General features: G+C 42.2%; 1 protein-coding gene and 1 long non-coding RNA gene across 10 annotated transcripts; one reads left to right on the top strand and one right to left on the bottom strand.

The window, feature by feature from the left end:
• Positions 1-63359: 63359 nt before the first annotated feature.
• Positions 63360-139757, bottom strand: SNX10 (sorting nexin 10). Of its 9 annotated transcripts, none has more exons than XM_070616062.1 (7): positions 139483-139757; positions 90815-90861; positions 76821-76907; positions 73060-73160; positions 72532-72630; positions 65604-65816; positions 63360-65149 (listed from the first exon to the last, which is right to left on the bottom strand). In XM_070616062.1, the coding sequence occupies exons 2-7, from the start codon at positions 90836-90838 to the stop codon at positions 65068-65070; spliced, it is 606 nt and encodes a 201-aa protein (XP_070472163.1). In that variant the 5' UTR covers positions 90839-90861; positions 139483-139757; the 3' UTR covers positions 63360-65067. The 9 variants fall into 9 exon arrangements, with proteins under 9 accessions (XP_070472163.1, XP_070472164.1, XP_070472165.1 ...); XM_070616063.1 differs by having other exon boundaries at positions 139435-139724; XM_070616064.1 differs by having other exon boundaries at positions 139282-139703.
• LOC139082840 (uncharacterized) lies at positions 65072-66265 on the top strand. The gene is made up of 2 exons (XR_011539157.1): positions 65072-65419; positions 65659-66265. It is a non-coding gene; the product is annotated as an uncharacterized lncRNA (long non-coding RNA).
• Positions 139758-144179: the final 4422 nt, after the last annotated feature.

Raw genomic sequence — 144179 nt, 5'->3', positions numbered from 1 at the left:
CAGACTGTTTCCTCCACCTGGAATGTTCCCTGAGTGCCTAGAAAGCTCCTGTTTCCCTTTCCAGATTCAACCCTAATATAGTTGGTCTCTGAAACCTTGGCGGAGGTCCTCAGCTAGAGTTAATGCCCTCCTCCTCTCTACCCCCTTTCAGAGTGTATTCTAGTCTGTTCTACACTGAGCACACTGCTGCAATTACCTGTCTTCACATCCGCCTCTCTCACTAGCCAATGAGCCCTCAAAAGTCTTGAAGGGTGGAGAATGTGTTACTCTCATTGATGTCTCGCCAGCTGTCAAACACGCCCACACATACGAGATGTTTAGCCGATGGGGACTTTTCCTGGTGACTTTCAAGGCAACCCTTCACATCTTATAGCATTTTACGAAGTTCACAATAGCAAAGCCCTCTTAACAGCTTTCATTTTCTACACGCAACAGTCTTGCATTTATTAGTCCCATTTAGAGATGAGAAAACAGAGCTTTAACTACTTGTGCTGATTTGCCCAAAGTCACTTAGCTAGAAAGTGGCAGAGCGAAGTCTCGTTCCTGGGTGGTCCAGGCTGCCCAAAGCTCTCTGCATTGCACAATAGGGGGCTGGAGCTGAGCTCCGTGTCTCAGGTTCAGAGATTTATGTTGGGCATAGTCTCTACCCAATGACCAGGGCCCCATCTCCTCTGCTCACCCAGCCCCATCAGTTTCCGTCTGAGCCCCCCAAGGGTGGGACCCTAGGAGCTGGAGGGAGGGGGTGCTGTGGGAGGTTGCTTGGGTTGGCCTCTGGCAGGCTGACTCAGGTTCAAACTGCGGTCAAGTCGGCAAGCTGAGGCTGCAGCCAGGACTGCCATGGGAGGGAAAGGATGGGAGCTTGAGCTGTTTCTCCTTCAACCCCGTCCCTGGCATTGGTTTGCATAGGAAATCTTACACTAGAATCCAGGCCCCATCAAAATGACCACTAAATCAGAAGCATCAAAGCACAAATTAGGGAGATCTCTAGGTGTTTATGCATTGTCTTAATTTAATTAATTAATTTTTTGAAAAGGAAATATATTCACAGAGTTTGAAATTCCAAAGGCACAAGAAGGTAGGCAGTAAAAATTGTCCTTCCCACTCTTGTCCCAGGACACCAATTTCCTCTCCCCAGACATATTTCATGAATATTCAAAAATACGTACACATATATCTACACACATATTCTTTTCTCCCACTTTTATATGACGGGTAGCCTATTTATACACTGTTCTACATCTTGATTGTTTTTCTCTTGACAATATGTCTTGGAATTCCTTCTGTCTCAATACACAAAAAGGTGCCTCCATCTTTTTACAGCTGTCCGACATCCCATTGTATGGCTGTGCCAAAATTTGTTTAACTAATTCCCTAGTGAGGGGCATTTAGCTTGTTTCCCATCTGTTGCTATTTTAAATAACGTTGCAGTGAATAATCTTATACATACATCATTTGTTCCCATGGGAGTACATCCATAAGACAGAGCCCTAGACTTGGAACTGCTGGTCAAAGGATGTGTACATCTGTAATTTCAGTGGGGAGTGTTGCCAAATGGCCTTCCACTGAGTTTGTACGAATTTCAATCCAACTGGAGGTGTACGAGTGGACGTCTTTCCCCATGGAAACCTCTTTAACAAGCCAGCCATCAGGGATGGCCTGAGGACTCAAAGAAGCCAGGAAGACCAAATAACTCCCCTGCGCTTAGAAAATAAAGGTGGGGGAGTACAAATCAAAACCCCAGTCAGACACCACTTCACACCCGCTAGGATGGCTCTAATGCGAAAACAAGTTTGGCGAGGCTGTGGAGAACCTAGAACTCCTGTGCACTGCTGGAAGGAATGTAAAATTGTGCAGCCACTTTGCAAAACAGTTTTGTAGTTTCTCAAAAAGCTAAACAAAATTATCATATGTCCCATTAATTCTATGCCTAGGTATATACCCAAGAGAATTGAAAACAGGCACTCAAACAAATATTTGTTCATAGCAGTATTATTCACAATAGCCAAAAGGTGGAAACAACCCAAATATCCATCCATGGATGATGACTAAACAAAATGTGATGTATACATACAACGAATATTACTCAGCTATAAAAAAAAAAGAGCGAAATTCTGATGCATGCTCCAACATGGATGAACTCTAAAACCATTATGCTGAGTGAAAGAAGCCAGACACAAAAGATCCCATAGCTTATGGTTGTATTTACATGAAATCTCCAGAATAGGTAAACCCAGAGAGACAGAATGCAAACTGATGGTTTTCAGGGGCTGAGGGGTGGGAGGAATGGGGGAATGACCACTTAGCAGGTACAGGGTTTCTTTGGGGGTGATGAAAATACTTACGAACTTGATATAAGTGGTAGTTGCACAATATTGTGAATATACTAAATCCCACTGAACTGTACACTTTAAAATGGTTAATTTATGTAAATTTCACCTCAACAATTAAAAAAAGGAAAAAAATAAAAGTGAGGTGTCTTCCTGTTACTGTTCCCAATATTCTCGACCACTCACTTTCCGGATCCCCCATGGTGGAATGCTTCTGGGTGACGCCTCCCGGGCTAGTCTATCTGTAGGAGCAGACAGGTTGCTTGCCCAGTGGCTCACTGGTAAAGGAAGGTCACAAATATTAGTTAATACCATGTGCCAGATAATGAGCCTGGTGCTTTATATGCACACATTTTCTCACAAAATCTTCATCACAACCCTGCAAAGTACACGTCAGCATCTTCATTTTACAGATGAGGAGGCTGGGGTTTGGAGAGTACAGGTCGCTTGCCCAACGTTGCTCAGCTAGAAAGTGGCAGATGGTGACCCCAAAGCCAAGCGCTTTCCATGAAGCAGCCAGCCTGGATGTTCCCCCATCACAACAGGGTCGAGGACAGCAGGCCCTTGCCACCCCCAAAGGCCATTCCTAGTGACTCAATGACCTGGGTCTTTGGCCAGCCTGCTCCTCTGGGAAGCACCCAGCTTCTTCTCTTCCTGAGGCCCCCTACGTCCAGCTTACTACCGGCATTTCCCTGAAGTCCAGCTTGTCCCTCCTTGCCTTCCTATTTAACGTAGTGAATTGAGTTCATGGCACCCCATAAATACTAAGTGAGTTAAATTGATCTCAGTAGGCTGGAGCAAGTGAAACAAAATGAATTCATAGTGTTCTGGCTTTGGCCTAATCTGAATTAGGCTGTTTGAGTGGTTAAGGCTTGTGAGGGCTTTGGTGTTAAACAGACTTAGCTTCAAATCCCGAGTCTGCCACTTTCTTGCTTTGTGTTCTCTGAGCCTCAATTTATTCATCCATAAAATGGGGTTGCAAGACTATAAGGAACAACACAATGTGAGAAAATGCCAGCATAGTTCAATCAAAAAATATCTCTTGAAGCCACACTATGTAACAGGCAGCATATTGGTGCAGGGCTTTTTTTTTTTTAAATGTGGTTAAAACAAACACAATCCTTGAACTCAAGAGACTCATTCCAGTGGAAGAAACAGACATTAAATGACTAATTGAGAACTAGGGGTCTCATTTATTTTGTGTGTGAAGGGGCATCTGAGAAGGCTTTCTGAGGAAGTGACATTGGAGCTAAGGCTCAAGGATAAGTAGATTTAGCCAGAAGGAGAGGGGAATGTTCCAGCAAAAGGCACAGTGAGTGCAAAGACCCTGAGGAGGACATGGGCTGGGCAAGCGTGAGGAACTAAACATGGACCAGTGTGACTAGGTCCAGATATCCACGGGGAGGGGGACAGGAGATGGCTACCATTCACTGTGAAACACACAGAGCAATCCACCCTGTCCTTCTTGTCTCTACAGTCACCCTACTATCTCTCACCAACCCTCCTAACTGGTTTTGTTTGCATCACCATGCCCCTCCAGCTCATTCTCCAGGACACAGCCACAGGGACCTTTTAAAGAGGAAAATGAGTCAGATCACCCTCCACTTAACGCCCTTCAATGGCTGCCTGTTGTTTCTAGGAGACTCTTGGACCAGCATTCCTAAGACAGCTCTGCACAGTTGAGTCCTTTCACCTCTTAGCCTCAGTAAGCCTGCACTGCCACAGCCTCTTCTCAAGATCCTGCCCCACTCACAGCTCTTGTCACCCAGGTGGCCAAGTATTGTACAACACGATAGGCCCCCACCCCCAAACCATCATGGCTGACTTGACCATGAGTGTTCACCAAACTCAACAGGTGCCAACCTAAAAGATTCCCAATGACCCACAGAATGGAACCAAAGACTAAAGTGGAGAGAAAAAGATGGATCAATCAGAATGTCTCATTCAGGAATTTGATTCAAGGAATTCCATGAACCTGGCCAGAAGTTGAAAGGGTACCACAAGGTCCAGCCAGGGCTCCGTCAAGCCAAAGCCACATGCAATCTGACACCAGGAGAGAACAAATGCCACAAGGTCTCAGATGCCAGTCAGCAGAGACAGAAAGAATGGAGCAAACGCACAGAGAGAAGCAGAGACGCAATGAAAGACAGATCCTGTGGCCCAAGAGAGAGATGGGCTTTCCTTGACCTGGGACATTTTGGATCCTGACGGCTTCTGACTCCTGCCCCAGGTGGGCAGCTCTGCCTCATTCTGGCCCAAGTTGACCCTGAGATCCCTTTTTTCATTGTCACCCCAGGCGAGTCCCTGCCACTGGATTCCTCTTTGCTTGAACCAGCCTGAGGGACCTCTGCTCCTCGCATCCATAGCATCCAAGCAGACAGCTACTGAACTGGGTGACAAGCTCTTGCTCTTTGGCTTCGCCCTCTGCACACAGGGCTTACACATGCTCGATACGGATCTGTCGGGGAAGAAATGAGTGAATGAAATTTACACCCAAAACAATGGCTGAAGAGGCATTTGGAGTTTGTCTTCTCATTCATATAAGTTTTAACAGGCATATTCTGCACCCTGGATAAGAAATGTCATTTTTACAGTGTGGCCCCCATAAGGAGCCTAGAGCAAAAAGTTGTAGAGGAAAGCGGGGGGAAGAGGCAGAACAGGGCAGTTAGGGAGGTCCGTAACACCTATTCATATAGGCCACTTACCCACAAGCAAATATCTATAAGCACCTGCTCAGTCACTAAATTTGAGTGAGGACAGCAGCATAGCATGCACAAAGGAATGTGTACCTCGCTGAAGAGTACATTTTGTGTTTAGTTAATGATGATTTCTCCTCAGATAAAACATTTTAGGGGCCGGCCCTGTGGCCAAGTGGTTAAGTTCACACTCTTCACTTCGGCAGCCCCAGGTTCGCCAGTTTGGATATTGGGTGCGGACCTACACACCACTCATCAAGCCATGCTGTGGTGGCATCCCATGTAGAAGAACTGGAATGACTTACAATTAGGATATACAAGTATGTACTGGGACTTTTGGGAGGGGAAAAAAAAGGCGGGAGGAGATTGGCAACAGATGTTAGCTCAGGGTCAGTCTTCCTCACCAAAAGGAAAAAAATTTTTAAAGCTTGCATGAGGCAGAAACTTCCCACCAAAATGTAGAGTTGTGTCCCCTTATTCCCTTGCAGTGGCCTGATGTACCATCATTATCTTTCTTGTTATTACTGTGTGAACTGTGTGTCTCACTCAGTATCCCACGCCATTTGGTGAGCACCCCCAGCTTGCAGCATCCAGAGCTGGTCCCTGGACAGGGTAGAGCCATAACATCTTCACACACAGACAGAAAATGATTCCCTGTGCCTTCAGTTCCAACTGCCATTGCCACAAGCCAACCTCCTCGAACAATGGTCCATCGGCCCACTGGAGTCTTACTGTTAACTGGAGAGAAGGTTCCAGCTGTGTAGGAAATAATCCAGTGGCATAGCAAAAAAAAGGAAAGGAAATAGTCTGGTTGTCATTTTCTTATTCTGTACACATGACAAAAGACATCCTGCCCTAGGCATGCTCGTATGTTGAAATTCACAAGGCAATATGCATAGAAGGTAAGAAGCAGCTTCAACAAACATCATTTATCTCCTTGCATCAGGGACAATTCGTGCTCACCAAATATACACATGCTCCCTTCCATTTCCCAGCCTCCCTTGCTGCTAGGAGACCATGAGACTAGTTCCAGCCTATGGGCTATGGGGGGTGTTCTGTGGGTCCTTTCCAGGATGAGACGGTCAAAAGCCAGTCGACCGCCTCCATCTATTCTTCTCTTCCCCTGTTCAGGTCTCATTGAAGGCCACCTGCTCCTGACAGCACAGCTGCAAGATGAAAAAGGGAGGCGAGAGGAACAAGCATCTTACTTTACGTGGACAAGAAATTGAACTTTCCTTGCATTAAATTGGTGAGATTTTGAGGTTTATGCGTTACCACAGCACAATCCAGCCTGCCATGGGCGTCACACTGCGAGATTCTAGGGAGGAAACACGGAAAGGGAAGAAACAGTCCTGCTTTCGAGGAGCTTACAGTCTAGACTGGGAGAGCAGGCGGGCAAATATTCCCAAATGTTAACGTTCAGACCACAAAGTTGTCAAACGGATACCGACATCATTCAAACAGCCCATCCTAGAAAGGTGATTTCACATGTGAGGTAAAAGGATAGGCTGACAGGCAAACAGGGAAGACCCCAAGAGACAAAATTTCATCGAACAGGAGGGGAAATATGGTGACTATGCCATCCTGCGGTGGCACATTAACTCCTTCTAACTTCATAATACAGAATATTTTAAAACACACAGAAGAATAGAAAGAACAGTGTGATAAACCCTTGTTCTACTCATCACCCAGTTTGAACAATTGCCATCATTTACCAGTGTGGTTATATCTTCTCCTTACATTTCTTTCCCTGTAGTATTTTTTTAAATGATCTAATAACCAGTCCATAGTCAAATGTTCCTGATTGTCTAAAAAAAATATATATTTTTTACAGTTAGTTTGTTCAAATAAGGGCCCAAATAAGTTCTAAATACTGAATCTCATTGGTATGTCGTGAAAATCTGATTTCTGTTATGATAGTTTAGCCTTGCACACATTTTTAAATGTCACTTATACATATCAACTTTATAAACATTAAGTAATGGATTTTAAAGCCCTGCCTACTCTGTGCTCACATAAGGGCAAAAGAAATCCCATAAACGTCAGCTGAAATACCAAGAGCCAGCTGGTCATGTTGGGTTTGCAGAGGCCAGACAGCAAAATGTCTGTCCAGACTGCATGTGGCAAACATACATGACACGTGGCCTGTGAGCAGAGTCAGATATGAGACCCAGACGGGCCCTTCAGAAGGTGCCTACCGGAAGGAGAGAGGCCATACAGTGTGCCTCCATCTCCTTAGCCACCGGGAGACACTGAGGTCCCATCCTGAGAGTCAAGGGACTATGGGGAAGGGTGAATTCTACCAGAGAAAGTGGAAAGTGGCCCATGACTCTGGTGCCTATCTTTGGCTTCTCACCAAGAATGAATGGCTCCTGTGAGGCAGCGGCGAGGAAAGGCATTCAGTCGGTGATTCTGGAAAGGAAGGACTGCCACCCCAGGTTTGAGCCTGTGCCTTGGCGCTACCAACCCAGTGAGCGAGTGTGACCCAAAGGTCTTATGGCCAAATCCAAACTCAGGTGATTACCATTTACTGTTACTGCAGAATCGGAGAGCGTTTTGGAATCTGAGAGAGAGAAAGAGAGTCAGAAAGACAAAGAATGAGGGACAAGCAGAGAAAGAGACACAGAGGACAAGAGTGAGGAAGCATCTATCACCCATCCACCCATCCATCTGTCCATCCATCCATCCATCCATCCATCCATCCATTCATCTACCCATTCACGCACACAAAGGAGAGGTAAAGGCAGCAAGAAGAAGCCAGAGAAAAGGATAGGCTGAGAGAAGGCACAAGGTACAGAGAAGAACGGAACGAAGGCAAACACCATCTTTTCAGGTCTGACGGTTTTCTAAAGAACTGCACTCCCAAAAAAAGTCAATCCAAAAGAAACTAACAGGGAAGCTGCAGCCCCGGCCTTCGGGGTCCTGCAAAGAGCGCTGCCTGGTAGCTCTGTTTAACCCCCTGTGCCACACTCCCTGGATGGGGATGAACAACTGGCCTTTGTTCTGCTTTCCCAGCTATGGTGGAAACGAACCAGAGCAAACAACACAACAGCACATCAGAGGTGGATTATTGGTTTAGGAAGGGACCCAGATCCCAGAGACCCCGCCAAAGAGATAGTAAAAATGTCTGAAGAGAAAGCGGAAGGCTGCGGCTGGGGTGATGCGCCAATTAAGAAGGTTTGTTTGGAGCGACTTTGCCTGGCAATGTGAACAGTGCATGTAAATGATCTAAAGCGGTCAGGACCCTCTTCCATCAGTCACAAAAGATGCGTAAGGCCAGTTCCTTTGAATGCTGTTTTAGTAGTGGTCTCATACAATACATCTTAAGGAACATTTATACTGTGTTCACTGTGCATTCAACTGTGGCCACTTCAAAGGTTTAGCCAAGTATTTTATGGCCATGGTAAAGGGTTCTTATTGATTTAAATTACAAGCTTGGCTCCCGTCAGCTCCACTTCAGGGCAAAAATGCAATAAAATATCCCACAGCACAAGAGACAGACATATCGCACTGAAAATCTTAAGAGATCCTTTTCCTTATAATCACTCTCAGTGATATTTATTTATATGGGCAAGTTTATCAGAGAGATTTGTCTACAATCTTGAGGCTTTGGGCATTTGTCTTGGTTTGGGCGGTTGTTTTTTTAAAAAATCTAGTTCAGATCTGAGCCAAAAAAAAGATCATAAGTGCATTCTGCGTCCCCTTGGCTTAGTCTTCCACTACTCCCTGGCTACTAACAGAATGGCTTGTTCCAAGAATAGTGACAGTGACATACTGGCCATCACAGCTGAGGGATTATGGTTTTCAGTCCTCCGATCATTTGCATAGCCAGCAGGCCAAACGCAGATGAACGAGAGGTGTCAAGGCATGAATGACAAGCCTATCAAGGCGACGGAAGGCTGTCCCAGGATTAACTGTCAGGGAGACCAACGCCACTCTGGAGACAGAGAGATGAAGACGCTATTGGAAGCCTGTAAAATTGAGCGGCGTTCGAAGCTGTCAATACGAAAGGCCGTTTATGCTACTTACTAAACCCTGTGATAATCAGCACAAAGGAAGTCACCTTACACTAAGAAAAAAGAAGACAGGCGAAGCAGCACGCTCTGGTCTGCTTCATTCTTGGTTCCTTTATAATAATTTGCCTGAAACATACCAAGACAGAGCTCACCCCTGGACATACACAGAAAATAGCAAATGACTATTACATATCTGACATTTGAAATAACATGTTTCTGGAGGGTTGGCATTACAAGAGTCATTTCACTTCAAAATGTTATTCCTGATGTAATTTTTTAAAATTCATAAGAGGCACTTGCTAGAATTCAGCGTAGCACTAAAGTCACTCAAAAGACAGAGGTCAAATTCATTTCATTTCTTTGATGTTTTCTTCTCTCTGCTAGATGAAATAAATGATTAAGCCTAGAACGCTTGGCAGTTCAGCGAATGTGCTCCGTGGCACCATTACAAGATCGATTTTCTCAATACAGGAGTCTTTCTAGGGTGCACATTGCTTAGCTGACATCTGTCGCCGTTGTCATGGCAGCGCTCTCTCCAGCATAGTGAGAGGTCAGGCCTGACAGGGAAGGCCTCGCCAGCTCTACCCCAGTCACTTCAAGGTTAACAGCCAATGGACCAAAGAAATAGGCAATTATAGTACAGTCAATTCCGGTTAAGGAAATATCTGAGAAGTAAATACGTCTGATAAGTGAATGGAAATGAAACAGCCAATGCCATTGATGCAATCCCATAATATCAATATCATTTTGTGGTGCAGTTTGGTTGTTCCTTGTAAAATTTTCATGCTCAAAGAAATCAAAGAGAAAGGATAAACAAAACTTCATTATGCTGCCATTATCCCCTGTACTTGAAGAACAGAATTCCTACAGATGGATAGATGAAGAGGAGAAGAGCAAAGCTTCAAGGAAAAAATGCAGAGAAGATCCCCTGGCGCTCCACCCCTCTGTTGGTTTGTCCCCTGATATTTCCATCTGCATGTGTGTCTAAGGAAGATTCTCAGCATCTTAAAGGAAATTGACTAAAATGATATTCCTCATTGCTACCTCATATTTACTGAATGTATTACTTATCAGGATGAAAGTCCTTCCTCCGGTTTCAACAACCCTGAAAAATATGAAGCTTTCCAAATTACCAGAAAGGTTGGAATTACTAATTTCCAATGATATACATTTCTACGAAAACATAACTTTTGATAGACAGAGAAAAGGTATTATTTTAATAGACATTCTTTGAATAGAATTAGAAAAATGACAGGTGGAACTAAAATGTAAAGATTTTCAATTACAAGTTGCATACCCCAGAAATTCAGGTCCTGACAACCTCTGCAGGTTGCGATACTTGAAATTCATTATAGAACATACAATCATATTACCCACTCCTGATTAAATCTTGCAGTTAATATAAAGAGAGCTTTAGATTTCATCAGACACTTGAAAGAATGGCAATGACTTTTCTTCAGCTGTGAGATTTTGTTAACTCCCAAAGAATGGAAAATTAACGGTAAAAAAATATATATCTATTGTCATTGTGGTCACTCATCTCAGATTTTTGTCAAAATGTTCTCGGCTACAGTCAGTGTCGACCACGGTGACTGCCGAGGTCTTTGGTCCATTCTTGGCCACATCGGGAGGAGGAGTCTCATCAAGGAGTGGTCAAGTTGCACTTGCCAACTTGTTTTCCAGAGTTCTCACTAATAAACCGAAGTCATCCATGTCTTCCTCTTGCTTCATGGGTGGAAGCTGGTTTAGCCCCTGAACTTCTAAGCTAACATTACTCCCTTCAGCCTGATGGTCTCTTGAGAACCAATGGCTTCATTTGAAAAATCAGCATCATTTTAGAAAGGTTATATATGGATGCAAGAAAGAGTAACACACTGCAGTTAGCTTAAGTGCACAGGATTTTATTGTAAAGATACAACAGGTAATCCCAAAAATGACTGGAAACATAGGAAACAAATTACATGCAAGCCAAATAGGACCTAGAACTGGAATTGGAAAACCAGAAACCAGGGTTATCCTCTCTATGTGTATTTCATCTCTGCTACACTTTTCTTCTTCTTTCTTTACCTCTCTCTTTCAACAAGCTTCCTCTGCTTTCCACACAGGGCTTAATTTGGCATGACCTTTCAGTTCTGGCACCATCCTCATCTTATTAACTCCATCTCTCAATGTCCAAATTTCAAATTCCCATAAGAGTCTGATTAGCTCAGCCAGGCAACAGATTGGTTCTCCCACAGCCGGGTGCCCAGTTGGATTTAACCAGCTGGGGCAGGGGAAAGAGTGGGCATGGTTACCCAATTTAAACATGACTGGCCCGGTCCACCCCTTCAGCAAGAACAAGGCACATACTCAAAACATGTCTTCAATGTCTTCTACAAGGATCAAAGATGGCACATGAATTGAAAATCCTCCACATACCTAAAATCTTCACCAATGAGCAAGAGTTCTAAAACAGAAGATGCTGAGATGGTTATTCAACAATATAATCATGAATTTGTGTTCGTTGCAGTATTATCAGAGTCATCCCCATCAATATAAAATGACCACTCCTGCAAAAATACTCCACAAACTCCTTCTTCCTTGCCTATTTATAGAAAAAATACACATTCTTCAGCTTTGGCCTTTACAATGGGCTTTTGCCCGTGTTGTACCCTATGTCCCTCTGTAGCCTGCATTTGCCTGCACTTCAGCTAACCTGAACTGGTTCTTATTCCCTGTTCAAGCCCCACCCTCTCCTTTTCTCCACGCCTCCCTCCGCACAGTATTTCTATTCCATCTTCTCTGTGGGCCACACTGTAATTAAATATAACTAACACACAGAGGCTCTCAAAGAATAACCAGGAAGTAATGAATGGCCCCTGGAAGTGGGGTATTTTCTCAAGCAGATAGTTTAAATGGACACTTGATGTCATTTGTTAAGAGAAAGCATGCAGGGCCTGTCCTTGAGGGCCAGCTCAGACGCCAGCTCCCTCATAAAACCTTCCCTTGACTACTCAGATGAAAAAATCAATAATCCCTCCTCAGAGAAAGCATTTATTGTCTCTATCACTGTTTTCCAAACATGAGAACTTGGGGGTCCTTGAAATTACAAGCCCACAGACCTCAGTCTGAAAAACAGTGCCTTAGAAGTTAAACTTTGTCACGTGAGGGACCATTCAAGCCATGTTGAATCACATACTTAGGTCCTGAAATGACATGGCAGTTCTAAGTTATTAGATTGACCTCCAGATGATCCAGAATAGTCTTCTACTAATATTTAGATGATCATTCAAATAAAAACACAAATCATCATCATCATTAAATCTCAATTTTAAATACTTAATTGTTCAGGGCCTGGGAAGTCTGGCATAAGAATCCAGTTACTGACAACTCACTCCAAATCACTGGGCCTACATGGCGTTAACCAGATCCCACCTCCACTATTTTGATTTGACTATGTAGCTCTGGCTTCTGGAAAAAAACAAAAAATTTTCCCCATAGCTTGGGAAATTATATATCTTCTATTTACACTTGGTCAAAGCCATAAATCCAGGCTTGTTTTGGATGGTGATAGATTTCCAACTTGTTCACCTGTAAATTTGGCCAAAACACTGATCCTGGTCTCTTACAGACCCTGTGATTCTAAACACACCACCTGAGTGGGAACACCTATCATTGCTAAAACAAGAACACAGACAACTGCTTTATATATTCACAAGTTGTGAAAAAAGACAGTATTGACTCCATTTGAAGATTTTCTACTTGTTTATCATCTCTGGTCAAAACTGAGAATTACTGTGGCAGAGATAGAGATGACATTTTATTCTTTGTCTTCTTCTGAGTGATTTTTTTTAAGATTTGGGCTGTGACTATTTTTTTCTCTCTTTTTTTCTTTTATTTTTTTTCTGAGGAAGATTAGCCCTGAGCTAACATCTGCTACCAATCCTCCTCTTTGTTGCTGAGGAAGACTGGCCCTGAACTAACATCCATACCCATCTTCCTCTACTTTACATGTGGGATGCCTGTCACAGCATGGCTTGACAAGCTGTGCATAAGTCTGCACCCGGGATCCAAACCAGAGAACCCCATGCTGCTGAAGCGGAATGTGCGAACTTAACCACTGTGCCACTGGGCTGGCCCCAGGCTGTGGCTATTTTTTAATCCTTTATCCAATATATAAGATGCCAAAAACTGTGCCAAGCATCTGAGAATGCAAATATCTCATAGCCTAATGCAGGAGGCAGATATGTAAAGAGATAATGCGATGGAGTAAATTCTGCAAACAAGGTATATATTAAAGGTTATGAGAAAGAAGAAAATTGTTAACACGCACTCAGGCATTTCAGGAGAGTATCATAGAAAAGAATCTTTTTAGTTGGTATTATATTAATTATAGACTGCTGCATAACAAATTACCCCAAAACACAGCAGCTTAAAACAAACGCCTTTTTCTCTCTCAGTTTCTACGAGTCTAGAATTTGAGAGCTAGCTCACGGTTTCTCATGAGGTTGCAATCAAGATTGCGCACATGGCTGTTGGAAGGAGGCCTCACTCGGTTCTTCTCTGTGGGCTTCTCCATGGGGCTGCTCGAGTGTTCTCATGAAATGTCAGCTGGCTTTCCCAAGAATGAGCGTACTGAGACAGAGACAAAGAGAGAGGTCCTAATCTTGGACATCACACACCATCACTTTCTGTATATTCTATTCATTAAAAGCTACTAAATACAGCTCACACTTCAGGGGATTGCAATTAGGTCGCATCTTGTGAAGGAAGAAATATCAAAGAACTCATGGACATGTGTTTAAATCACCATGAATAGTGAAGAATGAATAGGAGCGGTCTGCAGAGAAACTGAGGAGAGAGCTGACTGCTTAAAGCTGTCTAAGCACAAGGAAAGCTCGTACAGGTGAAAGACCTTGAGCTCCAAGAACAGTGAAGAGTTCATTGGAAGTGTTCAAACTTATCTTAGCCTCATAATTAGAAAAGCACTTACAAAAAAGCCCAGCATGCAAAACAAATAAAATTAGCTCTACTAGAGCTAAAGTCAAGTGAAGAAGGGATAGAGGGAACTCCCATGCCAAGGCAGCCTCTCTAAGAACTCCCTGGAGGCCCTGGAACTTTACAGAGTTGTTTGAAAACCACTGCTGCACCCAAGAGCTATTAGTGCCTGTCTGTGGGTGCACAGCATCCTCTCTGTTAATCTCTGTCTCATCAGGCAGCAAACTGTGCTCTTGTTCCACACTGGACTGCAACTAAATAAAAAATAGCCAAAATTCTCATTAAAAAGAGAATAGCGAGCCTGATCAAAACAAAAAGACAACCCACCAACTGGGAGAAAATATTTGCAAATCCTATATCCAACAAGGGGTTAAACTCCATAATATATAAGGAACTCACACAACTGAACAACAAAAAAACAAACAACCTGATCAAAATATGGGCAGGGGATATGAACAGACATTTCTCCAAAGAAGATATACAGATGGCCAATAGGCACATGAAAAGATGTTCAACATCACTGATCATCAGGGAAATGCAAATCAAAACTAGACTAAGATATCACCTTACACCCGTTAAAATGGCTGTAATCACCAGGACAAAAAACAAGTGTTGGAGAGGTTGTGGAGAAAAGGGAACCCTCATACACTGCTGGTGGGAATGCGAACTGGTGCAGCCATTTTGGAAAACAATATGGGATTTCTCAAAAAACTAAAAATGGAAATAACATATGACCCAGCTACCTGACTACTGGGTTTTTATCCAAAGAACTTGAAATCAACAATTCAAAGTGACCTAGGCACCCCTATGTTGATTGCAGCATTATTCGCAATAATCAAGACGTGGAAGCACCCCAAGTGCCCATTGACCGATGATCAGATAAAGAAGATGTGGTATATATATACAATGGAACACTACTCAGCCATAAAAAAAACAAAATCATCCCATTCGCAACAACATGGATGGATCTGGAGGGTATTATGTTAAGCGAAATAAGCCAGACAGAGAAAGACAAACACCATATGATTTCACTCATATGTCGAAGGTAAACAAACACACAGACAAAGAGAATAGTTCAGTGGTTACTGGGGGAAAGGGACTGGGGTGGGAGGGTGGGCACAAAGGGTGAAGGGGAGCACTTATATGGTGACGGACAAATAATAATGTACAACTGAAATTGCACAATGTTGTAAATTATTGTGAACTCAACAAAAAAAATAGAGAGAGAATAGTGATCTTGTTGCAATGTAGGAAAATCCCAATTTACTAATGAATTATATTCCAAGAGTTCACTTGTAAGAGAGTTCTTTAGAACTCTGCATCAGTTAGCCATTGCCACAAAGATGCTATGTAACAAAGCATCCCAAAACTCAGTGACTTAAAACAACTATCATTTGTTCTCACATATCTGCAGGTCAGCTGGAGATCAGCTCATTTAAGCTAGTGCTCAGTTCCATGGCTCTGCTTCAAGTTGCAGGTCAGCTAAAGGGGTAGCAGCTACTCCTGGAAAGCTCATCTCATAGAGAGAACAGAAGCACAAAAGGGCACAAGAGGGCAAGCAGAATAAGACCAAGCCTCCGGAGACCCAGAGTCAGAACTGGCACACCTTTGTCACATGGTTGGCCAAAACTAGTTTCATGGATGAGCCCAAAGTCAAGGGGTAGGAAAATACACTCTACCCACATGAAGTTAAAGCAAGGTGGTGAAGAATTAGAGCCATTTGATCTACTACATTCTGAATGCACTTTTCAAAAAAGAAAAACAAATTTAAATTGTAGTTTATCACATTAGCTAAACAAAACTGATTTAATGCTGAGGAGTAACAAGAATGACCTAGACTCAGGTAGTCACGTGACGCTGGCACATTTTTGAAGTAAGCCAAGTTTATCTTCCCAACTCACTTTCTTCACTCCCTTCTCAACAAGGTTCACATCTCTCCTCACACGCTCTGCATCTTCAGGGCTGCCCTGAACCCTCACGTCTGTGCCTCGCCCAGCCCTCACTTCCCTCCTCCCAATTATTTCAGCCCCCACATTCAGAACTCCAAACCGCTCTGTGTAGACCCTCCCAGCTGGCTGCCAAAAGGAAAACCGTCTGAGTGACCCAATTCATACTCATACGTGAATGGCCCATTGCTTCTCAACACTCCCTAAGACATTTGCCTTTTTAAAGGGGCCTGTCCTGAAGCCCAGTGATCCTCCCACTGGTGAGACTCAAGACAGTAAATACATTGGTAAAAGTCAAAAAGTCTGAAATATTTTCAGAAAAGGGAAATATGTCTTAGATAGGCCTGCCAGTTACTCTCATTTTGTGAAGTGTCATTCAACATATGTGGAGCCTGCTGTATTCACTTTATTACTCTCAGTTCCAATATTTTCTTTTCCTCTCTAGGCTGCTACGGGGAATTGAACTCACCAAGAGAAGACAAATGTTGGTGTTATGATTTACATCTCATTACAGGACCAGTGTTGTTTCCCATTGTGAAATTTACTCCATAGGCTAAATCTTTTAAGACTTTCTTTTATTTTTTCTTTCAACATTAAAATGACATATTTCAACATGAAACATGCCTACTTTGGCTTAGAAAGAGCTTAACGATTTGGCCCTTGTATTGTGTTTTCATCTGAACATCCCTATTTTAAACAAACAAAAAAATTATTTTGAGAACATTAATCATATTAATTATATTAATTTGAAAATGTGTTTACTTTTAAAGGCAGATCATAAAGAAAGATTCCAGGTATTAAATTTTAGCAATACCACCTCTTTACCCTGTTCAAATGTCTGTGTACAGAGAAAAGGAAGTGGAAAGTTGAGAACTGAAGATACCATGTAAAAGACTAATCTAAATAATTTGGACCAAAAAAAAATATAGCTTTATTGATCCAGAGGTATGAATTTATGTATGGTTCTTCATTTCTGCTGATGTTTTCATGACAAAAAATAGCAATGCCTATATGCCGTATGACAGTATTATTATGCCATATTTTAGCCATTTTGAGAAGCCTTTGAAATAGTCAATATCCCCCCCATCACTTTGCCACGTAAACTACAGTACCCATCATCAAGCTACCCGAGGATGGGCCGGTAGGAACAATTATTTCTCTTCTTATCTAGTCAAGTGCCAATAACCATAACATCGACTTCAAGTAGGCTATATTAGGGTAGGATTTGAGATGTTTTTATTTAAGCGTTCCTTCTCACATTTTTTCTTACATTAGCCAAAGAGGTCATCCAAATTCCATGCTACCCAAGAAAGAATGCTTTTCTCTTGCTTTTTAACAATCAAATTCAGATGAACTCTAAATACAGACAAAACTCTCAGTGAGGAGAAGTGTGAAAGGGGGTGTGTAACGAGGAATACGATTGGAAAGCTAAGTTCTACCCCTCAAATGGCAGGGTAGCCAATCACTCACTGGTCAGTCATGAAGCTGCCCTTATTACCGGCTCATTTAGCATGAACTCATAGGTTAATGGCTAAAATGAGGCATAGAATTCAGAGCAATGGTTCAAATTCCAGATCCTACATTTACCAGCCCTATCTTGGGCAAGTTACTTAACCTCTCTGCACCTCAGTTTCTTTACCTGTGGGTGAGGATAACAGTACATACCTCTTAGACTAATTGTAATGATGGCATGAGTCCGTATGTTCAAAGTGTTCAGAACAGTGCCCGGCACATAATAAGGACTATATTAAAGTTTGCTGTCCTCTTCATGTCGTCATCATCATCACCTGTGGACTCCTCTTAAGCATGCATTTCTCTTTCCTCTTAACTTAGATATTCGAGAACAGCTGAATCGGCCCACAGTTGATTTGAATCCTTGAGTTCCTTCTCAAACACAGGTGTGGTGAGTGTAGCTTGGACAACCACTAAGATCGTGGAATGATCTAACAGAGTTGAAGATGCTTACTCCCTATGACAGCGATGCTACTCTCAGGCATACACAATGGAGAAATTCTTAGACCTGTGCACCAAGAGGCTAGCCTGGATTAGAATATTCACGGCAGCATGGTTTGTAATAACACAAAATGGAGACATCCAGATGGTCATCAACAAGCAAATGGATAAATGAGCCTTAGAGTATTCATACAACAGAATAACAAACAGTAGTAAATATGAATAAAGTATGTTACATATATCCACTTGGACAAATCTCACAAAGATAATATTGAGTGAAAAAAGCAATTCATGGAAGAATATCTCAGTATGATCCCATTTACATATAGTTCAAACACACAGAAAACGTGTTTTTGAAAAACAGGAAAATGATATGCACAAAATCATGATAGTGGTTACCTCTGGGAGTAAGAGGAGTGTTATTAAAGCCTCAGTGGTAGTAATAATGTAGTATTTCTTAACTTGGATGGGTAGATATGTCGACATTCATTTTATTGCAAAGTTTTATAACTCGTATTAGGAATTTGTAAGTATGTTAACATTTTATTCAAAAGTTCTTCAATGAAAAAAAATAATAAAACCACTACCTTCGTTAGAGTCACCCCCCATTTCTGCGAGGTGGGCTCCCATCCACACTGGTGGCAGCACAAGTTTAGAATGGCCCCCCGTTTCTCCTCTTCAGGGTGCCCGGGCATTCTGCTGCGGGGGATTTCTCTTTAGGGATGTGCACTGGGGTTCCATCAGGAGGGTGCTCTGCCTCTATTGACATTTTTGTTTGTTTTTTTAATTTAGGAAGGCAATATCATGCCGAAATGCTATGGACGCCTCTTCTCACAAACAGTACCCGAGCGAGCGCCTCACAAGGCATCAGGGGGCTTTGCTTCCCCCATTTTGCAAAGAAGAAATGGAAGCACCAAACAACCACAATCCTCCCGCCTTACTGTTATAGCCACCCTGCTTCCTTCAGGCGGCTTCTATTCTGCTTTATCCCCAAAGGTCGCCTCCTACATTACAGTTTGCCTCTATAAACCATCCACAAGTACTTTTGGAAGTGAAGAGCTATAAATCTTAAATTTAAAAGACACTAAGGGATGGCAACTTGGAGGTTAAAACCCAACTCTCCTGATTACAGGTTCCGTAATTGAACATCCTCTAAATGGGATTTAAATACATACGTGGTGTTCTTTATGCACCAACACGCCAGATGAGAGCTGGGGAGAGAGAAGGGCACCGGAACCACGGCCGCCCCGGCAGGCACTCACCTCAGTAGTGGGACCAGTTCACACAGTCCGCGGACACCCAGCCGGGGCGTCTCCCCGCAGCACCCAGGGCTTCTCTTTGCATTATTTCTTTCTTTCTACACTCTGGGGGAACGAGAGGAAGAAAGAGAGGAAAAGAGGAAGAAAAAGGAAGTGATTTCTTTTCTTAACAGGTTTGCTCTTCTCGCTCTGGCTAGAATCAATGAGAGTGGGGTTGAACACGCTCCCTAACGTCCCCTCCCCTCCAAACCGCTTCCTTCCACTATACATAATTCAGGCAAAATAAAATAATCACGTGCTAGTAATTACCACCACCTCCTCCCCCAAAACGAACGGCGGCCGCGATGCTGTCCTCCTGGACGTTGCCGCGGCGAAGCGCCCGTGCTGGGGGCAGGCGAAGGCTGGGTGTGTGCGGCGTCTGAAGGTGGGTGAGGCAGGAGGGCATGAAATGACGCCGCTGTGCCTCCATGGAAATGGCCGGCGTTCTGCTAAGGGGCCTAGAAGCAGCACAAATTTAAAACGGCTGCTCTAAACTAAATTCTCCTTATTTTTCTTTCTAATTTCCATCTTTGTGCATGAAGAGAAAGCTTTTATGAGAGGCTCCAAGGCAGCTCCCCTCAAAAAAAAAGTATGGCTTTTCTCCCAGACTCATCTCATCATAGAATTTTTATTTAGTGGGTTTATTTCTTCATGTAAACATCTTGCTTACCTGTGTGGGCCTCACTAACAAGAATCTTTAGGAGAGGGGTAAGTGGTTGTTCTGTTTTAGAACATCAATCAAGTTTAGGTAGGGGTGGCACTAGTTACAATATAAGAATGAACCTTCTCAAGCCTGTAGAACAAAGTGGCGGCAACTCACCAAAAAAAAAAAAAAAAGCCCTCTCCCAGCAGAACTGTGTGTGTGAGCAGAGTGGGATAAAGGCTGTGTGGTGGAAGGCATCTCATTTGGAATACCAGTAATTGACGAGGAAATCTTTGCCTGATAATAATTCTTTCCAGAAAGATTCTTTGCAGACTCATTATCGTTGTGGAGGATTAAAGCAGCAGCAAACAATAATTTTGAAAACAACAGAGACAGAACTCTTAGGATCTCAGCTTGTTACTGGTATTCGGCATGTGGCCTTTAAATAAAAAGCTGGGCATAAGAGACTGAATTTAGAAACATGTGAACAAAATCCTGGCTCTTCCTTCTTGCTCTCATTCACTCCAAGCTCATGGGGATGGCCTCGAGGAATGGAGGGAAGTGACCTTCAGGCCCCAAGAGGCCTCCAGGCTGCCCCCCTACCACGGGAGTAGAAGTTGATCCCTTCTCTCTAACACCTTTCTCAGGACCACTGAGAAAGCTTAGTAAATGTATTCCTCAGTTTGGTTCATTTTCCCCTTCCATCTGATGTTCTTAATTGCTAACACAGGGAAGTTTTTGGAAAGAGGAAAAAGAGCATATTCTGGGTGCAATTGTTTTCTTTCTTTGTTTTCTTTTGTTCAGATTCTCAAAAGAGAGGAGTAATGATTGCAATGATATGAAATTTTTGCATTAAAATATTGCAACATACATTACATGGAATAAATTCCAAGACATCAGCATTTTATACAAAGATATGGTTATCATCAGCGTCTGTTCCACCTGAGAGAGGACCAGGGTCAGCCCTCCGGTGTTCTGTATCCCACCTTCTGTCAGGGCCCAGGCACTGTGGTTGGCACTAGGGGGTACAGATGACCTAGAAAGAAGATGCCAACCTCACTATAACCCAGGAAGTGGGAAGGAAAACGAGACCCTCTGGAAGGGCGTTCAGCAGAGGGGGGGGTGCGGGCCTGGGTGAAATCTTGAAGCTGTGTGTAAACTTGCTGCCTGTGCTTCAAGATGTCATTATGACTTCGCACTTTTAAATGCCATATTTAAATAATATAAATATTAGGATACTGAAAAATAATGGTATGTTTCACTTTAAAAATAGCACGGAATATGGAATATTGGTTTACCGCACTTAGTGTCACCATCACTAGGGGGGAAAGAGGCATTCGCCTTTCTTAAACTTTGAATAACAGCAGAAATTTATTCAAAGATTTCTTCAAAGATTCTTCTGACATCCAGAATGCTACACATTTGTTTCAAATGTCGTTAACCGTCTTTAAGGAACTCTTGGTGCCTGGCGTGACTCGTGTTTGCCTTGGTTTTCCACATCGTTCTTTATTCCTTTGTTCATCCACATACATTTTTTCCTTTCAACAAAACACATTGAGCATCTACTATCTGTAAGGCACTGAGTGCGATGCTCTTGTGGGTTCAAAGATGCATGGAAACCTCCCCAACCGGCAGGCAAGATAAGACATTCGTTCATTCGTTGTCAGTCGGTTTCCAAGGTGGTATTTACACTGAGGATTGCCATGTGCCAGGCCCAATGCTAAGGTCTGATAAACCTTCTTTTAAGGTTCTGCAGTCACAAAGGAGAGAGAAACAAGCACAGTTACTGTAATAAAGGCAGTGCATGATGACTGCCTTAAGAGAAGTGCCGGGAAAGAAAGTACCGGGGTTTTAGAAGTGGGCAGCCCAGTTCCTGCTGGGAGAGCAGAGCAGCTTCCTGGAAGAGGTGGCATTTGAGCTGGATCTTAGAGCAGAAGGTCAATGGAGGTATGCAGACTTGGTGAAACAGAATAAAAGAGGGACTGTGTTTAGAGAACCCCAAGCGTCCCAATTTAGCGGGATGGTAAACTGAGTAAAGGGAAGTAGGGGGAGAAAAGGCCAGAAAGGCAGATCACGGATGTGACAGAGGACCTGAATGTCAGACTGGGCCACAAACTTATCACCCTACTGCCGTCTCAGTTTGCACTGGAATGCAGACTCCAGCACCTGCCTTTAGTAATGAACGGTGGTCGCTTTATCCATACTTGTAAATACTTAAGAGCCTCTGTCTATTACATCCACTCCGTGATTGGTGCTCCATGTTATGGGAAGTAATTATGTCATCAGTTATAATGCCAGGCGGCCACCCACACCAGAATCCACTTCCATTCCAACTGAGCTCCTCTCCTTTCCTTAAATGTTTACCTGATAGTTCAATTCATCTTCAAGTGATAGATCTTTTACAAAAGGCATGCAATTACCCCAGGAAAGGGAAGGGAAGGATCCATCCTCGAAGAGCAGAGATTTGTAGCCTGGGTGGCGGGAAGAACCCTGGACTTGAAGCCAGAAGACAGCTTAGGCAGCTCTGTCGTTTAGCAGCTGGGCACGCTGGGCAAAGCATACACATGCTCTGACCCTCGATTTCCTATCTTCCTATACAATAGAAGGAGATAAATGATGTCTGCCCTCACTCAGCTACGAACTACTGGGAAATAGAGCTATTATTGCATTTAGATAAGAGTTTGGAATAGTTCGTATTGATTCATCATCCAACAAAAATAAATCCAGAATAACTTTTTCCTTGTGAATGATGTTCTCTTCCTTTTCGAAGTGCCCATTTCTTTCTAATTTAAAGCTACCATTTCTTAAAAAGTATTTTATTTCCACAATGGGATTACTTCTTCTGCTCTTTTCACACTCACTTTCCTTCTTAGCTTTTGTTTGTTATTTAGAAGAAAGCAAAGGATTTATTTTGTGATTTAAATTTTGAAACTGATCATGAATTTCTTGAATTCCTACTGTGTGCTTGAAAATCATATTCCTGGTCAGGGAGGACACAGAAGCAGTCTTGGGCATGGCTCTGACCACAAAGACTTTACAATCTAACTAGGTCGTTAAGATAATTTATGTTGTTACATTATGTATGCAGTTAGAAAAACAAAATAGAATAACTAAAGGTCAAATTGTAGGTGAGACTACATGTGCTTCAGAGCTTAGAAAAATGGAGAACTCACCTAAGACAAGAGCAACTGGGAAAGTTTCCTGCAGCGGGTGGGTTCCGGGTGAACCCTGAAGCGTAGGCAGGATTTGAATGGAAGACAGAGAGCGAGCACATTCTCAGCCCTGAGAAGGCAAGGCTGTGGTTACAAGCACTATGCAACCATGGGCCAATGAGAACAGTAGCCAGATTAAGTGGATAAAGAACATTGGAAAATCAAGAGAAATAACGTTGGGTCAGACTATGAAAGATTCAAAAGTTTAGCTCCTTTGAACAAATGCCTTTTGATAATTTAAAGTACTTGGGGTCACATATAACTCACTGCAGTGGGTAGAAGATAAGTAAGATATTCTCTCTGCTTCAAGATGTTCGTAGGCTGGGACAGAGGACTAAGGCTCCTGACAAACAAGTGCTTGCATCCACTGACTTGGGGGAGCTGAGGAATATCATGGGGAAAACCAAACAAGCAAGTCAACAAACTTGAACTGTTGTTATAACTGTTGGTCAGACAATTTGTACATGACTTGAGAGGGCACAAAGTCAGGTTATGGGATCAGAAGCCAGGTTACGGGAAAAGGTGGAGAGGTTGCAGGAGAAAATTCACTGTGCAGGATGAGGTCTGGCAGGGTAAGCCAGTCTGTGAAGAGAGTCTGAGAGCTGGGTGTGAGTGGTGATCCTGGATAACTGGTGGTGCTGGGCACCTGGAGCCACCTGACCCAGCTAATGTGACGGTGTTGACGTACCGGTGTAGGAACTGAGAGAGGGGCCTCAATACATTTCTTTAACACCACAGTGCTCAAGCAGCAATGTTATGGGACCCCACACTTGCTGTAACATAATGGAAGGAGCATTTTCACTTCTGGGGAGACCATCGAGCAGTCATAGCACCCATGAAAACTGATCGCATCAGTAGGAGTGGGTCAATCTTTCAGTATCTGCACTTAAGCAAGGGAAAAGGGCCCCTCGGAGCAGGCCAGAAGTAGCCATGTGGTGGAGACGGCAAAGGCCAGAAATATTATGGTTGATTAGGTATATTATAAAAAATATGTACTTTACGCCCTGCCAAGCTCCATGAGAAGAGTGTCCTTCCCTACCCCTTGACTTTGGGCGTGGTCAAGTGAATTGCTTTGACCAAAAAGGAGGTTAAATGGGATGCAAACTCAGGCTTAAAATGTGCTTGTGTGGTGGGGCTTGCCCTCTTGTGCTCCTGCCATCACTCTGAGAAGACTATGCCCCAGTTAGCCCCTTGGTCCAAGTTGGAGCAGACCCAGACCCGCAGGATGAAGCAGAGCCACTCCAGCCAGCCTGTTGATCCATGAGAAAAAACTGGAAACAAACTGGAAATCCAAGTCACACAAATTGCGGAATCCAGCTGGAATTGTCCTTACCTACCTCAGCAAATGCACCTACCAACAACACAATAACCCGATTGTGTTATGCACAATAAGAAACTGAAAAAGAGCCCCACACAAAGAGCATTGTTTTATTTTTTCCCATTGAAAGCAATGGTACGCCAGCTTTGGCTAAAATAAAGCACAACTGTGAACAAAAGCTAAAACTTGTCCAGACTACAGGCTGGGTTCTGCAGCTGAAGCTTCTGGACCACATGCAACTTTTCTTTTGGTGCATCATTCTTTTTTTTCTCTTTTTTTTTTCTACGAGGAAGATTGGCTCTGAGCTAACATCTGTTGCCAGTCTTTCTCTTTTTGCTGAAGGAAGATTGTCACTGTGCCAGTCCTCCTCTGTTTTATATGTGGGATGCTGCCGCAGTGCCGGGTCCCTGCCCGAGATCCGAACCTGTGAGCCCCGGGCCGCTGAAGCAAAGCATGTGAACTCAACCACTACACCAGGGGGCCGGCCCCAGTCATTCCTTTTTTTAATATAATTTTTATTTTGAAATAACTCTAGACTTACAGAAAGGTTGCAAAAATAATACAGACGGTTCCCACATTCCCTTCACCCATCTTCCCCTAATGCTAACATTTATTTGGATTTCACCAGTTTTTCTACTAATACCCGTTTTCTGTTCTAGGATCCAAACTAGAATCCCACAATGTTTTGTCTCCTTAGTATCTTCAAATCCACGACAATTCCCTAATCTTCCTTGACATTCATATCCTTGATGCTTTCGAAGATTACTGGTTGGTTATTTTTCAGAATGGGTTTTCCCGATGTTTTTTCATATTTGGAGTGAGGTTATGCATTTTTAGTAACAATACCGCAAAAGTGATGTTGTGTTCTTCTCAGTACATCATGGGGGTAGGGGCGTGGGGGGAACTGTCTTATTACTAGCGATGTTAACCCTGATCACTTGGTTAAGGGGGTATCTGCTGGGTTTCACTGCTGTAAAGTTACTGTTTTTCCTTTGTAATTAATAAACATCTTGAGAGGTTTGAGGAGAAACAAATATCCTGTTTCTCCTGAAACCTTCACCTGCTGATTTTAGTATTCATCGATGCAACTCACTTGCAGCAATTATTACTGCATTTGCCAAATGGTAGCTCCCACACCCAAAACTAGAGGGAAGCAGCTAATGAACTGTCCCCTCGCTTCCCAACCTCCACCTAACCAGTAATGAGGTTTGAACTGAGTGTGCAAAGGGGTAGGAAAGGTCCAGTTCCTGAAACTAAGGAGTCTCAGCCACAATTTCTGGGCTGCTTTGCAGAGTCAACGAACAGCAATTGACAGGTCTTGCTTAGAAGGCAAAGAGGAGAACAACCAGGGTGCACAACCAACTCCCATGGTAATCAAGGTAAATAAAGCCCTGACAGAACAGAAAAATACGGGACTCTGTTTAACACGACCAGGGACTTGACTGACTCAGCCAGCTACCTTGTTTCTCATTTGTAAATAGGATCACAAAGAAATAGCCTCCTTGTGCGCTCCCCCATAAGCAGAGCCCCAGACAGTGCCCTCATTTGCAGTAACTCTCCCCTTTCCCTCACTCTGCCTGATGCCTAAGAAGCTGATTGCTATTTACTTTGGACCAACAGCTAATCTGTTAATGATTGATTTTAAATTTTTACAGTCATTTGTCTCTGGCAGGACCTGAGACTGCAAAAGGCAATCCTTTCCTACCTGATGAATTGGCTTTTTCTTTAAAAAAAAAAAAAGAAAAAGAAAAAGAGGGAAAGATTTAAGTCAAAAGTCTTCATGGTTATGTTCTGATGACAAACAATTGACATTTGATGAGAAATTTCAATGCAAAAAAAGAAATAGCAGCTCTTCCTCAAAAATTCATCTGCCTTTAAAATTGTCAGCAAATAATGAAAGTGGACATTTTGCTAACGGTGGCATGGGGTAAAGATCTTCCTCCCTACGAAGTAAATTGTAATTGCACTGTAAATTTACAGAGCCTAAAATTCTTAATTAACAAAATTGATGCTCGTTGCCCGACTAGAATGGAATAGCTAAACTAATGCCATTACTGTCCTTTAAAACAATCTAAATTGCACACAATATGATATAGGTATTTTTTGTAGAATATACTCAGAAAAGTGAATTTTGCTTTCCGTAAAAAAAGACTGTTGAATACACAATGGTTATTTTAATTGGTATCACACAGCGGTGCTCTGCAATTTAATCACTGCTTCTAAAAATGGAACTGTGGATAGCTACTGTGTTCTGAAAAGTAGAGGGAACACCCCACGAGAGCGTGCTGTGCACGTTCATAAACGCTGCTCCTTTCACCAAGTTAAGCTCGCCTCAGAGATGCTGTCTCTAATTTTGTAAACAAGAATGACCCCCAAGGCTAGCATTCCCGTCAAATATTTATTAAAATGCACCCCAAGACCTCTCATCTCAAAATGGAATTAAACTCATCCAAGTGTCTCTGAAAGATGAGAGTGATTTAAAACGTGAACCAGCACTCCTGCGAAGCGAAAAGGAAGGACACTGGTCGCAAGTGGTGTTTTGGTATCTGTAAGTGGTAGCAGGTCTTCCTGGAGGGCCAGTGTTATAAATTCACAGATTAGACATTTTGCAGAGCCTCTAAAAGGAAAGGCTAAACTGTTTGAAGGATAAAAGCCCCAATCTTATTAATATTTTAGATCCTGCAAGACATTGAGGCTCCATCTGCCGTCAGCAATACCTGAGAAAGAATCGAGGCAGCTGGGGGACAGAAACCGCGGCCTCCCAGATGGTCTACTGACCTTCCTGAGAGGCAGATATCATGTGACAGCGATTGCCTATCTCAGCAGACACGCTGGGAACAGGAGAAAGTGTTAAATATAACCAGGTAGACAGTGATGAATTGACATACTGAAAAATCGAACGCTTCAGTAATCAGCCTAAGGATCTGATATCAACAACATTTTTCAGTTTTGTCCAAATTCATTGAAAGGTGTACTTTAGCAAGTTCACTTCTCATTGGTAAGACCTTTCATCTTTATGCTGCTTTTCTGATTGGATTCTGTGTCACCATCGGTTTGGGTGGCTCTGTGCGCAGGAAGCAGACAGACTGTTCACTTGTGAGAGAAGAAAGACTGGGATGAGCACACATATAAATGGGTTTTACTCCAACATTAATTTAAAAACTATTAAATATCTATCAAAATGGTTGTTTGGAAAGAATTATTAAAGCCATGGTATATGAAAATGCATCAGGTACTGTGTTCTAACCGCACAGTAAACCTGAAATATTGAAATATTGCCCTCTATTTTGCAGTAGGAAGCTTCTATAACTATAATTCTAATTACAGAACTCTAATTAATGTCTACATGGCTTCTGATAACTTCACTAAATCTATGGAATATTTATATTATCCGAAGACAATCTCTATCCATTAGAATAAAGAAATCCTTTAAAATAACTCTTTCAAATGCTACTGATCTGCTTTTCTTTTTATGAGACACATAAGTCATACAATTTACTTTAAGGTTTCGTTCATCTCTACAGCAGTATTCCAAAAATTCTTTAACTCAAACACACTTTTTGTCCCTGGTACAGATGTAACAAGGCTGTCAGCTGAGGTCACTCCCTCCTTTGAAATTTAAATAAAAACTGGCTCAAGCCTCTATCCCACATCCTGTGGGAAGTCCAATGTTCTCCCCTAGATTTCTGAGAATTCCTGAAAGTTTATATTCCCATAATCACTTGTCTCTCTCCAATGACTTCTTTGGGCTGAATTCTTGATCTCCCTGTCTCTCATCTCCTATGGCTGCCCCACGCCAACCTAAATTTCAAAGTTAACTCCTTTCACTTGATTTCTGCCAAAACACCACTCCAGTAAAGTATTTGTTTGGAGCAAATTTTCTATTTCCTTAAAAGTCTTTCATCAGTTCCCTTCACTTGCTGCCATCTCTCTTTCTCCCTTACTTCATCCCCCTCCTCCCTTTTCTCTCCTCTGCTTTCCCCCATCCCCAAATTCCTGTAAACTTCTTCCACAGAGCAATTTTCTCTCTCTTAGTCTAGCTCCAGACTGTCCAGACTATCTCCTCTTATCTTCATAGCCAAATGCTTCCATTAAGGTGGTAGACAGTCTCCTCCCTGAAAGGAATTCCTGGCTAGCTCCTAAAATAACAGCATTTTCCTCCAAGCTCCTCATATATTACAAGAGATATCTAACTCATTCCTGCAAACAGCCAGGAAAAGAAACACAAAGGACCACTAATTTTGTGATAAGCACCATGGGAAAGTGTAGAAGGTCCATAACAGAGAGGAATAGAGAATCAAAATTTGGGGGCACTGTAACCCTGGAGGCAGGGCTTTAAGGGGACCCTGCTTTCAAATTCACTCTGGAAAGGGTCAAAAAATAATTGATTCATCGATAACCACAGAGCTATGTTGAGCTGGAAATGAGCCTCCATGCCAATATCCTCCTAAGACTCTAAGCTCCTTGCTCCTCCCAGAAAGTTCAGGGTAAGAGCACCATAAATGGTATTATATGTGTGACTGATTTCTTACTGCAGACTAAGCCAGAACTTAAGATGCGACAATGCTCTGCTGCATGGATGGGTAGAAAGAATTCCAGGAGCTGACAAGAAGTCAGTTGCTTTCCCTTCTCTCCCAGCTTGAACATAGGAGATAAAGCATCTCTCCGCTACCCACAAGCTTCAAGCCACTCAGAAGTATATGGATAGTACTTCAATGTGTGACTCATATGGCCACATTAGATCAACAGCCTGAGCAGAGTGTTGAAGTCCACACCCATGAACACAAATAGAGGATGACCCAATTCACTGGCAAATTCAGACACATCCTAACCTCTGTTGGGATAATTCATGCAGAATTAAATTTAAACTGTCTAAATAGGTTGCTATTCAATGCAATTTTTTTTCTGGCTCTTGTGGCAAAGTAATGACGATTTCCAAATAGATAACAAAAGTAAGTCAACTAGGTTCAAGCCTAAACAAGAATTTTCGTCTTGGCTGGAAGTATATATCCAATATCTACTCTGTTTAACTCAGTGAGAGGCAAAAGTGAGAATGCCCATCAGTATACATTGGAATGAAATCATTGCAAACTGCTTGAGAGGAAAATGAGTATTTAATTTTATTAAAATCTGTTGAAACCCACAGAAACATTACCCAGTCATGATATGGCTGCTCTATCAGAGACATACTGGACAAAATTTGCCCCTGCACTGAGGAAGATGTTGCATTTCAAGGGATCTGGAAAGAAAGTGACATTATCCTTTAAATCACAATATATATGATTCAATCTATTCATATCGAATTCATATACTCAATATATGATAATAAATAGCAAACATTTTTATAATACTTACTGTAAGCCAGGCACTGTTATAAGAACTTTATATACACTAACTCCTGTATTCATCACACCAACACTTTAAGGTAGGTACTACTATTATTCATTCCCATTTTACAGATGGGGAAACCGAGACATGGAGAGATGGTATAACTTATCTGAGGTCACACAGATAAGTAGCCAAATTGGGATTTGAACACAGGTAGTCTGGCTGCCCAGGCTTTTACACTTGGCTTCTGTGCTCTGTATGGCTTCCGCTAAATGTGGGCCTACAGCTGACCCTCAGCAGCTTCACAGTAGCAGCACCAGAAACAAGAGCTGGCTTACTGTGGTCTGAGCACCCTAAGTACCTAAAGCAAACCTCACAAATCCAACCTAACTGCAGGGAGGGCAATGGCTGAATTGGGGGAATTTGCATTACAAAGTATTTTAGAATGTACTGATTTGGTTAATTCTGAATGCTTATAGTGATTCAACCACAAGCCATTAAGTGTGTCAAGTATAGGTTCCAGGGACTTGCTTAAATAAGCAAATATATGTTATTTGCATAATAGGTTTCATGTGCCAGAATATTAAAAATAATTTGTTAACAAACTCCCTATACTCGTACTTGGACTATTCATTTCCTTTGCAAATGATTTCTCCCTTGAAAACACCAGAATAAATACTAGCCTGGCCTAGTGAACTAGTGCACACTTTGAATTAATGGAGGATGCATTAGTGAGATTATCCTGCAACAATCACGGTGGGTCTGAATCTCTAACATAATCCTTGAGACACTGCAACACTGCAAAATATATGACTCTACTTCATCTTGCATTTAAGCATCCCCTTTGACATAGCTAGTTGGCAACCCTAAACGTACTTGTACTTGAATCAGGCAGCTGAGTAGCGTACATTCCTCTAACTCGCAAAATGCAATTTTCTCTTCACTTATTATCCCCAGCCGTTAATTTGCATGTGAAATAAACACTTACTTGTTCATGCACTTGTTTAATTTTTTGCTGAATCATTCTTTTTTTTCTAAGACTCCGAAGACTAGGTGTATCTGACACAGTTGGCTGTCCTCTGTTCTTCCTTTTTGGCAAAGGCCAGAGTCTGTTCAGATCCCTCCCCCTCCCACACATTACTCAGGATTAATCTAAGCCAGTGATTGGTTTAGGTGTGTGCAAGTGAGCAAAAGTCAGCTGGAGGGTTTCTGGGTTTCTGTATGAAAAGATATACAAGGAAAAGAGAAGCTCTCTGCATCTCTGTTGGATGTTACTATGTCTAGATGTGATGCCTGGACCGGCAGCAGCCATTTATGACTATGAGATCAGCTAGCCTGAAAATGACAGAGCAGAAAGATGAGAAGGACCTGGGCCAGGTCATCAAATTAACCAACCATAGAAACTCTCTCCTTCCAAGCTGCTGATTGTGCGAAATAATAGATCTCCTCACTGGTTTAGCAAGTTGAGTTAGGGTTTTCTGTCGCTCAGAGCTGAGAGTATCCTAAAGGAGACAGTAGGAAACGTGACTGTATAATTCACTTCAATTAATTTGTTCAACATATATTAAATGAGCATCCAGCATCCCAGGCATTTTTCTAGAACTTGGGGATAGAGCAATAAATAAAATAGACAAATCCCTGCCTTTATGAACATATGTTCTAGCGGGGAATTTACTTTGTTTGATGGCGTACACACTTAGCACAGCACGAAGTAGGAAGAGAGAAGGCATCCAGTGCGGGAAGGATGGGAGGAAAGTTGCATCTATTGTGTATCAGAACAGTTTACAAAGGCTATCTCAGTCAGTCACCACAGCTGCATGGTGAGGCTGGTGTTATGGCCCCATTTTACAGATGAGGATGCTGGGGCTCAGAGATGACAAGTGGCAGAACCAAGATAGGAATCCAGATCTTCAACACCAACCCTGACACTCTTTCTTCTCTCTCATTACAACAAGCCTGCAGGGTAGCGAGTGGGTCAACAGCAGTCGCAGCGCTGGAGGCTCATCAGATCCTGGTGTGCTGGCATGTGGACACGTCATGGATACACGTGTCCTACCTGGTCTCAGACCAATGCAGACCATTGTGTGCCCTGTGAGGCTAGTAAACAGGGCAAGGCAGGAAAACTTAGGACACTCCTGAGCAGATGGACATCTGGCAACTGCGATAAACACTCAGAGTTTTGAGGAGTTGGTGACAGTGCAGGAAGGAGCAGAGATGAGTGCTCTGAAGGGTCTGTGACTTCCTGGCCTGTCGACTCGGATCCAGGCTGCCCTGCAAGGGATGTGGCTCCACCCTGTGTACAAGATAAACACAAACAGCTCCTGGATCACAGATAGGCTGACAAAAAGGGGAAAGGACTCTGCTTCACTGGAGAGCTATGTGTTTTGCAATAACAACACATAAAGGAATCTCTCCAAAAACTTCTGCATGGGGCGCTATCTGGTGACAATAATGGTGGCCTCCGTTTATTGAGCATTTGATACATGCCTGACAGTGTGCTAAGTCCTTTCTCTGTAGGATCATATTATGAAGTGAATTCTATTGTTCTTCCTGTTTTTACAGAATGAGGAAACCAAGGCACAAAGTGTTTTAGTAATTTGTGGAAGGTCTCAGAACAAAATAAGGGGCAGAACTGAGATCTGAACCAAGGCTGTCTTTTAACTACTGTTCTATGCTCCCCTCTATGAGGTTTGTGGAACTTCAAGGCCCTGTGTGCTTGCCTTCTCCACTCGGGTCTAGGACAGAGCTTCTCAGCCTATCCAAAGGGAAAGACTGGTTGGTTTGCTTGTTTGTTTGTTTAGTCCAATTTTCCAGGGACTGATACAAAGTTCTAATATACCTACAGAGTTCCACCACATAAGACTCATAACCCAGCCTGCTGGATATCCGAGAGACCATCCTCTGACTACTTTTTCTTGGATGGTGCAGCAACATCAAATCACTACGAAGGTTTCAGTTCTAAACACTTCCTCCCAGATTCTGTGTTTGTCTCACTGTAGACCAGTAGCAACCAGTTCACCGAAAGGCACTGGTCCACAGGCCTCACTTTGCCCAGCACTGATCTAGGACACATAACCTGCAGTCCCCTGATCCTGAAAAGGCAAGAGAGCCACTGAACAACGATTAGTGTTTGTATATACAGGGACATCTCAGAAAAGGAAAGCCCAGCATTTAAAAATCCAAAGGAAAAAGGGAAAAAAAAGAAGCAAAGACATTTGTAAAAAGGTAGTTCACAGACCCAAAAGAATCTTTCATATTATAAACCCATAAGATGCAATTATCTAACAGTAGAAGAACAGAAAAATAATTCTGGTGAAGCCATTCACTGGAATAGTATACAGCCACTAGAGAGAGAGAGACAATGTTAAATAGAAAACAAGATTAACATACAAAATCATATATACAATATGATTCCATCTCTAAAATATCAAAGTCTGCTATCAAGAAAGGACTTTATGAACTATCTTGCCCTTAATTGTAATTTGGTAGATTATTTTAGCTAGTGGATAGCATCAATTTTTTTCCTTTCATACTTGTTAATATCTCCTGAACTTATCTTTAAAAAACGGTTGTAAATTCATTCTTACTAAGGTGTAAATGACTGATAACTTCTAATATTTCCCAGGGGGTACTTGCCTTTTAATGGGAGACATAATTAGCTAAAAGAAATTAACTGTCAGATTTCAATCAGCTATGCAGTAGGAACGTTTCTTTGAAATCAGACAACAGATGAAGCTTATTGAAATCCCTGATATTATATGGCGCGTGCCTCACAAGCTCGGTCCCAGTTCTTCTTCCAAATGAAAAAACAAGAGTCCTTGCCTCTGCTAACAAATCATGAGACCAAAAATATAGATGGCTGCCTTTGCCACGCACTGAAGAGGTATGTATGTGGGGGCTTTGGAATTGTCTAGGATCCAAAACTCACCTATGTCCTAAAAGAATTTGAAAACGCTGATGAAAATTTAAACAATAAAGAACACACACACACAGAATAAAAACAGTTCACAATATCTGAAAGATAGATATAAAGATATTACTATAGCGGAGCAATGAATTTACTTTACATTTTCCTCCCCACACACAGCATTATTTTTCACTCAACAAATATTTGCTGGTTGATTCTATCTCCCATAGCTCTTCTCACAGTAGGTGTTCAAAGTAAACAGATTTAATCAAAGTGCATCAACGTCAAGGTTTAACTATTTCTGCCCAAGGAAACTTGTGGAAATCAAAACATAAATTATGAAGCATTTGGTAAATTTCAAAGCAATAGTATATTCTGAGAAGCGTTTTCTTTTTCCACCAAGCCGTTTAAAACATCTCAGGCCTGAAGTGCATTATGTACATTACATGTTATCACTTTATAATGTATTTAGAACTCAACAGACTCCCTTTCCCCTCACCTCACCATCAGATGATCCACACAGGTTGAATTTGGTGTCAAGCAAATTAAAAGTGTTATTTTATTATCCAAAGTAATTGTTTCAGTATTAAAAGGCCATTATGCTGAATTGGTTACGTTGGTGATTATGCCATTAAGAATGTGGGGCTAACTGTTGGTTGAGCTGAATGCCCATGTTTGTGAAAGCCATCTTTAAGCTCTCCTGTAAGTGGCAAATCATTCTTAACTGGGTACTCCAATGGCCTGTGTACCTCAGATGTATTTTTCTAAGCTATTAACACATTGAAGCCCCTCCCCCAATTCCCCAAGTGACCATTAATTAACAATGTAAGAAGAAAGAAGCAGGCCTCCCATTATGATGTGGCTGGGACTAAACCTTTCCGCAGTGATGGTGCTCAGATGCAGACAGTCATCGGATGCAATCTCTTCATTCACATCCCTGGGCAGGGAGAGGGCAGGGAAGGCTATTAAAGCAGTGCTTTTATTAAGAGCATTTTTAAAATATCTGCTGGATATGAATACGTTTTTGAAAGCTTCAAGGAATTTCAATCTTATAAGGAATGTTGAAATGAACTCAGCCTGGCCCTCAAACAGCTCCCATACCTGGGGGCTCACTAAGTGCTAAGCCCTATACGAGGTGATTCAAGTATCATCGCAGATGCTTACAAATCCCTGCAAGGTTCCTGTTTTATGGAGGGGGAGAAGATGCTTAGAGACCAAAATCCATGCAAAGCCTCCTGGCAACCTGGAAGTTATGTCAAAGATAGATCCGCTTGGGTTTGTCTCCAAAACTCAGGCTTCTATTGCGTAGCGACTCCTTAAAACACAGCGGTCCAGCTCCAAGCTTACATTCCAGGTCGGTGGGTAGCCTGTTTAAGCACATACCTAAGAACCATACGGTTAATCATAAAACCCTGTGAAACACCCAGAAACGAACTTCACAAGAAATAGGCCAAATCTATTCTTGATACACACACACATACCCCCCCACACACACAGAGACATTCAAACAAAGGCTTGCGCAACTGGGAAATCATGTCTCATTCTCACATAAGACTCAGAATTGTGAAGAAGCCAGTTCTCCTCCCAAATTAATCTATAAATTAAAAGCAATGCTAATGAAAATCCCAACAGGATTTTCTTTGAAACTTTGAAAAATGACTCTAAAATTCATCTGGAAATAAACATTCAAGAATAGCCAGGGAAATTCTAACAATGAATAGTAACGAGATATTAAAATGTGTGGTCTTGGCACAGAAATGCACAGAGTGATCAAACGACCATGGTAGAGCCCAGAAAGTATATATGGATATTTAGTACCTAATAAAAGTAGCATTTTATATCAGTGGGAATAAGATAAATTATTCAAGAAATGATCTTCAAAAAACTAGCTAGCCATTTGGAAAAAAATAAATAGAGCTGGATCCCAGCCTCATTCTTTATACTGAGTTAAATTCCAGAGGGATCAACAATTTAAATGTAAAAATTGGAACCATGAAAGTAATAGGGAAAAAATAGATGAAGATTCTTATTGTCCAGGGAAAATGGCAGTCTTTCTTATGAGTCAAAGGGCAGAAATGAAAAGGGAAAATGTGATAAATTTATTTCATAAAAAAATATAAAACCCCTGTAATTTTTAAAAAGGCAAATGACAAACTGAAAAATATTTGCAACAAATATGATTTTTTAAGAATTAATATCACTAATCTAAGAAGAGTATATAAAATACTTTCTTCTTTATACTTTCCAACATTATTTGACTTTTTTACCATGAGCATATCCCATTTTTCTACTGAGAAAAATAACAAAGCTGTTTTTATTTTTAAAAGAAATATTTGTTTAACCACACCTGTTTCCTCCAGCATATAACCACCAAATTTTACAGGAACCAACCAATAACTTTAGATCACATCATTGCAACCCTGACCACAGGGGGTCTCAAAGTTTGATGCACTCAAGAATCATCCCGGAAGGTTTCACAGCTGATTTCAGGGGTAAAGGAATTTGCCTTTAAAATTTAACAAGCATCTTGAAGTGTCTCACCTGCTAACCTCACTTTGAAAACTATTGTATTAGCATATCCAATCACAGAACATTTTAACCTGCAAAAAAATACACTGAGAGACTATCTCTGAATTTACTAAGAGATATAGAAATATCCAGTGCTTCTTAAAGCAGCTACCTTGGCTGTTGAAGAATTGCTTTCTCTGCCTGTAGCTTTGATGGCCCCTTAAGAGCTGATGTTAAAATGTTGGTGCCAAATGAAACTTATTATCTAGGCTTTATCCTCAAGATCTCTTACATTTTATGCCAGGAGGACAATTATGGGTATGACACTGAATTGTCTGCAGTTCCACGATGTGAAGTGTGGAGGCTCTGTCTTTGGCAGTTAAATGACTCTTACAGGAATTCAATCTTCTGTGTGCAGTCCGAATTTCATTTACTGAAGATGCCACGTATGTTTTATAAGGTGAAAAAATTCTGATTCCTTGCTAGAACTTTCCTGCTTCATCTTGATAATCTGATTCTTTCATAAACTTGGAATAACCTTTGCAAGTTTCTATTGGCTCTTTTCTCTTGCCTCAGTTTTCACTTCAGTGTTAGGAGCTTCACAGGCGTTAAGTATTGAGACACTAGTACAGCTCACTAGTACGCATGAGCTACTCAAAGCTATCTTGTTGGATTAGAAACTCAACTTTTCAAGTCAGTTGATGACATTTCTAGATTTAAATTCAGTCTACTTTAAGAGATCTTCCTATAATTGGGTTTTTCAAAGGATGTGAAGGCTTTAGAAATTGATCATCTTTTCTAATTGTTTTTTTTCTTTTTTCAACTTTTAGTGACAAGTAGTTAGCTCCTACCACCTACATGTTTAGCCTTGTAGTCATTTCTCTCTTCATACATCAATATAATCATACTAGCTGAAAACAATTCCATTAACTTTTATTGTTTATCTAACACTGGGTCATTCCTTCCTTCTTCTTCACTCATTATTTGATCAGTTCCTCTTGAGCACCTAGATATGGTCTAGTTACTTTGCTAGATCATAAGAATTTTTGGACACTAATTCTGAGTGATATAATTTTGTTCCTTCTTGAGCTTCCCCAAGGAGTCAAACTTCACAATCACACATAGCTCCAGAAATAACAACTATACAACTACTGTGAAGTTAGTCTCAATAATCTCAATTACTGACTAAGAAAAAAGTTTAGGGTGATGTCTTACCAGGCAGGGACTAACAACTAGCATTATTTTCATCTGTTGCTCAAGGTCTCCAGATGGATACTTTGGACTTCGTGGTCTTCACTGGTGTAAAAATATGTAAGATTCCTGACACTCAATGATTATATGACATGCTCTGTCAGTTGTTCTACCTCATACCAGTTAAGGAACACACTCACAATGGCTATTCTTCCAAAACAATCTTTACTCTCCTCCTTGAATCTGGGAACGGACCATCAATGAAAGACTCTGCTGTTGGAACAAGGATTACATGCCCCAAAGTCCTGACGGTGATTTGGGATTACCACCTACTCACCCAAGCAGTGAGAATTCTCTTTCTTCATATTCTCAACACCCTTGCCCTGCCATTTGATTTCTGAGGAAACTAAAAATTAATTCTCAGTGCCAAGACCTTGCTTCATGCCAACAAAAACATCAAATTTGGTTCCAACAGGAGTCCTTCTTGGAGGTTGATGCCATGGATTCCACATACGAGATGATCTCATAGGAAGCTATTTTGGAAATCCCCAGTATCAATGTGTGGGGTGGATGGCTGGACTCTGTGAGGGGTCAGCACAGCCTTTCAGACTTCTTGCTTTCATTTGTAAAATTTGAAACTCTGAACAGTGACCAATAGGACTGGCAAGACATCCTTCTTCAATAATCTCACAAAACTCCCTGATCTTAGGAGAGTCACTGGTCACAAGAGATGTTATTATGGCACCTGTTTGGTCCTGTGGGAAGTCTGCTGGTGTTTATCTTGTTTGCTTCTAGACAGGCTCAAATACAACTTGGAAAACCCTGGGCCTGAAAATTGGGGAAATTACATAAAGTTCATCTGGAAGTCAGTACAGACTTAAACCAAGTTCCTGATTCTTTTGGGGAAGATGGGCTGTGTAATAATTCTGAAAGAGACCTGGTGTCAGCTTGGAGGGAGGTTCGACAGGCCACAGGGCTCTCTCTGTCTCTGTCTCTCTTTGCCTCAGTCAAAATGTTTCCCTCCGTCACAGATGAGGACCTGGATGGCATGCTTATCAAATCTGATGAAATTCATTCAGCATGTCAATCCCAAGAAACAGGACACTTGACACCCAACTCTGCAATATACTTCAGACAAACCGTTTAAAGGGTGTCTGTTCAACTTTCAGTGAAGATAGAATTTAGTTGCATATGAAGAGTAATTATCAAAAGATTTATACTGCCTGCTGTTGATTTGTTTTCTTCTTCATCCTCATTAGTATCTTTTTTTTATTTTTTTATGCCAAAATCTGTATGCAGTCTTTGAGCTCACCATAAGTGGCTGTGGTAGTTAGTAAATTATAACCAGCCATTTACCGCCATCTTAAAGGAACGCCCAGAGATAGCACACAGTGCTTATGGGCACACAGAACAAAAGATAAGTACTTGCAGGCAAGTCCAATTCCCACAGCTCAAAGGCCATAGAATTTTTGAGCTGATAACAGTATTAGAAGTTATCTAGCCTATATGTCCCATTTTACAAATGAGGCCCTTTAAAGCTACAGGATTTCCACGACTTCTGAATGCCCCGCTACAATTCAGATATACAGTGCAAATGAGAACCCCACTCCTTCCCTATACCTCACTCCCCTGATGCTCCAGGATGCCTGACTCAATGCCTCCTCATAACTGGGTGGTGGCTCCACTTCTGCTCCCCTTTCTTCCCAACACACACCCCTGTGAGCCATTCACACCAGCATCCCACAAAGCTCCACCCCTTTTTTGTGGTTTCCTCTGTCTAGAAGTCCTTCCTTGTTGGTCTGGAAACTGTTCCCTAATCGTCTTCCAAGAACCAGCTCAACTTACCACACTTTGGGTAAACTGTTTACTCCATCACAGTTAGTTGCTCGTTGTGCACTTTGCCCATACTATGTGAATTTTCAGACTGGTTTACAGGGCCCTGTCTCTCCCACTGGGAGCTACTGGGAGCTGCTGGGAGCAAGAATTAAATGTCAGCCATCTTGAAACCCCAGCTCCAGGTAGAGCTAGGCATACAGTGGACAAATTAAAACAATTAAACTAAATTGTTTAAACAAGCAAATAAACAATAAGAACAATAAAAACAACTTTAGGCCAGGCCCCATTCCATAATTCTATGGAAGCCACAAAGATAAAATGACAAAACTTTTGCTCTCAAAGGGCTTACAGTTCACTAGAGAAGTCACCTATAACTTAACAAATATCTGCTGAATGATGAATTAATGTGATCTAATTCCAATATTCCCATGTGGATAGGCTTTTACCAAAATTCAGCTGATCTCAGTGTGTTTTATGGAGCAGTTGTGTTTTATCTTGACTAACAGGACTTCCTACTTTGTAGTCTGACTTCCACACTTCACTGCATTTATCACAGCCCCCAGGGTTGGGTTCTCACCATAAAGCGGTGCAGAAAACATGGTGGGAAAATTCACTCACACACATTAGAAGGGTCCTCCATGGTAAATGCTATGTTGGCCTGGAGTGGGAAAATAGGCACACATACTGTTAGTTGGAGGGTAAAGCAGTATAATCATTCTGGTGATCAATATTGGCAACAGGTTATCAACATTTTAAATGTACATCTTTTTGTCCCAGCATTTCCACTACTAAAAATTTATCCTATGAACATTTTTGAACAAATCTACAAATATAAGGATGTTCATTGCAGCAATGATTGAAACAGCATAAATTTAAAAATTGTTACATTCATACCTTGGAATTACATGCAATCATTACAAAGGACGCAATAGATCTAACCGGTCAGAGAAGGAGAGATATTCAATATATTATTAATTCAAAATACAAGGTGTTGAAGAGTAATGTTTGGTAATAACCATTTGTGTAAACACAGAATAAATACAGATATTTGTACATGTATTAAAAATTACTTAAAGAATACACAAAAAATGTTAACAGAGATTGTAACAGTGGACAACATAGAAGAGAGTAAGGGACAGGAGAATTTTATTTTTTATTTCATACACTTCTGCAGTGTTTGAATTATTTTACTACTGAATATATTACTTTTATGATTTCTACAAGTATCTTCCATCTTCTTACCACATTCTTGTTTTATCTGTTTCAGTTTAGCCAACTAGTTTTTCTCAGGACTAAGGTTATTTATTCCATATTAATTCTCTATACATCTCCCATATACATCTCCCAAACTTATTCTTTCTAAATCACTTTTTCACTTTAAATATGACCTTTCCAAGGTCAAGCTGGTTATTAACCAGATGAAACCATCAGTACATGGACTCCCCAATCCAGGTATTGAATTACAAAAAGTACATGTGGAAAAAAAATGTTAACTCAATTGTGTCAATGAAAACATCAATGAACATTAACAATGCCACAGTGTCGTGATGTAGGAGGTCAAAGACACATGCACTCTGCACCAGGTGTCACAGTGGGGCTTAACTGGGGCATTTCTGGGTCTGCCGTTAGTACCGTGAGCGCTCCAAGCTCAACGAAAGCGCGTGAGACACCGCCATTATCCCCGGATCATTGCCACGGTAGACCCAAACAACTCCAGTCTATCGTGTCAATGTGTATTTGGGGAGTCTTTAATGCACGGATCATTGGCAAGTTGCGCCATAAAAGCCCTGTAGGAGCCGTGGGCGTGTGTGGAATCAATGCACACTCGGGGACTCCCCCATGCCCGGATCATTTGCAGCGCATCGTGTCAATGCATACTCCGGGAGCCCTTACTCGGCGGCCTGTGCGTGCTGAGGAAGAATGGACACCAAAAATACTTATGAAATAGTTGTTATGGTGCATACACAGTATTCACTCTTCTAAATGGCATGTCAGCAAGTTTAGTGTGTGACAAATAACTCCTAAAAGGCACAAAACACTCCTAGAGGCCCAACTTCACACAGGGATGGTTGGTCCATGGAATTGTGGCACAACCGTGGTGGGCGCGGGGATTTTTCTTTACCACGAACAAAGGGAATCTAATCCTCTGCTTCTGCTCAGCGTTGTCAAGGTTTTCCATATAATCCCAATTACTTCCTCCTTATTTTCCTGGGCGTTTGATGCTTAAGATCAAGAACATTCCATCTCTCCCTGACCTGTTCCAAAGCACCTGCAGTTAGGTAAGAGGATTAGAGGAAATCTCTGTGGGTCTCAAGCCTCTAGACCAGCACCGTCCAACAGAAAGATAATGTGAGCCACATATGTCATTTTAAATGTTCTTTGTAGCTACATTTTTTTAAAAGGTAAAAAGAAACAGATTTAATTGATTTTAATAATATATTTTATTTCACCCAATATATCCAAAATATTATCGTGTCCATATCCAATCAATATTTTAAAATGACTGAGACAATTTACATTCTTTTTTTCATGCAGAGTCTTCTCAATCCAGTCTGTATTTTACACTTAACAGCACATCTCGATTTGGACCAGCCACATTTCACCTGCTCGTGTGGCCCGTGGCCGCCCCAGCGGACAGCACGGCGAGGGCGGCCTAGGAAAATGAAGGCCGGTAGCTTCGATGTTCGCTGTCCTTCGATGTTCGCTGTTCTCTGTCAACTGCCCATCTCAAGGCAGGTGTGTGCCTAGTTTCCACCTCATTTCCCTGCCAGGACTGCACCTGCCAAACTGCCTTTTCTTAGCCGCCGGACTGGGTGGGTATGTTTTGGTTTTTGTACTCATAAAAAGGACCACAAACATGCATTCAGAAAGGAGAGAAAACTACTTTAGGCAAAAGCGATCGTGGGAGTACCAGGTCCTCCTTCTCGGAGGTGGAGGTGTAGAGGAGAGCACGGGGCTGCCGGGAAAGGGAAAGAGAGCGGGAGTGGCGCTAAGTGCGAGGGTGGGGGCCTCGCTGCCACGAATTTCTCCCGCAGCTGTGCTGTCAGAAGGGCAGCGGGCCGTGCATCTCGGGGTTCGAGGGTCCCCGGCGGTCGGCCGGGTAGGGTCGCTGGTATCTGAGGCTGAGTCTTCCCAGAGACACAAAGTGGGTGGGGGGTGCGAGGAGAGGGAGATGGAGACAAAGACGCGGGGGAAGACAGCAGAGAGCGGGCTGCGGGGGCGGGGCGGGGGCCGCGGCAGACAAAGCGCCCGCGGCGGCCGGGAGGCGAGGGGCGCCGCGCTCGTCTGGGCTCCGCGGGACGGCCCCGGGCGGGCGCCGGGAGGGAGGCGGGCGGATCGGGCAGGGCCATTTGAATATCAGGCTCTGCCACACTCGGGGCGCCACTGACAACTTCATTACCTCCGCTTATAAAAATGACTGCCGGCAAATGCAAATGGCTTGCCGGTCTCGGCCGCCTGCCTGCGCTCTGCCGCCGGCTGCGGGCGGAGGCCCCGGGAGCCCGCCGCCCGACAGAGGGAACGGCCGGGCCGGGCCCGCTCCTCCTCCAGCGCCCCGCGCCCCGCGCCCCGGCCCCGGCTCCGGCTCCGAGGGCCAGAGCGGAGACGGTTTGGGGGTGGCTCAGAACTGCTTGTCCACTAAGATTTGCTTGCGAATGTTAAGTAAATCCCCTGCCTGTTAACTATCATCCAATTAATGTATGGAAATATCAGGAAAATAGAGTACTCTGTGGGTCGGATTCCTAACCTTGAACCGTGGTGGAGGAGGCTGGACCCCACTGGTCCCGGACTCCCCCCGCCCATGGTGATTGAATTAGACCAAAGCATCCCCAGCGCCCCTTGTTCGCCTATTGAGCAAGCAAGCGATGGGTGTGCTGCTCCCTGGGCCCCAGGCCTTCGGGTCCAGCCGCCACCAGGACTATGCTGTGCGGCTGTGCAGAAGCCCTCTCCCGGATCCCTGCCTAGCTGAGCAGTCCCTATGGGAATGGAGGCAAGCCGTGTGCAGAAGGAAAAGCAGTCTTTCCGGAGCCTCGCTCCTTCCTTTGGCACAGAGAAAGAGGAGAGAACTCCCTCTCTGCCATGAAGGCACCTCTTGCCTGTGACAGCTCTGGTTATTACATATGGACTCCTGTGAACTCCTCGAGGACAGGAGCTAGGTCGCTTTTAGTAATAATAACAGCAGCAACAAGAATAATAGTAAACATCTGCTGAGGGCTTATTATGCACAGAGCATTATGCCAACTGTTTTACCTAGAGTGTTTTTGCCACAACAACTCTATTGCTCTTCTGGAAACTGAGGCTTAGCAAAGCCAGGTTAACCCAGCTAGGAAGGGATGGAGCACCGATGAGAAAGCAGGCCTGCCTCCCTGCCGGGCCTGTGCTTGCAAACATTCCACAATTTTCTGGGTCTTTCTTGCAGCTGGCAGCTGCTGTCCAGCAACCTGTTCCTTCTACTCCTCCCCACAAGCCATTCCTCCCTCTCCGTTGTGGCCCAAGAATTAATCCTAAATAGTCCAAATCTATTATGATCACCCCCTTCTTTTGTTCCGGGCTTGGTTCAGAAAAAAGCATGTGACCAGTGCTGGCCAACACCATGTGAGGGGACATCTGGGGGGTTCTGGGAAATGCTTCCTTGCTCTAAAAAAGGGACACATTTCTTTTGCTGGATGGTATCTCGCGCTGTGTGCAGTTTGACAGTGTCCACCACCTGGTAACTGTGGAGGAGCCAGCCAGCAAAGCTACTCTTTGCAGAGACAAATTTGCAAGATTTACTACACTTAATGCAAGGGCTAAAGTCTAGGAAAGTTGCCTTCTAGTCCTACCTCTACTAGCAGCGAAATCATGCTGCCTCATATTTATTCACGGTTATATTTAAGGATAATTCTTTTTTGGAACGAGAGAAAATATAAAGAAGTAAACAAGTGAAAACTCCGGAAATTTGGTCATGTTTCTTCCCTGCTCTATTTTTGTTTCTTCATCAGAAAAATGAATGAACAGCATCTGCTCCTGGGCACTGAAAATGGACCCTCACACTTCCCGATTCTCTTCCTGGGCCCTCACCTCCAACCTCATTCAGTCTCAAGGCTCTAAGCAGCTTTTCCCCACCTCCCTTTTCCATCAAGACAACATCTCTTTGCCTTCACAGGTAACGTGTCTCTTCCCTCCCAGGGTATCAGATCCTCCCTCCACCTGTTGCGCACGCGCACACCCGGGTGTCTGAGGTGACTGCCTTTGAAATGTTGTTTGCTAGCCTTCAAGTAGTCTCTCTGGAGAACTGGTATCTGATTTTGAACTTTTTGGAAAGCAGTGGCTCCTTAACTAATCACTTACTAGTTTCTTTTGGCAACTGCTTTCAAACGTAGACTCCAAATTAGAATGGAAAATTGATTTTTATTGTTTCATTAAAGTCATGCATACTTTTCATTAAAATATTCAAGAAAACTATATAAAATATGTACTTTATGCTTTAAGAATTCATCCAGAATCAATAAGTGGTGACCAGCTCAAACATCTCTAATGTTTCCTGGCACTGGGGAAAGGAAGCCCCAACTCCTTAGCAAGACCTTCAAGACACTCCACAGTCTGCAGCCAACCAGCCCCAGCTTTATCCATTACACACCCCATCCATTGTACCATTACACAACCCAAAGTCACACTGTCGCATTTCCTCTCCCATCACATATATTTCAGCACGTTGGGTTCCCACACTCTCTAGAATGCCCTTGAACCTCATCTCCAACTTTTCAAACACCACTGATTAAACACCACCTCTTCCAAGAAGTCTTTCCCTTTCCTCACATCTAGTGACACAAAATATTGAATTAGCTAGTATTTTTTCTCGTTAATATTCAGCATATGTTTTGTGTTTATTGATATCCAGTAAATAATACACATGTCCAAATAGTGGAGGACTTAAATATCACCATGCAAATAAGTAAAATGGGTCATAAATGTTATCAGCAGAATGTATAAACTTCACTCCCAATTTAAGGATGAGCTGTTCTCTTAGATGTGATAAAATAAAGCTTCTTACACTCTCATTTCTGTTAGGGTAACTTTGATGTAAGTAATAGAAAACCTGTCTCTGCTAGCTTAAGCATCAAGGAAAATGTAGTATCTCACAGAGAAAGTCTCAAGGTAGCAGGTGCTGGGGTTGATTAATTTAGTGGCTCAATAATGTTTAACATTGTCAGGGACCCAGGTTCTTCTCATCTTTCCACTCTGCCATCCTGAGCTTGTTGACCTTGTCCTTAGCTAGTTCTCCTCAAGGTCTCAAAATGGCTGCCATCGTTCCAGGCATCACTTGAAGACATGGTATAAAGTCCAGCCAAAAAAAGTGAGACTGTTCTATTTTAAATTTCTTCTTAAGAGTAGGGAAATTATGCAAGAAAACTTCTTGGAAGATCTTTTCTCATATTTCATTGGCCAGAACTAGGTCACATACTTATCCATAAACTTTCACTGGCAAGGGAGATGAAATGATTGTCACCGATAACTAATCAGGATTTACCCCTGAGTCATATTCGGGGGTGGTAGTGGGGGTAGACAGGGAATAGGACAGGCAATATCAGAACAAAAGCCGAATTTTGGCTAGTATCCCAGTCATCTGTTCTTGTAGACAAACCATCCCAAAGCATATTGGCTTTAAAAAAGTTATTCTTCTCAAGAACCTAGACTGAGGGGGAAGGGAGGGATTCTCAAGGAAGAAGGGAGGACGGTTGAGCAGTAACTGCAGGTGTCCCTCTGCAGCTTAGGATGGTTTATCATTTGAAAGTCAAAACGAGTCATATTTAGCTTATTCTTGTATTGGTCTTTTCTACAAAATATGTGTTAAAAATGGTACATATTGATTTAGTCAATGGTAAATTGGCTGAATTCATCTGGTAATTTTCTTAGGAGGTGGGAAAATCACTTCTGCTCTTTGCTCTGCTTTTTCCTAAACAACTAGTCATATTCTGGACTCCACTTAGGGGTTCTCCTTTAACAATATTAATGTTTGACTGAATTAAGCCATTTTTGCCCTAAATTCTTTAGTTTGTAGACATCTGAGAATTAAGTTCAGGAGGATAGCAAATAATTCCTTTAATTTAGCAAATAATTTGATAACTGGATTACTCACCATCAGAATACTACCCTTTTGGAAACCGGTAAACCACAGGAGCTTTTGAAGATAAAACGATTAAATAAAAATCCCCCTCTTTTAATCAGGGCAGGTAGGAAAATTGCAACATACATTCTTTGTTTTGTAGTGTCACTTCCCTATCCTAAGTAAGCCTTCTAGTTCTCTTTTAACTTATATATGTGAGGCAAGAAAGTTCTTAAGTGGTGGCTATAGTTAGATGCCTATCATTTACTAAAATAAGACATGGACTTCCTTTTGTGATTATATCTTCCATCTTCTAATAAATGTATAACTGCCTCTATAACAAAACCCAGTCAGATGATGAATGTGCCTATAATACCACCTCTCTCCCCTCTTTTATTCAAGAAGCTCATGGAACTGCTTGCGCAAAATCTGATGTATTTCAACATCGTCTTTCTGAATCGTAGACCATTAAAGCCAGAATTATAGCCCTCTAATTTGATAGGTGAAGAAAGTGAGGCCGTAGAGTTTAGAGAACTTTCTGGAAGCTTCCAGGCTAGTTAGTGGTAGTGTGGGATCTCATTATCTTGTTTTCTGGTTGATTGCCCTTTACACTACACAATGCTGTTAATGATTAGCATCAAGGACAGAACTAACTTTAACCAGGTTATCAAGTCAAATTCTTTAATGTGGAGTTGATGGTGCTCCCTCAGCCGGGTCCCTGCAGGGGCAGGGTTCACATTATATCCTCAGAGGCACAGAGTGTGTCCTCTAATCTTGAGCCCATCATATCCAGACATCCCACCAAGCACTACAGACCATCCAGCCCCACTCACAGGTACCTACAGTCTGCTCGAACCCCTGTTTCATTACATGTCCCAGCAGCCCGAGTAAACCCAGGGCATAAGGAATGTAGTTGACAAGGTATTTCCCCCTCCCCTCCCATTCAGCTAGTGCAGAAAGGGAAAAATGGAAGGGGGCAGGTAACACATTGCTTGCCATCTTTTCACCATCACAGTGAATTTAAAGCCAAAATTAAGACTAGAATCTGATGGTTCAATCACAAAAGTAGGTGTTTACTTCTCAGATGTTAGTTGAATTTTCTCCATTAAATAATTGTTTGGATTTAGAACCCCTGGGGCCTGTATGTTTTCAACATGGAGTTATGCCATTTGCGGCATTCATTCAAACCCACAACTCATTTGCTCAAAACATCTATTTGCAAACACGAGAAAGGAAAGTGTGCTCTAATTCACCAATATTCTTTAAACAATTAAAGCACAACTAAGAAAAGGAAGCCTGACTTGCCCTCTTCCTCCTCCTCGGCTTCCCTTCTTCTTTAGCCAACAATGGCCGTAATCCTCTCTAATGAGGTGGACTGTGTTAAGAATTTTCTTCACTTAACATTTCTCATTATTAATAAATTTTACACTGACAACTATAAAGTGAACACTTTGGATTTATGCACCTAACCTAATTACATATGCTGCATGTACGCCTTTCATTATTTACTTGACAGATTCATTCCTTGATATCATAAATAATTAAACAAGAATCAAATATTAACAATCAGATACATGTTAATTCTCCTCAAATCTGTAGAAACAAACTATATTTTTATCTTCAGTTCAACAAGCACTGATTAAAATTTCTTCATTAGGCAAATTTCATAAGCAAAATTCTTGATCTACTTTTCTTACTTTCACTGAAAATTAAACCTGGAACAAATTAATCCAGGGTTACTTCATGGGAAAAAAAAATGAATATAACAGTATTTCTAACAAGCCATTGGATTCGTAATCTTTCTCAAGCACTGCTTGAGAAATGCATAAATAAGGATTAGCATATTCCTATATATGAAACATTAATCTGTGTGTTTGTTAGGAATTTTCAAGCACGGTTTTTCTTATAAACTAAAAGTCAGCACATATTGGTTGCTAGTAGTATATTACCAGAGCTTCTTGTCTAGTGGGATGATGGTTTTAACCAAACTATTATTTTATAACTTGTTTAAAGAATGATTTCTAGGCATTATGGATCATGCTAGAACTAAATTTATTAGGGCTGAAAATTTACCCAGTGGTCAAAGTATAGCTGTTGCTTTTTCTGCTTTAATGAGCTAGGTTTAAATTTTTTTATTCATGTATATCAACATCTTCATTGATCAAACTATTCTCACATTTTATCAAATTTGCTTTGGTAGAGCATACCATACAATTTCATCATTTAAAAAATATTAAAGATTCATAGATAGCCACATTATTCATAATACAAGATTAATGCCAGGCTGACAGGTTTTTGTAAAGATCTGACTCTTTTTTCGAAGTGCATATACCATATCTATGTGAAATGTACCTCTGATGTGGCATATTGATTATTCCCTTCTCTTCTCTTCTAATGCTAAAGAGAGAATATTATAGAAGGATTGTCAGGGTTAGTGTGTCTCTGACCTACACATGTACTATTAATAATTTATGAGCTGACTTGAAATACAGCACCAAGAAACCAACTGTGGACCACTGCCGCTGCCTGGACTGACGTACACTCAGGGTTGACAGCATGTGCACCCAGATTTTGAGGTTCTGTTCTTAAAATACATGGAGAGACACAAATGCTCCAGGTGCCAGAGTTAACTGAATGGGAGGAAGCCACGCTTCTTTGTTAGAAATTTCAAGTAGCTACATTTATCTCTTTTCATCCTATCCTTTCTAGGACACGAGATTTCCTTTTTAAATTATTTAATCAGGTTGTCAAGTTAACTCATAGTGTCTATAAACATTAGAGAATCTAAATTCAAATAACGTGGAGGTTTTTCAAGCAAAAGATAGGTCTTTCTTCTTATTTCCCCCATACCTTCACACCCAGAGGTGGTCTAGTGTGTATCCTTCCAGATTGGGTTCTGTGCTCACACAAAGATAGAGGAGGTGATGAGAGTCCCCCGCCTCTCAAAAATGGTGTCACACTTTACACACTGTGCTGCAATTTCCTTTTTTCACTCAGTCTTAGAAGTAGAATTGCTAGGCGAGTAACTGATTTTTTAAAATCTCCCTAATCCATTAGTTAGGCAAGAATCAACAAATATTCCTGTTTAGAATTTAAATATTACAACTTTTTATTAATAGATTTGCTCATAACACTTAAGTGCATTTTTTTAAGTATACTCTTAAAACTTTAACAATATGGAGTAATTTACGAAGAGATTATCTAAATTTCCAGTTACGTGAATTTCATGTATGAGCAGCTTTATGCAAAAGCAAACTAAAGTCTAAGTTGTTTGTAATGCTGTAGCGGAAGTCATCAAGCACACGTCTGTGTGTATTATTTTTAACATCAATGTCCAAAGCATTTGAGCAGTGCTACGTATAAGTAACGCTTGAAAAGTGTGTTTATAGAGATTGACAACTGTTAAACTACTGAATGCTTTTCAAAATATATTCAAAGAATTTTATGTTTGAAAACACTTCATCTAGGAAATCTAATTAAAAACGATGTTATGTTTATTTGAAACCATCACAAGTAAGTATATTTGTAAAATTCTTTGCTTTTCACCTAAACTGTTTGACATCTTCTACAAACAGTGTAACGGTTACCTAGTGTGTCTGTCAAGTTCTATTATATGAACTAGAATATGCTTTCAGAAAAGACGCCTTGCATCCGATGACAGGCACTTCCTATCTGCTAGGATTCATAAAAATTGGAACGTTGATCATTTCACGTAGGGATTTTCTTTAGCAAGAAGATAAAGGGAAACCTTGTTATGCCAAATGACTTACTAGTCAAAAGTACCCAGGACACTGAAACCTGGAAACTAGTTAATGGTTTGTAACAAGTCAGAAATAAAGATGTTGGACCAAGAAAATGACATTAAGCAGCACTGGCTACACGAGAAAAGAGCAGCCTGTCAGAATCGTGCGAGGGCTGTGATGACAGGGAGACAATAACGTAGGATGACACCAATTCCTCTCAGTGGGGGTGTTTTCAACAGCTTTCTCTTGGGAGTTTCCATGCACTTCCTTTGTAGGAAACCTTCCCTCTAAAAATGGCAGCAGGCCCCTTGGAGGGCTTATTAAAATTCTCCTTCTGTGTTATAAAGTGTGTTGTATAAGGCAGATGGCAGTACCTGAACAGTTCATTCTTCATTGTATAAAGGAAAGCAGGGACAACAGTCACGCCAGTAAGGTAGCTCCACAGCTGACATATCCCACTAATATTGCACAGTCGGCATGGTGAAACAGGAAATAGTCAGAGGAGAAATCAGTCAACAAGCCCACCTAAAATGGCAGACAGCATGAATCCAAACAGAAGCAATATGGTACATAATGAATATTCCTTATTCAGATTGGTGTCCACTATATCTGCAAACGAATTTCACATACGAACTTAAACCTCCACAGTGTCTAATCCAACAGCACCATTAGGATGAACACTGTTTTCATTTTCAAGAGAAATTTTATTTCATTCACTTTCCACCACAAAACTGCAGCTAGAACAGTGTACCTCTACCTACCTCATCATGGACTATAAAGGCTGTGCCACCAAAGACTTGAAAAAAGCAAAGAACCCAGCTATCACCCAATGAGTTCTTTAATACTAGTAATTTCAAGGAATGAATCTACTTTATCTAGAATAATACTATTGCTGGTTCTTGGGGGTTTCTTTTTGAGGAAGATTAGCCCTGAGCTAACATCCACCACCAATCTTCCTCTCTTTTTTTGCTGAGGAAGATTGGCCCTGAGCTAACATCTGTGCCCATCTTCCTCTATTTTATATGTGGGACACCTACCACAGCATGGCTTGCTTAGTGGTTAATAGGTCCATGCCCAGGATCCGAACTGGCGAACCCTGGGCTGCCAAAGCAGAGCACGCGAACTCAACTGCTATGCCACAGGGCCGGCCCTTACTATTGCTGTTTTTGACTTAACCCTGTTCTAATGTAAAGTTATATCATTTCATATATGTCTGTTTAAAGTGTTATAATACCACTAAACTAATTTCCAATAGAGCAATAGCTGTTAGAACAGTCTTCTAAACCATTTCTTTCTTTTTATATTCTATTCTCAACATATTTTAAGCTGCATGACAAAATAAATGTTTCATAACCTTTTTCAGCCAAATCCTTTTTTTACCGATGTCATTGCAACCAGTGGGAGGTCTATATTTTCCACTCTGCAGTCCTATATCTAGAATTATTTCTGATATAGATTAGCTGCCCCTTAGTGAGCTATGAAAGACAAAATCTTAGTCTCTTTAAGCTTGTCTCATTTGACAGCATGCACGTATTTACAGGAAAGAAAAAGCAAATATTTGTTCTTTTCGTACAAGCTGTCAGGACAAACTTGGGCTGTTTAGAAAACTGTTCAGACAAACAGAATTGATGTTTACTACATGACGTGATAAAAGGTCAAACAACAGGTAAAATTAAGGCTTATTGAAAAAGAAATAAAGAGTTGACATGCATTTTTGGAACTAAAGTTGATCATGTTATGCCACAAATTATATACTACCTTGACAATTAAAATGCATTGTTTATTCATTTGCTTGTTTGTTTAAGAAAACATGAGCTTAATTTCAGTTGCTCACTTACCAGAGTATCAACTTATGGTCCATTGCAGGGAGAGATAAAAGAAAATGTTTGTTATCCTAGAAAGTTTCCAATTAAAGCTGCTTTTCAGCTTTTTTCTCCAGGGAACTCTCTAGTAGTTAATAGGCACATATTCTGGAGTCAGGTAAGCTGAGCATTCCTGTTGTGACTGACATCTAATCAGGGATGCTGAGGCACCACCTCCAGTTGCCCAAGAAAATCACACTACGCTTTAGGAAACCAGCGGTTCCTGAGCCAGCCCTGGTGGCCTAGAGGTTAAAGTTTGGTGTGCTCCGCTCCAGTGGCCCAGGTTCGGTTCCGGGTGTGGAACCACACCACTCATCTGTCAGTAGCCATGCTATGGCGGCAGCTCACATAGAAGAACTAGAAGGACTTACAACTAGATATACAACTATGTACTGGGACTTTGGGGAGGAAAAAAAAAAGAGGAAGATTGGCAATAGATGTTAGCTCAAGGTGAATCTTCCCCAGCAAAAAAGGAAAGAAGGAAAGAAAGAAAGAAAGAAACTGGTGGTTCTGAGTATGTGGGAGCAGTGGTTTACCAAAGGATGCTTCTAGGGCAAACACACTTTTCCTCTTGCTTCTAGAATTTGTACTATCATGGCTTCCCTGGGGAATACCTGCATCCTGGGGGCAAATTTCACCTGCCCCTGGACCCACTCTGTTCTGAAGCCACAAGAACAGAACTTGTTCTGCTTCCTGTGGACAGCATCCCATCTGCTGAACACACATTTTAATAAGTAAACTCTATTTCCAGGGAAATACCTATTGGTATTAACAAGAAAATACCATCTCTACAAGATTCTCTGAAAAGAAATCCTGTCAGTGCCACTCATTCTACCTTCAAAGACAAGTCCTTGTAATTACTTTCTCCTCTTCGTTTTGTTGTCTGGATAAGCAACAAGATCAAGAGAGCCTATCCATTTTCCCCATATACCTTCCAAAGTGTGTGTCTGCTTTGCAGGCTGGGATCAGAAATTTCATTATCTGTATGTGTATTAGTAATTCACTGCACAAAGAGAACAGGGGGCCGAGGAGGAGAGCAAGCATGGCAGCAAGCATCAGACAGACAATTGTATATATGCAAATGCTTGCAAATTCCTGCCAGCATCTCCCTATCTATAACCAAGCAACATGGAAGCCTATTCATCCCTCAGCTTTTTTGCTGCCAAAAACGGTTGTGGTTTTGGAGGAAAATATTCAGAAAACGTTGAACTTTCAGCCACTGGGACTAAATCTAACTCAAAACTGACTACATAAAAGGCTAATGCATAAATATAAGCAGTGATTTTTCTAGAAAGACACCAGACATGCAACCTCTTGGCTACAGAGGTTGAAAAAGAAGATGCTCAGGGAGGGAGCGGAAGAAGGGAATGGCCGCGTGCAGCTCTCCAGCCCAGGCATCAGAGGACTGAAATGTTGCCTCTTGGCTTCAGGCTTGTGTATTTGCATAAACTGCCTGGGCAAGAAGGGGCATGGAAAACTGGAAACTGGCATGATGAAGAAAATGCCCCAAATACAAATTCATAAATACAAAGCGCTCACTTTCAAAACTAATGTACATGGTGTTTGAAAATGACAGCAAGAATCATCATGTATTTTGTTTTGTCTTGAAAACAATTATGCTCAAATAATAATGGTGATACAAATTTGCATGACTTTATTCTTATATATTTATTCTACTCACTGCAAATCAGTAACAATGGTAATAATTCACATATATACATGCCTTTCACATACTGTAATTCAGTTATCCTCATAATTATGCTTCGAGGTAGGGTCACTATTGACTCTCCTCTGAAATCGTTCTCTTAGCTAATTTTACACAGGTTAGAAAAAGCTCAAGATTCTGTGGTGCCTTTTTAAGCCACTTCATTTTGCTGGTCTGTTTTTGTTTAGCAAATGTTGTATTTGCTGAAAATTCAAGTGCATGAGACTTACTGTAGCCTTTCACAAGCCATCAGTATGCAGTTGCCATCATTTGGATTTTACTGCAGTGTAGAAACGTCCTTAGTCTTTCCTTGAGTAATTTAATTTCAATCTCTGTGGCCTGTCTCAAGGACTCCCCTCAAATCCTGTAATCTCAATGTGGTATTCTCTCCTCCTTCCTGGGCCTACAGCTGCCCAGGTAGAGACTGCCCACCTTGCTTGCAGCTAGAGGTGGCCATGTGACTGAGTTCTTACCAAGCGACGTAGTGATGTGTGCAACTTCCAGGTCATCATCTTAAAGATCTCTGCGACTTGATTTAAAATAATCCAGCAAAGAGGGAGGGCATATTTGGGGAATATAATGATATAAATTCGGCCATGTGAAGATAACTTTAAGCTGAGTGATGGGTACATGGGGATATATTATAATACATTGTCGCTACATTTGTATGGATGTGTTTGGAATTTTCTATTGAAAAATAGACTAAAAGGTGCTTGCCCCAGTTGTTTTCTCTCCTCTCCTTCTTCCTGGCTGGAAATAGGAATGACTGGAGCAACCTTGGAAAGCCCATGTTGAGGATGGCAGGGCCACCCCACCAGACTGGGTCCCTGAATGACTTCCTGGAGTGGGGCTTTCCCACTTGCCTTGGAGAGTTATTGTAAGAGAAATTGGTCTTTTGCTCATTTGAGCCATTGCATTTTGGGGTCTCTGTTTTAGTTAGAGAGTTCCCTCCATAACTCCAGCTCCTCACTTACATTCTACTTCAAAACAGTCTCCTTCACTCTAACAGACAGTATAAGCTCACTGCCTTCGCCATCCCTTTACTCATCTCTGGCTCTCCTGGAGGTCAGCAGAGTGTTAGAACTCAATGCGTGTTTACTATGGTCACATTTTTGTTCCTCAGGCTGAACCACAAGCTACACAAATACCTAGACGGCACGCAGACAACCTTAAATTGTTCACAATACAACCCACTGTCAAAACCCTTACAAAAATGTCACTTTTTGAGTTTAGAGGTCTACAATTTAACATAGTTATGGACAAACTTGATGGAGAAAAGAATCATAAATTATTACAGTAAAACTTAGGATGAAATAGCAATGTTGAGAACATTCCAACTAGCAAAAAAAAAACTTAGGAAAAAATTTAATTTTTTTCTCATAAAATATGGTTGTTTTCTAAACTACCCTACAGGCAGCCTCTAAGCCATCAACCTGTCTCCCCGCTCCGGGTCCGGCACAGTCCAGCAGTGTTTTCAGGCCTTTTGAGTTTCAGCGTGTGTAGAGAGCACACCCTCTCCAGTCCAGCAGAGATTCCTCCTTTGCTGCGGCCTCACACCAGGCTCCCTGCACACTTACCCTGAGGCCTAAGTGATCTGGCCAGAGATGGGGCTTAACATGTCGCATGAGGCTCGTGGGCTAAAATAATTTTCTAAAAGGAGTTGTTAATCCTTGTAATGGATCACCAAAGAAGGTCACAGGTTCTTTCTCCAACGGTCCTTAGAAATAACGCTGATTTTCACACAATGGATTTAGGTGAGGTCCCCTGAAGGTCCGGGGATGAACTTGGTAGGTCAACCTACAAAGAGGAAAGCAAAAATGGGGTGCAAACTAGTGCTCATTATTAATTGAAACTAAACAAAATTAGGAGTTTCAGGAAGTTCTATTTGCAGGGTTCAACTGCAGGTTTCACTCTGCTCGCTTTTGCAACAGGAAAAATAATAACCTGTGAGCACTGCCGGCCTGCTTCCACCCTCTGCCCCCAGCATAACGCCACACTCCGCCCCCACCCCCCCCACCCCCCCCCCCACCCCCCGCCCCTGCTCCTCAGGAGAATTCTGTCTTTGCCAGACTAGTTCCTGAGCTATGGCTGCACAGGTTGGAATTAGTGCGGGCAGGAACCAAGACGATCAGAGACTGTCTTGACCGATTTACACCAAGAGGTGCTGGGAGAAAAGCAAGGAATAGATAAGCACAGTCAGAGAAAAGAGGGAGAAAGACAAGAGCCAGTGTGCGCTGGGATTTGGAAGTTTGGAAAGAGGCTAAAGTTGTCAGGAGTTTGAAAAGAAGCTGACATGGAATGTGAGGTGTATATGTATAGAGAGAGAGAGAGAGAAGAGGTCAGAGGCTTCTAAGAAAGTTTTGGGGCTTAAAATTAGACTCCTGTGGGTTTTTTAAGGAGAAATTAGTAAAACTTTAAATTACTTTTCAATTACTCTTTAAAAGTCAGACTGGACTTCAGCATTATATGTGGTTGTAGGACTTAGCAGCATACATTTAGAGAAAATGCTGCCTGTCCATATAGTCAAATATTTCAACTTAATCATCAACTATTTATTGCATGTCACTCTACTATATACACACGGTGCTGGGCACAGCGTCATGAGAAACAAGCTGACCAAAAGAAAAAATACACCAAAATACTTCATTGGATGGTCTCTCTGCATAACCTCGAGCAAAGCATTTAATGACTGCCCTGTAGCCCCCACGAATGGACAGGTACATTACCACTTCAAGGTCTCCTGCCACAGAGAAATGGGAAACGCAGCAACGTAACAGAGGGTTCTTGTTCACCCTCAGGATGACCAAAGTTTTCAAGTTCAAGGAGGCAAACATCTCTGGGTTACCTGCTACCGTTCCCCAAGCTCTTCTGCTACTTCTGCTGGTTCTGCCACAGGAAAGGGGCTCTATGGAGGGTCTGAGGCCTTCCGCCCCACGTGACAGTGATTCCTCACTGACTGTAGCATGTGCTCCACATTAAACTGTGCGCTGGGGCTGGGTGTGGGGGGTCAGAGATGAAATGCAGTTCTCGCCCTCCAGGGGCTACTGCCTGAAGAAGGGACAGACAGACGGTGACCAAGCATGCAGGGCAGGGGGATGAGTGCTGCCAGAAAGGCACATGGGAATGTGAGGCGGGTGGTGCCAGGGAACCACTGACTCGTAGTGGGTGCGGTCAGAGTATACATCAGCATGAGGAGACATTTCATCAGCGCCTGGACAACTGGTGGGAGTTAGCCAAGCAAGAAGGCACTGGGAGGGGGAAGGAAAAGACCCTTCCAAGCACAGGGGACATGACAGGCGGTGATTTCTTTAGCACTTCACACCTGCCCTCAGGTTGTATTATTATCTTCAAGAAGAAACAAACTCTAAAAGGCTGAGTGACCTGGGGGCACTCATCTTTAAGCAGTGACACTAAGATTTAAACTGCCTCTTTACAGAACCTGGTGTATGAAAGGGAATCCTTCTCATTGAGTGATGTCCACACATTCCTCAGGCTCTGACCTCAAGAACGCCTAGGGCGAATCCAAGTGTCCCTTAATCATTCTGGGAAGGAATCCAAAGTATCATGGATTTAAAAGATCATAGAATTTTTTATTGTTTTGTTCGAATCAATTTAAGAAAACTGCATACAGTTCTTTCTCTCTCTCTCTCACACACACACACTCTCACTTAAGGATTCACAGTGTATACTAACATATGAAAGGCACTGAGAAGTCCTGCAGAAAATTAATGTTAAACTTTCTTTAACCCAAACTGTCTGAAAAGTAATCGACCATGGCAACCTCCACCCTACCTCCCTTTTTTTTTAGTAACACTTACTAACACCTTTAAAGACATTCGGTATTCAACCTTCTTATTGGACCGATGAGGAAACTGCCGTTCAGAGAGGCCAGGAGCCACCTTGGGTGTGTGCTAGAGGCAGACCCACAACCCAGCTCACCAGACTTCCTCCCTGTCAACACTCTCTCCGGGAAATCACACTTCAAGATGTCCATCCCACACCTCCAATACATAAACAGTACATACACCACACGAGTTGATAACCTTGTAATTGTCAACTTACAAATTACCCTTTGAAAAAAATACAAAGAAATCCCCAGGTGAGAGCTGAGATGGTGTATAGAAATTTGAAGTATGTTTATATACACTATTAATCGCCCTTGTCATGGTTTATACTAGTTATCCAAGTCTTGCCGATATCGATTGTTTATCTTCACAGCCTTCCCACTGAAATAATAATAACAATAACAAGCACTAGCTCTCGTTTTGCTCTCAAAGTGAAGGATAACATTAATATATGGATGCAAATTTCTAGCGTTTATCTTAATGCATTCATTTAAATGGAACCAAAGCTGAAGAAATCACTCGTTAACAAGATACTCACAAAACAAATCTTTGTACCAAGTATTTCATTGCTAGATCAAACCCTATTATCACTAACTGCAAAGAAAATTCTGTCCTTTGGAATTTGGTTGGAATCAAGACAGCCGAAAAAAGCTGGTGGGGGGGGGGGGGATTCGAAATCTTTTTGTTTTTGCAAAGATTTATATCATAACAATATTTGTTATATTAAAACTTGTTATGCTCGACTGGAAATTTTTTAAAGGTAATATACAAATTAAAAAACATATGTCAAGAGCAGTCAATATCCAACTTTGAAGAGTATTTATGAATAACAACCTATTAGGAAAGATCAATGGGGCTTTCTGTGTAAAAAGTTAAATATTCAGGGCCTGTATTCCGCATTTGTTACCAAAGGCCTCTTTATCAGCAGAAGGAGGCAAATGATACCCTGAAAATGTTTTAAACAGCAACTTTGCTTATCTTCCTGCATTAATGATCCTTATGGCAGTTGTTGTATTAGCCTTATCACACAGCACAGCGATCAGAGAAACCTATTGCAAAAGGAAGCAAAAGAAAAAGCATTTAGTTTAATCTTGAGCCCTTTTTTTCAATCTAGCAATTTTCTGATTGTCAAGGAGGGCAACATGAAAGTTACAGTTTTACTGGGTTTTCTTAAAATCTCAAGAAGAAACTAGACATTTCCAAATGGGTGATTCATTAAACATCATATACTGTGAGAGGACAAGATTAGATCATCGACGAAATGCTCATTATGTGAGTTCTGGGTTTCGTGGTGTCCACAAGGCAGCTCTGACCAGGAGACAATAAGTGGCTCCTGAGAAAGCCAGTCTCTCCTTCAAGGCTCTGAATTGCTCACTTGTGGACATGACGGTACAAGAAAGGTACCCCTCATAAGACTTCTATTTCCTTCTTCATACAGTGTCTGTGTGCAATAGAGGGAATTCACAGGCTCGGTCTTTTAATCCCTTTCAACTTTGATAACAATACCAAACCTGACCCTGAGACCCTTCTACCTTCTCATCCTCTCAAGGTGTTTGAGAAATCACCTAACTTTATGATTGAAATTAATGTTTTCATTCAGTTGCAAAGGCTTGAGCGCAATCCACATGCTAGCAGAGTGAGCAGAAGCCCCTTCCACTCCTTCGGCCAGGTAATAGGCTTTTTCCCTTTTTTTTTTTTCATTATCCCTTTAATGCAGAGCAGGGCTACTGATTACAAAGAGGTAGTTTGACTCCAGCAATAGGTCTTCTTCACTAATCCTCACTGTCATGGAAATTCCAGCTGCTACAAGAATAAGAGGCTCAATCCATATTTGCCAGCTCTAATATGAAATCTGTCAGAGCCCAAATTAATGAGTTCCAAATTCCTTACATCACGATAACAGGTTAAGACTGGTCAATTAATTACATAAATCCTTCCCGATTCATTGTGCGTTTGCAGCCCAGATTGTGTCTTACATTACTCCATGACACAAGGCCTTTTGGCTCCTGTTGTTCCGCAGAAAGGCCCCATTTAAGTGGAGGCTGCCTGCCACGGCAAAATGTTAAATGTCACACGTTAAATTTGCACTTTTCTGTAATTGCTTTTGTTAAAAAAATTAAATTAAACCACAGGGCTCCCAGTACACCACCATGCAGAGGGCTGGGGGTAGACTGAACGGATGCCAAGGCAGGCCAGCACCTAGCTTTTACCTCTAACGGTTCACAATCTCCTCTGGACCAGGTGTCCAGCAGCAGGGGAACCCAGAACGTTCATATTCGTGAAAATAAACCAAGTTTGCCCAAGATGTGTGGAAGCAAAAATATATATTTAGAAGATTCTTTTCTTTATGAAAGGATTAAAATAGGATTCTTTACATAGCCGGTTTCCCTTTTGTCTACCAGTAAAAGTATTCGATACATAAAACACTGTTGATCTAATCACCTCTTCAGGAAACCATATCGTACAAAAGTGTGTAGGTTCTTCTTGAGCAGTCTTTGCCTTCAAAAAGAATGTTACTGACGGCTTAGCTATTTGACTTGTAACTGGTACACATCTACCCAAAAGAAATAATTGAGGACTAAGATCTCAAAGGACTTCAAGAATCATCCAGGTCAAACCTTCGCCTTTTTAAAACATCAAAATGTGCTTGGAATCACAGCTTGTTAGAATGAGACCTGGAACTGTCGACTTCCAGATTCCTAGGGTGGTCTCTCTTCACCCCACTACATTTCCTTGTGGCGTGGGCTTGTATACCCAGGTGCCCCACATCGAATGGAACCAGTTCCCCGTTGTGTTTCCTGCATCATCTTACTGCGGCCTGGGGGCTCTGCAAACACAGGAGCGAGCAGAAGACGCTCCTAAGCAGAGTGGAATCTTTGTTAGGCGCAGGGTCTTTCCACCCGGGACCCCTACCACCACCCCCGCCTCGCAGACAACTAGCCAGACCCGAGGCGGCGCGTTCCGCGGCTGGATACTGCAGCCGCCGCGCTGGCCCGGCAGCGCCCCCCTCCGTCCTCCGGCCGCTTTGCACTCGGAATGCCACGGGCCGCGCGCTTCTTTTTTCCATGGCAAAGAACACAGCTCCACCTCTGAGCCTGCAGCATAGTGCGGTGGGGGACTTGTCTCTCCCCGCCCGCCCCCCTACCCCCAAACACACACATTAAACCCTGACCCAGGGTCGTTTCTGGACACAGGGGCACACGCTTCTACCCCAGCGGCCCAGTCCCGCCGCCAAGGCGACTGTCCCCTCTTTCTCCAAACAGGAGGAGGCGGGTTAAGGCGACGGCGCGTCCGCTGGGCAGGTTTTAGGGTCGTGGGGAGACTAGAGGGAAAAGGCGTTAGCTAATCTGTGCCGGGCGTGCGCAGATGAAACATTTGGAACGCGTGGGTTGCGCCCCGGCCCCGCCGCAACCCCGGGGCGCTGGCGGGTCCCCGCAGGCCTTAGCCACACCCAGGCTCTGGCGGCGGGGCCGAGGTCCGCCGCGCCGCGCGTATCTGCATAACAAAGCCTCGGGTCCAGCCCTGGGCTGCAGAATCCCGCCGCCGCCTCCCCCGGCTCCGGCGCGACCAGCCCGGACCCGCCATCCCGCAAACCTCCCCGCGCGCTCACAGACCCAGCGGGGCCCCTGGGGACGGCTGAACCCGGAGGCCCGGGGGCCATCGGTATTCAAGGCTCTCTCCCACACCAAACCCACCCCCAAGGCCCATCTGCATTCTAATTTTTTATTAGCACTTTTCCAGCAGCCGGAGTTGTCATGTTAACACCGGGCAGGGGCCGCGCGGGGCGCACGTCTGAGGCAGGTGGGGCAGGGGAGAGGGCGCGCAGGTCCGCGCCGTAAATCGCTGTCTTTCTGCGGTTGTTGTTCCCACTCGCCATCCACCGCCCCCCTCCACCCGGGTTGGGTTTTTTTTTTCCTTTCTTTCCGCCGCGCAGTTGCTATGGGTTACCAGGGCGGTTGCCATGGGTTACCGGACCGAGGCCGGCTGGCTCGCTACCTGCCACCCAGTCCCCGCCGCCGCCGGCGGAGCTGCCCGGGCGGGAGGAGGCGGGAGCGCGCGTGTGCGGGACGCGGCGCGGGGAGTGTGCGCGAGCCGCCGGGGCGCCGCAGCCAACGGGCGGCCGAGGGGCAGCCGCGGGAGCCGCACCGCCCGCGGGGTGGGGGGCAAAGCTATAAAGAAGGCCCAGAGGTAAGAAACTAGCAAAAACACAACCACAAGTTATGCCCGTGCTGTGCCTCTAGCAGCAAAGACAAGCGGTGCGGGGCTTGGGATGAATTCTCGTCGGGGGAGAAAGGGTATTTTCCTCTTTAGCATAAGCTATTTGCATATAGGGTCTTTAGACCAGAGCTTACATTCAGCAGAAAATTGTAGCTTAATTTTTTTTTCTCTTTTACTGTATTATCTTTTGGAAAGAAGTCTTTGGAATTTTGGAGGAGAAAAGGGTCATTAACTACCAGAGTTTGCGCCGCTAAAATAAATTAGTGTCCAATGCACTGTTCATAACAATGATGTAGAAAAGTTTCCAGCAAGAGTGAAGAGCAATTGTGCCTGACTTAAAGCGACAATGGTGACTCGTTTGTGAGATGCATATGACAAAGAATAGAGCCAAGATCCTTTGTAAATACTTCAAATTTTAAAGAAATTGTTGCTTATTTACATCCTAAAATTTTTGAACTCCACTCTATTAAAATGTATTAATTTCTTATGACCTTTACTTGCAAAGAAAATTATCCATGCTTTGACTGTCAAATTGCAATAACTAATTTCAGACAGCATTTTGTATTTGAAAATGTGTTTATATATAATAAAGAAAAGGTCTGTATTCCAAACAAAAGCAGAAAATTGTATTGAAATAAATTGAAATTGTTTCCTCCACTGAAAAGATGCTGCTTTGTATTCACAGGGTACCAACTAAGTAATTTAAATATTAAGAAGAAAACTATTTAGAAACAGAATAAGCTTTTGTTATTTTTGTCTTAAAGTTATAGAGGCCTTTTGTCAAAAAGGGTCTTCCTTTACAGCTGAAATACCGAAAACCTTATTTGTACCACAGTAGCTCAATAATAATGAATCCTTAAGGCACCAAAAAAACAGAGTTCAAAACAACATTCAATTTACTGTTGGATATAACAGTTATTGTAGCTAGGCTAATGAATTTAAGTTCTGAACAGCCATAAAAGAAATGTTATTTTTTTACCTTAATATAGTAAGGTTATTGCATATCACTTGTTTGTATGTGATTATTCAATAAAATGTGAACTAGGTTTGAAAAGCTCCTGCAAGATATTTAATATCTTAAGGGACGTAACTATTTAAACACTTCTGTTTTTCCTTAGTAACTTTAAAACTTGAAATTTTAACTAGAATTTAAATCACTTCCAAGTGAGACTTTAAAAGAAACCCTAAGTAACAGGTTGTTGACTTTCATTGTTGACACCTTTGGGTTATATATAAAACCAGTTCTCAAACAAAACACATAAACTGGCTTTAGAGGTGAACCGTTTACCCTTTCAGAATTAGCCCCAGAAATACAGTTTTGTTGTATGTAAATCATGAAGCATCCAGGATTAGAATTCTTTAAATTTGTTACATTAAAAATAGTTTTAAGTCAACATCTATTCTATTTGGTTACTTAAGTAATTTTCTTTTCCTAAAGAAAGCTTTATAAAAATATGCCAGAGAAAAATAAGAGACTTGAACAAATCAAGAAAGCCATCGAAGGCTGAAGTTCATCTAAATATCTCAGCTGCAGGAAATCAGTTTTAAGAAGCCAGCGCTTAGATATAAAAACAGCCAAACCCAGGCTAAACGCCTCAAACGTGGACAACTATAGTGAATACTGAACCAAATTTTACTAAAGTTTTCCATTAAAAATTACTGATCATTCAAGAACATGCTGAATTTAGGTCTAAATCAGAAGAAATACATTCTCTTATATAAAATAAATGACCCAACAAACTAAAGTTGATTTTTTCATATTTAATGTGAAACGATGATCTCGTGAAGTTTACATCCCACAGTATTAGGCATTACTTGATACCAATTTTGATGGCTATGTTACATCACTTACAAATAATATGACACTCAGTGACACAATATATGCTATTCAAAACTGCTGTAAAACAGAAATAATGTGAATTCAAATACATATTGCCGAGGAGTTGGGGATGGCTCTTAAATGACTGGATGGCATACTTTACATGTAAGCAAGACCAAAAGAAATTGCTAAATCTTTTTTTGTCCTGCATTAAAATAATGAGTCTTAGATGATAAAGTAACAGGACCCAAGATACATTAAATCAAAATTTTACAAAAGTTCAATGACCAACCAAAAACAAGAAGGGAAAATGAAGGAAATCATTCTTATTCTAAATTTAACTTTTTTCTGTTGGTTCTCAGTTACAAGCATTTCGAGGACTTACAATAACTTTTAAATTACTAGTTAAAATAAAATGAGGTGAGGTAACAATTATAGCAACAAGTTATCCCAGTTATGTAAAAATACCTTCCTGTTAGTTTCAGAGAGATTTTGTATCATTCAACAAGGAAGAAACTTCGATAATTATCTCAAGAAAATGCTGCCTCATCTGAAATTTGAAGTTCAATGTAGTTTATCAAAGCATTGTATTTTTGGGCCACTGAAAAAAACAGATATTTTATTAAATTATGCCAATCCTCAGGCAGATGCCTAAAAAGAAAGGGCTTTTTAAAAATGAATATTTAATTCTGAAATTAGCAAGTTGATATCCTTTTCTAAATTATGGGAACATTTACTGGTCAAATTTATTAATTTGTATAAGATCCTACTTCTAACTCAGAGATAAGTAACAAGTAACCACCATGACACCGAAAGTTACCTAGTGATAAGAAATTGCACGTTTAGTCAGAAAATAAATCATTAACCTGTAATTCTAATTACACAAAGATAATGAAAACAAATGATTTGTTTCCAGAAACCATGTGTTAAAGCTGATTTTGGATGATGAAAATGTATTTCTGAATCTATATATTGCAAGTATAAGCACAATTACTAACACTATTTCTTTTTTCCTAAGATGTAAACATTATTTTAACAAGTCTCTATGCATAAGATACATTTTCCATCTAAGTGTGCAATAGAATACTGGAAATGTTAAACACTCTTGAAATATTGCAAACACCCAAAAGCAAAGTGTCTTCCCAGTGCAGGGGAGGTACCCACAAAACACCAGCCGCATGTCTGAAAGAGGCAGAATGGTCCACGCTGTCAATATTCACAGTGGTTAAGATCATACATGCTGTGTTTACGGGAACACTGCCCATTGATACGAGAAGGAATGCTCTATCTGGATTTTAAATGCTACCTATTTACCTCTCTTTTAAAATTCAATAAAACCCAACTAGGTTTTTTAAACAGATAAATCATGTCATTTGAGGGCAGGCTCTAGCTTTACCACTAATGGTTGCCTATAAAGGAGAGTATTGCATTCACAGGCTTTCAGCTTTTTACAGAAGCTTAGCCAAAATAAGACAACATAAAAATACCACTAATACACAACCAAACATCTTTAAGAATTTAAATACCTAATATCATGACAGTGAGCTTTAGGTAAGAATATATTATTAGCGAGCTTTCTTCTCTATGACTGGACATAATTGGCTATTCCTAAGATGGTAACATTAGAATTATTTTTCAGGATTCCTGCGGAGCTGGGCTCATTTTACATCCATGTGAACTGCTGTCATCACTACTGTGTCCAAACCCAGAGGATGAACTGGAAAAGAAGAGAGGGGAAAATAATAAAAAGAGGAAATTGGTTTTCACAACACACTCAAAGCCTGAGTAACAGAGGAGAACTTTAATTATCTCCAGTCACAAAGAGAGACAGGAAATTTGGACTTTTAATTAGCCATTTGGAGTGCAGTTGGATATTTTTTTAGCTAGATAATTTAAACGCGAATAATTCAAGTCTGACTAAATGAAAGTCACATAATCAGAATGCAGATAATTGAATTTCTACTGCATTCATTAATTCAGTGTGGAGGTGTGTGTGAAGACTACTCTGATGAGCTGTCACAGCTCAATAAAATCTCAGTCAATTAATTTTTTCATTATCTTAGTATTACATCAACAAAAAAGTGAAGTGTGTGTGTATATCTATACACACGCATATGTGCACTTTGTGTTATATAAATACTTATACGTTAAATCAAAATGCAAGGAAATACCTTTCAGAATCATAATCTATATCATTTTCTTTTTTTCCTTCTTCATCTTCTTCAGGGAAACGTCTGTTCATCAAGGCAAACTTGTGAATTGCTTCTTCTACAGAATACTTAGTCTGCCCAGAAACGCACGCCTCGATGTCTTCCGAATTCAGATGGCTCTGCAAGAAGAGGTGAAGCCTGCTATCTGAGAGCAAAAGTGCGTTCTGGAGGACCCTAGGTGAAAGAAAAAGGAGAAATCATCGGTGAACAGGGATGAGCAATTATAGGGTAGGAGAGAGGAAAACATTAGAAATGTGTCACCCAAGTAATTTCTCCACTATAGCAAACTTTGCATCTGTTATGGACTCTGCTTATTAAAGAGATGAAAGCATATGTTAACTTTTATTCAATTATTTGGAAATTTAGGTGAGTAAAAATATGAAGCTAATAGTTAAGAACATCTGTTAAAAGAATAACTTCAAGGACATTTCTTCAATTTAACCATCTGTTATGACCATGTGGATTAATTATGGAAATATTTTGCTTATATAGTCATAGAAATTTATTCTACTTAAAAAAAATTTACTGCCAACCAGCATGTCAATTCTGTGATCTTTACTGGCTAGGCTGTCATGAAACATCAAAACTTTCAACTGCTATTAAAAATTATATTAAAAAGTCAATACATTTCTCAGCATGTTTTACATTTTAAAACTTTACAAGTATGCTTATTATGTACACATTTACAAGGGCTCAGTTGAGAGGTGGCTTTTTTTGAATACCTAAGATTGACTAGAAATTTCTCCAAAATCTTCAGCTGTGCTGTGTATCTACATTGTTAAAATGAACCACCAAATAAAATTGTTCCCAGCCAATTTTACCATATGTAATTAAAGTATAATAATTTTGTGATAAGTATACACTAGCTTTCCCACATGAAAGATCAAAGTTTACAAAGAGAGTACAGATTTCAACTATTCATGAGAACCACATGAAGGGTTCAAATCTCCCCCGGAGCAAAGTCTACACATGATCAAATTCGTGTTGCCAGTGAATGTGTTTTTTTGGAAACGCACGTCTGAGAACAGGAAATTAAGTCAAAGTACACCCTTATATTTAAATAAAAACTTTTATCTTTTTAGCAAAGATTTTGATGTTTGATCATTTAATCTCTTTTAATAGTTCAATAATGATATAACACAAGACACTAAGACCAGACGTAGGGGACAAAACTAAAGTGAAACACTAAAACCCCAGTACGATTTTGCCCAACATGGGATTTTTCCTGTAGAGGTCTATAAAAAATAGATTATGTATTTCAGACTAAATGAACTTTATCTTATATTCTGCATTTTTAAACAAGTAATTAGAAAAGTAAGTCTCTTTTGGCCATTCGTATCAGTGTACTTAAAATCCAAGGTGATTAGAATATTTCCTTTTTCTTCAAAATAGAATTATTTCTTCAAGAAGGCAAACATCTAAAAGTACACAGCATCAAAACCAAAATTTAGCCATCCTCTTGGCTTACAAAGGTAGTCTGAGTAAGGATTCTTTACCAGCCTACAAAAAGGAAAAATAAAACCTTTGTGCTTTTTAAAAGGCAAAATTTCAACCACAGCCGCTAAACCTCTCCCCTCCTTCCTTGTCCACTGCCCCAGGCTCTCTCTGAAGATGACCACGTCACATGATAAGGATTAATTTACCAAGCACAAGTGGTAAAGTAGTAAATCCCTTTTACTACTCTTCGAGATTTATTTTCTACATTTACAAATGTTTACCACTCTTGTTTTAAATACTTCAAATCAGGAGAAGATTTATATGACAACGACCCATTAATATTAGCTTGCATTTGCTGTGAAGTTTGAACAGAGTGTTTCCTGTGTCCTTCTGTCAGGGGTTTCCTGCCAGCCATGGTACAAGTAACTGTTTATGGGATTATACTTACTGCTTTGTTTCTGTTGGAAATGTGTTTTATTTTCTTTATAAAATAATGGGTAATCTTTAAAATTGATTTTAGATGGTTCGAGGCATTACACCACAAAAGTAATGAGCACTAATGCCAATGATATTGGACACAAATTCATTTTAGCTTTATTTCATGTCTAAAGCAATTCGACTGGGCCTTGAACTGCTCACGCGCTGTTATTAACTCGCTAGTAACCTAACACATGGGGACAGCAAACAAAAGTGATCAGAGTCCAGGTTGATCGGGACCTCAAGGCTACTGTCCTTTTTCTTGAGCTATAATTCAATTTCCAATTTTACTGTACATTAGACTCATTATTTCCCAGTCTTGTCTTTTCTGCTCAATACTGCCATCTGGAGGACACACAGGTGAAAGGCGAGAGGGAGCTCAACACTTCCAGCTCAGAATTCTGAAGTAGGCAAAAGATGTGGCTGGGGAGGGAGCATCTGCACACACACACAGGCCCAGAGTTCAAAAACAGCACATCTCTAAGCAGTTTTGAATTCCTTGTGCCTTGATAAATTTATGCCACTGTGCTCCATGGGTATGAGTTTTAAATAAGCAAAAATAATTTTTTAAAAATATTTATGATTTTTATTTTCAGTCAGAGATTTCATTCCAAAACTAAAACCACAAAATTTTTAGAGTGTCTTCCCATCTGGTTTGGTGAGCATAACTAGTTCATTTAAAGTAGTACCTGGTTTACTATATATCAGAGCGTGTTGCGACCGCCATCAACATAATAGGAAATTCTATTTTTACCTTAGTCATATTTGTGCCACATTTTCCACAAACAAATCAAATAGCAGAAAATCAACTTCAAAGTTAATATGAAGAGTACTTTGTAAAACAGTCTATAAAATGTCATTTTTATAAGCTTCCTTAAAAATAAATGTATGCAATTTTCAAGCTTTTATATAAGGAACAAAAAATAGCCTCTAGAATTTTAAAGGAATTTCTGAGAAGATATTTACAACATGAGTCAAAAGTTATTCCTTTCCCCATAACAACTTCAAACCAAACAAAGCAACAGCTGTTTTCGCTTGAATGGGATGCAGTTGACACTCTGGTTCTCCTCAATGTGATTTTATTAGCTGCCTTATATATTGGTTCAGTTAGGAACAATATATAGCTGTGCAAAACCATTTCATCCTTACTAAGAACGCCTGGGTCTCCTGAACCCAATGTAATAGCATATAGACACATCTGCATAGCATGTGGAACGTTAGCAGTTTGATGTAGGAAAAAAAAAAATTAATTCAGCCTAATTTCTCTTACCACGAGAAAAAAAGAAAACCTACAAATCTTCACTGAAGACATTCATGATCTGTGCTGTGGTGCCCTCTATTGAACACAAAGACACAAACATTGTGTGTGTGTGGGTGTGTGTGTCTGTATAAAACCAGCTGTAGTGTTTCCACAGTATCCTTTTGTAAAAACTATAATATTCCTTAAATTTCTAAGAAATACAAAACTGTAATACAAAAGTCTACCTTGTAAGGGAAATGTAGATATATTAATGGGATGAATTCCGTAAAGAAGGAAGGCTGGCTGCTGTTGGTGACATCGGTCCAGTGTAAAAAATTAGCAGGAATGCCATTTTCACAGTCGAAGACTTACCAACAGAGTTTATCATTTTAGTCTATAACTTTCTTTTTCCATCACTAATTACAGAAGTGACTCACTATTTATAATTAGCCAGGGGTAAAATCCAAAAAAGAGACTATAGCCAAGATTGAGGGAAAAATCTCACAATCACACTGATCAAATTTAGCTAGCATTTAAGAGTTTCGCTAATTATAAACTTGCCAGTTCCTGGGATTAATATAGTGTCTCCACCTTTCCTATGATTTCCTCTCTATAAAATTGAGATGATACCCATCTCCTAATACTGTTGTAGGTATTGAGATAAAACATGTAAAAATCTAAACATATAGTAAGTGTTCAGTAAATGGCATAAATTATTCTTATTTGGCACCTAGTCAAAGAAACAACTTTCTAATCCCTCTATGAAGACTGGCCTGGATGTGTACTTTGCTATTTAATATGTGTTATTTCACAAATGACCTTAAAATGGAAGAAAACATATTATATTTATATTCTATATACCCACACAGGCACAGAGACAGCAGCATTTTGGTTTCAGAGGGTTTGAACATATATAGTGCTCTTGGTTCATAACTTCAAAACTTACATAAAAACCGTATTTTTAAAATACTTGCTAACAATCTACAACGCAAGCATATTTCACATTTTAATGCTGCGGTGTCTTCCCTTTCAGGTTCCTAAAGTGCTCTACAGACAAACAAGAGACAGGCTATGATGGTGGCCCTACTTAATGGGTAACCAACGGGGCCTCAGAGGACGTCAGGCTGGGGTCAGGACACAGTGCCGAGATGGCCAAGTTGCATGTGGCATCCAGTTTCCCAAAGCGGGCTTGGGCTGGGGAGACACCAGGGGCAAAGTCACGGAAGGCTGCTACTTCTGCACAAACTGGACAAAGAACAGGAGAGCTATGCATCAGAATGTGAGGGACTCAGAAAGGAGGGTGGGGACGGTCAGGAGGGGCCACAGCATTCAGGTCACTTAGGTCAGACCTGAACCCAATGGTAGGATATTGGACTCCTTGCTTCTGTCTAGTTCAGACCACACAGAAACACTAGATTTCATTTTTAATGTGAAACTCATCAACTTGGAGACTAATGTTCATATCCCATAGTGAAACAAGTAACATCCCAAGAGAACTTGGTGTCTGTTCTATGATTTGAGGCCTGGATGAAAATCCAGAGGCAATTTTAATTATTCTAGCCATGCCAATAGGTAGATAGTGCCTCCCCACTAGAATGGAAGCTTCAAGAGGGGAAGGATTTGTGTCCATTTTGCACAGTCCTGCATCCCCAGTACCCAGCCTGGCCCAAAGCAGCCACTTAATAAATGGGTTTTCAGAGCCTTTTCTGGTGCATTATCTGAACAACACAACAACCCAGTGAGGTCAGCAATGCCTGTGTTACATTATCTCACTCTTTACAGCAAACCAAGGCTCAAAGGAATTAAGTGACTTTTCCAAGGTATAGCTGGAAAAAAAGCAGGAGCCAACATTCATGGGAGACCTGGAACCCAGCTCCTCGAACTCCTGATCCAGACACATTCCACTATGACATCTGCATCAAATTCAACCACCAAACAGCCAAACAACACAGTGTGCAAAAATAACCAAGTGCAAGCACAACCCCACTGCAGCCAAATGGCGCTCACTCAGTCATTAATTTGTTATATCAACTGCAGGAGAGGAGGTCGTGTTCAAAACAATGAAGTGATTCCTGTCCCAAACACATGCCCTCACGTAACTAGCAACGTAAATACAAAAACACGTGCCGTCCTTTGACCTGAAATAAGGAGACTTTCCACAGAAGACAAGCCGCTCCCCAGTGCTGACAGGGACTGCGGGATCGGCTGTTCCTGTCCAGGCCTCACGGGCGATGGCCAGTCTGCAGCTTCCCTGAGCAGCATCTGGAGCGACAGGCCACTCTGCAAACTTGTTCTGCAGGGACCACATCTTAAGGGAGAGGCCATCAGCCACCTGGGTCTCATAGAGACAACAATTAAAATCCCTTTCCCTTTGGGAAAAAACTTGACCAGTTCTTTGTTCTGTCCCGCCTGTGATTTAGGCAAAAGAATACCACTGTACGTTTTCTAGGACTTGGCTCGGTTCATCGGTTCTTCTGGTCTCTTGTCATTTTTATTCCTCTGGCTTCTTTAGCTTTCCCAGCCCTCCCTCAATTTATAGTCTTGGATGTTTCTATATGCCTCCATGACCCTTTCAAAGGAAAGGCACTATATCAATCTAACAGAAATAAATATTAATATTCATGTGCATACTTAATACCCAAACCCTTTATGAGTGAGCCATCTGGGGCGAAGGCAGTATATTACTGCAGGCCAACTCTAAGGTGCCAGGTAGTGGACTCAGAAGGAGATTACTTCAGGTCGTGAAGCCAGCAGAAAAAGAAAGAGAGCTTAGGAGACACGGCCCTGCCACTTACTAGTAGTCATATGACTCTAAAAAACTGGAAGTTAGGAAAATTAGCTCAAAGCTATTGCATGTCTAAGCATATTAAAATAATAATGGCCAATACTTAGATGGCACACATTATGCGCCAGACTGTTGTGAGTGCTTTACGCTCGTTACCTCGTTTCATCCTCTCAACAACGTTCTAAGTAGGTACTATTATTAACCTGATTTTCTAGATGAGAAGACAGGCACAGAGAGGGTAAAAGACTTGCCCAAGCCCCCAGCTAAGATCTGAACCCAGGAAGGCTGGCCTCAGAGTCTGTGTGCAAAGCAACGTGCTGTCTCATGGGACGGATATTCCCGCTTTCCAGAGTGGAGAAAGGAAATGAGAATAGTGTGAATTCAAGTCGCTTTCACTGCAGTGCCCACCATCACCAAGTAAGCCAGAGCTAATAACCCCCTGAGACTGTTCACACACCAGTAAATACCCCCTTATAAACATTCTCTCCAAAGAGTAGACTTAAACTATTCATTTAGAGGAGCCAGAAGGGTATTAGCAGCCCAGCGTAGAGCTGACTCTGCTCTGTCAATCCTAAATGTTGTAAATAAAGACAGTTTTTAAGAAGCTCTTTGTTAATAAAGCACATTTGTTTCCTGGGAAATTTTACTTTTGTCAGCTAAACTCCCAAATAATTTGGCTCTGTTTTACAGCTTAAGGGGCCATACATTTATTATCTGATTCAATTAGTTCGTTGTTTCCTTTCTAAATTTGGTACCGAATACGCAGCATATGATGTGAGCCACAAGATGGCGCTCTAATCTAGGAAATGAACTTCTACTGAGGCCGGCTCTCAGCGGATTAGAGCCTTTCAGAAATAGTACTGTTCTCCCCCACATCATCATAGGACACCCAACTCCTGCAGAGTGCTTTTCCACATCCCCTGTGGCCACAAGAGTTTCTGCACACTTACTTTCTGAGGAAATCTTCCAAACCCTGACGACGCTGATCTACATGCTGGCGATTGTTCATGTTGAAAAATAAATTTTTAGATGGAAGTTCTGGCAGTTGTCTTAGGAGAAAGGGAAAAAAAAAAAATTTTAATCATCACATCAAGGTGGATCAAGGTGGTTCAGTTAGAGAAATCCCTCAAAGTGAAAGCAAATTATGAATGATAATTATCATCCAACTATTATATAATGATATATGTATTATATATATTATATAGTAAGGGTATGAGAAAATCAATTAATTTAAAGAAAACCCCATTTTAAACATTTTTTGTGGCCTTTCACGATCAATACTCATGAAAGTTGGTGGAATTCAAGTGATAAATATTGAATTCAGATGCAGTAGCCACAAAACTAACTAAAGCTATATATTGCAATCAAGAAGAAAGTCTATAAAATCCTTCATGTTTTATATATCTTAATGCATATCAAATTGTTAAGTATTGAATATAATAATACAGACTCTTCAATATACTCTTTAAATCACTTACACCAGCAATGCATTACTTTGGAGTCTCTGCCTTAGCCACACAAATTCTCTATATCTTCTGCGTACACAGGATGTTTTCATTGTAAAACACATGCTATTGGTCTGTTTAGAGAAAAAGAAACATATAAGCCTCACTTAAGGAAAAATGCTTTTCTCATATCTATAACTCACTATATGCCCCCAATATTCATTCTAAATACGATTTTAAAAAAACAAAAATACATTTGCATTATGCTTGACTCAAATCTCGTACATAACCCACCAATATAACAGCCCTGAAGACAGCTGGCATGACAAAAATGAAGAGTGTTGTCCTGGGACAAGGCATGACCCAGCCACTCCCCGAGTCCTGAAGTAGCCTTCTGCTCACCTATTAGCGCTGCTTTCAAAGACAAATCATAAAAATTAAACAAGTCCCGAATGGGGCTGGCCCCGTGGCCGAGTGGTTAAGTTCGCGTGCTCCGCTGCAGGCGGCCCAGTGTTTCGTCGGTTCGAATCCTGGGCGCGGACATGGCACTGCTCATCAAACCACGCTGAGGCAGCGTCCCACATGCCACAACTAGAAGGACCCACAACGAAGAATACACAACTATGTACCGGGGGGCTTTGGGGAGAAAAAGGAAAAAATAAAATCTTTAAAAAAAAAAAAAATTAAACAAGTCCCGAAGCACAAATGACCAATAAGAACTCAGGGTCATCTACTGCATTCTAACACCCTCTATCCATCCATGTAGCTGGAGAAGCCCTTGGGGATTAGACACACCTTCTTGTGGCCCTTGACATGACATCACAGAAGCCGTCACGTCCCTGATGTGGCCATCATTACAGATCACGCAAATGACCAGGAATCCTGAAATCACTTTTAAACAAGAGAAGAGCCTCCCCCTCCTCTACTAGACATTCGAGGCAGAGTAATCCAAGTTACAGAGAGGCGTGCAGTGCACGGGGACAAGCATCCGCACGGGGGACCCAAATCCTAGTCCTGGCTCTGGTATAGAGCTAGTCACTTAAACTCCAGTTTCCTGAATAGTAAAACAGGGATGAAATAGTAGGTATCTTTTTCACAGCGTGGTTGTGAGGAGTGATAATAAGCACTTGGCAAATATTATCTATTGATATTCCTAGTTACTCGATGTTGGTTTCCTTCCAGCTACCCTACGGCAGACTTGGAAAAAGCCACCAAGAGAGGCTCCATCCTAAGTAAAATGGCAAGGCTCCTCCTTTGGGTAAACACAGCTGGTAAATCTGTGTGTTTCTCCTTTGGGTAAAACAAGAGACCTGCAAATATTTGTCTACTGGCTTTGTAAGAAGATCTCTATTCTCTGTATTCATTTCAAAGTTCTATTTCATGATCTTTACATTGTCAACGAGAAATTTTTTTTGCCCCTCAAATTTATATTATTTCAAAATTGTTATTATTCCACCACTTAATAAGCACCTAGCAATTGTTTGCCTTGGGAAATGTAAGTGATTATGTGCATGAGTTCTTAGACTGTTCCCATGAAATGTATGGCACAGTTCCTGGTATTCTCGAACTTTATAAAGTTCAGAAAACCTCAGGATGCAGAGAGGTTAAGCGACTTGCCCCCAAAGTAGCTATTGGTCTAAATCCCGTCGTCTTTGACAACATGGCAGCAAAATGTGGTGGGGACGGAGACTGTGGCACAGTAACATTCTGCGTGTGGATTTCAAAGCACACGAGGGCCTCAGTCTAATGTGATCCCTGGGGACTAAGACAGCAGGCCGTTGACACCAGAACTGGTGCCCTAACGAGGCTTGGGCGGGTATCCTCAGGCTCTCTCCCCAGAGAGTAGCAGGCTGCTGCAGGGACTCCTGCTGCCTCAGGTACACGAGGTCAATTTCAACTCCCTTTCATTTCTCTGTTCAGAATCACTGTGGATGTCAATAACGGGAGATCCATCTGGTACATACACCAGACACAGGTCTATCCAGAAGTCCTTCATTTGCAGGATAAGTTCAGGCGAGTACATACGATCGACTACCCACCTCTGTAGTCCACTAGCTTAAAATTCCAAGTAAATGCTAAGATTTAGAGTCAATTGATAGCATTTCCCTTGAGGTTAATTTAAGCGGGTTAAACACCAGCTTCTCTACCTGAGAAGCTCTATGGGTATAGCATCGAAGAGAGTCAAACCCTGCAGTTACTCCATCCACTCCTAATCGTACAACAGGTGGAAGCCTCTTCAGAATTAGACTACCCAGAGATCACTAATTTATTAAGCTCCTCTAAATCTATTTGCTTGTTTCTGCTATCTACCAAGCCAAGATTAATTCACTGTCAATTTATTAGCATTTCAGAGAAACGCCAGAACACTACCAAATAGTACTTGTGGAACCATCATTTCTGGCTCGAGATGGACATTTCTGAATTCACATCATGTTATTTATGTAGCCGAGAAAAGCTGATGCTTTCATTAACTCCCTGAGGATAATTAAATTTCATGCCTACCATAAAGTGTGTGATAAGGATGCACAAATTTTTTAGAGGAAGTTAAAAGGCAACTAAAGAATTCCATTTCAAATGCTTAGTCTTACATACTCACGTTATAACTTCCCACACAGAATGCATTGTCTGGTGTGACTTTAGGAGTAAAAACCAAAATAAAACCAAAATGCAAGGCATATCCTAGCAAGGGCCTTCAATACAATCATCAAAAAAGCAGTTCTGAGTTTTTACTTTATTTTCTAAGTTGGGGAGCCTTGAAAGAAAAAAGGAAAAAAAGGAGGAAAAAAATTAAAAGTTTTGGCTGGTGATTGGGTGTCTAATATACCAATTTAGCTATTTCCACGGGAAGATTAAAGGTGGCTAAATTTTACTTCACTTGTGCTACGTAGTCATCGATAAAATCTGAGCCTGTTTCTATGCTCCCAAGAGAACTCTGGACTAAATCAGATGAGAAAAGTGACTATCTTCATGATCAGGGGCCAATCAACTATAACCTGCGGGCCACATCCGGCCCACCTCTTGTCTTTGCAAATAACATTTTACTGGAACAAAATTACACTCATTCATTTATGTGTTGTTTACGGCTGCTCTCATCCTACAACAGCAGAATTGAGTAGTTTCAAGAGAGACTCCACAAAGCCCACAGAGCTGAAGACATTGACCACCTGGCCCTTCACAGAAAAAGTTTGCTGACCCTTTTCAAGATGATCTTAGAAGATCACACACCATACGACGTTGTTCAAGAGATTATGATAGAGTATTACTTCCAAATAAAGTACATCATTCCTAGTTACTTATGCTAATTACTCAGAATCTAGACAAAGGCAAAACAATTGCACATATTCATTTCCTGCTTTCTTATTCTATAAATAAAACATTACACGTCTCTCTTCCAGAGAACTCTATATCCTCTCAAGACTTAAGATTTACCAGGCAATATGTTATCCAGAAATATGTTATAACCGATCACAAAGAAATACTGTTAATGAGCTATAAATACTCCTTAACTGTGAATTTTAGATGTATTCACATCTTCATACATGAAGGCAATAAATATTAAAATATTAATATTAACAAAGGTGCAATAAGGAATTCAAATAAGTAATTTTTCAGTTTCAGGAACCAGCTTACTACTTCATTTAAGATACAAGGATTAGTTGTAATCATTCGAATTCAGTTCTTCAAATTAGGAAAAGTTTTACAAATTTCAGTTTTAAGTAAATCACAGTGTCCCATCAAATGTATGCTACCTAAATATTATTATGATTTCTACGGACTACTGACTGCATACTTACATGAATACATATCTCATAGTCAATATAAGAATGCCAGAAGTCCTCCTTCTGAATCCTAGGATCTCGGACCCAGACACTTACAAATTCCTGTGAGGGCATCACAAGAAAAGAAATGTGTTTCAGAATTGCAAGAAGGGCTGGAGAGAGCTGAGAGAAATGACTGTACTAGAACAAAACTGAAATGGGCTTTAACCAGTCTGGTTGTGATGCTTTAAAAAACAAGAAGTAAAGTTAATGAATCATGTACCATAGGAAGTTCAAGAAACACTTTTGCCACAGTGGAATTTCTTAAATAACGCAAAAACAAGCTGGGTACACTCTTAGATAGGTTTACAAGCTACATGAAGACAATAAGAAAGGATACACTAAAACTGAGTTTTGATTTTTAATTATGAAAAATAGGCTCACATTTTTCTCAAATTTTAAAAACAGTCCTTTCTTATTTTCTTCATCTCTCTAAATTAAAAGTAGAGACTCTGCCTGATAAATCACCTTCTAGAACACAAATAAGAAAGAGTAACAAAGATCACGTGAAAAACAAGCGATGAGAGTTGAAAATGATTTTGTGTATGCACCCAGCTTCATAAGAATAAGCAGTAATAACTTATTAATAGAAGGATGAACACCTTTCACACAACACTTTTTCTACTTTTAAAACATACTTCTCACACAGGACATCATTTCATCTTCATAGGAACCTCATGTTACAGGTAAAAGAGATGTTAAAAAAATACATAGTCGATAATTCTGTTCCTTTTTAAAGATAACAATAATAGGGAATCCAGGGTAAAATTTAAAACACAATACTTTCAGAGAAGTGCTCTTTACTAAATAAGCTTAGTTTAAAAATCTGAAAACAGGTATAACAAAAAAGTATTATGTTTGGCATGATAAACTTTAAAGTATAATTTATTCACTTGGTGATTATAAATGTACTAATTGAATTTCATTTTAAATACATTAACTTTTTGGTTAGAAAAAGAGGGCTTGGGGCTTCAAGGCTGAAGCTGGAGGCATCATTACTGCTTTGCTGTGGCCCCTCTGAGAGGCAGGCTGTCGATGCTCTAGAGCAGAAGGGGAAGTGAGATTGTGGGGTTTTCTGGACAGAGCACCTCCATTCTGTTATGCAGATAATAAAATGAGAATTTTCAGTATAGAGGATTTCTAACAAGGAGAAAAAATGGTCCACGTTCCCTGAAAAGAACTTTGCCACCTATCCCGTCTGACCTTCTACGACAGGACACACGGTTCTTACGTTGGAGACCTCTGCCCCACTGCTGCCCTCGGCACGCACACATTAGGAGTTCATGTTCCACAGAGTCTTAGTTTAAAATCTTTTCATTAGGTATTTTTTAAGTTATTTAGCAGACAATAAAAACAAGAAAAAAAAAAGAGCAATGCTCTAAACGTTTCGCCCATGATTTCTGAAAGTGCGTTCTAAATTGTAAGAGGGACTATAGAAACAAGGGTTAGAGCAAAGTATCTGGAACAGCCCCTCATCACCTGTACCGTGACGGGGTTAGGGATAAAGCAGACCCCGCCCAGAGATGGAAACCGAAACAAAACGCAGGCATCGTGCCTTAGTCTGTACACGTGTCTCCTGTTAGAGAGAGAGAGACAGAGACAGAGAGAGAGAGAGAGAGGGGGTGTGTGTGTGTGTGTGTGTGAAACTCATTTTCCTGGAGTGCTTTTGATACACCCACAGTTCTTAGAAGGAATGAATCAATCATCAGTGAATCAATGAACAGAAGGACAAACGGGTTCGGAATAGAAGAGGAGACCAGAGTCCAGAGGAGACCACGTCTCCCTCCAAATCCGCCCCCACACTCACGGCTGCATTCTTACTTTCACGGGCCCTGGGTACTTTTACCTTCATGGGCCTTTTCCTTCACAAAAAAATACTAAAAATCATACTTTATGAATGCACTGGTGTAAAGATGGATATATTAATATTATACATTAAAACCTTTTCTTTGACCTAAAAGTTCATTTTATTTTTCCAATTTTAAAAGAAATTAAAACACTTTCATGGGCCCCTAAAAGGAGTGGTGGGCCCTGGGCACTGTGCCTAATGGAGAAGCAAGGCAGACTGTTGGCTACAGCTGACAAGGTTCTCCTGCCCACCCACCCTTAAGCCAGAAGGGTGCTAGTCATCGGGTCACATGTAAGCCACACTCCCTCACAAGGTGCTGGCAGCTCCACTTTTCCACCGGAGACACAGAAGTTCTTCAATACACTAAGGGAAATTAAATATTTCCAATAGCTTAATGTTCCATATTAACAGAAGACACGTACCTGTTACTGAAATAATGGGCCTTTCCACAGATTAAAGAAAAACAAAAAGACAAGGAAACACATTTGTCAATTTGCTACAAACTGGTGATTAATAAAAAAAGACTTCTGAACTAAAACTATAAAGTACCACAGTGTCACATACCCTCTGATCACTCAACATACCATGAATCGATGAGGGTAGCAATAACAAATAGTTCTGAAAATAATCAGGGCTTTGCCTTCCTGTTTTGTTTGTGATTGCCCAACTGTTAACCTACACGCTTTCAGTAACATGTCCCTTTTCATGGAAAGAGCACTGAAATCATGGTCACAAGAACACGGGTAAATTCTGGCGCACCTACTTCCTAAATTATGAACTTATTCACTGAGCCTCTCTTTCCACATCTGGAAAATGGGAATAACATCTGCCCACTCTATCTCAGCCGTTTGTTGGGAGGATCAAATTAGAAAATTCTCGTGAAAGCAGTGGGAAATTTTTAAGTGCTACATGAATGTAAAGTATTATTACATAGAAAGGAAAACACTTTTAACCCAAAGCACTAAAGTCTACCAACAGACATTGGTAATAAGCAATTAAAAACAGCTAAACCAACTGTATATCTTTTTTTAAGTACAAATTATTAATTTAGGAACCCAGGAGCAAACACTCTAACACTGTAATTTTTCAGCAAAAGGCAGAGTGACCTAAAGATGTCACGGTACTTGCTCAGAGCAAGCCCTTCATAATATTTGTAAAAGGACAATGACAAATTACAGTAAAGAATCTTTTCATCTCAGTGGGTTGGAATTCTCAGACTCTACCATTATTATTACTCATTAAGTCTAATCTTTACATAGGGAAGGGTATGTAGAATATATACTTTTTTTTTTTTTTTTTTTCGCTGAGAAAGACTGGCGCTGAGTGAACATGCACTTCCAGTCTTCCTCTTTTTGTGTGTGAGCCCCCGCTGCAGCATGCCACTGACAGATGAGTGGCGTAGGTCCACTCTGGGGGAACCGAACCTGGGGAGCCAAAGTGGAGCATGCCAAACTTAACCACTAGGCCACCAGGGCTGGCCCTGAATACATATTCCAAAACCATGCTGGAAAAAAAAAGTCTTCTAAGAACACAGCAATGCATTTTAAATGCACACTTGAAATTAACTATGGTGCTAAGACTCCAAATCTTTTTTCAATCCTGAAAATCTTTAACTTGATTGGAGTGCTAAATATCACTATTTTGTGGATGGCGATCTTTCTTCCTTCTCGTTCTCTTAAACATTGCTGTGGCCCTGAGAGCCAACCAGGCTGCTGTTCTTCACACCCTGTTGCAATTCCAGGGTTACCACATGCAAACACATGGTTTCAAGCGCCCAGAAGGAGCTGATGATTCCATCTCCACCCCAGTTCAGCCATCTCTCCACAGATCCAGCCTCTTGCCTAGACAGCTCCACTTGGAAGTCCCACGAGCACACAGAGCCATATCCTTCCCACATCACGCTGCTCCCCATCTCATCCCCCAAACCCAGCCAGAGAGCCAGTTCCTCCAGACTTCTCTCTTTGACTTACCTCCCAAATCCGCACTGACCACGTTCTGCAGATCTACCCTCCTTTGAACCACCCACAACTCTACTCCCTCTGCTACGGCTTTGCTTCAAGGACCACTTACCCAACAATAATGCAAGGGCTGTTAATTGATCTCTGGGCCTGTATCCAATTCACCCCCCACATGAAGACAAGAATGGCTCCAAAGAACACATCAGATGATGTACTTTCCTGCTGAAAATCCTTCAAAACCTGCCCCACAACTTTCAAGATCAAGTTCAAACTCCTTAGCTAGCACAGTATAGCCTTTCATGATTTTCACTCTACTTATCTCCAAAGGCTAAGCTTAGGTCCCCACGCACACCATGCCATTTCACACCTCCATGCCTCTCTGCCTGGACTGCTGTCCCCACCCCACTTTCTGCTTTTCTCCTCATCGTCGTCGTCGTCGTCGTCGTCGTCGTCTTTCTTTTATTTTTTGCTACCTCCAATTCGTTTTTGAAAATGCAACTCTGTCTCTAGAAATCCTTCTGGAATCCCTCTGGAAATCCTCCAATTCACCCAGTCTGATTAATTTGAGCCTCTTCTATGCCCCTGATGCCTCTGGGCAGACCCTGGGCATGGTCCCCACCCACCATGCCTTACTGTACTGTAATTACCTGCAGGCCTCCTCCACCAGATGCCAAGCTCCTTTAGGGTGGCTCAGGCTGTCTTCTATGACCTGAGTGCCTGGCACATCCAAGGCATTCCATCAATATCACTTAATGAATAAATGAATGCCTGCAGGAACGCACGAACCGCTCTCAGGAAAAAAGAGATCAAACTTCGATTGAAATAAAAACCTCATCCACTTAGGTTCTTAGATGCCATGAATTAACGGTAAGTTATTTAGCAGCTGGTCTAAAGTTTATCTTAATTGAACAAATCCCTTCCTCTAAGGGTGTGCTAATCAACAGCATACGGCTATGAGAGCCATGTTTAAGATCGATGAGAACAAACAATTTTCAACACCCTAAAGAACTCCAGAAGCACCTATTTACGTAGAAATAATTGAAAATCATTCTGATAGCTTCAATAACTTGGGTCCCCTAAGACTTATACCAGACAACAATTTGTTTGCCTAGTTGAAGTTAAAATATGTACTTGAAAGTAATAAAAGTACATTTAAAATATTCTACAGTTCAGATGGGCCTCCCCTCCCCCACCCTGCAATTAGTAGGAATTAGTGAAGTTTCACCACACTTCCAGCCACAAACAGCACACACAGGAAGCCAAGGTTCACCTATAATCTCTTAATTAGACGCATCCCTCATGATGCTGCCCACCATCCTTCAAAGGAATGTTGACAGCCTGTCAGCCACAGCGGACAGCTCCGAGTTCCATACCTAGGATCATATGGATTTCCTATGAAAATTGCTTCAGCAACAGCAGTTAGTCAATTTAATAACCTTATTAAACACTTTAATGACTTCTAGGGCCTAATGACTATATCTAGTATGAAGGAAGAAGCCAGGCAGAGTAGAATTAAAAATTTAAACTAACTGAGCCCTACTGTTCTCCACGTGAAAACAGGCTGCTGATGAGAGACAGACTGCTAGACTCTGAAAATTTAATTCCTGTGTTTTCTTATAATAATCAGTCTTTGATTTCAATGTACCCTGTTTTCCTCCCCACTCCCACGCTGGGTTCACCCTTAATCCATTTATCCATCCACCTCATCTGTTCTTCCTTAGCCCTGATATGAGATAAAATTAACAATACAAATAACTGTATTGCACAGGGCAATGACACGTGCCAGGCACTGTGATATGTGTTTTACATGTTTTCTTTTAATCTTTACAACAATCCTAAGAGGTCAGTAATATTATCATCCCATTTTACGGATACGAAAAATAAGACTTCTAAAGCTTAAGCAACTGACCCAAAGACAAATGGCCACTAGGCTGAGCTAGGTTTCAAACTCAGGTACCCCTTGCTCCAAAGCCGTGCTCTCAAATATGTTCTATATAGCGGTTCTTTTAGCAATAATAAATCTCAGGTAATTTCCAATTTCACTGTAACTGCATTACTTTGGAGGGGAAAAAATTATCTTCTTTGCTATTAGCTAAAATATCAGTCCAAACAACATGCTCTTCTGAAACTCTGTCCCACTAGCCTCTCAAAGCCTTTGTATTTCATTTTTATATTTCTGGCATCAGGCACATAGTAAGTGCTCATGAAATGTTTGAGAATTAATTAACCAATTGATTACAAAGAAGATTCAAAAATGAAAGACATAGAGGTTCTATATGCTGAAAATTACAAGATGCTATTGAAAGAAATATACTTCTCTGTCTACGTCTTATATGTCTATACTGTGTTCATGTATTAGAAGACTCCACATAGTAAAGAGAGAAATTCTCCCCGAACTGATTTATAGGTTTAATAAATTTCCAGTGAAAGTCCCAGAAAGGTTTTTTGAAGACATAGATGAGCTTATTCTAAAATTCACATGGAAAAGGAAAGATCCTAGGATAGCCAAAACAATTTTGAAAAAGAACAAAGTGGGAGGAATCCCTCTTCCTGACGTTAAGGCTTACCATACAGCTACAGTAATCCAGAAAGTGTGGGACTGGCAGAGGTGCACAGGTCAACGCAACAGAAAACCCAGAAACAGACCTACACAAACGTACCCAACTGATTTCTAACAAAGGGGTAAAAACAATTCCGTGGAGGAGGGATAGCCTTTTCAACAAGTGATTCCAGAGCAACTAGACATCCACAGGCCAAAAGATGAACCTCAACCTAAACTTGCACCTTATACAAAAACTAACTCAAAATGGATCATAGAGTTAAACGTAAACATAAAACCATAAAACGTTTAGAAAAAAATATAGGAGAAAATCTTTGGGACCTAGGACCAGGTGCACAGGTCTCAGACTTGATACCAAAAGGACAATCCCACAGAAGGAAACAGTGATAAACTGCACCTCGCTAAAACTAAAAACCTGTGCTCCGCAAAAGGCTCTGTGAAGAAGTTGAAAAGACAAATTACCGACTGGAAGAAAATATTTGCTGATCACTCACCCTTCCAAGGACTTGTGTTAGAATATATAAAGAATTCTCAAAACTCAATATTTTACAAAACCAAAGAATTCAATTAGAAAATCGGCAAAACACATGAATGGACATTGCACCAAGGAGGACATTCAGCTGGCAAACGGGCACCTGAGAAGAAGTGCAGCCTGATCAGCCATTAGAGAAATGCAAATGAGCACCGCACTGCTCCATCACTCCACGCCCACCACAGAGTCCAGGGCTACAGTCACTGTTTTTATTTCAGCCATTTTGATAGATGTACTTTTCTAATTTCCACTGTAGTTTAGCTTAATCTTTATAGTAAACATAACTAAGTGCTAATTGTAAAAATATTTACTCAGATTACAATAAGATGAGTAGAGACAAAAGCTAATAAAGCAGACTCTTCTGGGTGTTAGTGAGTCTTAATTTTCTGTAGCCTTGATGAGAATTTTCTATCACAAAAATGAAAACGTTTCATTTTGTGCTCACTTTCTCAGGACATTTTTTTCCCTATTCTAAAGTAGTTTTACATATTTATGTATTTAAACTGGAGATTCGCTCATTCATTCATTCAATTAAAATGTACTGAGCACCGACTCTGCCAGGCCCCGATCTACCCAGCTAATGACGACAGAATTTAACCAGTGTCCTCTTCACCAGGGTTCTAGTCAGGACTTCCACAAAACAACCTCAAAACTAAAATTTAGCCTGTTTTACACACTACATTCTTTACAAATAACAAGCTTGAAAGGCAGAAGGAATCCATCATGTAATCTTCCTTTATTTTCTAATAATAGTTATGACAAATAACCTAAAAGACATACTACAAAAGATGTTCCTTGCCACTTTCTTACTTGGAGTGGGCTGAAATGCCATGCTCTGGCAGTTTTGAATGATGGTTTTTAAGAAAGCTTTTCCTTCTTCAGGATAGATAACTGTGGATGACATTCAGCTAGACCCGCCTTTTACCTGACTTACAATAGTTTGTGATGTCACAAGTTTGTTTACACAAGTAACGTCCAAAATTAAGGAGAGTTACCTTTTTGTATCTCATAATACATTAGGAAAAGTGCAGCGGAAAAAACTCACCTTTTGCAACGAGAAATAATTGCCAACCCGTGTTAAACTACACCACAAGGAGACAATCAGTACAATCTAGAATGTGAAAACCTCTACAGGACAAAAGATGCAGTTTCTTCAACAAAGAAATTGCAAAGGGGAAAATGGCAGAATAAGAGACCTTAAGCAATATATTAACCAAATGCAATGTGTGGTCCTTATTTGGCATCATAGGAACAACCAAATATATAATTTTTTTCCAACATAATCAGGGAAACTTGAACACTGACTGAAAATTTGATGGTATGAAGGAATTAATGTTAATTATTTAAGGTGTGATAATGTGGTTTGTTTCTAAGAAGGGTCGTTTGTTAGAAATGCAGACTGAAATATTAACAGAGAAATTACACAACGTCTAGAATTTGTTTCAAAATAATTCACTATGTGGTAGCAAGAGGAAATGGGTGGGGGAGGGGAGAGAGCTTGGTCATGAATTAATAATGTGTTAATTGTTGAACCCTTAGGTACATAACAGCTCTTTATATTATTCTCTCTACTTTGTGTATGTTTAAAATTTCATAATAAAAAGGTAAAACCAGAAAAAAGAAAACACGTGAGAAAGGAAGGGAGGGAGGGAAGTCATCCCAAGCAGATTGCTTTATGAAAGGGACAAAGTGGTACTTGAAAGTGAAAGTATGTCAGAAATATGGATCTGAAAATGTTAACCATTTGTTCAACATGTATTGATACCATTAACATAATGATATCTTCATATTTATCTACCTTTAAAAAATACGATTTTTCCATTATTATAAAAATAAAACATATGCGGTTAAAGAGAGAGAGAGAGAGAGAGAGAAATTTCAAATACAGTCTCCCCTCCTACTGGACATCCAGTTTCTTGTCCACCAATCCAGAACTTTTATACATATTTTATATTATATATATAATTGGCACATATAATTTTTAACACAATGGGAACATGCTATAAGTGCTGTTTGGTACCTTGCGTTTATTCACTGCACAATCTTTTAGAAATCTTTATATGTGAGCATACATAATTCAACATTATTTGTTTTAAAAACAGTTTGTTTTAGAACAGTTTTAAATATACAGAAAAATTGTGAAGATAGTAGAGAATTCCCATATATCCCACACCCAGTTTCCCCGATTATTACAACACATCACATAGGCAGGGAGGGAAGGAGGAAGGAAGAAGAACAAATTTAGTTTCGGGGAGTGATAAGAGTGTTTTGTCTTGTCTTGTCACTTCCCTTCAAAGTCCCCAGCATCACAGGACACCAGGAGGAAGCCTTGCTTCTGGGATATTCTTTAACGATATTCTTTGGTTCCAGCCTAGTCAGTTTCCAATCAGTTTCCCAACATCAAAACCATGCTTTCCTAGAGCAAGCCCCAAATCAAAATGCCACCATCAGTCAGCATAAGCATATCTCGAACACGTAAGTGTTAAGCTTAGAGCCAACACATCCAAAACAGCAGCACATCCCTCCCACCTCTCCCTGGAGGGATCTGTCTCCTCCCTGGATGCTGGGGTCCTCTTGGTGCCTAGAGCTGTCCCGGGCCTCCTTGGGTCTGCTCTACTCAGGGTATCCCCTGCCCCTGGAGCTGATGGGTTTATTGTCACTAAGGTGTGAATGACTGGTAGCTGCTGTTACATCCAGTATGAAGTATGAACATTTTGAAGGAGAAAAATCCCTTATCCTAAACATACAAGTTTCTAAAGGTAGAATCTAGCCATCACGATTTAGGAAAGCGGGGGAGACATACACCCCACACAGACACACACACAAAGGGGTTTCAGCCCACCCTTCCAGTTACATCACACAGGTAGGACTGTCCCATTTACACCAGGTAACTCTGTGCCTTGGAGGGAAGAGGATCTAGCATGTCAGACTCCATGAAACAGACTGTCCGGCAGGAAGAAACTGCTTATTCACACATCACAGAAGATGAGCTCAACATGCCTGGAGGCAAGGGTCTTCAGTAATGTAGAAAAATCAAACTGCTCACGCTGGACATTAGAATATAAAAAGAATAGAAATGCCTGACTCCACAAAAGACACTGAAACGTGTTTCCTGTCACAGCCACCTGCCTTTTCATTAGGGTTCTGGGTTCTGTCTCATTAAACAGAAGAGTTGATTCGGTTGGGTCCATCTAATTGTTCTTATTAAAATATGTAACCATAATATTTTAATTGTAAATTAAAGTTGCATGCATGAATGAATCTGGATTCATTTTAATTTTACAATGGCCCAATGCCAAGGCCTTTTTATGGGGAAGATCCATCAGCCTGGATACTGCTCTCCCGGGAATTCCAGCCAATGTGCAAATGGAACATGTTTAACTAACAAGGGAGACTCTTACTCCCTGTTCTCCTCGGTCTAGATTTATTACAGTAATAAAGCTATTTTAACAAGAGAGACTGTGGTTGATTCCTCACTCTCCAAATATTAAAAAAAAAAAAATTACCAAACTCCTAGGCTGGTACTACCCATTAGAGAGAACTGAGATATCACTCCTGGGTTGTCCAAATCTTGTACAAGAATGGTACATAGGTCTCAATTCATGGGCCACCCACATGATTAATTAGTAATGTCTACTGTGGGCACCGAGTGGAAACTGCTTGCAACACACACACCGCCCCCTTGATCTGGATTCTAGAACAATCAGTGATATTGCATTCAGCCCTTACATATGCAGTTTGGTGGGACCCGAAATATTTTCCACTAACCAACAACCAGCCACTAGGATATTTAAAAGCTCAACTGAAACCTCCTCAACTTCTAACTGGCATTGACCACAGGGTGCTGTCGGTGTAGGTGTAGGCGGTGAGATAAAAATACCTTTCATAATAGAGGCTTTAGGAAAGCCTCTTCTTGACTTGTAAGCTCAGGCCTGAAGGCTAAGGAGGAGTTAGCCAGTCAACGTGTGAAGGCTGGGGGAAGAGAGATTATTCCAGGCAGCGGGAAAAACGTCCGTGAAAGCCCAGGGGCCAAGAGTGCATAGGGCATTCAAGTCTTGGAAACAAGCTCCAAAATAAGGAATGAGAAGTGTCCTGGGGTGGAGCGAGGAGTAGAAAATGAGCCCAAAGAAAGAAGCAGGGGCAGATCATACGAAGCGTCTAAACAGAAGATGGATTGATGGGTGACAAACAGTAGTTTATTACAGTACATCCAGAATCTAGCCTCGCTATGCGTATTTCTTGATGACAGAGTAAATTTCTAAACATTATACCTCTTTCTCCTTATGGTATTTTCTTCCCTTTTCAGTTGAAGAACTTTCCAGTTTAAAATTCCTTAATGTTGTAATATTATTATATGGTTATTTATAATAAATGACTTTTGCAAGGTCAATAAAATGCTTTCTTTATGTAGTTGATTAAAATTTGTGTCTAGTTTTTAGTAACTGAAATGAGTTTATAATAAAAATCAAGTGATTAAACCAATCAAGAAAAAAAAACTTCTTCTCATTAAAAAAACGTCTTTGTTGCTTTCATTGGTAGGTTTTTCCCCCAAGAGAACAACTTTTAAAATGTGCCTTTAGGGGCTGGCTCCGTGGCCAAGTGGTTAAGCCTGCACGCTCTGCTTCAGCGGCCCAGGGTTCACCGGTTTGGATCCTGGGCACAGACCTACATACCCCTCATCAGGCCATGCTGTGGTGGCATCCCACATAGAAGAACCAGAGTGACCTACAACTAGGATATACAACTACATACTGGAGCTTTGGGGAGAAAAAAAAAAAGGAGGAAGATTGGCAACAGATGTTAGCTCAGGGCCAATCTTACTCGCCAAAAAAAAAAAAAAAAAAGCATAAAAGAAACCCAAAATGTGCCTTTGGAGGGGCCAGCCCAGTGGTGTAGTGGTTGGGTTCACGTGCTCCACTTCAGTGGCCTAGGGTTCATAGGTTCAGATGCCAGGTGTGGAACTACACGTCGCTCATCAAGCCACGCTGTGGTGTCATCCCACATACAAAATAGAGCAAGATTGGCATAGATGTTAGGTCAGTGACAATCTTCCTCAAGAAAAAGAGGAAGATTGGCAACAGATGTTAGCTCAAGGTCAATCTTCCCCAGAAGAAAAAAAAGTGCCTTTAGAATAGTGCCAGCAATTGCCAAGATCCCGCTCCCTCGGCACAGCCTGTCTGTGGTTAGACTGATGCAGGTGTGTAGTGAAGAATTCAATTTACCCAAAGGGAGGTCTGCCCTCTGCCCTCAGCTCCTGGGAACTGATCTCTAGGTCCCTGCAATGCCCTGCCTGGCAGGAGTATCTTTGGTTGCCTAGGCTTTGGCCACTGGACAGTCTAACAATGTGAAAATGACAGGAGCTTAGGGCCACACTGTATCAGTTGCAACCTCTGGAGGAACTGGAGACTAAAGGTCTTAGCCCAATCCCAGGAGGAGTGGAGATGAAAGGTCAGCCACACAGGCAGTGTAGGACTGAGCCCCAGTAAAAACTCTGGACACCAAAGGCTCGGGCAAGCTTCCATGCATATTGTCACACATTGATGCTGGAGGGTAACTCCATCAACTCCATAAGGAAAGAACCACCCGCAAATGCTCTGCATTTGGACCCCTCCCCAACCCTCTCTGTGCGTCTCTTCCTTTGACTGGCTCCAATTTGCATCCTTTCCCTGTAATAAACCATAACCGTGAGTATAATAGTTCTCAGTGAGTTGTGAGTCTTTCTCATGAATTATCAAAACGGAGAATGGTTCTGGGAACCCAAACTTGTAACTGGTGTCAGAAGTGAGGGCAGTTGTGGGGGCTTGCAGTTTGGCCAACTTCACAGAGAAGGTATTTCCTGAAGCAAACAGTGTGGTCCCGGTATTGTTTAACACAGGGGCAGGGAAAAAGTATACCTGGTCTGGTACTGTGTGGGGTCACCTCTGTGGGGGGAAGTTAGCGGGACCGACTGGAAAGGGACACAGGGGTGCTGTGTCCTTTCTGGGGTGCTGGAAACATTGATACCTTGATCCAAGTGTTAGTTACACAGGTATATACATAGTGAAAATATACTGAGATTAGGGCATTTTATGCATTTTATGGTACATATGTTGTACCCAATTTAGAAAAGTTAAAAAACAAACCAAAACACTGCATTCAAGAATAGGGGAGCCCAGCCTGGAATTAAAAGCTGGAAGTGGGCTGGACAACTGAGGAGAACCTGAACCCAAAGACAGGGCTGAAAGAAGGGATGTGAGATCTAGCAAAGAAGTTTCTGGATGAATTCTCTGAAACGGATTGTTTTAGTGCTTTAAATTTGGGCAAGGTAAGCTAACGGACATGTGGCCGTGTGACTGTATCTGTGCCTGTCCGTGTGTGTACACGTGTGTGCACACTCCCTACAAAGGCCCGTGTGCTGCTGTTCAGTTTCATTAGGCTCACCTAGTGACGACCTGTGTGGTCCAACAGCAGGCAGAGCAGGACAAACGGGTACTTCCAAGGGAGGGCCTCTCAACAAAGGGGTGGTGTGGTGGTTGTCCTACCCTCCACCCAGGAGACAGAAGCTCAGGAAGCTGCGATTGGAGGCCAGAGAGGCCAGGCCGGGTTCAGCCTTCCCTGACTGTGTGCAACCAAACCAAGAGATCCAAGAGGGAACAAGCAGGGCAAAACTGAAACTAATGGCAGACAGTTCCCCGGGTTACTACCAAAGGGAGGGGAATTCAGATATGAGGCAACTGAGTAGAAAACCAAGAAAGCAGGTCGGAGGGAGGCTGCTCAAAGCAAAGGGTGGGAGGTAGATCCTGGGAGAATTGCGAGTCATGGAAAAAGACAGTTTTATAAGCAGTGGGTGGGAGTGAGCTGAGAGACAGCTCAGACATTGGAACCAAAGAACAAGGGCCAAGGATGCTGCATGGCTGGGGAGTGGGGGCATGGCGGCAGTGGGGCAGGAGGGCGGGCATCCCGTTAGTGCTCCGCTAGGAGCCCTGCAGTATCTTGACTCACCACCACAGATTTATGGCTAGGGAATGAAGAACTAATCTGCAGTGAGTCAAAACGCATGGGTTATTTATTTTTGGATTTGTGATGACATACCTCTTTCTGTTGTTCTGGAAACATCTTCAGCACAGGACACGATCAATCTGAAAAATAAGATACCAATACTCAGTGATGTGGAACCTCCATACTGAGGGAGATAATGCCTCTCATGGCCTCCCACCCAAATTCCCCAAGAGAGCCGGCCCGCCCACAGTCTCTGAATGGTGAGCCTCTGCTCCGCCCTCCCTCCTGTCCACTGCTGACCGGACCAAGGCGAACATCGGTCCTCACTGGGCACTGGCAGTTTGGGACACGGCACGTCTAAGGCAGTTAGATGATGGCAGGCCCTCAGACTGGAAGGCCAGCAGAGTCAGGCTGGAGTTGGAGCCTTGGTGAATCAGAGGAGGCTGCAAATGTGGGGGAGCAGAGAGGCCATGAGGGGTAGTAGGGGAAGCTGGCTGGCAGTGAGACGAAGAGAATGGAAAAGATGCCCAGAGAGATCCACCAATGAGAACAGCCCTGACCGTTTTACCAAGAACCCGAACTTTCGAGGAACAGGTCATTCCTGTGATATTTAAACTACTCCAGAGCTGAGATATGAGGCAGCGTGGCCTCAAGAGGGATGAAGGTCAGGACCTTGCCTCTGACCTCCCAGTCAGAGCAGTCAGCCTGTTGGTTGATTCCAGGCCCTACATGCCCTGGGGTTGTCTATTGTTCTTTAAACCCTCATTTATTGTGGAAGCCCGCTGGACTTGACACCTACTCCCTGACAAAAAAAATTAAAACCCCCTGACTATATGCTCGCGTATGCATTCTTGCAACTGAAAAGTGGCTATGGCTGTGTGGTCACTACTATTTGCCTTTATCTTGATAATATAAGTCTGACCCCATTTTCCAGATAATTATTATCATCCACAAATATCTTCTGAGTCTCTACTAAGGTCCTTGGCACTGCAGGGAATAGGAGGAAGCAAGAGCACTAGCTCCGGCCTCCAGTCCCACACGGCGTCGGGGAGGAGGTAACCCATCGCAGGCAGAGGAAAGGAGGTCCTGCAGGAGGTGAGCAAACCACACCAGGAGCAGCAGGCGGGTTTCCAAGGGGAGAGAAGTTCCTTTCACCCGGAGTGGGCAGGAGACCCACGGAGAACGGGGGAACTTCCATGTTCACGAAAAGAAGAGGAACAGAGGTGTGACAATGGCATGCACAGACAATGGAAAAAATCGTGATGGAGAGTCAAGAGAGGGTGACCAGGCCAGCTCAGCTGAGGGAAAGGGTTCATGGAGAGTGGAGTGTGTTGAATTGTTGCCACCAAAAAGATTTGTCCACATCCTAATCGCCGAAACCTATGAATGTGATCTTAGTTGGAAAAGGGTCTTTGCATATAGGTGGGCCCTGAGTACGATGACAAGAGTCCTCATAAGAGACAGAAGAGGAGAAAACAACGACACACGCAGAGGAGAAGAACATGTGAAGACAGAGGCAGAGATTGGAGTGATGCTGCCACAAGCCAAGGTCACCAGAAGCCACCAGAAGCTGGAAAAGGCAAGGAAGGATTCTCCCTGAGAGCTTTCAGAGGGAGCACAGTCCTGCTGACACCCTGACTTTGGATTTCTGGCCTCTAGAATAGTGACAGAATAAATTTCTGTTATTTTAAGCCATCGAGTTTGTGGTCATTTCTTATGGCAGCCAGAGGAAGCTAATCCAGAGAAGCTTTGTGGGGATTAGATTGGAAAGATAGTCTGGGGTCATAATTGGGGAGGAGGGAATGCATTTGCTCATGCATTCACTCAACAGATGTTTATGGAGCTTCCACGATGTGCCATGTGCTAGACTAGGAGTGGGACACGCAGTGGAATGCAGAGCAGACTCAGAGCTTACAAGATGACTTCATAATAACACTGTGGAAATAATACGAAAGGAAAGGACACCCTATTATATGAATAGAGAGACTAAATGGGGGTTGGGGGGAGAGAGGAAGACTGTCGTCAGGGAAGGTTTTACTAAAAAAGTGGCACTTAAGCTGATGCCTAAAGGATGGTGTAATTTAGCCAGGAAAGCAAAAGGAGACAGACATAAGCAGAGGGGCTAGCAGGTGCAAAGGGGTAGAGGCTGGAAGGAGGAACAGATCAAGAGTTGGGTTATTGAAGGGATTCCTGCATTGGATGAAAGCTAGACCATGGGTTGCCTCCATCTCAGGATCAGGCTGTGTTTCCTACACACACCTCGGTGCTCCACACAGCTAAAACACTGATCAGGTGGGTCCTCTGCCCTCATGAGTTCACCCCTTTCAGATCCCTCTGCAAACTCCCACTCCTCTTCCACGATTCTGCTCAGAAATCACTTCCCCTCTCCTGACCCAGCTCTCCGGCCCCTTATACAGTGTGTTGTATGGTTCCCTGTCAACATCAACCTCACTAGCATTATAATATTTGTATATTCTCTGTCTCCCCCAATTGACTACATTTCTCCAACACAGCAGATCTGTGTTTCCTTGTGTAATGAAACTTCACAGCCATTCTGTGAGGGAGATTTGAGTGTCCTCACTTTACAGCTAAGAAAATAGAAGGTCAGATGGATTAAGTTGCCTAAGATCACACAGCAAGCGAGAGAGCGCAAGTCCAGTTTCAACTCAAGCCAGTCTGCTTCCCAAGCCTGTTCCTTCCATTGTCCGAAGCTGCCTCCATGCCTGTGTGATATGAGCAAATAGTTCATAGTTTGGGTCTTAATTCTCCCCAAGCGCTTGAGCTTTTCCCACTCAGGCAGGACTCAGCAATTCTAATAAGGTGTTGGCTACCTGAAATGCTACAGACCAAGTCAGACTATGAAGGTTGGAAACTGAAAAGTTTAAACCTGTTCCAAAACATCCCAGAGAACCACATGGTCAATCTTCAATATTTTAAATCTGGATAGTGCAATGGGGAGGAGGGGACACTTTCATTTTTGACTCCACACACTTTCATATGGTTTGAATTTTTCCAGTTAACACAAATTAATTTTATACTTTTTGAAGTAACAATTGTTTAAAATAAATTAATCATAATTCTATTCAGAAGAAATAGGGACTCAACATAAATTACAGAAGATTTTTATCTCATGTAAAATAAATAGCAGATGCAAACATATGAAGAGATGCTATCTTTATAACAACAGAAAACGTTATTTGGTACTAGACCTTGCCATGGCATTTACTGATGGAGATGAGGAATTTAAACGATAGCACAATAGTATGGTTTGAGATAAAAGGGCACTTGTCTATCATTTAGCAAACCAAAGCTGCTAATCAGAAATTGCCCCCTGAAAAAACTAAGCCTTCCTGATGGCTTATAATATTTTAGATTTGTTTAGATTTCCAAATTCCCCAGACTAGCCCATGTGTCTGTCATAATAATGTACATAGAGAATTCTCGCTTCACTGAGACTTTTATGCCAACAAGTATGGAAATCTGCCTCCAGGTGACAATCAACAAGGCTGTCTTTGGAGCATTTTATCTCCCCAGCACCACCAGGGAACCACAACACACCCGGATGGTTACCCACTGAGATTTATTCTCCTTCGCACTAGCCTTCCTTGCAAGAATTATTAGATCTCACCACCATTCCAAACAACAAGGGTGATTTCCCCAACCTGTTGTTAAGGTTAGAGTTGGGTACACACAGATGACAGACAGACAGGTTTGTCCCCCTACTGGGAAACATGGCAGCTATGAAGACACATCTGAGAGACTCAGCATGTGTCTTCACAACTCTATCACCACCTGGAGAGTATGATTTGCCAAAACCAGAAACTTCTGGAGAAAACTGTCTCCATTTTCCACCTTGGCATATTTCTTCTATAAAATACAAAATGTTTGTGAAACTAAGATAGAATTCTACAGAGCAGGGGTCAGCAAATTTTTTCTGTAAAAGGCCAGACAGTAAAGATTTGAGGTTTTGCAAGCCATACAGTTTCTGTTGCAATGACTCAAACCTGCAACGTGTAGTGAGAAAGCACCCACAGATGATAAGTAATCAAAGGGACATGGCTATGTTCTAGTAAAACATTACCTATACAAACAGGCGGCAGTAGTTTGCAGACCCCTGCTATGGAGCAGTCAAGTACTGCATTTTCAATTCTATGCCTTAATAAAACTCTTTCTTAGATTGACAGGAAAAAACCTGTGCGATCCTAAGCTTGATCTGTTTACCTCTGGGTGGTCTCCTCTCTGACAAGCAAACAACTGATGGGGAGCCTGCAGACTATGTATGTGGGTTGAGTGAGAAAGGATTACATGCTTTTTCCAATGGTAAAATAAGGAACAATAAGTAGGTTTATATCATTCTTTAAAATTCAAATGGGGAGTTGAGATTTAAGTAGCATAGTTTGGGGTTTTCCTCCATCCCATGTCAAAGGCTGATTAATCCAACAAATTTGTTAATCATGCAATGAGATCTGAATTTATATCAAAGCCACAAAGACATCCTAAACTGAATGAAACTGGTTTCATCGAAATTCTACACGGTTATTGACCCACTGTAACAATATACAATTTCGTAGACCAAATATGCATGTTTTTCTGTGTTTCCAACACAGAAGCCAGGAGAAATCTCATGTGCTTCTAGAAGAAAGTGTAGGTATATTCATAACTAGCTCCATGGTGGGCAAGGCCTTTCTACGAGTAGGGGGTGGGGTATGAGGATATTTTTATAGGGAATAACTTTTGTATCTTTCTTTTCTTTGCTATGTTAGAAGGAGTAGTTAACCCTCGAATAAAATACACTTAATCTCTTCTCCCTTCTGGAGGTGTGCCCAGGTCCCAAGAGCTGGGGGCTTGAAGCTGGGGACAGGCCAGCAAACTGCAGGGGGGTGGGGGTGGGGGGAGTGTGGAGGAAGTAAATAAGTACAAAAGATGCCATCTTTCTATTACTTCTCTCCGTGTCTCACCATCTTGCTTTGACACTGCTTCCTCCACTGCCTTTTCACCCTAGTCTTAGAGCCATCATAATAACATCTTACCTTTTTAGTGTTACAGAGACCCCACTCAGGGACAGTTGTGCTTAGGAAATGGCATCAATCACCCAGTTTGTTTCCTATTACAATTCGGCTTCTAGAGAGGGCTATTTCATAAGGAAGTTGGTATTGAGGGAAAAGGGTGTGAGGTAGGAACCCCAGCGAGCACTTGAGAAGGCCCAAGTCAGGGGTTGGCTGAAGTGCCCGGGTCAGTCTCAGAGGGATTTAAGAAGGTGAGAGGAGAGGGGTGGCTGTTCCCAGGGGCACCAAGGAGCTGTGTTGTTTTGGGGTTCTCAAAAGCTATCGCCCACCCCTCAGGAGGAGAGCCTCCTCTGGTCTGCACCCAGTCCTGTAGCCCTGGCTCTGCCAGTGCGCACAGAGGAGGAAGTTGTGTTCTGTCCACACCTGTGTCTCACCAGCTCCCTGCCTGGCAGGAGAAAGAAAGGCTGGCCATGCAGGCAGGTATGGTGTGGCCACTGCGCTGCCCTGTGAAATGGCCTAGGGCACTGAAGGCCCCAAAGAGTCCTCCGGGACAGCCAGAGGAACTGATCCTAGTACTATGGTTAGTAAACACCTCCCCAATCTCACATAAACATAAAAACAATAGAAAAAGTTTTGAGAAAATAGTGATAGATATGACCAAATGAAAATTTAAACTTGCTGTACATTTCAAAAGTGATTTAAAGATAAATGTCATATAATAAAAATAATATTTATAATATATATGACAAAGGATTAATATTTTTTAATTTATGAAAAGTTCTTACAAATCTATACCAAAGAATATTTCTGTAGAAGAGTGAGAAAAGGTTATCAATAATCAACTTACAAAACAAAAACAATAAAGGTCAAACTCAACAACAACAAACATGAATAACCTGACTAAAAAATGGGCAAAGAAATTGAATAGACATTTCTCTGAAGATAATATACAAATGGCCAACAAGCATATGAAAAGACGTTCAGTATCACTAATCATTAGGGAAATGCAAATAAAAACCACAATGAGTTATCATCTCACTTCCATTAGGATGGCTACTATTAAAAAAGCAGAAAACAAATATTGGTGAGGCTATGGAGAAACTGGAACCCTTGTGCTGGTAGGAATGTAAAATGGTGCAGCTGCTGTGGAAAACAGTATGGAGGTTTCTTGAAAAATCAAAAATAGAATTATCATATGATCCAGTAATCCCACTTCTGGGTATATATCCAAAAGAATTGAAAGCAGGATCTCAGAGAGATATGTGCACATCCATGTTCATAGCAGCATTATTCACAATAGCCAAGAGATGGAAGCAACCCAAGTGTCTGTTGACAGATGAATGAATAAGCAAAATGTGCTATGTATATACACTGGAATATTATTCAGCCTTGAAAAGGAAGGAAATTCTGATACAGGCTACAACATGGATGAACCTTGAGGACACTATGCTAAGTGAAGTAATCCAGTCACAAAAGACAAATACTTTATGATTCCACCTTCTTCTTACATGGGGTTTCTAAAGTCGTCAAATTCATAGAAACAGAGAATAGAATGGTGGTTGCCAGGGGATGGGGGAGGGGAAATGGAGAGTTCTTGTTTAATGGTATAGAGTTGCAGTTTGGCCAGAAGAAAAAGATCCGGAGATCTGTTACACAACGTGAATATACTTAACACTATTGAAAATGGGAAAATGGTAAATTTTATGTTTCTTGCCACAATTAAAAATAAAAATTTGAGGGCCAGCTCAGTGGCGTAGTGATCAGGTTCACATGCTCTGCTTCAGTGGCCCAGGATTCACCGGTTTGGATCCTGGGTGTGGATCTACACACTGCTCATCAAGCCATGTTGTGGCAGCATCCCACATAGAAAATAAAGGCAGACTGGCACAGATGTTAGCTCAGTGACAATCTTACTCAAGCAAAAAAATAAAAAATTTAAAATAAAAATCTGAAAAAAGGTCAATAATCTATCTAAAATGTTTAACCTTGCTATAAACAGAAGAGCAAATAAAGATAAAATACCATATTTTTGTCTATTAAATTAAAAGTTTTCTTTAATGATAACATCCACTGCTGGCAAGAATCATGAGAAATGGGACTGAATGCTGCTGGTAGGAACGTTAGTGATGTCGACACTTCTGAAAGACAATTGGTCTATGTTTCAAAAGCATTTTAAATTGCTTCTGCTCTTGGAACTCAATCATTCCATGTTTGGGAAATCAACTTAAAAAATGAGTCAGATGTGCAAAAAATGTTTATATGAAAAAACGTTCAAAATGCAGTTTATTAAAAAAAATCAAATCAAATGGAAACCTAAATATCCATAATTAGTAGATTCTAAAAAACAAATTATGGTAGAGCTGCATAATAGATCTCCTTGTAGTCATTGCAAATTATGTTATTGAAGAATATTAAATAATAGGGACTATTCAAGAAGTATTGTTAAGTGAGTTAAGTGTGTTTTTATTTCTTTACTTTTTATTTAAGAACTGGAGCCTACATATGACAAGTTAACAAGGGTCATTTCTGAGAAGCGAGATTCTGACTGATTTTTACTTCCTTCTTTTGTGTATTTTTCCAAAAGATGACAAGGCATTTGTTACTTTTAAAGTCAGAAACTATATTTTTAAAAAGAAAAGTGAAACTTAATGTACTCGATTACTTTTATCATCCTCCCCTCCAAAAAAACCCAACAGCTAGGTTAATTTCACTTTCCATGTTTGTTTCATTTCCTCCTATGATGTTCGGCAATTTTCCTGTTTCAACAACAAAAAAAAATCACTGACTTCTTACTTTCATCTCATAAGGATATGCTATCAGTGAGGTTATTTTAAATTCAAAGTTTAATTTAGTGCCCGTTTTTCTCAGACCTGCTCCCGGTACTACTTATGTCCTTTGCACTGCATTGGGCAGGTCTATGGGAGTCGTGGCCCTCCCAATCTCCTCTAGGGGGAAGCTCTTGGCCATGATCCTGCTGGAGGGCAGCTCTACAGGTAGCCCTGCTTTGTATCACCTGGGGGGGGCCCTCCCTAGACACAGGTGACAGCATCAATGATGGACATCGGACTCCAGGGAAGCCAATATACAGCTTAGTCAGCTGCTTAAGGCACTGCCTGGGGTGAAAAGAAGGAAGGGCTGGGCCTGGGCTCCCTCCTCCTATTTGGACTAGGAAACACCAGAGGCCTGGCAGTTCTCTGGGATCTGAGGCTGACAAACGATGAAGGAGAAACTGGCGGTATAATGAGGTCATAGCTAGAGTTCTGAGGGCCCAGAGCTTATGCTTAAAAGAAGCCATGATGTAGACAAAAGACGTCGTGAGATTTAAGGAAACCGGCCACCAGGAAGCCTGAATTACAGGAGCTGGCTTCAGCTGCTGATGTCTGCAGGGCTGCCTGGAGCCAGTGCCAACACCCAGAGTTGTGACTTTCCTGGTGGTTTGAGGGTCCAACATCTCCTGCGTTCCCATGCTCCGCTTTACTCAAGGTAGGTTGAGGGAGATCCCAACTTGGGCAATCAAAAGAGCTCAACTAAAAAGAAAAAGAAAAAAGAGCTGAACCCAAACATGGAAACTGGACTGAAGTGGGGCAGCCATGTACTTTGCAGGGAGCCGGCAGAGCATGCAGAACTTTGTGTCAACCAGGCCCAAGGTGTTCATCCACAGTCTGATCTTAGAACTTAAAAAAGGCAAACCAAAATGGAAAAACAAGCAGAAACGTGAAAATCAGTTAAAGTTGGAGACACAAATAAAGGTACCATTTAAGTGTTTCCACCATTTATCACAAAAGAAAAAAATATATTAAACAGGATAAGACATTTCTTTTTAAGGTGTATTAGCAATCTAAAAAAATACTGGTTCATATTGCATAAAACAATGAAATCACTAACTTACTAATCTCTATAACATACAGGTTCCATTTATGGTCATGAATATGATACTAAGCCAAATTCAGGATTTAAAATCCAGGAACAGGAGATCTCATCAAGACGGTGGTGTAGGCAGACTCTGAACTCCTCTCCTCCCACAAACACAACCAGGTTACAACTATTTTTGGAAAAATTACCCTGGATAGAAAACTGAAAATTGGATAAAAAGAACCCCCACAACAAGGGACAGTCCTGACTGAGGTGGAAGAGGCAGAAATTCCTTCTGGAGAGATAAAAAGCCACCTTCATGAGCAGTGTAGTTCACAGCCGGCCGGGTGGGAGCCACCCTAAGGTATGTAGCCCTCCCTGGAGGAGTGAGGTCCTCAGTGGGGGCCAATACTGCTATAAGCATCCTTCAGACTCAGCACAACTGAGACGACGGTCTTACTATCTGGCTTCACTCGCTATTAACTGCAGTGGGGAATACCCCCAGCAAAGCTATCAGATGAAAACCGAAAAAATCTGGCTCTTAAAGGGCCCATGTAAAAACTCACCCGTCTCAGAGAGCAGCCTAAAATCACCAGAAAGAAGGCTGCACAGTTCTTTGGTGAAAAGAGACTCACCTGGTAGCCTCTGGGTGCATCATGGTGAGAGGAGAGACCTCTCCAGAGACTGAGACATTGGTGGTGGCCATTGTTGTCACCTAGTCCAGGAGTGCTGACAAGACAGGCAGACGCCACTGAAGTTCTTCCCCTGGTCTTTTAGCCCAGGGGTCTGCCAAACCCACTAGAGTGCAGATTTAATCCAGTTCAGGTAGGGTAGGCAGCCCACCCTAGGAAATGGCCCCACCCAACAGCAAGCCCTCAGGCTACTTGTCGGCCTGCATAGACTGGCTGCCTTGATCCTCTACAGATAGGCAAGTGTGTCCACCTCTGTGGGGCAGGGCCTGTGTCCAGGTGAACTGTGGGGGGCACTGGTGGAGAGGTGGGGGACTCTGCAGTGGGGCGAGTGGGTATGCTCCAGGAGGTCAGGAAGTGTACACGGACCAGGACTGTGTTAACAGTGTGTGTGGACCTGTGGGGGGTGGGGCTTATCAGCAGCAGAAGACCTGTGCTTCACAAATAGCCATAAAAAGGATTGGCCCCACCTTCCAAAGCCTGAAACAATCAGGTGCTCTGTGCATAGGGCCAGCCTCACTCAGCTGCACTCCTAAGAGAGCTGACAACAACCTTGCAGACCTGAGGCCTACAGCAACTTTAAGCCCCTGAGCCTAGCAACCAGCTACACTGGGTACCTACCCAATTAACAGGTAAACTGCAAGAGGAGTGTGCTATTAGACCTTGTAGCCAAGAGTGCTGAGGCTCTCCAAACCAGATTTACAAGCAGCTGGCCAGGGAGGGAAAGACTAGACTCCCTGAGTACCTGCAGTAAGAGTAACCCTGCCACAGCAGAAGGACACAAGTAGCCCACAAAGGGGTCACTCCTGGATAATTCTGACTGGTGACAAGAGGGAAGCACACTGCTGGACCTCAAAAGGCATCGCTTACATAAGGCCACTTCTCCAAGATCAGGAGACATAGCCAACTCACCTAACACATAGATATAAGCACAGAGAAAGAGGCATAATGAGGAGTCAAAGGAATACAATCCACACAAGGGAACCAAACAAAACCCCAGAAAAAGAACTAAATGAAACAGAAATAAGCAATCTACCCAACAAAGAGTTCAAACAAAAACTCATAAGGATGCTCACAGATATTGGGAGAACACAGTGAGATTGCCCACAAAGAATTGGAAAATATAAAAAAGAACCAATCAGAAATGAAGAATACAATACTGGAAATTAAAAATTCACTAGAGGGACTCAATAGCAGAGTAGATGATACAGAAGAACGGATCAGCAAGCTAGATGAAAGACTAGAGGAAATCACCCAAGCTGAACAGATAAAAGAAAAAAGAATTAAAACAGTCTAAGGGAACTCTGGGACAATATCAAGTGCACTAACATTTGTATTACAGGTGTCCTAGAAGGAGAAGAGAGAGACAAAGGGGCAGAAAATCTATTTGAAGACATAATAGCTGAACACTTTCTTAACCTAAGGAAGGAAACAGACATCCAAGTACAGGAAGCACAGAGAACTCCAAACAAGATAAGCCCAAGGAGGCCCACATGAAGACACATTATAATAAGAATGTCCAAAATTAAAGATAAAGAGAGAATCCTAAAAGCGGTAAGAGAAAGGCAACAATTGACATACAAAGGAAATCCCATAAGGCTATCAGCAGACTTCTCAGCTGAAACCCTACAGGCTAGAAGAGAGTGGCACAACATATTTAAAGTGCTGAAAGGAAAAAACCTACAGCCAAGAATACTCTATCCAGCAAAGTTATCATTCAGAATGGAAGGAGAGATAAAGAGCTTCCCAGAGAAGCAAAAAGTAAAGGAGTTTATCACCAAGAAACCAGTTCTACAAGAAATGCTGAAGGGACTTATTTAAGTGGGAAAGAGATGACCACAAATAGGGATAAGAAAATTATCAAAAAAAAAAAAAAAAACAGGCAGTAAAATCACTGGTAAAGGTAAAAATATAGTAAAGGTAGCAAATCAACCACCTATGAAGATAATATGAAGGTTAAAAGACAAAAGTACTAAAATTACCTATTTCAATGATAAGAGGGTAATGGATAGACACACACAAAATAAGAGATTAGATATGATTTCAAAAACATAAAATGTGGGAGGAGGGAAGTGAAAAAGTAGAACTTTTAGAAAGAGGTCAAGCTAAAGAGTCTATCAACTCAATATAGACTGCTATACACATAGAATATTATATAGGAACCTCGTGGTAATCACAAACCAGGAACCTATAACAAGTAAACAAATAAGTAAGAGGAAAGAAATCAAACATATTACTAAAGAAAGCCATCAAACAACAAGGGAAGAGAGCAAGAGAAAAAGAACAGAGAAGAACTACTAAAACACCCAGAAAAAAACCCTAACAAAATGATAATAAATGCATACTTATCAATAGCTACTTTAAATGTCAATGGACTAAATGCTCCAATCAAAAGGTATAAGGTGGCTGATTAGATAAAAAAACAAGACCCATATATATGCTGCATACAAGAGACACACTTCAGACCTAAAGAAACTCACAAACTGAAAGTGAAAGGATGGAAAAAGATACTCCATGCAAATGGCAAAGAAAAGAAAGCGGGGGTAGCAATACTTATATCAGACAAAACAGACTTTAAAACAAAAACTGTAACAAGAGACAAAGAAGGGCACTACATAATGATAAAGGGAACAATCCAATGAGAAGATATAACACTTGTAAATATCCAACATGGGAACATCTAAATATATAAAGCAATTATTAACAGACATAAAAGGAGAAATAGACAGAATACAATAATAGTAGGGGACCTTAACACTCCACTTACACCAATGGATAGATCATCCAAATAGAAGATCAATAAGGAAACACTGACCTTAAATGACACATTTGATCAGATGGACTTAGTAGATATATATAGAACATTCCATCCAAAAACCACAGAATACACATTCTTTTCAAATGCACATGGAACATTCTCTAAGACTGATCACATATTAGGCCACAAAACAAGTCTCAATAAATTTAAGAAGATCGAAATAACACCATGCATGTTTTCTGACCACAAAGGTTTGAAACTAGAAATCAACTACAGGAAGAAAATCAGAAAAGCCACAAAAATGTGGAGATTAAACAAAATGCTACTGAACAATGATTGGGTCAATGAAGAAATCGAAAAATACCTGGAGACAAATCAAAATGAAAATACAACATGCCAAAATCTATGAGCTACAACAAAAGCAGTTCTAAGAGGGAAGTTTATAGCAATTCAGGCCGACCTCAACAAAGAAGAAAAATTCCAAATAAACAATCTAACAGCACATCTAAAGGAACTGGAAAAAGAAGAACAAACAAAGCCCAAAATCAGCAGAAGGAAGGAAATAATAAAAATAAGCAGAAATAAATGAAATAAAGACTAAAAAAATAAAAAGTAGAAAAAAATTAATGAAACCAAGAGCTGGTTCTTTGAAAAGATAAACGAAATTGACAAACCCTTAGTTAGACTTGTGAAGAAAAAAAGAGAGAAGGCTCAAATAAATAAAATCAGAAATGAAAGAGGAGAAATTACCACAGACACCTCAGAAATACAAAAGATAATGAGAATACTATGAAAAGCTATATGCCAGCAATTTGGATAATCTACAAGAAATGGATAAATTCTTAGAAACATACAACCTTCCAAAACTGGACCAAGAAGAAGTTGAGAATTTGAATAAACCAATCACCAGTAAAGATACTGAAACAATAATCAAAAACTTCCCAAAAAATAAAAGTCCGGGACCAGATGGCTTCCCTGGTGAATTCTACCAAACATTCAAAGAAGATTTAATACCTGTCCTTCTCAAACTGTTCCAAAAAGTTGAAGAGGAGGGGAGGCTTCCTAACTCATTCTACAAAGCCAACATTATCCTGATACCAAAACCAGACAAGGACAACACAAAAAAAGAAAATTACAGGTCAATGTCACTGATGAACATCAATGCAAAAATCCTCAACAAAATACTAGCAAATCAAATACAACAATACATTAAAAAGATCATACACCATAATCAAGTAGGTTTTATTCCAGGGATGCAGGGATGGTTCAACATCTGAAAATCTATCAATGTGATACACCACATTAACAAAATGAAGAATAAAAATCACATGATCATCTCAATAGATGCAGAGAAAGCATTTGACAAGATACAGCATCCATTTATGAGAAAAACTCTAAATAAAATGGGTATAGAAGGAAAATACCTCAACATAGTAAAGGCCATATATGACAAACCCACAGCAAATATCATTCTCAATGGAGAAAAACTGAAAGCTATCCCTCTAAGAACAGGAACCAGACAAGGATGCCCAGTGTCCCCACACTTATTTAACAAAGTATTGGAAGTCCTGGCCAGAGCAATTAGGCAAGAAAAAGAAATAAAAGGGATCCAAATTGGAAAAGAAGAAGTGAAACTGTCACTGTTTGCAGACAACATGATTTTATATATAGAAAACCTCAAAGAATCCACTAAAAAACTTTTGGAAATAATAAATGAATACAGTCAAGTCACAGGATACAAAATCAACATACAAAAGTCGGTTGCATCTCTATACACTAACAATGAAGTAGCAGAAAGAGAAATTAAGAATACAATCCCATTTACAATTGCAACAAAAAGAACAAAATACCTAGGAATAAACTTAACCAAAGAGGTGAAAGATCTGTACACCAAAAACAATAAAACATTGTCGAAAGAAATTGAAGACAACGCAAAGATATGGAAAGATATTCCGTGCTCTTGGATTGGAAGAATTAACATAGCTAAAATGTCCATACTTCCTAAAGCAATCTATAGATTCAATGCAATCCCTATCAAAGTTCCAACAACATTGTTCACAGAAATAGAACAAAGAATCCTAAAATTTATATGGAACAACAAAAGACCACAAATGGCCAAAGAAATCCTGAGGAAAAAGAACAAAGCTGAAGTATGACACTCCCTGATTTCAAAATATACTACAAAGCTATAGTAACCAAAACAGCATGGTATTGACACAAAAAACAGACACACAGATCAATGGAACAGAATCGAGAGCCCAGAAATAAACCCACACATTTATAGACAGCTAATAGTTGACAAGGGAGCCAAGAGCATACAACGGAGAAAGGAAAGTCTCTTCAATAAATGGTGTTGAGAAAACTGGACAGCCACATGCAAAAGAATGAAAGTAGACCATTACCTTACACCATGCACAAAAATCAACTCAAAATGGATTAAAGACTTGAATGTAAGACCTGAAACCATGAAACTTCTAGAAGAAAACATAGGGAGTACACTCTTTGACATTGGTGTTAGCAGCATTTTTTTAAGTACAATGTCTGACCGGGCAAGGGAAACAAAGGATAAAATGAACAAATGGGACTACATCAAACTAAAAACCTCCTGCACAGCAAAGGAAACTATCAACAAAACGAAAAGACAACCTAACAAGTGGGAGAAGATACTTGCAAACCATATATCAGATAAGGGGTTAATATCCAAAATATACAAAGAACTCATATGTCTCAACCACAAAAAAACCAACAACCCAATTAAAAAATGGGCAAAAGATCTGAACAGAGATTTCTCCAAAGAAGATATACGGATGGCCAACAGGCACATGAAAACATGTTCAACATCATTAGCTATCAGGGAAATGCAAATCAAAACTGCAATGAAATATCACCTCACTGTGGTCAGAATGGCTATAATTAACAAGACAGGAAACAACAAGTGTTGGAGAGGATGTGGAGAGAAGGGAACCCTCATACACTGCTGGTGGGAGTGCAAACTGGTCCAGCCACTATGGAAAGCAGTATGAAGTCTCCTCAGAAAATTACGAATAGATCTACCATATGATCCAGCTTTTCCACTGCTGGGTATTTATCCAAAGAACTTGAAAACACAAATGCATAAAGATACATGCACTCCTATGTTCATTGCAGCATTATTCACAATAGCCAAGACTTGGAAGCAACGTAGGTGCCCATAAAGGGATGAATGGATAAAGAAGACGTGGTATATACACATAATGGAATACTACTCAGCCATAAGAAATGATGAAATCTGGCCATTTGTGACAACCTGGATGGACCTTGAGGGTATTGTGCTAAGTGAAATAAGTCAGAGGGAGAAAGTAAAATACCATACGATCTCACTCCTGAGTAGAAGATAAAAACAACGTCAAACAAACACATAGCAACAGAGATTGAATAGGTGGTTACTATAGGGGAATGGGGGAGGGGAGAGAGCAAAAGGGGGCATTAGGCATACATGTGTGGTGATGGATTATAATTAGTTTTTAGGTGGTGAACATGATGTAATCTACACAGAATTCAAAACATATTACGATGTACAACTGAAGTTATGTAATGTTATAATCCACTGTTACTGCAATAAAAAATAAAAATTAAAATAAATAAATAAAATCCAGGAACAAGAAAAAAATATATATATATATATAATTTTAACCTCACAACTATTTTGGTGGTGTTTAGGAAGAGTGCTACTTTAGACTTAGAGATGCTCTGGACACATAGACGTGTGCGTGTTGGACCTGACCTCTACTTCCCCTCACACACGCACTAAGGAGAGCCACCAGGGGAATAGTGAAACATGACTAGAATAAACAGAATTGAAGGGAAAAGTCCATAAAAAGCAGATGTAGGAGAGAGGAGCTGAGCACTGGAGCAGGCACACAGGTAATACTGGACTTCCTAACTCGTGACATCCTCGTTCCTCAGAACAACCCTAACCTCCCAGATCGAATCCAAAAATATTTTTCACACTTCCCAAATGGTCTCCTTCCCTTTTTATGCCACTAAGCTTCTCCTAACTAGTGATGCATCTAGGCTATTTCTTGCCCTCTTCTCGAAAAGGAGATAAATTTCAGAAGTTGGGGGAGGGGTACTAGTAATTTAAATATTAGTGCAAATTAGTCCAATCAGATTGCATTCCTATTAACCAAGAGCTATCTATCTTCAGCTACTCACTCCCCATCCTCTCCCCCTCCCCTACCACTACACACAGTTTTGATTAGGATGGGAGAGGGAAAGCCATTGGTACTTTGGAATATAGAGTTCTTTAGAGGCTGACACATCCCTCAGTGCCCTGCCACAGAATCACGAACGACCTGAGAACACAGCCTCCTGAAGAACAGCAGAAAATGCCCTGCTCCTCTCTCCTGCCAACAACTGGAGAGACATGTTTTCAGCTCTCTGCTCACTCTACCCCTCCCCCTGGCATGAGGACTTTGCAGAAGTCCTACCATGACTGCCATCAAAATACTTCCTGAAGGATAGCATCGGAAGAATAAAATACCTAGGATTAAATTTAGCAAAAGAAGTATAAAACATGTACTCTGAAAACTACAAAACACTGTTGAAAGAAATTCAAGAAGATCTAAATAAATGGAAAAACATTGCATGTTTACGAATCAGAAGACTTAACATTGTCAACATGGCAGTTCTCCCCAAACTGATCTACAGATTCAATGCAATCTTTATCAAAATTCCAGCTAACTTCTTTGTACAAATTGACAGGCCGATTCTAAAATTCCTATTTATTTGCAAGGGACCCAGAATAGTCAAAACAATTCTGAAAAACAAGAACAAAGTAGGAGGACTTCCTGATTTCAAAACTTACTACAAAGCAACCATACTCAAGACAGTGTGGGACTGGCACAAGGATAAACAAATAGATCAACAGAATAGAATTGAGAGTCCAGAAATAAACCCATACCCTACGGTCAACTGATTTTCAACATGGGTGCCAAAAACATTCAGTGGGAAGGGAATATCATTTCAACAAATGGTGCTGGGACAGTGACAGCCACGTACAAAAGAATGAAGTTGGACCCTACTTTATGGCATATATAAAAGACCTAAATGTAAGAGCAAAAACTATGAAACTCTTAGAAGAAAACATAGAGGTATATTTCCATGGCCTGGGATTTAGCAAAGGATTCTCAAATATAATACCAGAGGCATGAGCAACAAAAAATACATAAATTAGACTTCATGAAAATTAAAAACTTTTGTGCTTCAAAGGACACCATCAAGAAAGCGAAAAGACCGTGCACAGAAAGGGAGAAGATATTTGCAAATCATATATCTGATAAGGGACTCATATCTAGAATATATAAAGAAGTCATAACTCAATAATATAAAGATTTAAGGTTCTAATATACAAGATGGTGACTATAGTTGGTAACACTTATTGTATAATTGCAATTTTCTAAAAGAGTAGAACATAAATGTTCTCACCAAAAGAAAATAAAAAAGGTAAATAAGTGAGGTGACAGATGTGTTAAGTGGATGGGAGAATCCTTTCACAATGCATTCATATATCAAATCATCACATTGTACTTTTTAAATATCTTACAATTTTATTTGTCAATTATCTCAATAAAGCTGGAAAAATAATAAAAAAGACTAATAACTCAATTAAAAAATGGGCCAAGGATCCTGAATAGATATGCCTCCAAGAAAGCCCATATAAATGGGCAACAGGCACATGAAAAGATGCTTGGCATCATCAGCCATCAGGGGAAAGCAAATCAAAATCACAATTAGATACCACTTCACTCCCACTATGTTGGCTAGAATCAAAAAGTCAGATAATAACAAATGTTGACACAAATGTGGAGAAATTGGAATCCTCACACACTGCTGGTGGAAATATAAAATGGTGCAGCCCCTTTGGAAAACAGTCTGGCAGTTTCTCAAACGATTAAACATAGACTTACTATTTGACCCAGGAATTCCACTCCTAGGTATATACCCAAGAGAAAGGAAAACATATGTCCACATGGAAACTAGTACATAAATATCAGTATTATGTATAAAAGTCGAAAGGTGGAAACAACCCAAATGTCCATCATTTGGATGTTGGATAAACAAAATGTGGTATATCCAGACAATGGAATATTATTCAACAATAAAAGGGGATGAAATACCCGTACATGCTACAACTTGGATGAACCTTGAAAACATCAAGCTAAGTGAAAGAAGTCAGTCACAAAGTCCACATATTATACGACTTCATTCACATCAAAGTCCAGAACAGGGAACTCTGTAAAGACAGAAAATAGATTAGTCATGCGCCACATAAGGACGTTTTGGTCAACAACAGACCGCATATACAACGGTGATCCCGTAAGATTAGTACCATACAGCCTAGGTCCACAGTACACTGTACCATCTAGGTTTGTGTAAGTGCACCCTATGACGGTCACACAACGATGCATTTCTCAGAACATATCCTGTCATTATGCCATGCATGACTGTACTGGTTACTTGGGGCTTAAGTGGGGCAGGTGAAGGGGTCAAAGTTAGGGGTAAAGGGCAATCAAATGAGGAAATGAAAATATTCTAAAATTAACTGAGGTGATGGTTGCAAGTATCAGTGAATACACCAAAAACCACTGGATTGTACATTTTAATAGGGTAAATTGTACAGTATGTGAATATCTTCATCAAGCTATTTTTTTAAAAAGTGCTACCTGGAACTCTGAGCCTGACCCATTTCATTCACGGCCCTAGTGTCCCTCAACCTGCAAACTACAGTATCTTCCAGGCTGAAGGTCGCCAGGCATCATCCATTCCCTGGGGTCCTCTCATCTCTACCCGGCTCTGACCGCGGCCCTCCTCTGCCATCTCCTCTTCTAACCCTTTCTTCCACTCTGACTCAGGAACTCTCAGCCCAGAGCCAGCAAATACCCCACACCTGCAGCCATCTCAGCAGCTTTATCTTAGCTGGGCTCTGGCTTCTCCACCCTTTCCTTCCCTCGTAACCCATCCAAGTCAAAGTTGCTCAGTTCCTCAGCAGTCCCATTTCTCATGACCAGGAGAAAATCAAATTTTCCTGTTCACTATTATCTCCAGACAATAACCTACTGAGAAGTAACTAGAACCTAGGAATGTGATGAACTCCCTCCTCCTCACTTCCTGGTATGACTGCCTTCTCTCCAGGTTCCTGCTCCTCAATCCTACATTTTTAGGGTCCTCCTCGTGTTCTTCCCCACTTTTTCCTGATCTCTCCAAGGAGGACCTCATTCATCAGTAAAGACTTAACACTCCAGGGTCTTGCCTTAGCCTATCTCCCTCATTCCTATGGTCTAACCCCGTGTTTACCAGCAATGTCTTTACCATGTGGCCACATCCCAACCAGGAACTGTTCTTTGAAACATAAAACTAAAAGTCCCCTCAAGGCGGGCACACCCTGCGGCCAAGTCGTTAAAGTTCCATACACTCCGATTCCGCGGCCCAGGTTCACAGGTTCACAGGTCACAGGTTCAGATCCCAGGTGCGGACCTACTCCACTCATCAGCCATGCTGTGGAGGCATCCCACATACAAAGTGGGAGAAGACTGGACCAGGTGTTAGCTCAGGGTGAATCTTCCTCACAAAAAAAAAAAAAGAAAAGTCCCCTCAGACTATGGCAGCCCACGCTTCCTTTTCTCACTTCCTCATTCTCACCCGATCTACTTCCACTTGAATGAAAAGCCACCAGAACTTCCACCCTACCCTTCTGACTCTCCCTCTGGACTGTACTTTCTTCTACCATTCAAATACTTTCCCTCTAGTACCCTTAGTTTCCTGCTCCATTGGCACACCAGTTGCTTCGGTCAGGCCCCAAACACAGATCAACCTAACCTCTATCTCCTCCATTTCCTCTCTTGTCCTGCCCATCACTGAAGGAAATCCTGTCTTTTCTGTGACTGGCTCCATCACCAGGTTATGAGTTCCAGCTTCAGTGGGGACTCCAGAGTTAGGGAATCTTCCCACTCATCCCAGTAGCTTCAGACCTTTACTTCTCACCTCCAGCCTCCTACCTCCTCCCACTCTGTCATCTGAGAACCGTACCTCCCACTTCATCACAATAGTAAGACCATCAGGTTTACATTCTTCATCTTGGTTCTCTGCCCCCTTGAAATCTCCCCATTTATTCACCTACTTCCTCAGTTTCAAAGAAAAGCATCAAACTTTCCCCATCTTCATGGTCTTATGTCCTTTACCTCCTCCAAGACATTGGTCCATCAATTATCCCACCCCTTTAATAACTCCAACTTCTTCCTTTTCACTAGTCCCTTCCTCCTTCCCCAACAAACAAGCTCACAGGTCCCTGGTTTCACTTACATCATTGTGGGAGGAGACAGAAAGTAAACATCTAAACAAATAAATGGACAAGATAATCAACAAGCTTAATGAAGAAAACAAAACAGGATGACGTGAGCAAGAGTGACTATAGGGACCTGGTGGGGACTACTTCACATTCAGGGGGTCAGGAAAGACTTCTCTGAGGAGGTGACATCTGAGCCAAAACCTGAAAGGCAAGAGGGAGCCAGCGACAAGGCGGTCTGGGAAAGTGCACTCTAGAAAGAGTAAATGGCCAATGCCAATGCCCCAAGGTGGAACCAGCCTGGAGTATCTGGGGAACTGAAGGAAGCCAGTGTGGCTAGAGTGTGGTGAATGAGCATGATGAGCTCAGAGAGGCAGGCAGGGGCCTGGCCATGTGGGCTCTGTGGACCACAGAGAAAAATCTGGAAGCTACTGGAGCAGATTCAGCAAATGAGTGACATAATTAGACTCATGTTTTCACAGGATCTCTCTGGCTGCTGAGTGGGGAACAGACTGTAGGGGGCCAGAGTGGAAGCAGGAAGACCTCTTTGGAGGCTACTGACACAGTGCAGGCCAGAGGTGATAGTGGCTCAGACACAGCAGTAGCAGCAGAGGAGTGTATGAGGTGAAGTGGTTGTTGGCGTGCTTCCTTATTTGTGCTTATCCATTGGAAGAGAGAGAAACTGATGATACATGGTTGCTAGAAGAAAGGAGCCATAGCACCTCTTCGAGAAGGATTCTATGAGACATGCTGCAGGGTAAGGAGACAGACACTCGAAGCAGCTCAGGGCCTGCAGGTGACACAGTGAGGCCTACAACGGGGGAAAGGCATTCTTCTCCCCACTTCTGCAGTTACACCCCAAGGGCTGACCTTGAAGCACACAGACAATGAGTAGTATGTTGTTGGTGGCGGACGTGAGCAGTTTCCATAGGGAAGCACCAAACATGGTGTCCCAGGAGAAACCACAGACTCACTGTCACCTTCTGCTTTAATCAGGGTAGTTCCCCAATGGGCCACTGACAGCCCTCTTCTCTTCCGCTCTACACTCAATCTCCATCTCTGTCTCAATCGCTACCACGCTCATATCACATGCAAAGGCGTCCAGAATCAGAACTGCCTTTGAGGTCAGCCTAGCCACCTCCTAGTGGACATCTCCATGCAGACGTCCTAGAGGCACCTCAAACTTACTGTGTCCAATCCAGGCCCGATGTCACACGATACCTTTTCCCTGCTCTTCCACAACCTAGCCAATTCTACCACCTCGTGTGTTGTCCATTATAATTAACAGTGTCAGTATCCACACAGCGACTCAAGTGAGAAACCCAGAAACTGCCTTTGGTTGCCTCCTTTCCCTTACTTTCCAAATCCAATTGGCCAGCAGGCCTTGACAATCCTCTCTCTAAACCTCCCAAGTCCATTCCTTTCTCTCATCCTCCAATGTCACTGGCCTAATTCAGGCTCTTGTCATTTCTTTCCTGGACTCTAGGCTAGAATAATGGTAGATTCCCAGGGCCCAATACACTTAGCAACTGCTCATAAATGGTTTTTGAATAAACAAGAGAGACAGAGAGTACATGAATGAATGAAATAATTGCATGAACAAATGAGTGAAGAAATCGTGAATAAACAAACAAAAGAATAAATGCATGTTACGTAGAAACAAAGAAAACTAAGGACTATATAGTCTAATGGAGGAGATGCAACCAAGCAGGTGCAAGGCATCAGGTGATAGAGTTACGGGGAAGGGGGACGGAAACGGACACTTGCTGAGCGTCTTCCAGTTGTCAAGTACTAAACTGGGCCCTTCATGCGTGGTTTGCACATGACTCACTCAGCAGCCATGTGATGTATTGTGCTCCAGATGGGGAAACTGACACTCAAAGAAGTTAAATAATCGTCCAAGGTCACCCAGCTCCTAAGTGGCAGGGTTCAGATTCAAACCTAGGTCTGCAGACCCCAAATCCCATGTTGGTTAGTGGACACAGGCTTACAGGACAGTCAAAAGATAATAATAACCAATACACAGAGTCGCTTCTGAAGAGTCACTATTCTAAGAACTTTACATATATCCTCAAAAATTCTACAAGGTAGGTATGAATATTATTCCCATTTTACAGTTAAGAAACAGAGGCACAAGGAAGTTAACAAGTAACTTGTCAAAGGTCATACAGCTACTAAGCGACAGAATTGAGATTTGAACTCAGGCAGTCTTGCTCCCGTGTCCATGCTGGTTGTCCCTTGAGCCTCACGTTGTATTGCCTTAATGATAGAGGTAAGATGGCAGAGGTGGATTCCAGGTGGAGGGAACAGTATGATTACATGCAGGGAGGCAAGAAGGTGCAAGTCATGTTGGGAAGAGGAAGTGGGTCATTGTGGCTGGGATTGAGGTGTTATTGCTCAAGGTGGGGATCATCTGCCCACTGCAAGACATGCTAATAGTCAAAAGCAAGGCGGGAGGAGAGAAAGAATTTTATTACTGCTTGCTAGCAAAGGGGAAGATGGCTGACTAATGTCAGAAAGAACCATCTTACAGAACAAAGACTACAGGCTAGTTGTATAAGGTGCTGGTCTCCAGGTGGGGAAGGCATCTGGTCTTAGTTCCTGATAATCTTTCGTTTTATTAGATATGCATCAGAGACCAGAGCAATACCCTATACCCAGATCTTGCAGTTGTCGTTGATGATGGCCGTCAGCAGAGACTCATTGCCCAGGGGTCATCACATTCCTAAGGAACTCAAAAGAACAAAATTATCAACTTATTGCAGCTGGGGGAAGCCATAAAATCTACAGAGCTTGCATATCTCCTGGAGGGTGCATACCCAGCTGGGTTAGTTAATCAGAGGTCATTCAAAGTTACAATATGGTTTTTTTCCTACAATATGGCTTCCCTTATGTCAACCTTGTGTTGAGATGGTATCAGAAGGAGCAGTGAAAAGTTAGACTCCAGAGAAAAGATAGGATCAGATACACGGCTTCCTGTTACCTGGTCCAGGGCCATAGGCCTGCCTTGTTTGATATTTAAAGTACCTCCATCTTTCACAAGGTAGTGAACAGTTGGAGGAGCCTGTTCACTGTTTTCTTAACCAAGGTATTTAGTTTTCTTGCATGTGAAGGTGGAAAAGCTACAAGCAAAGGAATAACTGATTTGTTCAAGGTCTTACTGTTAACTAGTCAGTAACAACATCCCCCACAGTTCGTGGAGATAAATATCAGCACCCTGACCTCTTGGCATTTATTTTTGATACAGTTTTAGTTTGAAAAGATTATACATAACAGTTTTTTTTTGGGGGGGGGGGTTTGGTGAGGAGGATTTGCTCTGAGCTAACGTTTGTTGCCAATCTTCCTTTATATCGTATGTGGGACACCCCCACAGCATGGCTGATGAGTGGTATAGGTCCACACCTGGGATCAGAACCCATGAACCCAGGCTATGGAGGCAAAGTACACCACACCTAACCTCTATGCCATGGGGCTGGCCCTGACATAACAGATTTTTTCAAATCTCTCTCTAATTTTGTTTCGTAGTGATGAGGATCAAGGCTGCCCCAGGGAGAAAAGCTCAAGGCGTCCTGCCCTACATACTGATTCTATATCATCTTCTGGGGAAGCATAGGATGTCCTGACCTGATCCGATCTGATTCTTTTTTTTTTTTTTTTTTTTTTAAAGATTTTATTTTTTCCTTTTTCTCCTCTAAGCCCCCCGGTACATAGTTGTGTATTCTTCGTTGTGGGTTCCTCTAGTTGTGGCATGTGGGACGCTGCCTCAGCGTGGTCTGATGAGCAGTGCCATGTCCGCGCCCAGGATTCGAACTAACGAAACACTGGGCCGCCTGCAGCGGAGAGCACGCGAACTTAACCACTCGGCCACGGGGCCAGCCCCCGATCTGATTCTTATTTAAAGTTATAGGACCACCCAATAACCACACCCCACCTACACTGATACCATTTTAATGACTTTTTAACATAATCTTTCCTTTGTCTTGTAAAGAGATAACTCACATACCTATGCCTTAAATTTAGCCCTACCTTCAACCCATGTTTGCAGCTCTTACTGCCCATGGGTCCTGTCCCCATGCTATTCTGAATAAAGGAGCACTGCTACCAGACCTTGAGAGTCCAAGAAATCTTTCTTTCGACTCCTCGGCTCGCCGAGCCCACGTCAATAGTACTGCAAGTGTGAGCCAATAAATTGCCATCTTTACACCTCAATACTGTGAGGTCATACACAAGTCAGTCAAATATAAATTTCTATTCAGAAAACTTCAGTAGAAAAAAATTAAAAGGCAGATCTCAAAAACTAACCTTTAACGCTAATACTGCTTTGAGAAAGGAAAAGGAGAACAGGCCTCTCAAGTAGTAATTTAAACAAGGCCTTAGGTCATTTGGAACCTACCAGGATCCTAATCTCATCAGTCACAGTCATCTTAGAATCTCTACGTGCTATTCTATTCTAGTTTCTTCCTTCTTGAGAATCTAGGGGGCGGGGAATGATGACCTCTCAGCTTGAAGGAGACCAACATGGTCATTGCTCACGGTCAAGGGCAAAGACCTAAGCAGGAGAGACCTAAGTGCTACGTGAAAGAGCCCAAAGAAATGTTGTCTGACCTCAAAAGGTAAATATTCTAAAGCAAAATAATTTACACATTTTTTAATTTAAATTAAATTTAAAATTCAGGAAGTTTGAAAAACAGAAAAGTGAAATTATCACCCATAACTAGTGTCAACGAAAATAATCCATAACCAATCTATAAATGAAAATTTGGGAGAGTTTATTCTGAGCTAAAATCTGAGGACCATGGCCGGGGCCTTTCTTCCCAAAGGAAGAAAGGGCACCAAAGAAGTGAGGTATACAGAGTGATTATATACCCCCATACAGGACGTTTCACATATGATTGAAATGTCCCTCCCACAATAGTCACAAGATTGCCCTGTCGGCACAGCGCTTGATGGACACAGCAGGTAGTGGATCTGCTGTCTGGGAGGGCGTAGCAGGAGGCAAGTCTATTGTCTCGAGCTGGGTGGTCACAGGTGAGTGCAGCAATCAGTTTCTAGCCTAAGGAAAGATGCTTAATCCTTAAGGGAATGCCAACGTTGGGAGGGGGAGGGAAGTTGCACCTTTATCTCAAGGGTCTTTGTTCTTGCCGTAGGGAATATCTAAAGCAGATATACAGTGCATGCTCAATGGCCATGGTCAGGCCCTTTTGGAAAGGCAAGGTCAGGCCGAATTAGGTTTACACTAAATGGCTTCCTCATATACTCCAATATATGCTATTGCTTGCCATTTTTATTTGTCACTAGGGTGACCATATAGCCTGGGTTGCTCAGGACAGTTCTGGTTTATATTTGTTGTCACACTGTAATTATTAACAGCACACACGCACGTGCACATGCACACACATACACACTTTAAGAGCACTCAAAAGTGTCATGGTTTAAATGATAAACTATTTCTGGTCAGCCTATCCATAATCTACCACTATAAACAATCATTATCACAATTTTGGTATTTTTCTTTGCTGTCTTTTTCTCATGTGTGTACATAGAAATATTTGTGTGAGGAAGACTGGCCCTGAGCTAACATCTGTTGCCAATCTTCCTTTTTTTTTTTGCTCAAGGAAGACGTGCTGAGCTAATATCTGTGCCAATCCTCCTCTATTTTATGTGGGACGCCCCTACAGCGTGGCTTGATGATCAGTCTAGGTCTGCGCCCAGGATCCGAACCTACGAACTCTGGGCCGCCGAAGCAGAGCACGCAAACATAACCACTACACCACCAGGCCAGCCCCCTCATACGTATTTTTTATTTTTGAGGAAGATTAGCCCTGAGCTAACATCTGCCACCAATCTTCCTCTTTTTGCTGAGGAAGATTGGCCCTGAGCTAACACCTGCACCCATCTTCCTCTATTTTATATGTGGAACGCCTGCCACAGCATGGCCTGATAAGCAGTGTGTAGGTCTGCGCCCAGGATCTGAACCAGCGAATCCTGGGCCGCCAAAGTGGAGAGTATGAACTTACCCACTACGCCACTGGGCCAGCCCCTCATGTGTATATTTTTTATCACTATAATCATAAGTGTTTCCACAGGCCTATATCTTCTTTTCTTCAGTTTTCATTACAACGAAAACATCAGTCTGTTTCTAGATAATAGGTCATTGCATTCCACTGAGTAGATGTTAGTTTTCCTCGATTGTTGAACATTTAGGTTGCTTCAAGATTATTTCAAAGGACATGAATTTGTGGGGTACTTAGAGGACCAGTGTATAAACCTCAAGAGAAACTCCAACCTACATGAGGGAGAGGCAAAAAAATTATAATTAGGAGGAAATTTTACAAATTCCATTTTTATGAACAAGGTAGTCCCCTGTTCCCTTCTAGACCAACTAACTTTTTCATTCTTCCCTTTAACAAGTATTTATCAAGCACCCACTCTCTTCAGGCACCATGGCAGGAGCTGGATAGAGATACACATCCTGTTCGCACCATGTCCTAATCACCCCAGATCTCCTCACCATCTGTGCTGGTAAACCCTAGTTCTGGGCACCATCGTCTCTCAGGAGACTGCTGACATAGCCTCTCAAATAACTTTCCATTCTTGCCCCAGACACTCCATTCTCCATACACTCAGAGGGACGGCCTCAGTGCAAAATTCAGATCAAACACCTCTCGTGCATTAGACCCTCCCATGGCTTCCCACTGCAATAAGAACAAACTCCAGGTCCCTGCCATGACTTAGAAGCCCCGAGTGGTCTGGTCCCAGCCTGCCTTCCTGCTTCACCGCCTTCCACTCTCCTCTTCTTTATGCTGTGCCACCTGGCGTTCTCTCCATCTCATACACACCAACTTCATTCCATCCCAGGGCCTCTGCACTGGCTATTCCCTCTTTCTAGAATGTTTTTCCCTAGATCTTTTCTGGCTGTGTTCTCAACTCAAATATCACCAAAATTATCTTTGTTCTAATACCTTAACTAAAGTTTCCTCCTGGAAGTCATTCACTTTCCAATTCCACTGTTTTATTTTCTTTATGGCACTTAACATAGCCTGCATCTACATTATTTACTTGCTTATATGTATTTTTTCTCTGCAATGTGAGCCCCAAGAGGACAGAGACTCTGCCTAGTTCACTGCTGTGCCCCAGTGCCCAGCACATCACAGCAGACAGGCACCAAATAACTGGAATGAATGAATGAAGAGAGAGCAGGCGAGTCACTACGAGAACAGATTTCTATTTAATGCTCAGAGTTGTATAAACCTTTTTTGTTATTCTGCAAAATGACCCACTGGTACTATTATGTGGAAATAGTAAAAGAAAATGTTCATCCAAGTACACATCATCAACACTACTAAGCACTATCACCTGAATTAACTTTGTGCTCCGTAGGACCCCCAAAATATGCAGAAAAAAACCTCTAGCAGTCTGAAATTCACAACAGGGGTCTCTAAATGGCACTTAGGTCCATGACCAAGTTTTTAATGGTCCACAGCAAAATGGGAAAAAGAAAACAATGCATTGAACTTCTTATAAACCCCAAATCTTTGAATTTAAAGGATTCTCCTTTATTCTTAGATTATGTCTTTCTTACTTTGGGGGTATCAAAATATTCTCTTTACAAAATGACAGGGATTGTGTCTGATAGGTTTTGGGGAGGTTTTTATGTCTTTTATATAAAAGCAAAAAGTCAGCAATCCTGTACAAGACGCCAAACCTTCTTTTTTAAATTTTAGTAATCCAAGAATGCCACAAATCTGTACCACATTGCATTCTCCGCCCTCCTTCTCAAGAGTGGCCCTCGAAGGTTTTACTAGGCCCACAGTTGTACCAGCTGTAATCTGGTAGTACCTGCTGCCTGGAGAGCTTAAGAAAGATCTCGAGGCCTTGTCCACTCTGTGGGAAAGGGGCAAGATGGATCAATTAGTGACGTCTGCCGTGGGGGGAGGGTGGAGAGGAGATGGGAGATGAGGAGGGAGAGTGACATGAGCAATGCATAGGACAAAAACAGCCCCTCCCCTAAGACGTGTCAGAGCCCAGTATGAAAACCACTTGGTAAAGCAGAGCTGAAAAACTTAAGTGGCTTGTTCAGCCCCTTAACACAAGTTGTTGCTAAACACAGAGAAGTGGAGGACAATGAAGTCAGAGGGTGCCCAGCGGTCAGCCGGTCTCACTCACTACCTCCTGGGAGGGGTTCATTTCCTGCCTCAACAAAACCTTTAAGCTGTCAGCGCTGAATCCAGGGTCCGCAGTACACCTGGAAAGGGACCTGGGCCAAGGTGCTCTGGGCAGGAAAGGGCTCGGGGGAAGGAGTCACAAAACCGACCATATTAAACAAGCCAGTGGGAGTCTTTTTCAAAGAAAGCTACTCTTGTGATCTTGTTAGCGATTTCAAGTCCAAAGATTAACAGAATACCAAGAAGGAAAACAAGTGCAGGTGGCTAAGGGGCGGGAAGGAAACCCAGACTGGCTTTACTCCAGGAGCAGACTTGACATATTCAAGTTCTCTGTGAATACCTCTGGATTGAAGCAAAAGCCTAGATTTAAAAACTGTTACCTCCATAAGTGTGAAAAGGGTGAGAGAGCTGGGAGGATCATTGTGCGCAGGAACCCGCCCTGTCTAGACACGGGCTCTGGCGTGTGCTGCACTGCTGCTGTGCAGAAACAGAAAACAGCTACAAGACTGATTCCCTCTGAGTCAGGCCAGTGTTCACACTTCAACCCTGACCAGAATATGGGGTCACTAACCACAAAGTCTAGAACTCACACATCCTTTGACCCAGCATCACTACTTCCAGGAAGGGACCCTTGAGAAAGACCAGCACCCAGGTGCAAAGCCACATGGGTGAGGCTGCTCGCTGCAGCCGTGTTTATAACTGAAAAAGCAGAGACAACCCAAAGACCCACTCATAAGGGAATCATTAAATAAAGTAAGACACATTCATGGAACACTTTGTAGTTGTTCAAAACGGAAGTGAAATCCATAAGGGCTGAAATGGATGGATGTCCGTGATACACAAAGTGGAAACAACAAATTGCACAACAGTAGATAGTGTGGTTCTGCTGTTGAAGTGTGTACATATATGTGTATACACTTATGCTTGGAGGTGCACAGAAAGAGACTCCAGAAGGATACATGCCAAAGTGAATGCGACTGGGGTGGGGTAGGGGGACTTCCTTTTTTTACTTATACACTCCTGGACATTAACAACTTGTATTTTTTTCTATTTTTTTTAAATATATTACTTTTGTGATTTGAAAATACAGATAAAATAAATATGTAGATACATAAAACAAATATAAATATATAAAATAAACACGAACCCCACAGTCATCTTTATAACTCTTTTACTAAATCAGGAACAATCAATTCCTAGCAAAGGAAACCAGGCCGGGAGCAGCAAATGCCCAACTTCCTCTCTCCAGCACTCTTTGATGTTCCTCCCACCCTTAGCAGACACATCAGGTTGTATTTTTATTCACTTCTGATCAGTCAAAAACAAAATTATTTTTTTAAATGGTGAAGATTAGCCCTGAGCTAACATCTGTGCCACTCTTCCTGTACTTTGTATGTGAGACGTCTCCACGGCATGGCTGATGAGTGGAGTAGGTCCACACCCAGGATCCAAACACGTGAACCCTGGCCGCTGAAGCAGAGCACGTGGAACTTTAACCACTGGGCCACGGGGCCGAGCCCCAACACTTAATTTCTGAAGCAGGATTTACATTAGCAGAAAAACAAAACAAGAACTGCAGAGCAAATGCAGATGGTTCAGAAGCGAGCTCAGCCCAGTCCAACAGGCTCCATGTAAGTCCGGGGCGGTACCAGGCCCTGACAGCCAACAGCTTTATTGGCCAAAGGTCCTCGGAACCGGAAGAGGATCGCAAGTACAAACCTCGCCATGCTGAGACACGGCAGCATTGTCGCCTTTGACGGAGGGGCAGCGTGGGCTCTTCATCAACCCAATTCACACATTCTTCATAATAAATCACTTTTCTGATTCATTTGGGTCGACTCTTTCCACTGTATATGGCTATCTCTGTTTTGATGATTTTCCTGCTATTTTAATCCGCTTTCTAACCCCCTCCTCGAATATCTTTTTTCTTAAAATACTTTAGGCAGAATCACGTGCTATTCACAGACCATTTTCTTAACACTCAACTACGAAACTGAAAGTAACTGGAAATAAAGGAAACTACACAACAAAAAATAGTTATTAAATCTCAGCCCTTCTTCACATGTCACTGTCCCAGGAAAAGGCCAAGGGTTTCAATGTATTTTAAACAAACCATAAAGCTGGGCTGGCTGGTGGCACGGTGGTTAAGTGCACCTGTTCCACTCCAGCGGCCTGGGTTTCACGGGCCCAGATCCCGGGTGCGGACATGGCACCGCTTGGCACGCCATGCTGTGGTAGGTGTCCCACATATAAAGCAGAGGAAGATGGGCATGGATGTTAGCTCAGGGCCAGTCTTCCTCAGCAAAAAGAGGAAGATTGGCAGCAGATGTTAGCTCAGGGCCAATCTTCCTCAGCAAAAAGAGGACGATTGGCAGCAGATGTTAGCTCAGGGCTAATCTTTCTCCAAAAACAAAAAAATAAAAAAATAAACAAGCCATACAGCACCATCCCACATTATACTCATTCAGAATATAAAACATTAATCCAGTAGAAGCATCAAGTCCTTCACGAGAGTGGACTATCTTTTGAAAACATATCCATAGGCAAGCTATCTTGGTCTAACAAGACAAAAAGGAAATAACTTTTTAAAAAGAAAATTGTATTTGCTACCTGTCAAAAATTCAGGTTCTTAAGGGTTCAGGATTTGATCATCAGTCTAATGACAGGCTCGATTTCACAGTGTTCTCTATTTTTATGCCCCAAGTGGACAATGAGCTTTAAAAGGAGAGAGAAGGTGGAGACAAGCCGGAGGTGGGGTTTTGATACACGAATATTCAGGAAAGAAGGGGAGAAAACAAACTTAGCCACACTGATTGGGCAGAGCCCAAAATTCATGTAAGGCCTAAATATTTAACCCTTTTCTAACATGCAGTCTTTGCAGGTATATAATTCCTGCGATTATTCTTTTCAGAGAGTCCCAGAGATAGCAGGTCCCCCCAGGCTGGCAGAACAATTGTGAAAAGCCCAGTTAAGCAACCTCTTAACCAAGAAAAGTGCTTCAGGTGAAACAAGAGCCTTGGGGAGGAAAGACGTCAGTTTACAGGTTCTAACAAGATCAAGCGTCTACCAGACGAATAAATTCGAGAGATCTGCTGTACAACATGGTACCGATAGTGAATACCGGATTGCAGACTTAAAATTTTGTTCAAGAGGGCAGACCTCATGTTAAGTGTTCTTACCACAATAAAATAAAAATTTTTAAAAAATGATCAGGTACCTGCTAAGTGGTTTTCTTACTAGCCGTAAAGAAAGGACTGAGAGAGAAATTCCAGGATCCCTCAAATGCTGCAAACACAGATGCCCTTCATGCCTCTTCTACATACACACACACCCCCCAGCTGCTTGCACCTTTTACCAGTCAACTTCTACATCTTAATTCCTATGTGTGAGCTACATGTAAGATTTTAATGGAAATATTCGGCCCTTTCCTGAGAGAGGCAGCATAGTGTATAAAAGAAGAAAATGATGTTCTGTTCCCAACTCAGCTACCACGTGGGGTAGAGCTCGCCGTGTCTGTTTCCTCAGCTTTAAAACGGCACAGGGAAAGGAAGGGGCATTAAGCCACCACAGTGATCTCAAGGGCCCTGCATGAGTCTTGATGTGAAAATCTTAAGGGTTATGGGTAGGCTATACCTTGAACGAAGTAAATTCAAAGCCAGACTCACGCACCACCACTGGCATCTTGAGCTTCCTCTGCATATAATTTTAGGCAACTCAAACTTCTTCACAACAGTCCTAAATCTCCAGTTACTCCTCCTGGTAACTATAATCAAGTCGACGGGGACCAAAGCTTCTGTCATTTGCTGCAACAGCCCGAGTTCCTCTCCTGTGCGCAGGACTGTGAAGCAGCCTCACGTCCAGGGTGCACACCTGGGGGCCAGGCTCACCTGCCGGGAGAGTGACTCCTCCCAGCCTCATTCTGAGAAAGCGCTCATGGGAAGACCAGGCGCCTGCACAACCCCACCCAGACGCCAGTGGTGAGCTCTGGCAGAGGAAAGAGGACCCCCACCGTGTGATTAAAGGACAGGAAAAGCAAAGTGCTCTCAGATCTGCCCACCCACGTCCCAGAACCAAGGAGACCGAGAGCCAGGCTGCTGCATCCCGGGGAGGCCTTTGTCCTGGCAAACCAAAGGCCACCATTTACAATCAGAACTCGGCCCTGTCACAGACATTACCATGAACCCGCAAGCTGTCATCACAGAAGCTTTTGTTATCTGTCCCCACAAGAGCAGGGCAGGCACGGTGTCTGTTTCATCACTAGTTTTTACTGGTGGCTTGGCACAGTACCTGCCCGTATGTAGGTACTCAGTGAGTATGTAATGGATGAATGAATGAATGGATAAATGAATGAATGAATGATATCCTAGTCACAACAACCCTCTGAGGCAGGGAAAGTGTTGTGATCTCTCCTTCACAGCTGAAAAGAGACACTTAAGGGAGGTGATGACTTGCCCAAGGACAAACAGGCCAGGGCATTTTCTCCTACGACCATAATAAATCCACTCGTTATCACCTACCTGTCTCTTTGCACAATTTCACTTTCAGACAACGTAGCAGAGCAGAGGCCTTGAAAGACTGACGCTCCATCATCTAAATTGTTAGGGCATACAAGCAGAAGTAAGAGGAGAGGCAGGAGCAGAAAGCTCTTGGGGGTGTGGGGAGAAAGGAAGGCTGGCTGGGGGTCCCCTATTTCAGGGACAGAACCCTGAGAGGCCCTGGACATCCCAGATTCAGCAAGAGGAATCTGAGCAGCTGTCAGGGACGAGGGATTTCCAAAAAGCAGAGGGAAGAGGCAGCTGGTCTGGAAAATCCAGATTCCCTTTCTGCTTAAAGGGCCCCCATCTCAGGATCTTTCTCTCCAAGAACCCAGAAGATGCTGGTAGCTCATCTGCTCAAGAACCAGCCGCCCATATTGAGAGGCCACAGGCCCCATGTGGCCAAGGCCAGAAAGGAGCTGGCTTCTGAAAGACAAGAGGGACAGGCCAGGTTCACCTCCAGGCCTAGCCATCAGCCTAGCCGCCAGAGCCACACAGTCAAGGTTTCTGCTCTTCTCTCTGCAGGGACATGGAAGAGGCCAAAAACTGGCTTTGAAGAAGCAGATAACTATGAGTGTCCACACGGGAGAGCCAGCTATAGACACCAGAGTGTTCTCTCTCTAGGGACATTGAGCCCTGGTGACCTAGTACTGATAAGGTATTAGGCGGTGGCCCCTGAATCCAAACTCACCTGCAGGGTGGCACAGGGAGCACAGAGGGAGAATGAGGAGTAAGCATCTTGGCTAGAGGTCAGGCTGCTCAGGGTGAGGGGATAGGGAAGACAAGGCACGTGGGAAGAAGGTTCTGGAGTCAGGGCTCAGAAACTAAACCCACCTCCCCACATAAAGAAACCTGACCAGCGCCCTTACTGTATGTATTGTCATCTTACCTGCTGAATCCTCTAGGGCACTAAGTGGATACTCTTCAGTCCAGCTTCCCAGGCCAGCATCATCCATCCGGCTCCACACTCCTAAACAGCCATATTTTCTGCTCTCCACCCCCCAGTGCTCCCACCACTCAAGTGAGAGCCCTCCTCCTTCTCTCCTGGCAGCAGGCTGCTGTCCCCAGATGCCCCACCACCTCCCCCTGCCTCCCTCTGCCTTACCCATCCATCAGGGCAACATGTCAACAGCAAACGCTCCCACAGCCCCGAGGATGGTCGGGAACTACTCCAAGCCCTTTACACACAGTAACTTATTTACTCTACACAACAGCCCTTTGAGGAGGCATTATTAGTAGCCCCACTTTACAGAATAGAAAACTGAGGCACAGAGAAATTAAGTGGCTTTCTCAAGGCCCGCACAGCTAGTAAGCGGCAAAGCCAAGATTCAAACCCACCGTCAGCACCAGAGCCCTGCTCCCAACCAGCGAGCTGCACTGCCTCTCAGAGCACAGCTCAGACTGCTGCCTCCCCCTGAGTCTCCCCTGACCCCCGGAAGGCCAGCCCCTTGCAAATCTCCGTGCCACCTTCCACATTCACTCGGCGTGATGACCGCTAGGTTGTCTTCTCTCCCCTCCTAGATTAGAAAGCCCACAAGAGCAAGGCTTCGGGGTTACTTCTACTTCATCTTTGTATTCATTTCCTATTGCTGCTGCAACAAACTGCCAACAACTTAGTTGCTTAAAACCACACAAACGTATTATCTTACAGTTCTATAGTCAGAAATCCAACACAGATCTCTCTGGGCTAAAGTCAAGGCATCTGTAGGGCAGTGCTCCTTCTGGGGGCTCTGGGGAGAATCGGTTTCCTTGCCTTTTCCAGCTTCTAGAGGCCGCCTGCCTTCCTTGCTCATGGCCCCTTTCTCCACCTTCAAAACCAGCAACATATCATCTCTCTGACCTTCTTCTGTGGTCCCATCTCCCTCTGACCATCACCAGGAAGGGCTGTCTGCTTTTAAAGCCCATGTCATTAGACTGGGCTCACCTAGATAACCCAGGATAATCGCCCCATCTCAGGGCCCTTAACTGAATCGCATCTGCAAAGTCCCTTTTGCCACGCAAGGAAATATATTCACACATTCCAGGAATTAGGACGTGGACATCTTTGGGTGCCATTATTCTACCCACCACAATCTCTCTACATAAACCTTGAACACGGCGTTCCCCTGACAAGTATGGAACTGAATCCCCATCGTATTTCAGCCGCACCAGCCCCTAAATGCTTGATTATATGGCCCTTCCACTGGCCTCTGATTGTAATGCACATTAGTCTTGTGTCCCCAAACTGACCAAGAATTCTTTGAAGGAAAGTGCCTCTGCTTTACAGAGCCCCAAACTGTGATAGTGATAGCACATGGTGAACACATAAAGATGTTTAATAATATGAGAATCAAACACAATGCTAATGAATCTATGGCACTGGGTTCAATCCCTACTTCAGTGACTATTTTATTTTCTATTTTTTGCTTTGTATTTTATTTTTAATATTTTATTTTATTTTAATTTTGTATTTTAATTTTGTTTGTTTGGTTGTTTTTTGTGAGAAAGATTCGCTCTAACATCTGCCACCAATCTTTCTTTTTTTGCTTGAGGAAGATTAGCCCTGAGCTAACATCTGTACCAATCTTCCCCTATTTTGTATGTGGGATGCCACCACATCATGGCTTGATGGGTAGTATAGGTCCATGCCCAGGATCCAAACCCACAAATCCAGGCCACCAAAGTGGAGCATGCCTGACTTAACCATGACACCACGGGGCCAGCCCTTATTTTTATTAATTTTTAAAATTTAACACTTATTTCAAAATGTAAAAAATACAAGAGTGTGGAATAAAAACTCTCCCTCTTTCCCTGTGCTTGTTCTCTTTTTGTGGCTGCATACTATTCTACTGTATAGATACAGCATAATGCATTTCGCCAGCCCCCACTGATAGACACTCTCTTGCTATTATAAAGTGTTCAGTGAATATCTGTGGATTTATCTCAAGGATAAATTTCTATAAGTGGAATTTCTGAGTCAAGCAAGCCCATGTGAATTTTTTTTTTTCTGCTTTATCTTCCCAAACCCCCCGTACACAGTTGTATATCTTAGTTGCAGGTCCTTCTACTTGTGGATGTGGGACGCCGCCTCAAGGTGGCCTGACAAGCGGTGCCATGTCCGCGCCTAGGATCTGAAGCCCATGTGAATTATTAACTAGGACAGATATTGACAAGATGCCCCCCCAAGGGAACTAATACACATTCCCCAAGTGCGTGTGCATGAGTTCTGTTTTCCCACATCCTCCCTAATGTGGACGCTTTTCAAAAATTTTATCTTTGCTAATCCCAGATAGGTGAAATGTGGTGTATTTCAGTGTCATTTAATTGGTATTTTAAAAATTTTGTGTGAGGTCAAGTATTTTTCATATGTTTAAGAGCCATTAATTTATTTTATATGGATTGTCTGTTCATATCCTTTGACCATTTTCCTATAAAGTTCTTGTTCTTTTCCTTATTGATTTGTAGGAGTTCTTTATGCATTAGGGAAATTAACCCTTAATACATAACATGAAGTACAAATGTATTTTTCCAGTTTGTAATCTGTCTTTTGTTTTGCTTAAGGGGGTTTTGCTATGCTGATTATTTTTAGGTAATGAATTTTATCAATCTTTTCCTCATAGCTTCCAGGTTTTGCACCATACTTAGAAAGCCCATTCTTATGGCAAAATCATAAAAATATTTTCCTTTGGAATATCCTAGAGACTAGTTATCTATGAGCAGTGAAAAGGTCTCTTCTATGGTCATGAATTACATCTTCGCCACAATGTGTTATTGGCCATAATGTATACAAAAAAATTTAATCTTTTTAAAGTAACTTTCATTTTCTGATACTCCACAGTTTATAAAGCACTGTCCCATGACAGTCAGTGAGGCACACAGCACAGGACTCATTTGCCTTATTTTACAGAAGAGGACACCAATACCCAGAGAGGTTAAACGCTACCCAAAGCCACACAGTTTGGTCCAGACTCAAACTGAGGACTCCTGAATGCCAGAAGTTGTTCCCTCCTCTCCCCTACACTGCCTCTCAACAAAAGGACAACATTTGGGGCCACCCCCATAGCCGAATGATTAAATTCGAATGCTCCACTTCGGTGGGTGGCCCAGGGTTTCGCCAGTTCAGATCCTGGGCACAGACATGGCATCATTCATCAAGCCATGCTGATGAGCATCCCACATAGCACAACCAGAAGGACCTACAACCAGAATATACAACTATATACTGGGAGGATTCAGGGAGATGAAAAAGAAGAAGAAGAAAAAAATAGATTGGCAACAGATGTTAGCTCAGGTGCCAATCCTTATTAAAAAAAAAAAGGACAACATCCAAATGCATTAAAATCTCAAAGGACATCTCCAAAGTCATTTCTAAATAAATTCAAAGGAATGTGAATAATAAATTTTCTATTCAAAAAACAGTATTTCTTTATTTAAGTGGGTCACTCAGTGATCCAGTCAAACAGTGACTCATCCTCAAACGCCCACGCCAATGTTCTCACCAACTGACAGAATTCCATGTTCCTACAGTGCGCCTATGTAACACTGCATAATGTAATTGAAAAGTAAGAGATGTCAGTGTTCCAGACCCCAAGGCTGCTGAGTGGATCATGAAGAGCAGCGCTTCACAATTTGGGGAGGGGGAGAAGGTGAGGTATATCCAAATTACGGAGGGCTCTTTTCAAATCACACAGACCCCAGCCTTCCCCATCACCCACCCACACGAGCCCCACCCCAGGAGCACACCACACATGTCCCGTAGAGTATATTGATGATAGAAAGTTTTTGAAACCCACTGTTCTAGAGGAGAGGCTCTGTCTTTGAACAACCCCTATAAACCACACTCCCTTGGTTCTCCAACCAACCCCTTGTTGCAATTCTTCTGCACACTCTCTATGTCCCGTCACCCTAACCAGGTCAGTTCTGAAATTCCCACCTCAGGGTCTTTGTGCCTCTTGTTCCCTCTGATGCTCCCCTCATCTCCCCCACTCAACCCACCAACGTGGCTCCTTCCCATCCCGAAGGTCTTGGTTTAAATGCCACCTCCTCAGGGGTGCCTTCCCTGACCACCCACTAAAGCAAACTGCCCCAGCAAAGCTCTACCCTTTTACTTCCTCCTTACAATCTATCACAGTCTGCATTACCTTACCTATTAACCTATTTTCTTGTTTATTGTCTGTCCTCTCAAAAGTCCCATGAGGGCAAGGACCTTGTCCAAGTCATTCACGCTTTGTAATCCTAGCACTTAGCAGAGTGTCTGGCAGATAGGAAGTGCCCAACAAATTTTGGGTCAATTAAATTTGACTGAATTAGTCCCAGCTAATTTTCTCCATTTCTGCATCACCAGCAAGCTTCTAAGCAGCCCAACCATGTGGGCTGGGAGGATGGGCACAAGAACAAGGGCCCTGCTTCTCCTGCCAGCCCACCTCCTCTCGCTCATGGTGAATCATTCACCTTGGGAATGCTTTTAGCCAGCAACAGCCCAGAGTGGAATGTCTTGAAGGCCACAGGTCTTCCTCTCTTGTTTTCTAGCCTTCCTCCTGACCAAACTCCACTAGACTGTAGAGAATGAGATTGGGGACTAAGGTTAAAGCTACGCCATTAATAATCAAAAATAGCCATCAAACTAAAAATAACATTAACTATGTGCTAGACACTGTGCAAAGTTTGTAACATGAATTATCTCATCTAATCCTTGATAAACCCCAAGCCCCGTATTATTACCCCAATTTAAAAAATAAGGAAATAGTGCCCGAAGTCATGCAGCTAGTAAGTGAAGGAGCTGGGACCCGAACCCATGTAGCCAGACTCAGGAAAGCCCACACTCTTACTCACCACACAGTACCCTCTACATCTAACACAGCATCCAAGCTACCTCCTTAGATATAAATGCTTAAAACACAGCAATGAGTGGAGTTCTGCCTGTATATGAACCTGGGAAAAGCCAACAGCCAAACATCTGGAAACGACTTTCTCATCCTCCGAAAGGAGGTAATACTGAGAGAAGTGTAGTGCGTTCACATGACAGACCTCTGTAGGGTCATTAGCTATTAAAAAAACACCCTAATAATAACTAGAGGACACCGACAATTCAATTCAATAAGTAATCACTGAGAGCCTACTGTGTGATAGTTCTGAGTTTGGTGCTGACGAGGGGTATTTTTTTAATGGTTAAGTAACATTCCCTGAGTTCTAAGACCCAAAGATGCCCAGACATGGATATGAAACAGTTCACTTGTAACGCAAAGCTCACTGTATGTGCCAAAAGAAAGAGCAGATGACAGGGCCACAGGAAGGAAGAGAACAGAGAGGGAGAGGCTTCAGGGAGAAGGTAGGACTTGACAAGGCCTCGATGCTTGCATTAGGACAAGCAGAGAAAACAGGGCCAGCCTGGGGTAGTTAAGAAGAAGTACCACTTTCGGGAGCTCTAGGAGTCCAGCCCCCCAGGAGCGAAGGGCCTGCGCTGGCAAAATATCACAAGGAGGTAAGTGTGGAAAGGCTCTGATGGGCATTCTAAGATGGGGAAGTCCCTGAATGAAGAGAGGAGAAATACAGACTTCTATCCTGTTAGAAGGCAGGAATGTCCTAAGTGGAAGCCTGGCATGATGGCAGTGACTCATCTGGGAATGGGGTGGAGGATGGAGTGACAGGGAGAGAAATCACAGGCAGGGAGCTTCATCAGGGGCCTGCTGGGAAGCACCAGCCAGCAGCAGAGATCACTCAAGGTGGGCAGGGCAATAGAGAAACAGAGCCCAGAGGATTCTGGAAGCAGTGAAATTATTCTGTATGATACTGTAATGGTGGACACGTCACACATTTGCCAAAACCCATAGAGTGTACAACACCATGAGCGAACCTCAATGTAAAGTGTGGACTTTGGGTGATAATCAGTGCCAGCATAGATTCATGGACTGTAAGAACACATGTGCCATTCCGATGCCGAGGTTGATCACAGGGGAGGGGAGGCAGGCAGTGTATAAGCTCTCTGTACTTTCCCTCAATTTTGCTGTGAAACTGCTCTAAAAAATCAAGTCTATTTAAAATATATATAATGAGAGGGGCTGGCCCCGTGGCCGTGTGGTTAAGTTCTCGCACTCCTCTGCAGGCAGCCCAGTGTTTCGTTGGTTCGAGTCCTGGGCGCGGACATGGCACTGCTCATCAAACCACGCTGAGGCAGTGTCCCACATGCCACAACTAGAAGGACCCACAACAAAGAATATACAACTATGTACCGGGGGGCTTTGGGGAGAAAAAGGAAAAAATAAAATAAAATCTCAAAAATAAATAAAATAAAATAAAAAAATATATATATAATGAGAAAAATTTGGAAACAGGGCATGATGGGGAAAAGGGAACCAAGGGTGACTCACTGGCCAGGTGACTGGAAGACCCAGGTCACCAGCAGAACGAGGAAGTCGGAATGTGGGGGGGGGGCCTGTTTTTAGAGGTAAGAGAGAAAGCAGGTGAGTTCAATTAGGAAGAAGCTGGGATGATGTAGGACATCCACACGGACCAGTCTCCACACATTTGGAGAACATTTGGCGGCTGAGATAAGAAAAGGGTACAGGTACGCAAATTAGAGACAAAAGTCGGCATTAAATGTTCCTCTTCTAAGCTGAGGGATAAATTCTTTTTCAAAAAGGAAAAGCCTTGCAACACACTGGAAATAACAACCTTTCCACCAAGCTTGCCGCCTCTGTCACAAAGAATTGCCGCCAAGGAGGCAATTTCAGTTATTCTCGAGAACAGCAGCACCACAAATTGTGATCTACTGGTCCAGTTCCAATCTGCCCAAGGAGACATCAGTCCAGACATGAAGACTGGAGAGTAACCTGAGGACCAGCAAGAAGGGGGATTTCACTTTGGGGCGAGGAGTGTCCCCCTAAAAGGAGCAGGAAGAGAATGGGAAAAGCAGTATAGTTGTTCAACACCAAACAGCCTGGCTGGGAACTCTTATTCTGCCCTGTGCCGAGGGAAATTATTTAACCTCTCTGTGCCTCAGTTGCCTGATCTGTAAAAAGAGGATAACTTCCTACCTCATAAATCTGCTGTGAAGACCACATGAGGGAACGTGGAGGCATGGGCCTGGAGTGCAGTGTGTCAGTTGCTGTCACCATTCACTATCTGCCCTAGACTTTTCCAAGACTCCCGAGGGGAAAATGCTGAGGTCTCTTCCTCATGATCACAGATTCCTTTAAAAAGATTTTTCTCTTCAAGTCTGTTTTGTCAGAAGGGATAGTAACCTTTACAGGAGCGGAAGATTTTAAACCTATATGCTCCGAAATTTAGCCCACGCATGTAAAACGCACACCTTGGCCATTCCCTGGGGCAAATCATTTACCCGTGGATGTCCAGTGCCTGGCCTGAATCCAAGAAGGCTAAGATAAGACATACAGAAAGTCCTTTTACAAGGGAGTAAAATGCCAAAATTCCTTAAACTATTTGCCCGAAGTACTGACTGTAAGCCAAGGGCACGTGACAGGTGTCTGTCGACAGACTCAGTTTGGCAAACTTCTCAAAACAAAGGTCACAGTTTTTCAAGGTTTCCCAACTGTCAGGGAAATGAGTCAACTAGAAAAAGCCGGCATCCGGTCTGCCCTTCCTTGGCATCATTAAATTGATTTCCTGGTGTAAGAATTTTCAGGTGAGTTTGGGCAGAAGGAGCCTAGACTCTCAGAGTCTGATCATCCATAGACGGCTGATACAAAGGCTCCGTGTCTCCCACTCTGAGACGCCAGAACCCAGAGCATGGTAACACCACCCCCCAACCCAGGCGGCGACCTGGGGTGCTGGGGGAACAACTGCCTTCTCCCCAGCTCCTCCAAATGCCACTCCACATTAAGAAGGGCTGCTGTGTCAGTAAGAAAGGGAAGATAACTATCACGTAACAGAAAATTCTTTTTTGTGTGTTTGTATTTATAATTTCTAAGGACCATAGACTCCCCACATGTAAAGCCCCTTGTTCTGCTCCACACTTTGAATGCCTTGGGTTTGTAAGTTTGAGAGAGGAAGGGTGGACTATCCACAGCCATAGAGGGAAAAGACTCTGGCTCACATGGCTCTCGGGAAAGTGAGGAGGGGGGAGGGGCAGGGCTGAGAGGAGAAGAGAGAGACCCAGGAGCCGGTGGAAGGTCAAGAGCCCCGCACAGGGACTTCTCCACCAACCTAGCAAAGTCCACCAACCCAGCAAGCACGTGGTGGGGTGGATCTCTCCAGCAGTGAGGGGGTTACCCCATCACTATGTCAGGGCTGACACCACGGTGAAAGAGAAAGAACCCTCCCCTGCCACTCCCTGGGGAATTAGCAAAGAACCTGGGAGGGCGAGGAATTCCCCGGGCCATGGGCCTGTCGGTTCTCACCAAGGTTAATTAGTTCTCTAACGAAGAGGAGGCCCCCAGATGACACCTGGGTTAAAAGAGAATGTGTCTTTCTTCCCCAAAACTAGTAAAACATAGTCTGATTTTACTATTTAATATCTAAACACCACATTGAAAAGCAAAGAAGGAAGGGACATCCACCCCCATTTTGCTTGCACTTTGCAGGTCTTACAGGGCATCTGAGTTGTACCAGTGAAAGGCGACAAACTAGGACTGAAACAACCAAGCGGCAGTGGACAATGCGGCTGTGCCTCCCCCAGCCACACCCCCAGTGCTTTGAAACTGGTCCCCAGAAGGTCATGCTCGTGCATGTGACCCCCACTCTGACCCTCTCCTACCCACCCCACTCACGGCCATAGCATCAGTCTCAGCAGTGTATAGCGACAATCCAGTCCACATGGCAGGGCTGAGCAAACCGAGGGAGCGACATGCTCCAATTTATGTTCTTTAAAAGATTGCTCTGGCTGCCTTTGGGAAATCGGGCTGCAGGGGAGCAAAGCGGGACGAGAGACTTGATCCGAAGCTAACACGAAAGCGCCTTACAGCAGCCTGAGTTAACGGGGAGTTGGCAGGCGGACAGAATGGGACAATCAACCACAACCTTGAGATGGCTCAGGTGTGGATGAAGACGAAAAAGGGCTCCCAGGTTTCTGACCCGGACAAATGAGTGGATGGCAGTAAGAATATATTCAGATAGGGAAGGCTGGAGGAGAAGCTGTTGGGAGGGAGAGTGGGGAGCAGAGGAGGAATGACCAAGAAGCTAAAGAAGCTCAAGTTTCCAAGCCCGCATCTGCCCAGACGGCCCCTGTGGTCCTCACCTCACTTTGCATTCACAATGCTGTGTTCTTTTTCTTAAAGAGGGCCCCTAAACTGTCTAAGTGGTAGACCCTACAAAACTGGGGAGAGGATGATCAACAACGTTGGGCAAGTTAATTTAAATGTCTGGGACACATCCAAGGAGCTACAGTCAAATTCCACGTTAAATGTATAAACCTAAAGCTCACAGGAGAGGGCTGTGGACATGTGCATCAAGGAATTAGTGGTTTAAACCAGGGAATATATTTCTTAAGTGCAGTTTTTAACTGCACAGGTGGATAATATGAGACCTGGACTGTCAAAGCCAGAAAGCCCAAATTAGACATTTCCTGGGGTGGGGTATGCTGAGAAAATACCAAGGAAAGGGTAACAGAACTAGTTTTGCGCTACATTCAGGAAACAAAACTGAGAGATGAATGCTGATATTTTTTTAAACGCTTAATGACCACATAATACAGGGTAAATGAACTTCTGAACTGAGCGATTTTCTTGCTATATACTATTCTTGCCTTCAAGAATGGAGGCTGGGGCAAATCCTTGGAACAACTAGGAAAGCATGGCTGAGAAAAGTCGCCTGGAAATCCAGAGGACTGGGTCCTCCACACCAGGAGGCAGGACGGCCCTGTTAACACTTCAAGTCATTTTATGTCATTTTTTTTTTTATCACAGGCATTCTTAAGTATTGCTTTTTTTCAGTACTAGCTACTCATTATCTTGAAAAAATAAAAGATTTATTGTTTTGGCATTTTTTTTGTAAGTTTAAAATTATTTCAAAATTTAAAAGTTTAAAAAAAAATAGGAATCTAATGGTGAAATCCTCCATGCTATCATTCCCCTTCTAATTCCACCCCCCAAAGGTAATACAGGTAGCGGCACATCCTTCCAGACTCTTTTTTTTTTTTCTTTCAGAAAATAAGATCATGCTATACCTACTGCTCTGCATTTTGCTTTCATTTCCTAATATATTATAGACATTCTCCATATCAGTTCATTTATAGCAACTTCCTCCTTTGTTCAAGTAGGCAAGTATTTTTGAGGGACAAAGTCCTAGAAATGGAACTGATGCATCAGAAAGAATGCAAATTTTTGAATGTTATAAATACTGCCAAAGTGCCTTCCCAAAATGTTGTACCAATTATACTCCCCCCGAAAGTATCTGGTGACAAGCTACTTTCTCACACCCTCACCAATACTGAATGTTATCAACCTAAGCCAAAATAGTTGCATAGTTGTTTTTAATCCATGCTTATCAGATTATTAATGAGGTTAAGCATTTTTATATACATATATTACCTATTGACAGCCTTTGCCCATATTTCCATTGGATTATTTTTTTCCTATTGATTCCTAAGAGTTCATGTCTATTATAAATATTCCAACTATTTGTTTTACTACTTTGCCATCTGCCTTTTAACTTTGTGTGTGGCATCTTTTTCCTTATAGAAATATAATGTTTCATGAAGTTCGGTCACTATTTTCCTTTAGGTTTTCTGAGTTTCACTAAACCTGGTGAGGTCTTTCCTACTCCAGAGTTATTTTTTAAAAACATCTTATATATGTATATATATATTTTAATATCTATAATTTTGGTTTTGACATTTAATCTTTAATCTAAATAGAATTTACTTTTGTGAATGGTGTGAGGCATGGACCTCATTTTTTCCTGAATGGACAGCCAACTGTCCCCACACTTGACCACGGTCAGTTTTATCGTACACTTAGTTCCTATCTTTACAATGCAACCATTTCTGGACTTCTGTTCCCAGTCCTACGTGACATATTTTCATGTCAGGCTGAACAATACATTTCAAAATGTATTGCCTATTAGTACAAATCTGTTTTTCTAGGTAAACGGTATCAGTTTGTAAAAATTAAGTGGAAGTTAAAAGGCTGCCTAAACTACTAAAGGTCTCATAACCTATTAGTCTTCTGTAGTCACTGGAGCATCAACCATCGGCCAGGAAGCGTACTGCCCAGTGATTCACACACTACACAAGAAAGTTCAGACTTCATGGAATTTTGTTTGAATTTACAAATCTCTCGGCAAAAACTTTCCAACACTACAATTCTACCAAGAGGCCAGAATGCCCCTCTTGTGCCTCAACTAACGCATGTTCTGAATCTTTCCTCATCTTCTCCCCAATTTTTATCCTCCTGGCTCATATCTTCCAGAGTTGTGGATTATGATCCTAAATGATAGTAAAGTGGTTCCGCGAACAAGATGACATGCCAAAGGATGTTGTCGTTTGACAGCCATGTCCAGGAAGCTTTGCTGGTCTCTCACACACTGTGGCAGCCTAGTGGGAGTTGGGAGTCTTCTGGCATTTCATAACTTATTCACTTGGCACCATTTATTCTAAAGGGAAATACTGGGGTATGATGGAAAGAATGTGAGACTGGAAGTCAGAAGACCTGTATTTTAGTCCTCTTTCGACTTCTAATTAGCTCTGTAGTTCAAATTAAGTTCTTCTGCCTCTCCACTGGGCTTCAGTTGCCTCATTTGTAAAATGAGATTACTGGAATAGAACAGTCATTACCGACCTCTCTTTCCACTATCGGTGACCCTTTAAGAATCTAAAGTAAGCTGTGGATTCTCTCCCCCAGGAAAAACACACTTTTGCATGAGAATGAAATCATACATTGTCAGGGGGTTCACAGGCTCCCTAAAGCCCACCTCTGTATTCCCAAGGTCAAGACCACTGAGAGCTACTGCAAGCTTTTAAAAATAACAGAGAATACAACAGAAACATATACAGAATCACAAAACCTTAAGCAAAGGTGCATCATTTACAGAACTAAAAGCATCTCCTCTGCAGAGACTGGGAGGAGGGAGTGGCTACTCAGGGAGAAACTAATGAAAGTGCCAATTCAGAGTCGCCCTTGACGGAGGCCTGGCTGTGCCCTTTATATACCTCCATGGGGGAGTGGCAGACAGCACTCACTCCAGAGCCAGGCTGCCTAGTGCAAATCTTGGCTCCATCATTTACTACTTGTCTGACTTACGCTCTGTGCCTCAGTTTCTTCATTTAAAAAAAAAATGGGGTGGGGGATAAAAACAGGACCTATCTCAAGGATTGTTAATATCCCTAGGGTCCTTGAAATAAGGCCTGACACACACTAAGCCCTAAATAACTATTAGCTATGACAGAAATCTGAGACACATTTGCTGGGTGGTTAAAATTTTCAGGTGAGAGTTTAGAGAAGTCACAAATATCTTGATGCCTTAGTTTTCCCAGATGTAAATAGGATCTGCTTCATCAGTTAGCTGTGAGGATTGAGACAGCCACATAAAAACTCTTTTCACAATGCCAAGTGCATAATAAGTGTTCAATAAATGTCAGCTATTATTACCAATTCTGGGAGACAAGGATTTTCACTACCTTTTTAATTTCTCAATAAAGGATAAATCAGACTTAGAGAGGTTAAGTGCCCTCCTGATAGTTCCTAGGTGCCAAGATTTCAACTGCCAGGAGTCTGAAACCAGTTGTAACCACTACCTCGTACAGTCTCTTATTTGAACAGGGCTGAGAGAACAGAAAAGCTGATTCATACCTACTAGACTACCAAGAGAAAGAAAGAGGTCGGTGATAACAGTCCAAAATTTGGGGTATTCTCCATGGAGGTCAACCACAACTTTGGCCAAAAGCCCTTCTTTGCCACTCTTAGAAATGAAAGTCTGAAAAGGCTGGACCCTGGGCCAACCAATTCTAAGCCCTTCACCAGTGGTTGTTAAACCACAGCCCAGACACCAAAAGGAAAAAGAAGCCATTTCCCACAATAGCATAACTAACAAAGTGAACCCTTTAAAATGAAAGTAGAGACCCTAGGGCTGAGAAAAGATATCAAGAGTGCTCCAAAGTCACGGAAAATTGCTGTAGGAGAACACAAACGTTAGTCTTTAATTAATACACTTTTATTTGGAAAAGAATGAAGGCATTTATTGCTATTTTTCGGATACCAAGCTCCAGGAGGCCTTCCAAGAAGTTAAAAGAGGAAGTTGGTACCACAACCCACAGTGGTCGGGAGAGAAGCAGGCTGCCAGTCAAGAGAACCCTGATGATGAGCAAGTCCCCACTCTTTCAACATCCATCTCCTTACTAGTGTAATAGTAAGGTCGGAAGTGAGAATGCAACGGGCTAGCAGAAGAAACAGGACGATCAGTTAAACACAAGCCAGTGCTAATCACGTTACTTCACATCTTCATGTCCTTACAGGTATTTTATTTTTGTATATTCCAAATAGCCCCATTAGTCAATCTTAAATCTACCATTCCTTAAAAAGAAAAAAAGAAAAAGCCTTAGGAATAGGTATCACCGGAAGCGATGGACGAGGAGGCTGGAGCCTTCACCTCTCCTCACCTCCGCCGTGGGACTGAGGAGCCAACCCACCTCACCCTCCGGCCCAGCGTAGAGGAGAGAGTTTTGCGTTCCAAGTCTACACCGGCCGCCCGTCCCCGGCGGTGGGGAGAACTCTGCAGCAGTAGTCAGCAGCCCACCAGAATCGAGGCGTTCCTTCTGCTCCCGTCTGGGTGAATAACTGCCCTCCAGGGCCTCAGTTTCCCTGTCCTACAGGATCACGGGAAGGCCTCCTTCCTGCTCTAAATTGCTAATTCCATTATTCTTACAGGAAAACGCGTCTTGTAGAAATAGACGCCCTTCCTTTCAAGCATGCTCTACGTCCCCGTGGCCATGCCCCTCAACAACCCGCATGAATGATGCATCAGAACTGGCAATCAGGCTGTTGCTTTCACGTGGTACCAAACCTGGTAATCCCTCAACGTGGATTTTCTCGTGGGCCTTTTCCCTCAATCGCACAATTCCACGAAAAACCCCTGCCCACCCCTCCCGATTTCTAAACTCAAAGCTACCCTTTCATGAATAAAAAACATACCCGCCCATACCCGGCCTCGCGTAAGGTGCCACAGCACCTTTTCCGGCATCCAGGGTTCCATCTCTGCCCCACCCTCTCCCCGGGGTGTCTCTTTAGCCGTGACCCCCCTGGATCAATATGTTTCATGCCCTCCCCTGGCAAGCAAACCGACTATTTCGTCCTCCCCCGCACACCTCGGCTGCAAAGGAGGCAGCTCCCGGCTCCGCTCCCGGGAGACGCAAACCTCTTCCCAGCCCGCAGGGAGCGGCAGCTGGGCGCAGCGGGAAGGGCCTCGTGCCCCTGGAAAGGAAAGGGCGGCCGGCTCGCCCCCCGGTCGCGGTCCTCACCCCCGGCGGCGCGGAGAAGGCCTCCCCAGCCGGTCTCCTGTCACTTACGGGCGGCGACTCCGGGCAGAGCCGAGCAGCTCACGGCCAGCGCGCAGGCGGGCGGCGGAGTTTGCTGACTCAAAGGCGCGGCGGCGAGCGCCCAGGAGCGCCCCCGAGCGCAGCCCCGCGCTCCTCGCTCACGTCGCGGTCCCGCGCCCGCGCCCAGCCGGTCGCCCGGCCTCCCGCTGCCGCCGCCGCAGCCACCAGCACAGGTGCGGCCCCGCGTCCCTGGCCGCGCCAGCCCTCCGCCCAAGGAAGCCGAGGCGGCCCCGCAGCCGGCCGCTGGGGGGCGCCGGGGCGCTCCGGAACCCGGATACCGCCTCCCGCGGCCGCAGATCGGGCTGGGGGGGAAGTAGCCGCACGTGTCCAGTCGCCGAGCTAAGATGTGCAAGCGGCACCCTTTGGAATCAGCCCTTGAAAGCCACCTTGAGCTTGCTAACCCCGCCCCCTTAGTTATGGGGAGGATTGCTGAAGGGAGAGAGGGCTGGCCAGACTTTGTGATAAACGAGGATGGTAGAATGTAGGTGGTGGGCATATGGATGGGCACTGAAAAACTCAACTTTTCTGTATATTTGAAATCTTTCATAATAAAACTTTTAGGGAAAAGGTATGAGATCTGCCAAGGGGCCTGAATCAGGAATCCATTTCCCAAATGGCACCTTGAGCTGGGTCTGGCCCAGCTCTTTGCGTTGTTAAAAAACAAAATTCAACTGAGTAAATTTCAAAGATCTTTTTGGCTTATTCAATGATTCATGAATGAGGCAGCATCTCACCTAGCAGATAGCAGGAGCTCCGAGAAGCTGTACAAAAATGAAAGACTTTTATAGTCCAAAGAGGGCGGGACAAGGAAGTTACACTAGCAAATTTCGGATTGGTCGTGGCAAGGTCACTTTCCTTTAGGGGATGGCAGGGGTCTATCAGGAAGAGGACCTCACTGGTGCTGACCAGGTAGTTCTGGATTGACTGGTTTGAGCTTCCATTCCTGGGAGAGGCAGAAACTGTAGTTGAGTATTAAGTCTCTGTTGGGTGATTCCATTTTTGGCCTGTTGTCTCCTTTTTAACAGTCCGGAAAACTGCAACAATCACTTAAACTACTAATGGGTGATTACATGACAGAATAACAAGCGTAGCCTAATTTTTCATTTTTCAAGGATGAATTTTCCCATTAGACACAGCCAGGCTGCCAGTTACCATTCAGGGCCACTCCAAACCTAACTGAAAATGTACCCGTCTACCCTCCACACCTAAATTGGCTTTGCATAACGAAACTTCTAACTCTACAATGTTGTGTTTTAAGATCTTGGATCCTGAACTTGCATCACTGAATCTTTTTTTTTAGGAAGATTAGCCCTGAGCTAACATCTGCTCCCTATCCTCCTCTTTTTGCTGAGGAAGGCTGGCCCTGAGCTAACATCCATGCCTATCTTCCTCTACTTTATATGTGGGATGCCTACCACAGCATGGCTTGCCAAGCAGTGCCATGTCTGCACCAGGGATCTGAACCTGCGAACTCCAGGCTGCGGAAGCGGAAAGTGTGCACTTAACCACTGCGCCACCAGGCCGCCCCAACATCACTGAATCTTGAATCACTGGTACTTAATTTCCTAAAATTGCACCCGAGTCATAACACAAGTGAATGTAAACATGATCACTTTTGAAAATCAAATTAAAATGTATTTTTCAAAATGCTTGACCTTGTGCTCCACAAAGAAAAGCATTGACTGGAAGATAAAATGTAGCATGTGTCTAAGATCCTAAGAGATTCTGCAAAATTAAAAACTTTCTGAATGTATCAAGAGCATGACCTTACAACTGTGGATAGAGCAGCAAAGGACCTTTGGGTAGTCTATCGGAGGTCATTTAAGTGTCTGTTAGAAGTATGGCCCTAACAGAAAGGAAGGCTGTGAAAAGAATTCAGAGTAGAATTAAGTAATAATGGGTTGTTTTAATCCAGCCCAGCGGGGTAGCAGCTGGATGTGTTTCTGGTTTTCAGAATTGTAGCGCGCAACCTGAAGGCATGGAGCTAAGCTAAGTGATCGTCACACTTTTTAAGTTGTGACATTTTTGTTATACCATCAGTGGACAGGTAAAAACCTGAGACTCTCTGGTGCTTAAGAAACCCTAGCCTGCTGATAAAATCACCATAAAATTGCTTTCAAGAAGAAATTCTTTTACCTAGACAGATCCTGCCTCAAAGGTGGTTTCTAGGGTTAGGTTAACTGGGGTCAAACCCTAGCTTTAGCACCTCCCACTGTGTGATCCTGAGAAAATAAACTTTCTGGGCCTCATTTTCCCATCTTAAAAAAGGGGGGTAATAATAATAGCAACCCAGTCCCATAGGGTTGTTGTGGGGGTTAAATGAAATAATCCAGGTAAAACTCTTGCAACTGTGCTGGGTACACAGTAAGTGCTCAATAAATTTTATTTTTTATTATAGCTCTTTTATTATAACTGTGATTATAACTTGATCCTCTTCTCTAATCTCTTCCGTCTCCAGGCTAAGTGCCCTTAGTTAGTCATATTAAGGAATGCCACCTCCACCCCTTGCCTCTAACTCAAAAGTCAGTAAGGAGACACCGAGCCCCTCCTCCATCTCCTGGGGAAATTGCAGACAGTAAATCCACAGACGGTGAGAATGGAAGTTGCCTGACTTGATATTCAGATATTGTAATTAACTGATACTATACTATGCAACACTACATTAAAAACTCTCTAAATTTACATAAATGGTCCTGCCTTCTTGAGAAACACTGTCGTGGTAGATATTCATAATGTACGGAAGATGGTTTTTATCATTCATCACCCCACCAATAATGAGATGTAAGCAAAAAACTGTAAACAAATGACAAGTAAATTGGATTTTTGATCTCTGATCTTACAATCATAATCTTTTTTCAATATTGTGAACACATGCAGATCAAGGTGGATAAAAATAACCACTCGACTATCAAATCTAATGTGCTTTTCAAAATACCTCTCTTATGCACCCCTCCCAAAAAAAGACTAGGAAAAGTTTTGAGGCTGATTACCTATTTGTAACATAAAGGGGTTGAGACTTCTCATCCATCTACCCACCCCTCCATCTTCCTTATTTCTGTTAGTGGACTCCTGGTCTCTCAGTTAACACCCCAAACCTACTCACTTCGGCACTGCCTCTGACCTGCTCCATTCCGCTGGTCCACTCAGATCCGAGTCTCATACCTTTCATCGTGGTCAGATCTTGGTGTTACTCACCTTCTGTTTTCCAATCTCCTGTCCAAATTCTCAATTCTCTCAGAATCCTGCGACAGACTCTCTACAGTGATCCAATTTAGTGGTTTTCGCATGTTTTTAACGATGGGATCCTTTCTTCAAATGAACCCCATTTATAAAATAGAGAAAAACAGTATTTTATCAGTGTACATTTATTTGAAGAATTTGATTTTGTAACATTTGTTTATCAGAAAGAAATCCATGCCCACCAGAAACTGCTTTGTTGAACACCAGCGTTTGAAATCAGGGTTTTGTGAATGGTTGTTAGAAGGTCCTATCAGGCTAACATCTAATTTATTCCTCTATTTGATTGCTCAACATTGAGAAAATCCTAATTTACTCAGAGAAGTACTTGTAAATAGTAACAGTCTGCAAACAGTTTAAGATTTTCTTCAATTTAAACTATTCAAGAGTTTAAAAGAGAAGAAGTTGAAATTTTTGTTTCAAAGATGAAGCACTAAGAGTAACACAACCTCATGCTTTATCGCAAATAGAAAAGCAGATAAGAAGACCGATATTTACAAGTGCTCACCTGTCTATAGTGAGAATTATCGCCCTATGACATGCTGTGTGTGCACTCGTCTTTACACAACTGTATAAGAAAAAACTCCTGTCTTTCTGCTTTACTCTCACACTGCTACCACACTCACACACTTCTGACACCAGACGTGGTGGTTTCCCACACATCAAGTAATTGCAACACCAGCTGGGTGTCCTATGACTCAATTCAATTCTGACACTATCTACCTGGAATTAGCATCAGACCCACAGGCTAAGTGTTCACTCCCACAAGACTGCACTGTTCAGGCACCAATCACGAGATCCAGGTTGTCACCTGTACTTCTGACCCACCAGCTATAGGTCAGAGTTCTTTTTATGACCCCCTCCTTGGGTTTAATAATTTGCTAGAATGGCTCACAAAACTCAGGGAAACACTTACGTTTACTGACTTATTATATAATAAAGGATATGATAAAGTATACAGATGAAGAGGTACATAAGGCGAGGTCTGGAAGGGTCCCAAGCACAGGAGCTTCTGTCCCTATGACATTGGGCTGTGCCACACTCTCAGCATGTAGATGTGTTCACAGACTCAGCAGCTCTCTGAGCCCCTCGTTTCAGGGTTCTTATGGAAGCTTGCTCACACAGACATGGGCGATTGTTATTCAGTCTCCAGTCCCTCCCCTTCCTGGAGGACAGAGCATGAAGTGGAAAGTTCCAAGCTTCTAATCATGGCTTGGTCTTTCTGGCGACCAGCCTCCATCCTGAAGCTCTCCAGGAGCCCACGAAATGTCTCCTCAGTAGGGATCGCACCCAGGATCTTGGAAATTCCTAGAGATTTAGGTGCTCTGTGTCAAGACCAAATAGCAGAACAGAAGCTCTCCTAGTGTTCTTATCACTTAGGAAATTACAAGGCTTTCAGGTGCTCTGTGCCAAGAACTGGGGGCAGAGAC

The sequence above is a fragment of the Equus przewalskii genome, chromosome 4 (genome assembly GCF_037783145.1).
Source record: "Equus przewalskii isolate Varuska chromosome 4, EquPr2, whole genome shotgun sequence".
Lineage (NCBI taxonomy): Eukaryota > Metazoa > Chordata > Mammalia > Perissodactyla > Equidae > Equus > Equus przewalskii.
This window is presented reverse-complemented; position numbering and strand designations above follow the sequence as displayed.

Coding starts and splice junctions, on each gene's coding strand:
- SNX10 (XM_070616062.1), bottom strand. CDS start 90,838: ATGTTTCCAGAACAACAGAAAGAG. Junction 76,908..90,814: donor TTCCAGAACAACAGAAAGAG/GTATGTCATCAC, acceptor ATGCCCTCACAG/GAATTTGTAAGTGTCTGGGT. Junction 65,150..65,603: donor ATAGATTATGATTCTGAAAG/GTATTTCCTTGC, acceptor CTTCTTTTCCAG/TTCATCCTCTGGGTTTGGAC.